This window comes from Sorex fumeus, unplaced genomic scaffold (assembly GCF_029834395.1).
Source record: "Sorex fumeus unplaced genomic scaffold, SorFum_2.1 ptg000024l, whole genome shotgun sequence".
NCBI classification, from domain to species: domain Eukaryota; kingdom Metazoa; phylum Chordata; class Mammalia; order Eulipotyphla; family Soricidae; genus Sorex; species Sorex fumeus.
In genome coordinates this window covers 49,378,191-49,522,369 of record NW_026606081.1, presented here as the reverse complement: position 1 = coordinate 49,522,369, position 144,179 = coordinate 49,378,191, and the positions used below count along the sequence as shown (strand labels likewise).

General features: G+C 46.0%; 3 protein-coding genes across 3 annotated transcripts; 2 read left to right on the top strand and 1 right to left on the bottom strand.

The window, feature by feature from the left end:
• Nucleotides 1-8,963: 8,963 nt before the first annotated feature.
• On the bottom strand, nt 8,964-10,361 carry LOC130023383 (tripartite motif-containing protein 75-like). Its single transcript, XM_056113891.1, has one exon. The coding sequence runs from the start codon at nt 10,359-10,361 to the stop codon at nt 8,964-8,966; it is 1,398 nt and encodes a 465-aa protein (XP_055969866.1).
• Nucleotides 10,362-20,206: 9,845 nt separating this feature from the next.
• Nucleotides 20,207-21,604, top strand: LOC130023381 (tripartite motif-containing protein 75-like). Its single transcript, XM_056113890.1, has one exon. The coding sequence runs from the start codon at nt 20,207-20,209 to the stop codon at nt 21,602-21,604; it is 1,398 nt and encodes a 465-aa protein (XP_055969865.1).
• Nucleotides 21,605-48,830: 27,226 nt separating this feature from the next.
• ENPP6 (ectonucleotide pyrophosphatase/phosphodiesterase 6) lies at nt 48,831-143,969 on the top strand. The gene is made up of 8 exons (XM_056114215.1): nt 48,831-49,145; nt 84,636-84,815; nt 108,991-109,102; nt 117,210-117,351; nt 118,536-118,715; nt 126,765-126,902; nt 133,971-134,094; nt 139,928-143,969. Exons 1-8 carry the CDS (start codon nt 48,902-48,904, stop codon nt 140,131-140,133), a joined length of 1,326 nt encoding a protein of 441 aa, XP_055970190.1. The 5' UTR covers nt 48,831-48,901; the 3' UTR covers nt 140,134-143,969.
• Nucleotides 143,970-144,179: the final 210 nt, after the last annotated feature.

Here is a 144,179-nt window from a genome sequence, read left to right as displayed (position 1 = left end):
ATAAGACCTCCATCAGCACCAGGTAGCCCCTAAACAATGCTGGGCATGGCCCATAGAGGAACAAATAAGCAGCTTGCTCTTGAAGCCCTTGTTTCTCCCTTGAACACTCTCTCACTTGCTGGTCTCATGTCTCTTTACTCGCCCATTTCCACTCTGGAGAAGCTCCTGTTCTCTCTTAACAGACTTCTCTTTCCTTCTCCTCACATCAGTCTCTCTCCTTTCATCTAAGTACGCTTCAATTAAAAACTTCCTTGCTTCAAAATAGGAACAAATATATATATGTATATAATGTGTATATTAAACATATTTGGTGATGATTTGCTTAAATTAATACCCAAGCGGAGTAGGTAGGGTTATAGAGAAGATGGACAAAACTAATTCTTGATCATAATATCCTGGTGCATGAGAGTATTCTCCCTACTAGTATAGTTTACAAATCCAGCAATTTTATAAGAGCTCTGTGGGTGGGGAGCTTTGGGCAAACCATCAATTCTCAGGGGCTATTCCTAGTTCTGTGTTTAGGAGTGAGATCTGGGAATGCTTAGGGGACCAGAGGTGGAAATGGGAATTCAAACCAGGGTCTAGGCTGCCACAGTCACATGCAAGGCAAGTGCCTTCCCTCCTGGGCTATCTCTCCAGCTCCAGAAGAGCTTTTCCCTAAGTAGTAAAGTCAGCAAATGCCATGGAGCTTCATTCTTACAGCTTTGCCACCACCTCTTCCAAAGAGACTGTGCTGGTTTCAGAGCTTTGATCTCCAGGGACTCTCTCTCTCCTTCCTCTCTGCACCCTGTGCTCCCACCTTCACAAATCTCTGCCACCAGGTACGTTTTGAGGAAATATGGAGGCAAAAGCCTTTCATCTAGGGCTAGAGTGATGGTACAGCTTGCCTTGTAGGCAGCCAACCCAGGTTCCATGCCCGGATGGTTCCCTCAAGCCCCACCAGGAGTCATCCTTGAGCGCAGAACTGGGAGTAAGCCTTGAGCAACACTGGGTGTGACCTAAAAAACCAAACCAAACCCCAAATCACCTTATCTATTTGATGTGATGAGGAGTTTTGGCCTGATGGCATACCTTGTGTCTGCTAGCTGGGCTCCTTCATTCCCACCCTTGCCAGGGAGAGAACAAGGGCCACCTCATCACTCCTTGAACTGTGTGACTACAGCTATAAGTAGAGATAAAGGTCTGGGACAAGGAGAATTTGGTGGGGCCAAGAGTCCAGAGTGATGGCATTTGGATTGGTCTTTGCAGCTTTGTTGCCTATTCTCAACACAAGGCTCAACAGAGTCAGAAATTCTGAGACACGCCTTGAATCATGTGACCATTGTGGGAACAAAATCCATGCAGCTGACAAGTTACAAAGAAAACAGCATGACTGTTAGAAACAGTCATATCGGAATAGTTCACCAATCATTAACCTACCGTTATATCAAAAGGCACAGTTAGGGGCAAGATAGATAGTACAACTGGTAGGATGTTTGCCTTACAGACTCTGGTTTGATCTTAGCACTACCAGGAGCGAGCCCTGAGCAGAAGCCAAGAGCAGTACCTGTCTGAGCCCCACAAGATGTGCCCCCCCAATTATACCAAAAACCACAACAAAACAAACACACACTTATAAAACCTTAGTGTGGGGGGGGGGGTTGAAGTTGATAGTACAGTGCATAGGTGTTTGCCTTGCTCATGGCAAAGTTGGGTTTGATTTCTGGTATCCTATATGGTTTCCCAACCACAGCCAAGAGTAATTCCTGAGTGCAATGCCAGGAGTAAGCCAAGAGCATTGCCGGGTGTGACCCCAAAAGCCTAAAAATAAACTAACCAACCAACCAACCAACCAACCAACCAAAAACCCAACCCAAACCCTTCAAGTGGAGGACCCCATTAAGGGAAACAGAACAGAAATGGCACCATCATGAGTAAACATGAACAGCATGGCCAATTCCTGGACAAAGGTAGGACCCTGGGTCTCTCACACCTCCCTTATATTGGGTTCACTCAAAGCTTTAGTCCACCTCCTTCCCCTTCCTCACAACCCCTCCCCCACCATCCGACCCATAACCTCCCCTTCATCTACCCCGTCATTCACTCCGGCACACAGAACATCTCTGAAAAATGAACCCAGGCCTACTTCCTGTCAGCTCGCAGCCTCCAAGATCCTCTGCTCAGTCAGAATGGCAGCTCACCTGCGCCTAGCTCAGGTCTGCGTCCTCCTTCCTGAAGAGCAGCTATGGCTGGTCCGGACACCCCAGACTCTAGTGTTCTGGGGAGAGCTGCATACTAGTGAGATGAACATCAGGCTTTATATCCCCAAGGGTGGGTCCTTGCCTTAGTTTCTTGGTTGGATGGCCAATCACATCATCCCGGGAAGGGTTGGTTAGGACCAGATTTCCCAGTCCTGTCTAATCCCGTCTCCTGGGAGGGGCGCTTTCCATCCCTGCCCAGTGCCCCACCCCGTCCTGATCTGTCCTTACCTAATCTCATCAGTGGCTTCCCTAGCATCTGCGGCAGGCTAACTGGTCGCAGTTGTCTCCTTGGAAAAGTCTACATGCTCCATTTCCTTTCCCAGGGTTGCTCTAGGTCCCTCTGCCACTTAAGCAGGACTTTGCAGCATCTGTCCTTGTCTGGTTTCCTAGAGGCACAAACATGTTCTGGGCTTCTCAAGGTTCACAGGCCTCCAGGCAGCAGATAAACAACCTCCGGGAAGCTGCAGCAATCCTTCGCTCCTCCTGGGTTCTTGGCAGGGGAAGAAAGTAGGGGTGGGAGGCACTTGGCAGTACCAGGACCGGTGGAGAAGCTAGAAGTGAACCCATTGGCAGGGGACAAAGGAACTGATTCTACCCCTGGGAGATGTAGAAAAGGAGGCGCAGGAATCTACCAGGAGCTTCTGAAAACTTAAGAGTTCCTGGGCGATTTGGAATCTTCCTGTTTGATCTGGGTTTGTCCGAGAGTTGGTGTTCAGTGAGGTCCCGCAGTGGGTGGGTAATGGAGGTCCATGATCTCAAATTCCAAGCAGTGGCTGTGTGTGGCTTGGAAGGATGTCTGATATTGTGGTCATGGGTACTCCGTGCCAGAGGTTCAGCAGGCTTGCAAAGTATACCAGGGAACAGGGTCACTAGTGCCTGGCACCTGTGGCCTCTCAAGGTCACCTGCTTCTGGGCAGTGACTCAGCGGGGCTCCCAGTCAACACCCCACTGGCTGGCACTACTGCCAAGAATTTGCTTTGGGATCAGAGGAAAAATAGAGCAAAGGTCCAAGATGAGGAACATGAGTATGTCATGAGCTTTTTATGCCATGAGCACCCAGAGTGCCAGTGCCGAGCAGACACGTGGCGTGTGCCGTGTTCAGGGTGTTGGAGTGTTTGGCAAGATGTGGCACCAAGTTGTAGCAAGTCTGTGCTACAACCAAAAGCTCCAAATCCCTGCATTCTGGGAGAAACTGAGCACAAATTTGGGTGTACCGGGTAACAAGCAGGAGCTCTAACTGCAGGGCACTGTGGGTATCTGTGTGTCAAATTTTGATTCCTTAGTTTTTAAGGTCACACCAGTGGTGCTCAGGAGTTACTCCAGATTGTGTGCTCAGGGACCACTCCTGGCACATTGGGAGACTGTGTGTGGGATATAGAGAATTGAACCCAGTTTGGCCACTTGCCAAGAAAGTGCCCTACCCACTCGTTATACTATCACTCCAGCCCCTATGTGTTAAGTTTTGCAAGCAAGCTGGGCAATCCAGGATTCAAGATTTCCCAGTGCCTGGGAGACCCTCTGCACCAGAGTTAATGAGACAGTAGGGCATCTGGGGTGCAGTTACCAGTGTCCCCAACATCTGTGTGTCAAGTAAAATAAACCTGGGCAGTGCTTGGTTCTAAAATACAAGTGCCCAGAGGTATCTGAACACCAAGATCAAGAGGGCCTGAGTGGCAAGAAGGTGAGTGCAGTGGTCAGTCTTGGGCATCACCCAGGCTGCCCTGCTGGTCACACCTGCATGGGTGGTAGAAGGGATGTTGTGAGGGAGGTGAGCCTAAGAATGAGCCTGGCCTCAGTCATAGAACACACTTTCCAGCCCGCAGAGCACACAAGCAAGAGGGACGCCCGTGCTAATGGGCTGCACCTGGTTGGTCCGTGGAACGTGGCCTTTGCCTTGCAATTTGCTTGCTAGCAGTCACATGCGGGTGGAAGGGCTGGTTTCTTGGTGGGCTAGGCTAAAGCAAGAGTCTTAGCCCCCAGGCAGCTGAGTTATTAGCTTATCACTTCTGGAATTTTCCCTGGCGGGCTTTACACTGAAGTAAGGATGCAATCTGATGTCCACCAGTAAGGTGAAGGGGAGTGATCAAGTTCATGACCACTGTGATTCTAGTACCTGTTCACAGCCTATGGATATTCTAAAATTTTGTAAATTTTTAAGAACTGAAATGTTTCTGTTAGCTGTGAGTATAATTCTGAGCATGGTATACTATAAGTTGAGCAAAATCCCAACTCAATATTAGTATAATAAGAACTTTAATTTTCGCCTTTTTTTTCTTTTACTATTGACAATCACCAATTTACTCCAATTCTTTCTTTTTTTTGTTGGGGGGGGCATACCTGGCAATGCTCAAGGGTTACTCCTGGCCCTCCACTCAGGAATTGCTTCTGGAGGTGATCAGGGGATCATATGGGATGCCGGGGATCGAACCCTGGAGAGTAAGGCTAAGGCCCTCCCTGCTGTCCCATCTCTCTGGCCTTGTCTCCAAAAATTTCCAACCTAATCATTCATTGGGAAGAACTATATAAATCCTCTCTAATACAGATGCATCATTAATCTAATTTAGAATAAAATAAATAAAAATTGCAAATAGGATTTAATATTATACAGAACAAACCAGTGACTATAGAAGAATCTACTTTGTTGGTTTTGACGGGCCACACCCAGCAGTTCTCAGGACTTGGTCCTGGCTTTGGGCTCAGGGATCGCTCTTGGTGGGTTTCAGGAGACCGTCTGTGGTGCCAAGAATAGAACTCAGATCAACATGTGGGAAGGCGAGTGCCCTGCCAGTGGTCCTATCACTCTAGTCCTGCCCAAAGAAAGTATAATTTTAATGCCATTTTGTTTTTAAACAGTATGTTTTGCTACTTTCATATTTAGGTACTTGTTTTTCCTCCCCCCCCCCTTTTTTTTCTTTTTTGTTTCTTTTTTGTTTCTGACTATAGCTTGGAGCTGGAGCAATAGCACAGCAGTAGGGCATTTGCCTTGCACGCAGCCAACATGGCCAACCCAAGTTCGATTCCTCCACCCCTCTGGGAGAGCCCGGCAAGCTACCGAGAGTATCTCGCCCGCACGGCAGAGCCTGGCAAGCTCCCCGTGATGTATTCGATGTGCCAAACACAATAACAACAAAGTCTCCAATGGAAACGTTACTGGGCCCGCTCGAGCAAATCGATGATCAACGGGAGGGCCTTTACCTTTACCTTACCTTTATAGCTTGCAGTATATTGTTTACTTTAATCTTTAGGTTTTCTTTCCTCTCTCCCTAACACCATCCACCTATTAAAATTTTAGTAAATATTCTTACTTCTCATGACAATTTCGTTGCATAAATCCAAGAAGAAATTTCAGGGTGACAACACCCAGCAGTCCTCAGGACTTACTCCTGGTTCTGTGCTCAAGGATCTCTCCTGGCAAGACATTTTCTTGATAGTTAATCCCCAAGAAATTTTCTTTCTTTTGTCTCTTCAAAGGGATAACCATAGTTGCATTCATGTGGGTGTGACCAGATTGTGAGGTACCACACTATTCTCAAGACTCAAGACTGATCTCTCTAAAGCAGGGAACAGGTAAAGGTAAAGGCCCTCCCCTTGATCATCGATTTGCTTGAGCGGGCCCAGTAACGTCTCCATTGGAGACTTTGTTGTTACTGTGTCTGGCATATCGAATACTCTCGGTAGCTTGCCGGGCTCTCCGAGAGGGGCGGAGGAATCGAACTCGGGTCGGCCATGTTGGCCGCGTGTAAGGCGAACGCCCTACCCGCTGTGCTATCGCTCCAGCCCTGAAGCAGGGAACAGAGATGAGGCTAATTCTCTACTTACAGGAGTTCCAATCAACCAACTGGGCAAAGAAGAGAGGCTCTGGGAAGGCACAGAATTTCTTTCATCTTTGGGGGAACTTAGAAAAAAAGGTGGCAGGAACACAAAAATGGCGATGTTGAAGCATGGAATCTTAACATGATTTCTAGGAGACCATGAAAAAGCTCAACCTGAAATCCCTTAGAAAAGGCTTCAACAAAACAAATAAAAAGAAGTATGGCTTTCTCTGCTCTCGGGCTGACAAACATACAAATGATTTGCCTTGATGTTCTTATAGGAAGTGAGAAAAGGAGGTGAGAACACTGTATTTCTGTAACAGCCCTTTGGTACCCACGTGTTGTTGTTGTCTTCATAGACATTGCAATATTTTCTATTTCTTTCTTGTCAACAGAAATGAATCCTCAATTTTTCTAATTGACTATGACTTTCTAAATGGTTACTTCCAGATTTTCTCACAAACTTTTCTTTAAAAAAAAATCTAAATAGTTGAGGAATGAGAATATTTTTTTTATGGAGACCAATAGATGGAAATAAGCTTGATATAAATTTTAGAAAGACACCCACAATGAATATATGCAGACAATGATAAACATCTGTATCAATATTTCAGGATGTCAGTGACTCCAACCCCAGGGAGCATATGAAGGTATTTCTATCCTACACTTCTGTTTGCTGGATCTGTAGTCGGCTTCATTAGTTAAACATTGTTCTTTTTTTTTAAGCAATGAATTGATTTTGGGGGGTAAGTTTATTATTATTATTATTATTATTATTATTATGTTTGGGAGCCACAGACAATGGTGCTCAAAGATTACTCCTGATTCTGTGCTGAGGGATCACTCCTTTGGGTCTCAGAGAACCAGGTGTGGTGCCAAGGATAGAACCTGACTGGGGCACCAGCAAAGCAAGAAATTGCCTCACTGTAACATTTCTCCAGCCCATGTAATTTTATTTTTTTGCAATAATCCAATATTATTGTTTTATGAGGGCAGTGCTGCCCCCACAACTGCTTCCATTAGCCCAGATATCTCACTCCTACCTAGAACCCTTAGATCATAATTCCATTGTTGTATCTCAGAATTTGTCTTTCTTTTCATTCCTCCATAAAACAACTTTTAGGACTGGAGCATTAGGACTGCAGGGAGGGCATTTGCATTTGCACGTGACGATCCCAGGTTCCACCCCAGCATCCCATATTGTCCCCCAAGTGCTACCAGGAGTAATTCCTGATTGCAGAGCAAGGTAACCTCTGAGCTTTTCCAGGTGTGACCAAAAAAAACAACCCCCCCCAAATTAACAACTTTTATTATTAGGTTAAATTTTTAATTAACCTAATAATTAACCTAATAATTATTAAACTAATAATTATTAACCTGAGACCACTCTCCGCACACATGAAGGTACTGGCAGAGGGACAAAGCCACGCGGGTTCCAGGGCCGAGATCTCCAAGCCTACTCGGATCGGGGCCGAGCATCCTCCACCCAGATCCTCCAAATTCCAGTAGGCGGGGGTCACACCCACCAACTGGCCCCCTGGCACCGTGTAATCCCATCAGTGGCCAAGACTCAGAGACTATAAAACTCAGCTCCCGGAACCGCGCGGCCGCAACATCTTATTATAACATCTCATTATCTCATTCCTACTTTGGACAAACTGGCAGGCTACCGAATGTAGCCTGACCACACGGCAGAGTCTGGCAAACTCCCCGTGGCGTTCCCAATATGCCAAATACCAGTAATAATGATGGGTCTCATTCTCCTAAAGAGCCTTGAATATAGCACTTTCTTAAAAATCTCAGGGCTAGGATGAAGGAGACGTTACTGGGGCCTGCTCGAGGCAATCGACGAATAACAGGATGATTTGTGGTTGCTTGTGGTTATTATTAGGTAACCAACACAGGGGTAACCAGAAACCCATAGCCAGGTTGGGCTTTAGGGAACTGCCGCTTCTGTATCCACAAAGCTCACGAAGTTTGTTTAAGGTATGGGTATTGCCTTAACCCCAAGGACTTCAAAAAAGAGGAACACTTCCCTCCAGGGAGGATTTTCTAGTGAGAGGAGGTGGGACGAATGAGGGTAGGTATAGAAATAGTTTACACGTGTATTGCTGTGTTTTCTCTGTTTCCTATGTACCTGTCAGAACCTGGAGCTAAGCACCATCAAATTTGACCTGGGCTGAATCCATGCAGCCATGTTTCCTCCAGACATAACCAGTTCCAGCCCCACCTGCAGCTTCAGGACTCTGAAGGAGGATTCTGTATTGTCCTCACAACCTTGATCTAATGGGAAAAACCATGCCACCAAGTGTGATAAAAGCAGCATATTCTGCCTATCCCAGCACTGCAGTAAAATTACCCCCCCCCCCCACACACACACCTCAATGTCGGCTATGCCATCACCCTGCCTCAGCACGCCATTTCTAGAGAAAATACCCATAAAGTTGTGCTGAGCGTAGAGCTGGGAATGTGATCTCCCTCCCTCTCTGTGACAGTGATGATCTTAAATTTAACTACCTCGAGCTTTGGGCTGACCCCCACCACAGCAGCAGACGCATTATGTTCTGTAGCACATGCAGGACCTTCTTCTTGTCCACATACATCATTTTTGCCAGTATCATTGCCTCCCGATGTTAAGACACATGGTTTTACTTGTGCTTTTGTGTTGTGTGGGGACTTTCCAAGGTTAAAGAAGGGAGAAGACATTTCTGGTATTAAATGGGGGGACCCTTTGGAGCAAAAGTATTTCCCAGAGACTTGCTGGTGTTCCCTCCCCCCAGTCAGGTTGTAGGTCATAGACAAAGGTCAGTCCGCAAAATTCACCAGCATCCAAACTCAGAAAACACTCAATTTTATTACCAAAATTTTGTTACATAGGAAGTAAACAAACCAGAGAACATGGGCAAGAGAGTCACCATTCCTGGTTGACAATAGTCATAGAAAAGGCCAAGGATGAGGATTCAAGACAGAAAAAGGGCAGGAGCTTCCCTGCGAAGGTCCCAGTGAGGGTCGAGATGTGGGACCTCTTGTCCAAATTATAGAAGGAAACTTCTCCCAATTCACAGTCCAGAAGCACGCCAACATGACACTGTGCTCGGCGTGAGTTGAGCCGAAAGCCAGTGAACTGCTGAAGCTTCCAGAGGCCATTGGCTGGGGCTGGTGTCACGGGCACATTTCTGGGGAAGGATTCCTCGCACACACCCAGGGACCACACCCCCAAGCCTCGGATTTCCACCTGCCAGAAGTGCCTGCCACCTTGGAACCCCTCCTCACCCAGGACGGCTTCCTGAGAGGTGAATGCCCTGGGGGAAGGATCCGAGGCGGGCTCTGTGCTTGCCTGGCGACAACTCAGAGTTTTCCTGTCCGGGGAGATGATCAGACTGGGGTGAGCGGTTTCTGGGTCCAAGGTCAAATCCCTCTGGAACTTGCTGATTATGTTCTGCAGGCCAGTGTAATGAGGGGGTAAGATGAAAGCCGGCTCCACAGACTGGTAGGAGAAGACTGCAGGGAGCTCCATGCTCCTACAGCTGTCCCACTGCTGGTGCACCGCGCTGAGCCCAGTCAGTAGGCCCAGGTCTGGCTGCAGACACAGCCGGGTGACGTCCCGCAGCGTCCTCTGCAGGCTGGCGCTATGCTCTGCCAGCTGCTTTCTGCCCTGCAAGATCTTCTTGGAATGACTTGACATATGTCTCCGTACCCCGTTGTCAAGGACATTGTGCTCAACTCTCAAGAAATGCTTCAACTGCTCAGATTCCGAAAACAGTTCAATCCTCTGCTTTGCCGCCTTCTCCCTCCACTCCTTTCTCTGGGCCTCTTGCCATTCCTGGGCCCTCTGCGCCTCCTCCAGCAGCTTCTGCAGAGGCTCCAGATAGCCCTTGAGCTTTGTCCTGTGATGAGCAGCCGCGGGGCCGATGGGCGTCAGGCGGTGACCGCGGTGGGCAGCGGAGGCGGCGCACTGGCCACACAGCAGCTCCAGGTGGTCCTCGCAGAAGAGGCTCAGGGCCTGTTGGTGCTCGGCACAGCGGCCTCCTGCCTCCCGGGCGTGTCCCTCCGGTCTCTGGCCGGGCAGCTGGCTGACCAGGTCAGCCAGCCGTGCCAGCTGCGTGTTGGGCCCGCGGGGCTCACGGGGGCAGGGGTGCTGGCACACGGGGCAGGGCAGGGGCTCCTGAAGGTTCTGCCAGCGCCCCCGCAGGCATGAGCCGCAGCAGTTGTGGCCGCAGTCTAGAGTCAGGGGCGCGCGCAGGGGGCCCTGGCACAGTGGGCAGCGAGCCTCTGCCTGTAGCTCAGCCAGGGCGGCGGCCAGGGCCATGGTGCGGGGCAGCGGGCGGCCACGCGGCCTGCGGGGGTGGGGGTGGGGGTGGGGGCGGTTTCGTAGGGTCAGCGGCTGGGTGGGTGGGTCGGTTCGGGACTCTTCTCCTTCGGGTCCTACCCGGCCCTCCTCGGCGACGGGAAACGGATGAGTCAGTTGGTCCTGGAGGTTCTAGGATGCTCAGCTCCGAGGACAGACGGAAAATCCCGCTAGTGTCCGGATAGCGGGCTGTGGTGAGGGACACTCTGCAGGACTCCAGCTGCTTCCTGAGGAGACAAACAAGATGACAACGGGTCCCTAGAGCTGCCCATGGCACACGGACACCGGGGCCTACTGAGGCGCCTTATCACAAACCCAATCGGGCCCCTTCAAACAGTTAATCAGTGAGAAACCGCAGCGGGCCAGGCGCTCTCCCTGCTCAGGGGGTCCAACCTCCCCACAGCCTGCACTCTGAACATCGCCCATCTACCTCCCCCAAATCTCCTGCAAATGGCTGAGGACATCCTCTCATCCTGTCCTCTGATCCTGCCAGGTAAGAGGTTTGAGTCAAGTACAGAGAGGTTGTTTTCCCAACCTCTATCAGGTTCCCCGCCCCCCCCCCCCCCCCCCCCCCCAACCTGGGAAGCAGCTTGCAGTTCACCTGGGTCCTGTGGCTGCTCCCAGCTCTCAGCTCTCAACTGTGGCACCGGGTCCAAGGCTCTGGGCTGAGGGCACAGGTGAAGTCCCCGTTTGCCCAGTTCCTGGGATGAAGTGTAGGGCAGGACTGCCCAGAGGGCCTCTTCTATCCTTTAGGGTGTGTCCTTTCCTCTCTCTCATTGGTCAGATTCTGAAAGCCGCTCACTCCTGGGCAGTGATTGGCCCCCCAGGGCACCTCCCTGGTTCCCATCATTTGCATAGGGTGGGACCTCTCTTGGCCTAGCCTCTCCTCCCTAATTCTGGGCATGTCCTCTGTGTAAACTCATCTCAGGGACCTGGAAGCCCCGGGGTTTCTCTCTCAGAAGGCTGGCCTGTCTGGACGTGGCTGCAGGGCTTGTTTTAGGACCTGCTGACTTCTGTCCCTTGGGCTTTCCCGGAATCACAGATGCTCAGGGAGTCTGGACCATCCAGGTGCCCAGGAGCCCAGTGCTCTCCTCCCTTCTCCTGGGGTGGGGGTTGGGCAGTGCAGGGGCATGGGGAGCTGCTGGGTGGGTATCCTCAGGACACCTCAGCTTGTCACTGAACGATTCTCCCCAGAGCTCCTGATGCCCTGTGGGTTTCTGTCATCCTGGCCTCCACCTCCAGCGGGATCTTCCTCTGATCTGCCTGTTAACATCTGTAAGCCCAGTGGGACTTCCCTCTTGACGGGCAATCACCACATCTCCTCCATCAATCCTGGGCTCTCACTCATGGATCCTCCAGCTGCCTGTACATCAGGTTTCCAGCTGAGCACTCCAGGGGGTGCATCAGGGTTGGGAGAGATGAGATGGAGGAAGTGCTTAGTCTCTTCCTGACCAATGACCAGATGGCCAGCACTCCATCTTAGACAGTGGACATTTCTTTTTATACCTTTATAGTACTTTTTTGACTACACCTACCAGTGTCAGGGGTTACTCTTGGCTGTGCACTCAAATCAGTCACATGTTCAGGGGTTACTCCTAGCTGTGCACTCAGAAATCACTCACATGCTCAGGGTTTACTCCTAGCTGTGCACTCAGAAGTCACTCCTGGCATGCTTGGGGGACCATATGGGATTCTGGGGAGCGAACCTGGTTCGGCTGTGTGCAAGTCAAGCACCCTACCTCTGTATCTCTGGCTCCAATTTTTTATTTTTTAAAACACACCTGCAATATCTTTTAACTCCTAATTCATATTCAGATTTTCCCAGGTACCTTGAAAATGTCATCTTCAATTGGGTTTATGCAAACCAAATCTTCGATTGGGTTTGTGCAAATCTAGATCCAAAAGAGTTTCGTGTTTTCCTTTAAGAATCTATTTTTTTGTTTATTTGCATTTTGGGTGATACCCAGCAATGCTCAGGGGTTACCCCTGACTCTGAACTCAGAAATTACTCCTGGCTGTGCTCGTGGGACCATACGGGATTCCAGTGCTCGAATCTGGATTGGCCGCATGCATGGCAAACACCCTCCCCTCTGTACTAACGCTCTGGCCTCTCTGTTTAGAATCTAACAACTTATATTGGTTTGTTAAAAATTTTGTGCACCTTGATGAGTAGACTGGGAGAAGTCCTGTAAAATTCTTCATCATCTGTAATTTTCTCCTGATGTCATTTAACTTATAATCCATCACCATAGTTGCCCTATTTTGACAAGAAAGGTAGAGAGTTAACATTTAGTTTGAAATCACACTCAGTTTGGTGGTAAAAGTAATTCGGAATCACACAGCGGCTCTCAGACTGACTCCGCCCTGCTCCAGAGTCTCAACTAAATCTCCCAAGAATTGCACACCAAGTAGCCATCCTCAGGGGCACTCTGGGAGGCTGGTTGTCCCTGAGCACCCTGCAGAAGCTCTGGTAGCTGCAGCCACACCCAACCAACGGCAGTCACACCTGAATCTCAACTCCACTGCAGCCACACCTGGATCTCAACTCCACTGCAGCCACACCTGGATCTCAACTCCACCATTTCATGAATATTCTCTGCAGAGACGCCAGTCTGTGAGTAAGTTCAGGTACCCAGTGGAATATAAAAGTGTTTTTGGTGTTATTCGGAGTTGGGGTGGGTAGCGTGTCCTTAGCCTTCTGTGTGGGCATATGTGTATGTGTTTGGTGGCCATGAGCTGCCTCCCCACCCCAGTCGGCTGCCACCACCAACAGACACATGAAGGAGGGAACAGGGCTGCCACGTTGTTGGTGATTAGTCGCCATTTATTCATTAATCTCATCCCCATTCCAGGCTCACACTGCCTCTCATTCCAGTCTCCTATTGTCCCTCATGCTCGGCTCCCCATGCCTCTCACAGCCTTAGTTACAGAGCACATCACCAAGGGCTGGGGGTAGCAGTTACACATAGGTGAGATAGCACAATCAACATATATAAAACCCTTCTTCCCAGAAGCTCTTCTAGGACAATGTCTCATCCTGCTAGGGGATCCGCCCAGTCCAAGGGTGGAATTTCATCTAAGGGTGTAATTTCTCCTTAGTCCATATCCATTTTAAAAAGTCATCTTTCCCCCCCCCCCCTTTATTTTATTTTATTTTTTTTTAAGTTGTAGATTTACAATTTTTTGTGCTTTGGTTTCAATTATACGATGATCAGATACCCATCCCTCCACCAGTGCCCATTTTCCACCACCAAGGATAATATCCCTCCCACCCCCATCCCCCCATCCCCCCTGTCTCTGTGGCAGGGCAATCCCCTGTGTTCTCTCTCTCCTTTTGGGTGTTGTGGTCTGCAAAAGAGGCATTGAGTGGCAAACATGTTCAGTCCATAGTCTACTTTCGACATGCATCTCCCCTCCTGGGAGGATCCTCCAAACATCCTTTATTTGGTGCTCCCTTCTCTATCTGAACTGCCCTTTCCTCTAGGATACCCGGCTGGCCTCTAAGTTATGGAGTAATCCTCCTGGTGCTGATCTCAGCTATTCTTGGGTATTAATCTCATACTTTGTTACTTTATATCCCCCAGATGAATGCAATCTTTCTATGTCTATCCCTCTCTTTCTGACTCATTTCGCTTAGCATGATACTTTCCATATTGTACCACTTGTATGTAAATTTCATGACTTCATCTTTTCTAACAGCTACATAGTACTCCATTGTGTAGATGTACCAAAGTTTCTTTAACCAGTCATCTGTTCTTGGGCATTCAGGTTTCTTCCAGTTTCTGGCTATTATAAAGAGTGCTGCAATGAACAAACAAGTGCAGATGTCACTTCGACTATACATTTTTGCCTCTCTGGGATATAGTCCCAGGAGTGGTATTGCTGGGTCAAATGGGAGCTCAATTTCTAATTTTTTGAGAATCGTCCATACTGTTGTCCAGAAGGGCTGAACCAGTGGACATTCCCACCAACAGTGAAGGAGTGTCCCTTTCTCGCCACATCCACGCCAGCATCGGTTGTAAAAAGTCATCTTAAACTTACATCTTAATAATATTTCTAGTCATTTTGTATGGACACAGGAGAGATATATTAGGCTCTGCTGGGGGCATCTTGCGATAGATCCCATACTATAGTGTTCAGACCAGATTAGTCCTACACAATTAGTCCCAATAACTTCTTTTTGGGTCATGACAGAGTTTGTCCATGACTCTGCTCTGAACTTACTATAAGTTTTATTGTGCTTGCCCTGGGTCCATTCAAGTCCCGTTGTCGGGACTCTCCTTTTGGGGTGCTAGGAACTAAGGGCAATGAAGGCTTAAATTGAGTAAATATCACAGATGTCCCATCTTCCTGTATCTATACCAAAACGACATTGCTCTAAAATTAATTGCAAATGACATAAAGGTACGAGAAAAGCAATATTTCACTTACAAATACAATTTCAGAATCCTCTGAGTAATCTGACTTTATAAGTCACAGGTTCTGATTAGGGGAAATTAAGCGATTAACAGATAGGGGAAACAGAGGACTAAGAAGAAGTTAAAGATGAACACCGAGGAAATGGGAGTGCTTTGGGAGCATTGTGATGGGTGTTACTCAATAAAATGAAACTCCGAGCTTTTACTCAATAAGCCTAAACTCCTTTCTTAAGAACTGACCAATGTTATCCAATAGCCTCCATTACTTCCAGAAGCCCCAGCAGCCATGCCCACTGCCATGTGGCTTCTTTGGCCCAGACCATAGATCCTGAAGTCTCTGGATTGTGCGACACTTAATTCTGCAATATTGAAATTCTAGTAGGAGCACACCAAATTCATTGGGACAGTAACATAGAAGCCGACAAAACTCAACAAACAAAAACAATGACTCAGTTTGCTCAACTAGCAACAAACAGCTTAATCCTTAACATGGGGCTTAACAACCCTGTGATCTGATATAATAATTTTCACATAAATTGATTTTTTCTACTTACTGATTTTCAGTATTGTGGCCTTGCTGTCCAATCAATTTTCATCCTAGAATTGTGTCAACAGTTGTGACTGTTTTCTACACTAAAATAAACTTTAAAAAATTATGAAAGTTACTCAGGATGATTCAGTCTTGTCACAAGGCATTAAAGCAGGGTATACAGAATCCTGAGTGTTCCCCTTGGTGATGCTGTGGTTGATCAGTGGGTTAAGGGTAAGAGTTCACTTGTAAGTTGTCCCCCTACAGAATGCAAAATTGTTAGTGATATAAGGGGGGAGGGGTGGTTTGCTACACAATGAAAGAGACAAAATCTTATAATCTCCAAAATCTTATAATCTTTTTATTTTTTCTTTTTGGTTAAATAATATAGTTTATTTAGAAAGATTTAGTCAGAGTTATTTGGGGGGGGGAGACAGAGATAGAGAGAGAAAGAGAGAGACACAGAGAGAGACAGAGAGATGTGTTTATGAGAGAACATAAGTTAAGCTTCTCCAGAGGAGGGAGAGTTGAGAACATATATCTCAGGTCGAGAAGGGAGGTGGAGAATGTGTCCCACAGTCCTTTGCAAAGTTGATCTTTGTTGTTGTTGCTGCTGTTGTTTTTGGCAAAATAGTTTTATTGATTTTTGTTTTGTTTTGTTTTGTTTTGTTTGCCTTTTGGGTCACACCCAGTGATGTTCAGGTGTCACTCCTGGCTCTGCACTCAGGAACCACTCCTGGCAGTGCTGGGGTGGGGTGGGGGGGACCATATGGGATGCCGGGGACCAAACCCGGGTCTGCCGCGTGCAAGGCAAATGCCCTACCTGCTGTGCTATCACTCCGGCCCCAAAATAGTTTTATTGAGAGAAATGGGGGGCAGGAGGCAGCAGTGGCACAGCAGGTAAATTGTTTTACGTTGATCCCACCTGGGTTTGGTCCAGGCAGCACCTAAGGCCTGTGAAGTCTTGCCAGGAGTGATCCCTGAGCACAGACCTGGGAGGAAATGCTGAGCACTGCCAGGTCCAAAATTAAAAAGAAAAGAATAATAAATTTATATAGAGAAATGAGAGAGAGATAAGGAGAGAGACAAGGAGAGAGAGAGAGAGAGAGAGAGAGAGAGAGAGAGAGAGAGAGAGAGAGAACAGGTATTCAGAAGAGAACACAGTTTCTCTCTTCAAAAGTCTTGATTAACCTTTAGAAATCCCAAATAATCAGCAGAACGTTTTGAAGATTTCCTGGGATTTCAACAAGATTATTGTACTAAAATAACAATATTCATTTTATTCATTTATAGGTGAACAGAAAAAATGAAAAAGACGTTGTTTACAGTGGCTTACATGATAGCAGTCTTTGTAAAACAGCTCTTTCATGAAACTAGCAATGAATGCAGAAGTCGTGGATGAACCCAGCCCCTGAAAGAGAACTAGAAGATTTCATGGGCTCAAATGTGACTGACATGTCCATGGATTGTAAGATAACCAACAAAGGCGTCCGACCTCTCCAAGTTGGATTTTGTCTTTAATTTAATCAGAAATAAAATCTGCAGGAATTGCTTTAATAACAGATTGTGTAAACACAAAAAGACAACAGCGGCTCTATCTCTCCCGCCGCCCGTGTTCGGCAGTCTCACGCCGCTTCCCCCACCCTAGGGAGGTGGATGGTGATGGACAGACGAAGGAACAAGGGCCAGGCTGGTTGGTGCCAGTTGCAGTTTATTCCGTTCCCATCTCCATTCTCCTCTGATTCTCCTCCTATTTCTTCCTCCCCCATGCTACTTTATTCTCCTTCTCGGTCCCCCTTCATTCCCTTCTGCCTCCCTCATTCTCCTACTCCTCCTGGCTCTGGAATCTGGATGTGTGTTTTCAAAAGGCCAGCAGTGCTCTATCTCTCTTACCGCCTGCGTTCGGTGGTCTCGGGCTGCTTCCCCCACCCTGGGCAGGCCGACGGCGATAGGTAGGTGAAGGAAGGAACGAGGGCCTGGCTGGTCGGTATCAATTGTAGTTTATTCCAATCTCCACTCAAGGGGAGTGCTGCTCTCTCTCTCTCTCTCTCTCTCTCTCTCCCCCTGAGCCCGTCTCACTTCTGACTCTGCCCTCCTTTGCTCTTATAGTCTTAGTTTATATAGCAATCACATAGGATGCTAATACAAAGGTGAGTTGAACATTAATAAGTCAACAAAGAGGGGTAGGACCACTCCTCCAGGAGATTAACTCAAGAACAAAATCTCATCTAAAGAGATTATTCCGAATTACTAGGAGCTCTACTCAAGGGTGGGATCCAAACAAGAGTGTGTTGCTTTCTTCTTTCCTCAACTAGTAATCCATTTGGGAGTCAATCAACTCCCAAGTTACAAAGCATAATATTAACTGTCTTCCTGTGTCCATACAGAAAGGACATTGCTTTAAGGTAAAATATGCAAAAGTCATAACTTACAATACAAGTTCAGTGTCCTTAGAAGGATCTGATCTTGCAAGTTAACAGAATCTGATGGAGGGGGAAGATGATTAACTGGTTGGGGAGGAGAGCACAGAGAAGAGTTTACAGGTAAACACAGAGGAATGGGAATGACTTGGGAGCACTGTGATGGGTGTAACCCGATAAAACTAAGCTCCCTGTGGCAAGGGAGAAAGGACAAACCAACGTTATTCTACACCAGATATGACTTTACTTATCGTTCGGTTCTCATGGGCAGAGGGATAAGTCAAAGCAGTAATACATTGAAAGGAACCGTTCCCAGAGTGGAGTGGTCAATCTAAACTTTCCCCCAAAACAAATGTTTAAACCATTGCAGAAGTTTTCCTTCAGCTGGGGTTGGTCACACTTTTAATTTTTCTTGTTGTTACTTGCCTGATTTGGGGCTTCCGGGCCTTACTGCTGGCTCTGTGCTCAGGGCTCACTCCCAGTGGGCTCGGGGAACCATGTGAGATACTGGGGATCAAACCTAAGTCGACTGTGTGCAAGATAAGCACCTTCCCTGCTGTGCTCTCTCCCGGGTCCTGGGGGATGCATGTTGAAATGGTTAATGCTACGCGCTGGTACGGGGTCAAAATGAATCAGTCAAAACTTTCACAGTAGTTGGGTCTGGAAGAGCTGGCGTCTGTGTGTCTGTTTCAAGGGCCCTCTAGCACTGGCCTCAGTTAGGTGACTGGTGGTCAGGGAGGCCAAACCCTTCCTCCACCCCATTTCTCCCTGCTCTGAAGCGCCCCCAAGAGGGCACAAACTGGAAAGCTGGTGTTCACGCTGCTGGTGGGATTTTGGATGAGGAGGCCCAGGATTAGTGGAGGTGATTGGATGTCAAAGAAGGATGTCACATAGGAGTCCCACATGTTGACATGCAGATCAGAGGAAAAACCAACTTGGAGGTGGTGATTTGGATTACCCAGGGGCAAACTGTCAGAAGCATCGGGTAGAATCTACCAAATACATTCGGAGGCCTCCAAGTCTATTTCACCCAGGTGAGCCTCTCTTGTATTCTTCCTGGGCCGCAGGTCAGATCTCTGCCTTCTCCCTCTCCGTCTCCTCAAAGGTCCCCCAAGATGAGGCAAAGGAGCGGGGTCATTTCTGAGAGACTGCTGCCTGCCAGCCTGTGGCTTTTGAGAATCACAGAATGAGTTTTCACTTCCAGGAAACAGCACGACCCTCCTGCTCCCAGCAGAGATGGGTTTACTTGGGAAAAGTTAAGGCTAGGGATGGATTTCCTCAAGATGGTGCATCTATTTCATTGAGCAAAACCACACGAGCACTTTCCATCAACTTTGTAAACTCAGCAGAGTACTGAGCAGGATGTAACAAGGGTGGGGCAGGGACAGGGAGTGGCGAACCCCACCCTTGGGATCAGGAACCAATCACAGCCCTGAGTCCCTGGCCAGGGTGTGTCCTGCAGACTATGAAAGCCAGGCCCCGGCTTTCCCAGAGCAGAGCTGTGGGCAGCAGCCCTGGGTGCTTGTATCTCCCTCCTGGGCTGTTCTGCAGGAAGGAGAATTCCATCTGGAGGAGTCTGGACTTGCCAAGAGCATTCCTGGGAGCGCCACCAAAGGACCCAGGTGGGTCAGGACTTCTTCTGCCCTGTGAGCTCTGGGGGTGTGGGGGTTGCTACTGGTGGGCTTGAGCTAATGCAAAACTGGCTGTGTGGGAATTTGTAGGGGAAGATGGAAAACCCAACTGGGTCCTTTCGGAGAGAATCTATGGTGGCAGAACAGATGATGAGGTAGGGTCTTTGGAGGAGGTAGAAGGAGTCTCTGCTATAAATTTGAACTAGTGTTTTGAATTCAGCCTTGCACACTGAATTGCCATTTTGATCATGCTTTAAAAATTATTTTACCGCTGTCCTCTGAATGTGGCCTGTAAAACACGGGAGCTCTTCTCTGCTCCTCACTGTTTTGAAGTGAATTCCAGATATCACGGGAGGTTAATGCTGCGCTAGGCATCATTTCTGGTCATTACACTAGTTCACAACATTCGCCCTTAACATTCTCTGTATCTTGTCTATTCCAATTTGCTACAATGATATTTTTGATAGGTGATTCTGTCTTGATACCTAGAACAGAATCCTGGTGAGATGCTGCTCATAGGATTTGTATTATCTCATTTTGACAGTCTTAACATCTTGTTCCATTTTCTTCAAGGAATGTGGTAGACTGTCCCGGTGAACTGGAATCCAGAGACTGAGTGTCACGTTGGCACGCGATTAAGACTTTGAATTTCTAGCCCTTCTAAAGCGAGACTGTTCTAGCAACGAGCCCTGGGCGCTTCCTGCTGAGCACCCGCTGCGGAGACATCCTAAAGGGCAGAGACCCGAACCACCCCCTCCCAGCCGCTGCCTACCCGCGTCGCTGCCCGCCACCCCCGCGGCCCCTCACCATGGCCCTGGCCACCGCCCTGGCTGAGCTGCAGGCAGAGGTCCGCTGCCCGCTGTGCCGGGGGCCCCTGCGTGTGCCCCTGACCCTGGACTGCGGCCACAACTGCTGCGGCTCATGCCTGCGGGGGCGCTGGCAGAACCTGCAGGAGCCCCTGCCCTGCCCCGTGTGCCAGCACCCATGTCCCCGCGAGCCCCGCAGGCCCAACACGCAGCTGGCACGGCTGGCTGACCTGGTCAGCCAGCTGCCCGGCCAGAGACCGGAGGGACACGCCCGGGAGGCAGGAGGCAGCTGTGCCGAGCACCAACAGGCCCTGAGCCTCTTCTGCGACGACCACCTGGAGCTGCTGTGTGGCCAGTGCGCCGCCTCCGCTGCCCACCGCGGCCACCGCCTGACGCCCATCGGCCCCGCGGCTGCTCATCACAGGACCAAGCTCAAGGGCTACCTGGAACTTCTGCGCAAGCAGCTGCAGGAGGCGCGGAGGGCCCGGGGACGGCAAGGCGTTGAGAGACAGGAGTGGAGAGAGAAGGTGGCAAAGCAGAGGACTGAACTGTTTTGGGAATCGGAACAGCTGAAGCATTCCTTGAGAATTGAGTACCATGTCCTTGACAAGGGGATACTGAGGCAAATGTCGAGCCATTCCGAGAAGATCTTGCAGGGCAGAAACCAGCTGGTAGAGTATCGTGCCAGCCTGCAGAGGACGCTGCGGGACGTCACCCAGCTGTGTCTGCAGCCAGACCTGGGTCTGCTGACCAGGCTCCGCCGTGTGCAGCTGCAGTGCAGGGAGTCTAAAGACATGGAGCTCCCTGCAGCCCCTTGGTCCGGACCAACGAAGGCGCCTCACATGTTCTCCCTGCATCCTTTTGGTTTGCAGAACCTTATCAGGAAGTTTTGGGTGGAGCTGACACTGGATCCGGAGTCGGCGCACCAGACGCTGGTGGTCACCCGGGACAGGGGTACCGCCATCTACTTTCGCCAGAACATGCACCCCACCTCCGACTCTCACCCCCAGGCCTTCACCTCTCACCCCGCGGTCCTGGGCGCACAGGAATTTGTGGGCGGCAGGCACTTCTGGCAGGTAGAAATCAGAGGTTCGGGAGCATGGTCCCTAGGGGTGTGCAAGGAGTCCTTCCCCAGAAGCGCGCCCGTCACACCCTCCCCAGACCACGGCTGCTGGCGACTTCAGCCCCACACCTCAAGCTCCCTGGACCTCTACCCCTCCCACGTGTGTATCGGGGTGTTCCTGGACTATGAGCTGGGCAAGATTTCCTTCTACAACATGCTTAACCGGTCACTACTCTGCACTCTCACGGAGAGATTCACGGGGAGACTTCGGCCCTATTTCGGCTTTGAGTTTTGTTCCTTGCTGTGTTCCATGAACGTGAATGGAGACATGGACTGAGTGCCCAGTGCCCAGTGCCCACACTCTTGTTTGCTCCCTACGTGACCGAGCACCACTAATAAATTCTATTTTTTGATGTCTACATGTTGGTGATTTCCCACCCTCTGCTCTCACCCTGTGCCTCACATTTGAACATGTTAGAAAAGTTTGGTGCTCCCCATACTCTCTGGGTTTGGGGGCCAGTCCCACCTGTAAGCTCTCCCCTGGGAGATTCCCCCTCCAGGGTTTCCACCTCCCCAATCACCCAAAAGTGATTTTTTCCTTTCTCGCTTGTTTTGGACATGGAAGTGCTTTTCTTTCTCTCTCTCTCTCTCTCTCTCTCTCTCTCTCTCTCTCTCTCTCTCTCTCTCTCTCGCTCTAGCTCTCGCTCTCGCTCTCGCTCTTCTTTCATTCTTTCTTTCTTTCATTTTTGAGTCACACCTGGCAATGTTCCGGTTACTCTTAGTTCTGCACTCAGGAATTATTTCCGGCAGTGTTTGGGGACCATATGGAATGCTGGGAGTTAAGCTTGGGTTGGCCACGTGCAAGGCAAATGTTCTACCCACTGTATTATAGCTCCAGCCCCATGGAAGTGCTTTTCCCTGAAAATAAGGATAAAATGTTTTCTATTTTATCCCTCCAGTCAACATAATGCTTTGACATCGTGTTTTGCTGATTTTTTTTGGGGGGGGGGTCCTGTGTTTGATTTTTTTTTTCTTAGGCAGGTGGATGGGGTCTGGCCATGCCTCCCATGTTCAGGGCTTACTCATGGCTCTTTGTTCAGGGATCACTATTTTTATTTTATTTTTTAACTTTCCTCCCCCAATTTTATTTTAATGAAATTGTTCACAATAATTTATTACAGTCAATATTCCAACACCAATCCTACCCCCATTACACCTTCCCACCACCAGTATTTCAAAATTTCCCACCACCATCAAAGTCTGCCCTAAAAGCAGGTCCTAAATAATTTATTTTGTATGACTTGTTATGAATGATGCATTAAAAATGATGCTTAGGGATCACTCTCGACAGGGCTTTGGAAACCTTGTGTGGGGCTGGCGATCCATCCTGGCTGTAAAGGCAAGTGCTTTAAACTCTGCCCAAGCTCTGTGGCCTGGCCCGAGTGCTTCACTTTTAAACATTGCTCTAAGCTGTCTTGGTCATGGTCACTGAGTTTTAGGGCTCAGTGATGTTTGGCACCCAGGAAAGTCTCTCCTCCTTCCGTGCAGGTCCCAGCTCTGCCACTCAGCATGAGGGTCTGAGATGTAGTCAGGGCTGGGGAGTGGGGGGTCTGGGGCCATCTGAGCCTTCTTTCAACTATGTCGACCCCTGACTCTCCCCCTGGCCAGGAGAAGCCTGTGCCCGTCAAGGAGGCAGGATGGGAGTTGGGAGAAAATTTGCAGACACGGGTGAAGGGATTGGTGTCTGAACCCTTCATGGCTGAAACTCAGCTATGATTAACTTGGGCGTCCTGCAGGCAAAGCATATTTACGGCCTTTTCTTGTGTGTGTGTGTGTGTGTGCGTGTGTGTGTGTGTGTGTGTGTGACTTTGGGGTCATATCTGGTGGTGCTCAGGGCTTTCTCCTGGCGCTGTGCTCAGGGATCACTCCTGGTGGGGCTGAGGGACCATATGTGGTGCTGGGGATCAAACTTTGGATGGCCACATGCCAGGCAAGCACCTTCATTCCTGGCCCCCTTGTTCCAAGATTTACACTAATGAAACAAGCAATATTCTGTTGCATTATTTCCAAAGTCAAGTCCTATTTATGTATTTCCTTTAAAAATGTGACAGTGCATTATAACATCCTTAGTGACCCAGGCTCTCCCGAGGGAATTGAATATTTAAAAAAAAAAATCTTTGACCACTAGAGGGAGTCAGACGCTTTCGATGCTTGTGACTAGAGAAAGATGAAAAGCTGTCTTAAGGCTGTATCCAGGGAGGACCCACCTGGGCCGACAATGAAGGGAACAATTCCTGCACTTGGCTTCAATGCATGCCTCAGTGAAGCCCTGCGGCCTCACCTTCCACAGCTCTCATGCCATGCAAAGCAAAGGTTCTTATGGTCTTGTTGCTGGCAGCTTAATGATTCTGCCTTTTCTTCTTCTTTTTTTTTTAATTGTTTTATTTTTTTATAAAGTTTTTCACAATAATTTATAACATTTAATATTCCAACACCAATCCCACCACCATTACACCTTCCCACCACCATTATTTCAAATTTCCCCACCACCACTCAAACCTGTTCCCCAAAGCCTGTCCTAAACAATTTATTTTGTATAGCTTGTTACGAATAATCCACGAAAAAATTATCCAGTAAAGTTTCCTTAGGGGAAAGTGTGTGTGATGATTATTGTATCTAAACCTGGAGCCATTAAGTCCTTGTATAAGAGATTACTAACAGGTTGTTATCTCATTGCAGTGTGGTCGCTATAGTTGATAATGTTATATTATTGGAGCGATAGCACAGCGGGTAGGGCGTTCGCCTTACAAGCGGCCAACATGGCCGACCCGAGTTCGATTCCTCCGCCCCTCTCGGAGAGCCCGGCAAGCTACCGAGAGTATTCGATATGCTAGACACAGTAACAACAAAGTCTCCAATGGAGACGTTACTGGGCCCGCTTGAGCAAATCGACGATCAACGGGAGGGCCTTTACCTTTACATATTATACATATTATAATGATATTGTTGAATCCACTTTAGTTGCAAGCAGCAGATTTTGCCTGGGTACCTAGATGCTCTGATACTCTGTACCACGTGTATCTTGTTCTTCTGCAACCTTAAGACTGCAGAGGCCTATACACATTTTGCATGGCAACAGTAATTGTGTTCAAAACTAATCTTTGTCTCAAGAACACAAATGGTCTCTGCCATAAATTCACATCTACAGACTGCTGTTTCATGGAGCTCTTCAAAGTTCTGGCTCCCAGCAACTGGGCATTCTGGGTCAGCCCCTTGCCATCAGGGGAGAGCAGGGTCAATCTGAGACCAAACTTTTCCGGCCAGATAAACATAGATCCAGAAAGCCTGTTCTAGGCGTGCTGGGCCACTTCTGGAAAAAACAATTTTCACAGATGTGCCATTAATATTTGTAAACAGAGAGAGAAAGTGGAAAGTTCTTTCTGGAACCCACTGGGGACGTCCTGGGAAGGAAAGTTTCTTTGTGTGACTTGGCAATCAGTAGCCTTATCAGTGGCTGCTGGCACAAAATCTGTTTCACTAGCATCCACTTCTGAAAACGGTTGTTCATTGAAAGAACACTGCAGACAGGAAACAGGAAGTGTGCTGGCCAGGACCCAAGGCAGAAAAAGGCTGGCTCTGCCCTCTTTCTCTCTGTTCAAGGCACGTGGCCGTGTTCTGCTTCTTCATTTGCTTCTCTCTTCCACTGCGATTCCTCTGCTTATTTATGGTTTCAGCTTACATAGGACCCATCAATGTTCTAATTCCTGGAGGAGGGATAGTCCCACCTATGGTATCCCAGGAGGCCTACCATAAGCTGTTGGAATTGTTGACCTTGAGTCGGGGTCTAGCTTTGGCCATGAACTGTGGTCAAGCTTTCCAACAGTGAAGAGAAAGAGAGGAGGCTGTTTTGTAGTAGGGGTTGGCTGGGCAGAGGTACAGGTGAGAGAATACGTCAATACTTGGGGCCTGACCCAAGAGTAGGAAAATGCCTGTTGCTGAGATTCCTGCAGAATAAAGGTATTTTCTGCTTGTGTTCCGATTGATGTAAGTCGTCGTTCTCCCTCAAGCTCATTTCTAGGCGTCCTTACCTCCCACACCTTCCCAGGCCTTTGAACCTGCTTCATGAGGCCACAGGAAGGGCCTGAGCTTTCTGTCTTCCTAACTGGCAGAGCCTTATCTGGTCCCGTGAGCAGAGAGCAGAGTCTAGACCCTCACCTAAATGCATCTGGTTTTCTCCCTAACAAAGTTGATGCTTCTAGACACAATTCTAGAATCCAAGGTCAGAAAACTTATTTGGGGTGTAGCTAGCGTGATAGTGCAATGAGTAAAGCACTTGCCTTTCATGTGGCCCACCCGTGTTCAATCTCTGGCATCTCATTTGGTCCCTCTGAGCACCACCAGGAGTGAGTCCTGGGTACAGAGCCAGGAGTAAGCTCTAAGCACCGCTGGGTGTGGCTCCAAAACAACAGCAACAACAACAACAGAAAACATATTTGAGCACATATTTTCCATGATCTAACCTGAGGCTAGTTGTGGTCTTTATTTGCATTCAGGGTTGCTGTTTACACACCTTTTTTTTTCTTTAAGAAATAGAAATATATCTTAGCATTAGCTGGAGTCACAAACTATTTTGAAAGTGTTTATGTAATATACTCCACAGGTATGATGATACTTTCTCAAATTAGAAAAACAACTCAATTCCAAAACAGCTGGCTCTCAGAGTTTCAACGAAGGGAACCTGGGCCTGAACTCTTAAAAGCAAGAAAGTAATAAATACATAGCAGGCAAATAGACAATGAAATGGTGTCAGGGAGGGGAGGTAGAATAAGTTTGGGATCTGAAAGAATGCATTCCAATGGAAGATAAGATCTAGTTAGAGTCTGATAGCATTTATCCCTGTGCTCCCCGAGGGTTTACCCCTAGGCTCCCCAGGAAAATTCCTTCACCTGTTTGGCACACAGCTCTTCTCTCCCCCCCAGAGAGAACGACTCAAGACTGGATTATTTCTTCCATGTTTAGCATCCTCAAATTCTGTGATCCTAGTTGTTTACTTTTCCCATAACAATCCCTCCCATTTGAGTAATTTTAATAAACATTTTTTAAATGTACATAATAGTGCATTTTCCCTTCCTTTTTCACATTTTAAATATAAGCTCAAATATAATCCATTTGGCCAGTCATTTCCAAGTTTTCTTTAACGTTAAAGAAAAGAAAGCACTGAAAAACTAGCTTCCATTGGTCTTAAGCTTTTACATTCCACTGTTGTGTAATCATTACACAATCCACTTACTTTTCATTTACTGCATGCATGGTGATTTCTATTTGCCCAGAAAAGACATAAAGAAAAAAGGCATAAAGTCATTTGTACTGTGATATTTGAGTCGGGACCCAGAACCTCTTATTTTTGATGGGTGCGGTGAGCTCACTTCCTGTGTTCTAATCTGAAGATAAAGTTCCTTTGTTACCTTGAATCATGGTTTGAATTAGGTTAACGTCCCCCTTTTTCCTGACTTATATGATGGGGTGATTGCTTAAAGATGGCAATTGGATGGCAGCAGCCTTCTTGACAAATGGTACCACTCCATCTTCCTAGGCAGATCCTTGGGAATCCTCCAAGGCCCTTCCCTTTCCCTTACCACCCACATGTTCAACTAATCACCAAGGGCTGCTGGTTTTTTTTTTTTTAAGTTAGAATAGATTTCTGACCCAAAGAAAATCCAGAGTATTGTATAAACAACACCTGGCACCAAACTCAGTGTGTAAATTTCTAATAAACACACACACACACACACACACACACACACACACACACACGTCAGGTTTTTGTTTTGTTCACTTTAATATAGAAAACATAAGAGACAAAATAGAAACCCGCAGAGTTGCTCTCTTATTTCTTTGTCTTTTCCAGAGGCTACCCAATCTTACTTTGGGGGTTATAATTTCCATCATACTTTTTGGAAGTTTGTGCAATTCTCATTTTAGTGTGCTGCATGATTTTCCAGTCACTTCTTAGTCCATATGTATCTGTCTTCAACTCTCACTCGATGTTGCTCTTCAGCTCTGTCCCGGAACTGACTGTTTGGTCTGGTTCGTTCTTTGCAACAGTCATGCTGTGTTCTGCTAGATGAATATTAATGTCGCTACCCAATCTCCTGCTAGAGCCTGTTGAGATGGAGTCTAACTCTCTGCAAACACTGCTACAATAGTCAGAATCTGCCTTCCACTAAAAGCAAATCTATGAAGACTTCTCCATGGCATAGCAGATGAGCTGTTCTTTCAACAGGCACAAGCATGCCAAGATTTTTATCTCTTCTCTGCAGGCACTTGGAGACTTGGGACCTGAGTCATCATGGATTCTCAACTCTGGGCTTGAGCAGCCCCCGGAGCCAGTGAGCAGCCCTTATCACATGCTCTGTGATGTTCTGCCTTACAGAATAGACACACTCGGTGTTCATGATAATCCTGCAGGAAAAGGACAACTGGATTGTCAATCCATATTACAGAGCAGGAGGCCAAGCACACAGATCAGATACCTGGCAAAAGCTCCAGTAAACCATCATGAAGTCACGGGTACAGTGGCTTTATTCTCCTGGCTATTGTGGGAAAAAATGGTATCGTGGTAAGTTCAGAGCATGGCATTGCCAGTACTAGTTAAGCATTTATCCAGCCTTGCTAGATCACTTTGTGTGGGCTCTTGAAAAGGTTTCTACTGATGGACACTCTCTCCAGCACTGCCCAAGAGTTTCTGCTGCCAATATGATAGATGAGAAAATGGACCGTCTTCTTGTGGCTGGTGTTTGCTGTTTTTTTTTTAATTTATTTATTTTTATTTTATTTTTTATTTATTTTTTAATGTAGAAATACTGCTATTTATTCAGCCACTGGTTAGCTGATTGAATTGTGCATGAACTCCACCTTACTTTTTTAAATTTTTTTTTTATAATTTTATTTATTGAATTACCGTGAGAGCAGTTACAAAGCTTTCGGGTCTAAGTCTTGGTCATACAATGAAACACCCGTACCTTCACCAGTGCCCATTCTCCACCCCCAACAACCCCAGTATACCCCCATCCCATACCCTCCCCCTACCTGTGGGGCAGATGATTTCCACATTACTCTCTCTCTACTTTGATCACATTCAATATTTTGACACCAGACCCACCATTATTATTTGAGATTTTACCCCAACACTCAGATCTGCTGAAAAGGCAACAGTAGACAATTTGTTTTCTACTGCTGGTTATGAATAACATATGACGTTGCATGGCTGCAGTAGTGGCCCCGCGATTTTGAAATTCCAAAATTTTAACTCTTAAATCTGGAGGGATTTCTGCCAAAACCTGCTGGGTTTATTTTTTTTTTTTGGCTCTTTTATTTATTTATTTATTTATTTATTTATTGAATCACTGTGGGAAAGGTTACAAAGCTTTCAGGTTTAGGTCTCAGTCATGCAAATATCAAACACATTTCCCTTTACCAATACTTATTTTTTACCATGAAGAACCCCAATAAAACCCCACCCCCCACCCCTCCCAGTCCCTGTGAGGCAGATGAATTCTAGTTAACACTCTATCTGCTTTGATTAGATTCATTGTTTCAATAAAAGATTCACCACTACTATTTAGAGTTTACCCCCCCCCCCAATCAGATATGCTGAAAAAGCATTGTGAAGTGATTTGCTTTCTACAGCTGGGTTCAAGAATTAAATGTTGGTTTTGGATTTCTGCTATTTTACCTATTGACCCTGGAAGTATTTCTACTGAAAGTCAGATAGTTAAGAAATTGGTTTCTGTGTTCTGGAGTCGTGGCCTTGCTGGAGAGCCGCTCGTGGGGGGCAACTGGTGGCCTCGGTAGGGCGTGAAGGGTGGACCAAAATGCCCCCCTTCCCATGAGGTTTTAGTTGCTCCCACACCCCCGGCTCATACCTACTGTCTACAAGGCTCCACTTGTGGCCGCCATCTTTCTTTCCAGAGAGGAGAGGGCGAATGGGGCAACACCCTTTCCCCTCCAGCAGACTTGATGGCCTGGATTAACGCATAGTCTATTCACTTTTCTGCTCCAAGCCGCTGGGTTCTGCATTAAGTCCTTGTGCTTCTGGGGCCGTGGCTGTGCTGGAGAGCCGCTCGCGGGGGGCAACTGGTGACCTCGGTAGGGTGTGAAGGACAGACTGGAACGCCCCCCGACCCATGAGGTTTTAGTCGCCCCCACACCCCCGGCTCATACCTGCTGTCCACAAGGCTCCCATGTGGCCGCCATCTTTCTTTCCAGAGAGGAGAGGGTGAATGGGGCAACACCCTTTCCCCTCCAGCAGACTTGATGGCCTGGATTAACGCATAGTCCATTCACTTTTCTGCTCCAAGCTGCTGGGTTCTGCATTAAGTCCTTGTGCTTCTGGGGCTGTGGCCGTGCTGGGTAGTTGCTCGTGGGGGGCAACTGGTGACCTCGGTAGGGCGTGAAGGACGGACCGGAATGCTCCCCGACCCATGAGGTTTTAGTCGCCCCCACACCCCCGGCTCATACCTGCTGTCCACAAGGCTCCCATGCGGCCGCCATCCTTCTTTCCAGAGAAGAGAGGGCGAATGGGGCAACACCCTTTCCCCTCCGGGCAGACATGATGGCCTGGATTAACGCATAGTCCGTTCACTTCTCTGCTCCAAGCTGCTGGGTTCTGCATTAAGTCCTTGTGTTTCTGGGACTGTGGCCGTGCTCCAAACTTAACTCTGATTTTCAGGGAGAAAGGTTGGGTGGTTTACTTCCCGTTGATCACTTTGTATATAGAGAGATCACTTTGTATACGCGGCCGCGCGGTTTTGAGAAAAAGTCCTAGTTCCCGCATACTCGAGCTGTGCTTGTAGAGGCTTCTGGTCACCGGGGTTCCATCTGGGGGAGGCAGGATGCGGTACCTACCCCATCTGGGACTTCCCGGCGATCTCAGCTCATTTTGGAACCTGTTGTTTTTTCCTCCGGGATCTGTGGTTCCCGCCCTCCATGTGGCCCTTCTCTTCGGCTGTATGTTGTAAAGATGGCGCTGGGGGGGGTGGGCTGTGGGCGTGACTTCCGGAATCAGAGGTTACCTGGGAGCTGTAGTCTCGGCAGACCTGAGAAAAAGTCCTAGTTCCCGCATACTCGAGCTGTGCTTGTAGAGGCTTCTGGTCACCGGGGTTCCATCTGGGGGAGGCGGGATGCGGTACCTACCCCATCTGGGACTTTCCGGTGATCTCGGCTCTTTTTGGAACCTGTTTTTTTTTTTTCTCCTGGATCTGTGGTTCCCGCCCTCCATGTGGCCCTTCTCTTCGGCTGTATGTTGTCAACCTGCTGGGTTTTAAGGTTTGCACCTGAGTCTCTGGGATCATGGCCATTAAGCAGCTTGATCAGGAGCCAGAGAGGCCGTTCGTGGACGATGACTTGGGGTCTCGTTGGGGTGGGGAGGACAGGACCGGCTCCACCCCCATCCTGTGAGGCCCAACAAGTTTCGTCACTGCGGGCCCAAGCCTGACTGTCCAATGGCCTCTGGAGGATGACGGCCACCGAGCTGCCAAGGGGGAGCAGGCAGAGTGACAACACCCTTTCCCCTCTGGGGTGGCCCGACAACAGTAACCTACAGTGGGGTCCGGACGCATTTCTGCCAAAAGCCACTGGGTTTCAAGATTTGTTTCCGAGTCTCTGAGATCATGGCTGTTAAGCAGCTTGATCAGGAGCCAGAGAGGCTGTTCGTGGGCGATGACTTGGGGTTTCGTTAGGGTGGGGAGGACAGGACCGGCTCCACCTTCATCCCGAGAGGCCCTGCATGTCTCGTCACTGCGGGCCCAAACTCTGGAGAATGGAGGCCACTGGGCCGCCAGGGGGAACAGGCCAAGTCACGAAACCTATTCCCACCTGGGTTGGCCCAACACCAGTAACCTACTGCAGGGACCGAACCCATTTCTGCCAAAAGCCGCTGGGTTTCAAGATTTGTTTCTGAGTCTCTGGGATTATGGCCATTAAGCAGTTCAACAGGAACCAGAGAGACCATGCCTCCAATTTTATAGCTGAGCAGGAGGTGGTTTGTGGGTGTGTCTCCCACATACCTAACTTTTGGCAGTTTACTTTCTTGGTAAACTTTGCCCCAAGTTTTTGGGGTCTGGCCAAAGGCACAGCAGCAATTTTGGGGTATCTGAAAGTCTGACGTTGCCATCAGGCTGCTGATGCACTCACCTCACAGGTACAGATTGACCTGCTGGTGGCACCATACCCCCTGTTTGCTGTGTTTTGACTGACAGTGATGCTGAGTATCCCTCCTGTTGTTGGCTGGTCTTTGATTTTTTTATTTTTTAAAAAGAGTTTTGTGTGTGTGTGTTGCTGAGGCCCTACTGAATCATGTTCAAATTTTTTATCCTTTGTCCTTTTTCCAATATTTTTACCTTTCTTTTTTTTTGAGGGGGGTTTCGGGGGTTCTTGATCACCCCCATAAAATACACATTTTTGGTGGTTCTTGATGTACTTTGGATACTAAATCTCTTTTGTGTAAATAGAAATAGTGATCTACTGAACTACAGCTTAAATTAAAGTTGGCCTAATACATATTCTCTCTCTCTCTCTCTCTCTCTCTCTCTCTCTCTCTCTCTCTCTCTCTTTCTCTCTCTTATATTGCTGAATTCTTATAAAAGGTGCTGGGACACAAAAATATGTAAGTCTACAACTGTAGCTCATGGTGTTTCACTAATAAAAAAATTAAAAAAATAAATAAATAAATAAGAGACATCTGTGGAGGAAGAGAGGTGGGTAGAGAAAGCCACTTAAAGTTCAATTTATATTATACTAATAAAAAGCTAGGTAACTGAAAAAAAGGCACTGGGAAATATTTCCTCTTCTGTTTTTGAAAAAAGTTTCTGTATGATTGGTGTTATTTCATCCATTAATGCTTAGTCTAATTTTTCAATGAAATCTTTTGAACTGAGGATCTCATTTGTAAAAAGAATTTTGGTAATGAGTTTAAGTTCTTATTAGATATAGAGGTAATAAAGATTTCAATTTCTTCTTGAGTCAGATTTTTTAAGTTGTGCATTTTGCAGGACATTTTGTTTCAGGTAAGTTATCAGTTTATTGCTGCAAAGTTGCTTGTGATAGTCTCTCATCCTCTCAATGCCGATGAAGCTGGAAGTGCTATTCCTCTTTCTTCTAAGATGGAACAGTATAGAACCATGCTCTTTCCCCCCCCTTTGTTGATCAGTCTTTTTAGAATTTCATGAACTATGTTGATCTTTTTTCTTCAAAGAACCAACTACTTTTTAAAAAAATTTTTATTAGTGAAACACCATGAGGTACAGTTGTAGACTTACAAATTTTTGTGCTTGGGTTTCAATTATACAATGATCAAATACCCATCCCTCCACTAGTGTCCATTTCCCACCATCACGGATCCCAGTATCCCTCCCAACCCCCATTCCCCCCATCCCACCCTGCCTCTGTGGCAGGGCATTCCCTTTTAGAACCAACTTTTGACTTATCAGTTCTCTCCTCGTCAATGCTGCTTCTGTGCTATGGACATCCTTGTTTTCTGTCAGCTCCAGTCTACCTTGAGAATATTCTGAGCTGCTGAAATACTTATTCCAATTATGCATTCAAGAACTGAATAAATAACCACAGGATGTGGTTGGGGGCACCATTGGTCCCACAGTGAAGTAGACTTGATTTTGCTCCCACCGTTCATTTGGACTGAAATTCCCCTTATCACCTCAGCTCCCAAAGCGTCTTCTTTGACTAGTGGCCCGAGCTGATTTGTCCCTAGCGGTAGGGCGTTTGCCTTGCGCACAGCCAGCCCAGCCGAGCCAGGTTCGATTCCTCCTCCCCTCTCGGAGAACCCGGCAAGCTACCGAGAGTATCTCGCCCGCAAGCTAACTGTGACATATTCAATATGCCAAACACAGTAACAACAAGTCTCACAATAGAGACATTACTGGACCCTCTCGAGTAAATCGATGAACAACGGGAGGACAGTGACAATGACAGTTGAATATAACACTCCAGAGCCTCAGCTCTATAAGCCTATATCAATAAATTTGCCTTGAGTTAACTTTATGGTCTTCCTACCATTATTCCACACCTTTCACATCCATTTCCACTGATCCCTGTGTGTATGAATTGGAAAAATGATGCAGTATGTTGGTGTGCCTTGTACTTCCTTTGGGTTGCATTTTGTACTTCATCCTTTGGGACTTGCTGATAATTTGAGTCTAATTATATATAGATTTAGCACTGCAGAGTGATGGTGGGGGGAGATTTCAAGTAGAATCAGCAGAGCCTTACAAGATAATGACATCAGGGGAAGATATTGAGGCATTTCAGGAATAACAGGATTGACCTTCCAGACTAGGGTAGCAAAAATGACTACTAGATAAAAACTCAGCAGAATTTAGAATTGTTCCAAGCTTTATCAAAATCTCTGCATATGTGTTAATGCACATATGGGGGAGAGTTAGAACTGTGTTTCTTGCAAATCAATGTCCTCATTTTAACCAAAGAGGCACTGTGAGGTCGGAAGTTAAATTTGCATTGTTATTTAACAACACACAAAATGAGATTCTGGGCTTATTTTGCAAAACTCATATTCCCATGGCAACAGGAGAAAAGGGTTAACTTAATTTTCTTCCCTTGAACTTCAGATTCCAATTGCTCCTTTTTCTCTAGTTTCTTAATTTGGAAATTTGTGTTGTTGACTTTTATAGATTTCTTCTTTCAGGAGTATTAGAAATGTAAGTTTTCCTATAGACAGTGTTTTAGAGGCATGCAACTAATTGTGACACAATGTTATTTTCATTGTCATTCAGTTAATCATGATCACGATCATGATCATCCTGTTGTTCATCGATTGCCTCGAGCAGGCACCAGTAACGTCTCCTTCGTCCTAGCCCTGAGATTTTATTTATTTAAAAATTTTTTTATTATTATTTTTTTATTTTATTTTTAATTTTTTTTTATTAGTGAAACACCATGAGGTACAGTTGTAGACTTACAAATTTTTGTGCTTGGGTTTCAATTATATGATGATCAAATACCCATTCCCTCCACCAGTGCCCATTTCCCACCACCATGGATCCCAGTATCCCTCCCACCCCCCATCCCCCCCATCCCACCCTGCCTCTGTGGCAGGGCATTCCCTTTTGTTCTCTGTCTCTTATTGGGCGTTGTGGTTTGCAAAAGAGGCAATGGGTGACAATCATGTTTGGTCTATAGTCTACTTTCAGCATGCTTTTCTCATCCTGGAAGGATCCTCCCAACACCTTTATTTGGTGTTCCATTCTCTATCTGAGCTCCATTTTCCCCTAGCATGTGTGGCTGGCCTCCAAGCCATGGACTAAAATTCCTGGTACTAATCTCGGCCACTCTTGGGTGTTAGTCTCCTATTTTGTTACTTTATGTGGCTGGAGCGATAGCACAGTGGGTAGGGCGTCTGCCTTGCACGCAGCCAACATGGCCGACCCGAGTTCGATTCCTCCGCCCCTCTCGGAGAGCCTGGCAAGCTACCGAGAGTATTCGATATGCCAGACACAGTAACAACAAAGTCTCCAATGGAGACGTTACTGGGCCCGCTCGAGCAAATCGATGTTCCCCAGATGAATGCAATCTTTCTATGTCTATCCCTTTCTTTCTGAGTCATTTCGCTTAACATGATACTTTCCATTTAGTACCACTTGTATGTAAATTTCATGACTTCGTCTTTTCTAACAGCTACATAGTACTCCATTGTGTAAATGTACCAAAGTTTCTTTAACCAGTCATTTGTTCTCGGGCACTCAGGTTTTTTCCAGATTCTGGTTATTGTAAACAGTGCTACAATGAACAAACAAGTGCAGATGTCTCTTCGACTATACTTTTTTCGCCTCTCTGGAATATATTCCCAGGAGTGGTATTGCTGGGTCAAATGGGAGCTCAATTTCTAATTTTTTGAGAATTGTCCATACTGTTTTCCAAAAGGGCTGAACCAGTCGGCATTCCCACCAACAGTGAAGGAGTGTCCCTTTCTCGCCACATCCGCGCCAGCACCAGTTGCTTTTGTTCTTGTGGATATGGGCCAGTCTCTGTGGTGTGAAATGATATCTCATTGTGGTTTTGATCTGCATCTCCCTGATGATTAGTGAACTGGAGCATTTTCTCATGTGCCTTTTAGTCATTCGGATTTCATCTTTGTGAAAGTTTCTATTCATTTCATCTCCCCATTTTTTGATGGGGTTGGATGTTCTCTTTTTGTGGAGTTCAACCAGTACTTTGTATATCCTTGATATCAACCCCTTGTCGGATGTGTATTTGGCGAATATCCTTTCCCATTCTGTAGACTGTCTTTGTATTTTGGTCACTGTTTCTTTTGAGGTGCAGAAGCTTCTTAGTTTAAGATAGTCCCATTTGTCTATCTCTGTTTTCACTTGCTTGGCCAGTGGTGTGACATTTTTGAAGATACCATTAGCTTCTATGTCATGGAGGGTTTTGCCAACTTTTTCCTCAATGTACTTTATGGATTCCGGTCAGATGTTGAGGTCTTTAATCCACTTTGATCTTACTTTTGTACATGGAGTTAGGCAGAGATCTGAGCCCATTTTTTTTGCATGTAGCTGTCCAGTTTTTCCAGCACAATTTGTTAAAGAGGCTTTCCCTGCTCCACTTCACTTTTCTTGCCCCCTTTTTGAAGATTAGATGGTCGTATGCTTGGGGGGAGATGTCAGTATATTCAACCCTGTTCCATTGGTCTACAGCTCTGCCTTTGTTCCAGTACCATGCTGTTATAATTATTACCATTATTTGTAGTAGAGTTTGAAGTTAGGGAGGTTGATTCCTCCCATTTTCTTTTCCCCAAGAATTGCTTTAGCTATTCATGGGGGCTCATTGTTCCATACAAATTTCAGGAGTGTTTGCTCCATTTCTTTGAAGAATGTCATGGGTATCCTAATAGGGATCGTGTTGAATTTATACAGTACTTTGGGAAGTATTGCCATTTTGACAATATTAATTCTCCCCATCCAAGAACAGGGCTATTTTTCCATTTCCTTGTATCTCTTTTATTTCCTGAAGTAGCGTTTTGTAGTTTTCTTTGTACAGGTCCTTTACTTCCTTAGTTAAGCTGATTCCTAGGTATTGATTTTCTGGGGCACAATTGTAAACGGGATTGTTTTCTTCATGTCACTTTCTTCTCTTTCACTATTTGAATATAGGAAAGCCATGGACTTTTGGGTATTGATTTTATAGCCTGCAACTTTACTATACAAGCCTATTGTTTCTAGGAGTTTCTTGGTAGAAGTTTTAGGGTTCTCTAAGTATAGTATCATATCATCTGCGAATAGTGAGAGCTTGATTTCTTCCTTTCCTACCTGGATGCCCTTAATATCTTTTTCTTGCATAATCGCTGTTGCAAATACTTCCAGTACTATATTGAACAGCAGTGGAGAAAGTGGACATCCTTGTCTCGTCCCTTATCTTAGAGAGAAGGCTCTCAGTTTTTCCCCATTGAGGATGATGCTTGCAGCCCTGAGATTTTAAAAAAGTGCCATATTCAAGGTCCTTTCAGTGTTAGGAGAATGAGACCCATCATTGTTACTGGTATTTGGCATATTGGGTATGCCATGGGGAGTTTGCCAGACTCTGCCGTGTGGGCAGGTTACATTCGGTAGCCTGCCAGGTTGTCCAAAATAAGAATGAGATAATAAGACGTCTTATTATATTCCGGGAGCTGGGTTTTATAGTGTCTGGGTCTTGGCCATTGATGGGATTACAAGGCGCGCGCATGGGGTGGGGGATCAGATGGTGGGTGTGACCCCTGCCTACTGGAAGACGGAGGATCTGGGTGGAGGATGCTCATCCCCGATCCGAGCAGGCTTGGAAATCTCAGCCCCAGGACCCGCATGCCTTTTTTCCTCTGCTGGTATCTTCATGCACGTGGAGAGTGGTCTCAGCATGGTTGTGGCTGGTTCTGGAGGTCTTTGGCTCCAGACATCCAGACCAAAATGTTATTATTATCAGTTAATATCATTTTGTAATGTTTTCTTGTTTATTTTCTTTGACTCATGGACTTTTTAAAGAAATATTTCCAAGATCTAATTTTTATAGATACTATGTTGTTGCTGATTTCCTAATTTGATCCAGCTTGGAGAGCACATTTATAAGATTCCAATATGGCTAAGAATATGCCCTCACTCACTAATTCAGAGATCCATACAGATGGCAGACAGAGACATAAAAAATGCTTACATCACCAAGAATCATTAAGAAAACTAAAAGCAAAATCACAGTGACTATCACCTCTTACTGGTGAGAATGGTTTATATAAAAAAGATGGGAAATAAGATGTTGGTGAGGGAAAAGGAGCAGTCATAGATTGCTGGAGGTAATACAAATTGGTGTAATCTCTATGGAAAGCAGTCTGGAGATTTTTTTAGAACCTAAGAATAGAAATGACATAGGATCCAGCAATACTATTCCTATGTATTTATGCAATGAACATGAAAACACAAATTCCAAAAGATCTGCACTCCTGTGTTCATTGCAACATCACAAACAACAGAAGAGACATGGAAACAACCTAATGTTCACGCATAGATAAAAGAAAACAAATGTTGTGATCTATATACGCAATGGAATTCTCAATTATTAAAAAAACAAAGTTGCCTTTTGTGACAGTATTAATAGAACTTAAGTGAAATAAGAACGTGGAAGGCTATTATTGTATGATTTTGTACATATGTTGAACTGTAATAAAACAAGCAAATGCTTACCTCCTCACCTCCAAATGTCTCAGTTTAGTTAAAAAAAAAAAGGATTGTTTTCAAAAGAGAAGGAAAAGGGTGGTGCAAGAATGGGTAGAAGGGAATTATGAGTATTATTCTTTTTGTAGATATATGATTTGCAAATTTTTGCTCCAGTTTGGTACGCTTCTGTTTTTATTTATTCATTGTGTTCTTTAATATATTGTGATTTTTAAGTTTGTCCATTTTGACTTTTGTTTCCAGTGTTTTATTCTGTCATATCTAAGAAATAATTTCCAAGTCCAATGTCCTGAAATTTTTCCCCTGTGTTTTCTTTGGGACTCTTAGAGATTTGGGTTCTGCATTGAAGCTTTTAATTCATTGTGGGTTGATCTCTACACGTGATTTAAAAAAATTAAGATCCCAACTCTATTCTTTGCCTATGTGGATACCCAAAAAAACCCTCTTTTTGTTGAAGAGACTTTACTTTCCCCATTAAAGTTGTCTGGGCACCTTTGTAAACTGTTTGATTTTATATGTGAGCATCTAGTTCTGGTTCTTTATTTCAATTTGTCTATTTACACCTTTCTCTATTGGCGTCCTAATTCTAATATGTTGGATACCTTTCACCTGTTTTTTGACGTTACCTTGACATGTATTTTGAAATTAAAGAAGTGTGAGTTTTTCCTTTATTTTTCTTTTTCAAAATTGTTTTGACCGAGACCATTGAGATTCTGTAAGAGGAATTTTACTAATTCTAAAAAAATGCCATTGGAAGTTTCGCAGGGGTTTTTAGGATTGTTTTGGGCACTATGACTATCTTAACATTTGGATTTTCAATCCATGAATATGGGATATCTTCCATTTTTCTGTGTCTTCTTACCTGGTGATGCTCAGAGGTTATTCCTGGCTCTGCAATTCTCAGGAATTGTTCCTGCTTGAGGGACCCTATAGGATGTCAGGGATCAGACCCTGGTGGGCCATGTGTAAGACACATGTCCAAACTGCTGTACTATCACTTTGGCCCCTATCTGTTTCTTCTTGTGGTGTCCTTTAATTTCAGCAATTTGAAGCTTTTAGTGTACATGCCTTTCATCTCTTTTGATGAAAGTATAAAGTTTACTTTATACTCTTTTAGATACTCTTTTAAATGAAATTATTATTTAAATACTTTTATTTCTTTTTTTCTCACCTAATTATTCTGTCAATCATTTTTCTTAGTATTTTGAGCAAAAATTGGCAAGAGTAGGCACCCTTAACGCTTTGGATCTCAGAGGGAAAGCTTTCCCTTAGGGCTCCTGATCTAAGAGGTAAGTCTGATGTTAGCTGTACACTTTTTTTTTTTGGTTGCTCACATTTTTATTTAATTGCTTATACATGAGGTATTTGAGGAGGGTGGTGGCAGACCATACCCACTAATATGTCAGGATTTTTTTTTCCTCAAAGTTAGGTAGTTTATTTATTTATTTATTAATTTTTTAAAAAAATTTTATTAGTGAAACACCATGAGATACAGTTGTAGACTTACAAATTTTTGTGCTTGGGTTTCAATTACACAATGATCAAGTACCCATCCCTCCACCTGTACACTTTTCATAAAGGACATTTTTTAAAGTTAAGGAGGCTACTTTTTTTTTTATTATTAGTGAAACACCATGAGGTACAGTTGTAGATTTACAATTTTTTGTGCTTGGGTTTGATTATACAATGATCAGATACCCATCCCTCCACCAGTGTCCATTTTCCACCACCATGGATAATATCCCCGCCACCCCCATCCCCCCATCCCCCCCTGCCTCTGTGGCAGGGCAATCCCCTGTGTTCTCTCTCTCCTTTTGGGTGTTGTGGTCTGCAAAAGAGGCATTGAGTGGCAACCATGTTCAGTCCATAGTCTACTTTCGACATGCATCTCCCCTCCTGGGAGGATCCTCCAAACACCCTTTATTTGGTGTTCCCTTCTCTATCTGAGCTGCCCTTTCCTCTAGAATGCCCGACTGGCCACTAAACTATGGAGTAATCCAAGGAGGCTACTTTTTCTTTCTTGGGTTTCAGTTATTCCTTATATGATATTTGAGTAGTTACACTGAAAATTATAGTGTGCATGTATCTGAATTATAACATATTCAGAACGAATACTTAAGAACTTTGCATTTTACCCTTTACACCTGAATTTTCACAACTCATAAATTAAAAGCAGGGCTAAGAGATAGTACAGTGGGTAGGGAGCTTGCCTTACATGTGGCTGACCCAGGTTCAACCCTCAGTACCACAAATGGTCCTCCAAGCCCCTTCCATGAGGAGGATTCCATGAGCACAGAGCAGAAGTAAACCCTGAGAACTGCCAAATATGCCCCCCTAAACAGTAAAATAAAAGTCACAATTTAATTTCACTGAAAATATTTTACTCCTGTATGAAATTTATTGCTTTCATGTCTTTTAGTTCTTTGTAATTTCTGGTTTTGGTTTCCTTTAATTTTATTTATTTTTGGTCGGCCACACCCTGTGATGCTCAGGCTTTCCTCCTGGCCCTTCACTCAGGAATCACTCCTTGTCATGCTCGGGAGGACCGTATGGGATGCTGGGGATCAAATCTGGGTCTGCTGCATGCAAAGCAACTGCCCTACCCATTTACTGCTGCTCTGGCCTTGTTAGGTGCCTGAAAGCCAGACCTAGAGCCAGACTGCAGTCATGACAGCCCACAGCTAATGTTAAGTTTTGACTAGGCCTAAGTTTCTGTTTCCCAGAAGTTGAACTTGCAATTTCTGTTAAGGAACTACTACGTCATCTGACTGGTCATGAGGGGTCATTATGTCCTATTTTTTTGGAACAACCACAGATTGGCTAACTGTTACTATGTTCATTTTTGGGAACAATCAGAAACTGACTGTTATCAAATGTTGACTAATAGCTGATGGCTATTGCTTGATCACTGCTCTCATTGTGCTTGTTCAAATTTGGAACCTATATAAACTGCTTGCACTTGGAGGTCAGTATCACTATCAAGAGACTACTTTGTGGGTGAGATAGTTGACCCCAGTTAACTGGAATAATACTCCTTTGCACTTGGATTACTGTCTCTCTGACTGTCGTTCACACTGTGACCCGGAAACCCAGGTACAACAGCCCCTGGTTTTAGTTTTTTGTGAGCACCACATCCAGCAGGGCTCAGGGCTGACTCTTGCTCATTGCTCAGGGATCACTCCTGAAGGTGCTTGTGGGACCAGTTGAGGTTCCAGGGAAGGAACCTGCGTGAACTGTGAGCATGTCAAATGCCTTCCACACTATACTATCTATGTGGCCCAACACTTCATAACTCTTTTCTTCATAAATAAAAAAAATCCCACCATGGTGTTATTATTTTTACATAAACAGTAATTTTGGCCTTCAAAGCAGTGCTCAAGGGGCCCCTCTCAACAATTGACACTGGTGGTTTCCATGTGAAGGCCTGAGGATGTGCTTCCGCTTTTGCCTTGCAGTGTCTGGAAGTACTCGGGGGCCTCCAAGGACATATTTTTCACTATTTGGGAGTCTCCAGGGGTGCACCTGGTGATGCTAAGGGGACCAGGTAAGGCCAAGGGTCAAACTGGCATCAGTCACATGCAAGGCAATATTTCTTCACCCCTGTACTATCTCTCTAGCCCAAGCTGTTTTCTTGAAGGACCTGAAGGGGAAAAAAATGTGTCTTTTATTTCCACATATTTATCATTTTTATATTTTAATTCCTTTTCATAGATCTCAATTTTTATGTTGAGTTATTTCCCTTCAACCCGAAGAACATGCCTTAGTGTTTGCTGTAGTAGAGATAATTTATTTCTTTATTTATTTAGGCATAAAAGCAAGGAGATTTTATTATTAATGTCTAGAATGACTGGATGTGGCTAGCCAAACTGGCCTGAAGCTACAACCCAGAATTGGAGTTCAGAATATTTTAATAGCAGTTTTTCATGCAATCATAGCAAATGGGGAGACAAGAGAAGAGAAGTATAAGAATGGAGTTTTTCGTTTTCTTTCTTTCTTTTTTTTTTTTTAAAATGGGAGTTCCAGGCTGGAGTGATAGCACAGTGGGTAGGGCGTTTGCCTTGCACAGGGCCGACCTGGGTTCGATTCCTCCGCCCCTCTCGGAGAGCCCGGCAAGCTACCGAGAGTATCTCGCCCGCAAGGCAAAGCCTGGCAAGCTACCCGTGACGTATTCGATATGCCAGACACAGTAACAACAAGTTTCACAATGGAGACGTTACTGGGCTGGCTCAAGCAAATTGATGAACAATGGGAGGACAATGCTACAGTGCAGTGCTAAGGGAGTTCCATTCTATTTTTGTTTTTTAATTTTATCGAATCATCGTGAGATAGTTACAAGCTTTCATGTCTGGGTTACAATCACACAATGATCAAACACTCATCTCTCCACCAGAGGACATTTCCCACCACCAATATCAACAGTGTACTCCCCCTTTCCCATCCTCCCCCTCCCTCCATGGCAGACAATATTCTCCATACTCTCTCTCTACTTTTGGGCATTATGGTTTGCAATGCAGATACTGAGAGGTTATCATGTTTGGTCATTTAACTACTTTCAGCACACATCTCCCATCCTGACTGACTCCTCAAGCCATCGTTTTCTTTTTTTCTTCTTCTTTTTAAAAAAATTTTTTAGTAGTGAAACACCATGAGGTACAGTTGTAGACTTACAAATTTTTGTGCTTAGGTTTTAGTTATACAATGATCGAATACCCATACCTCCACCAGTGCCCATTCTCCACCACCACTGATCCCAGCATCCCTCCCACCCCCCAACCTCCCATCCCACCCCACCCCTGTGGCAGGGCATTCCCTTTTGTTCTCTCTCTCCTTTTGGGTGCTGTGGTTTGCAAAAGAGGCATTGAGTGGCAATCGTGTTCTGTCTATAGTTTACTTTCAGCATGCAACTCTCATCCTGGGAGGATCCTCCCAACACCCTTTACTTGATGCTCCCCTCTCTATCTGAGCTGCCTTCTCCCCCAGCATGTGTGGCTAGCCTCCAAGCCATGGAGTGAAACTCCTGGTACTTATCTCTGCTATTCTTGGGTGTTAGTCTCCCAATTTGTTACTTTATATTCCCCAGATGAATGCAATCTTTCTATGTCTGTCCCTCTCTTTCTGACTCATTTCGCTTAGCACACTTTTTATGTAGTATCACTTGTATGTAAATTTCAATAAGCCATCACTTTCTTAGTGATCCCTTCTCTATTCCAGCTGCCTTCTCCCCTCCACTCATGAGGCAGGCTTCAAGCTATGAAGCAATCTTCCTGTCCCGTGTATCTACTATCCTTAGGTGTAAGCTTCATGTTATGTTGTTTTATACTCCACAAATGAGTGCAGTCTTTCTATGTCTGTCCCTCTCTTTCTGACTCATTTCACTCAGCATGATACTCTCCATGTCTATCCATTTATAAGAAAATTTCATGACTTCATCTCTCCTTATACTGCATAGTATTCTATTGTGTAGATGTGCCAAAGTTTCTTTAATCAGTTATCTGTTATAGGGCACTTGGATTGTTTCCAGATTTTGGCTTTTTGTGAACAGTGTTGCAAAGAACATATAGGTACAGATGTCATTTCTACTGTGTTTTTTTGCAACCTTGGGATATATTCCCAGAAGTAGTATTGCGGGGTCATATGGAAGCTCAATTTCTCGTTTTTGAAGGACTGTTCATATTGTTTTCCAGTTAGGCTGGACTAGAGGGCATTTCCACCAACAGTGAAAAAGCATCTCTTTTACCCCACATCCATGTCAGCACTGGTTGCTTTTGTTCTCTTGAATGTGGGCCAGTCTCTGTGGTGTGAGATGATATCTCATTGTTGTTTTGATATGCATCTCTCTGATGGCTAGTGATGTGGATAAGGGATTAATATCCAGGATATACAAGACACTAGTAGAATTGTACAAGAAAAAAAACCTCCAACCCCATAAAAAATGGGGAGAAGAAATGAACAGAAGTTTTCTCAAAAAAGAAATACAAATGGCCAAAAGGCACATAGAATTTTTCAATTGTTTACTTCACCTCAATTTGCTCTTCAGAAGGGGTACATAGAGAGGGAGCCCTTGAAGCTAGAAATCTTTGTGTTTGGGTTTCGTATTGTTGTGCCCAAGTTTTGAAAGCCCAAATGTGGAGAGACCATGTCCATGTACGATAATGTAAAAGCACTGTAGCACTGTCCTCCCATTGTTCATTGATTTGCTCGAGCGGACACCAGTTACAAGTCTCCATTGTGAGACTTGTTATTGTTTTTGGCATATCGAATACGTCATGGGGAGCTTGCCAGGCTCTGCTGTGTGGGTGGGATACTCTCGGTAGCTTGCCTGGCTCTCCGAGAGGGATGGAGGAATTGAACCCGGGTCAGCCGTGTGCAAGGCAAACACCCTACCTGCTGTGCTCCAGCAAAGGAACTTTATTGCTAGCTTGAGCTAGGGTCCAAGTCTCATCCAACACAGTGGAGTCTTGACAAGGCCCCTGACTCCAAATCATAAGCAGTTTATGTAGGTTTCAGTTAAGAAGTGGTTTATATACTGGTCTATTTTTAGCATTGCCCTATTACAAAAGTGGTCAGCAACTAGACAGCAGGTACCAGTAACAGTTTGGGGTTTTTCCAAGAAGGTGCGGCGACCACTCATGACTGGCAAGATCCAACTACCCAGTTTCTAATCTAGGTGAATTACTCAACTGGGAGTTTACCAGAAATTGAAGTTCTGCTTTGGGGAAACAGAAACTGAGGCTTAGTCGAGACTTAATGTTAGTTGCAGCCTGTCATGGCATCAGTTTTGCCCTCACAGTATAGATGTTTATTGACTTAATAATTTGCTTTTCTGGCCCCACTCCCCTCCCCGCCTAGGTAACAGGTTGGTCTGGGTCTTTCTGTTCTGCTCTAAATCATAACTTATGATTATGTACCACTCATCTTTGCCCCATTCCCAGAATGGGTCACTCAGAGGCCCTGACTCTTGGCTGCCTGTTTATGCCCCAGACTTTCCCATTGCTCTCACAGGTGGTGATTTAGATCAATAGTGCATCAGAATAAAACACTTTTGAAACAAAAAGGAACAATATTAGAAGAAGATGTGAAGGTCAAACACTGCAATTTTGACTTCTGGTGCCAGTCTTCAGATGTACCAAGAAACTGGATGTTGTCTGTGCCCTCAGTGTTATTGTTTTTGCCCCTTGAACTTGTTGAACGTTTATGCATTTTTCCCCTTGGTTTTCTAGTGTTCTTGCTGTTCTGGGGTGAGATAATTTAATAAGCAACGACCACATCACTCATTAATCTAAAGTTATCTTTATTTCATATTCATTTTTAGAAGAATATTTTCCTAGGTCTAGGGTATTACGTATGACTCCAACCCTCTAAAAAAAGAGTAAGACCCTAATTCTGAGGTCTAACCAGAGAGGGGACAGGACTGTGATGAGCAGACTTATTTCGAGGAAAGACAGGGACGGGCATGGGTCAATGAGGGTCATCAGTGGCTTGAAACAATAGGATGGATTGACAGAGCAAGAAGGGGTAAGGTCGGATGATCTGGGTTACCATGGGCCACCACTTTTAAGTGGCTCTGACTTGAGATGGAAAGGCCCTTCGTGCTTTCATTGCTTTTCAAAAAAAATGTTGAGCCATGCTAAGGCTAAACAGTTTTCTTGGAGTCATACCATGGCCTGATACCGAAAGGTAGATTCTGAATTTTTTCTTTTTTTTGACTTTTTGGGTCATATCCGGCAATGCTCAGGAATATACTGAGGGCAATACTCAGACTCTGGGCTCTGCACTCAGAAATTACTCCTGGTGGTGCTAGGGGAACCATATGGTATGACCGGGATCAAACCTGGTCTGCTGCGTGCAAGAAAAACGCCCTCCCTGCTATCCTATTGCTCCAGCCCCTGGAATTGTGTCTTTCTCCAAAGCTCGACTCCTGCCTCCCATCACCCCACTGTGGCAACAGCCAGGCATCAGATCGCTGACAGGTCTGTGGAGCACATTCCTGGAGACTCATGCATGTCGCTCACCAGTCCCGGAGAAGATTCAGGGCAAAGGTGCCTCCGAGCTCCTGAGAAGTTTTGCTTTTGCTGCATTATCCAGGAATGCAGGAAATGACCTCATAGTGGGAGCAACACTTGATAAACAAGTGGTCGGATGTACTGTGCGCTATTCCACCCTGATAACCCTCAGAGAGCATCCAGATAACGCAAGACTCTGGGCATATAATGGTAATCATGATTAAAAAAACAAACAAAAAACCAAAACCACTGCCTTTTCTTATTATGTTTTAACTTTTATTTCCAGCATTTTATAGACCAGAAATTCCCATATTTGAAATCAATCATTCATGCTAGGATCTCCCTGGTTTAAATTCTATCCCATATGTTTCTTGCTTCATATGTTGGTGTAAACATTAAGGGTTGGAGATGCTTATTTATGATAATTTACTGATAGAAAACTTGAGAAAAACTCTCTCAACATGGCCATGACATAGCAGTACAGTTATCCACCAACAGAGTGCATGTCAGCAGCGACCCACACAGACCTGTGCTGGCATTAGCTGCGGGCCTCAGCCACCCTGGGAGACATTCTAAATCAAAGTGAGTTTCTTGTGAGTTGCCCTCTTCAAAAGGCACTCAGGGATTCCATTTTGGATCTCTGCTAGGAACAGATAAAAATAGATGTCTCTTCAACTATTTTTGGAGACTTAACTACCCTCCAAGTGAGTCCAGGGGCCACCACCAAGGCAAATTATGTGGACTTGTACTATTACACCATCGCTATTGTCCAGACTGACTTCCCTCTCTCCCTTTCTTCCTTCCTTCCCTTCTTCCTTCTTCCCTCTTTCCCTTCCCTCCTTCCTTCTCTTCCTCCTTCCTCTTTCCTTCCCTCCCTCTCTCCTTCCTTCCTTCCTTCCTTCCTTCCTTCCTTCCTTCCTTCCTTCCTTCCTTCTTTCCTTCCTTCCTTCCTTGCTCCCTTCCTAACTCCCTTCCCTTTCCTCTTTTCTTCCCTTCCTCCCTCTCTCCCTTCCTCCCTTCTTTACTTCCTTCGATATCTTTTCCTGTCATTCTTTCTTTCTCATCCTAGTAGAACAATATCTTACAGCCCAGATAAACAAGAATCTAATTTTATTTTCAAATTAATATAAAACATTTCAATCTATTAGGGAAAAAACTTGAATGCTTGTCTCAAGTCAACTGAGATGAGGATTTGTATGTGGGAATTATTTACTTTAATTTTATTGACAGTCCTTTCTCCCCTCCAATAGAGCTCCTTTTCTCCTACACCCTCACCAACATTTGTTATCTCCAACACTTGTTCCCTGTGACATGATATCTTGCTTTGGTTTGCATTTTGAGGTGAGCTTGGTTTTGATTACTGTATTTCTCTCTTTTTTTTCTTTTTGGGTCATACCTGGTTCATACCTGGGTCATGCCTCATGCTTCACTTCTGGCTCTGCACTCCGGAACTACTCCTGGCAGTGCTTGGGGGACCATAGGAGGTGCCGGGGATCAAATCTGGTTCGGCCGCATGCAAAGCAAACACCCTCCCTCTGTACTATTGCTCCTGCCCCTGATCAATGTACTTATTTTCTCTCAGCTCACATTGGAAAGAGACCCATGATCTCACAGTCACCTTTCAAAGTGATTTCCCATGGGATTGGACTTGATGTCAGGGGTAGAAGAGTCACTTTCAGGTGCATCCAGGTCAGAGTATTTGCTCTCGATTATAGTCCGGCCCTGTGATTCTTCCCCTGAGCTTTTCAGGAACCACATGATAGTATAGTGACAATAATCACGCTAGTGATTACATATGTCTTATGGGTTGACACTCTGCAGATAACGAGCCACCAGGGGACAGGCATCTAGACCTCCTGCTTTGTCTCAGGGACTCCTTAGGTTTTTCTGTACTCCCCTAGCCCTCCCTACCATTTCCTCCTTCACGTGGCCTTTCTTAGCATGAGGTCTGTGTGACCATATTTGTCCCTGATTTTCCATCTCCAGCTTTCTCCCAGCTCTCTTTCTCATTTTTCTGACTTTTGGGGCCCATTTACCTGTAATGGCCTCTGCTAATCCCAGTTCTGGAAACTTCTTTATGGCCCTGTAGCTCTGCTGAGAAACCCCTCCTTCTGCAGATGAGCAATGCATTTGTTTTGTGAAAGACGAAGCAAGCCCTGCAGGCCAGAGCCTGTGCAGGCAATAAGCAGCTGGAGCTAGACACCCACTCTTCCTTTTTCTTTCTTAGGCCACAGGTGGTGGTGCTTAGTGCTTACTCCTGGCTCTGTGCTTACAATTACTCCTGGAGAGGCTTTGGGGACCCCTATGGGGTGACAGGGATCCAACGCAGGTCAGCTGCATGCAAGGCCAGCGCCCTTCCCGCTGTACTATCTCTCTGACCCCTCGAATCAATCCTTTCTTCTGAAATAGTACGTGGATATGAACTGACAGGCCTGCATCCATGCCTTGGTCATGTACTGAGTTTCAAGGTGTGTGCCATGGAATTGTCAACAGAAGAGTCAGGGAGAGTTTAAATAGGCCAGGTTGTGGGATGCCAGCCAATGAAAGGTCACCCTCCGCGGGCACTGCTCTTGAGGGTGAGCCCGGGCCAGGCTAATTCCCCCTCTCTGTGGGCACCCCAAATGGTTGGTTGCATGCTGTCTCTCCCCAGCTGTTCCTTCTGGCCCTTTGGGGAATTCAGTTCCTCTGAAGTCGTCGCATCAGTTGTTCCAGGGAAGGGCGAGCAGAGATGTGCTTAAAAGGGGATACTGTACCTTTAAATTCTGGAAGTCAACTTGGCTCAGGAAGGCCAGCAGGCAAGGTCCAGCCCCCAGCAGAGAGAATAGCTGGATTCTCCATCCTGGGTCTCTGCAAGGGGACAGGCTGTGCCAGCCAGGCGCTCTCCGGCAGGCTGCTGGCAGCATGGCAGCAAAGCTGCGGGCCCTCCTCCTGGTCCTCGCGCTCACTCCCGGGCAGCTGGTCCCGGCCAGTGGCCGGAAGCTCCTGTTGTTTCTGCTGGATGGGTTTCGCTCTGACTACATCAGCGACGAGGCCCTGGAGTCCTTGCCTGGGTTCCGAGAGATTGTGAGCCGGGGTGTCAAAGTGGATTACCTGACCCCAGACTTCCCGAGTCTCTCCTACCCCAACTACTACACGCTCATGACCGGTGAGTACCCTCAGCTCTCTGGGGTCCCCAGGGGAGGGCTGGCATGCACCAGGGGCAGTTAGACCCTCAGCATCTGTGTTTGATCTGAATGCTCAGGTTCTCTTCTGCGTCTGGTTGCCCAAGAATAGACAAGAAATCTGTGTGTGTGTGTGTGTGTGTGTGTGTGTGTGTGTGTGTGTGTTTGCATTGTTCTGTAAAAAGTTTTCTTGCAGGTTCTCTTCAGATTTTCTCTGTGGAGGGCAGAGAATGACAGGAATGGGTGACGTGACAGGGAAAGTGGCTCTTTGTTTCACGAGCACAAATCCCAGCCAACCCGTTTTCTAAGCTCAAGTTTTCAAAGCTCAACAGGTTTTCCCCAATGTCTTCTGCACCCAATACCGCTTGCTCCTTTGCTTCTGGTCATCTGTCATTTAGGAGTTTGTGTGTGTGTGTGTGTGTGTGTGTGTGTGTGTGTGTGTGTGTGTGTGTGTGAATGCACTGGATGGCCACTAGACGGCAGTTGGAGGGAAGGGCTGGGTCTTGCCTTGCAGTGCTAGTTGGAAATGCCACTTGTCACTTTTTTGGGGCCAGGGCAACTGACAAGGTGGAGGGAAAACTCTCCTGCATGTCTGCTTTCCATCTTTAAGTCTTCAACCTTGGCACCGCATAGATTCTCCTGGGTAGCAAGTGACAGGAATGACTCCTGAGCTCAGAGTCAGGAGTAGGTCCTGAGCACTGCCAGGAGGAACCAAAATCCCTGCCTCTTCCCCAAAAGTGAGCAGTTAAAAAACCTAGCAACTCTTCCTTCCCCCAAGTGTGGGGACAGTTGGCTTTTATCTCAAGATGACCTTTGCCCCCGCTCACGGAATGTCAACCAGGATTTTGATCTTATTGGTCCTGTCTGTGCCTCAGCGTGGCTTCCCAGCCTCCTGCTTGTTTTTCAGTTAATCTTTGTGAAGACCAGCGATAGGTTAGGAATTTCGGAAAAACTTAGGAATGCGCTCCTCTTGCAGCTCTGCAGGATCTGTGGTGAAGTCAGCGAACAGGGAAAATGCTCTGACTTAAGTGAACAAGCAGGAGGCAGGCGTGTGGGTCTCCCGCTGAACTGAGAGTCTGGAAAGGAGAATGGAAATCTGGGACTTTCGGTCTCAGAGAAAGGCCATCCACATAGCGGCAAAGGAGACTTTAGGGAATTAGAAGTGAAGGCTTGGAGAGGGAGGAAAGTAAAAGAGGCAAGCTGCTCACAATCAAAGGAATTTGTTTCCTGTTGTTTTATTTTCCCCAACAGCCGAACAACCGGAGTCTTTGCTTTAAGGAGGATGAACAAAAAAAGGCTCTGGCTGCCCTTGGCACTGCCACCCTGGCCAGGAAGCTGAGCCGGGCTGCTGACGGCCACACAGATCGTCTTTGTGCGGTGCACACGCAGCGTGGCCCGTTCCAGCGTCTCCAGGGCCTCCTGTGAACGCATTGAGGGGGCAGCTGCCGCATGCCCTCCTTGCCAGCCCACAGCAGAATATGCCTTAAGAAAGTCAGGGTTGGGGGCTGGAGCAACAGCACAGCAGGTAGGGCATTTGCCTTGCTGACCTGGGTTCAATCCCCGGCATTCCATATGCTCCGCCAAGCACCGCCAGGAGTAATTCCTGTGTGCAGAGCCAGGAGTAACCCCTGTGCATCGCTGGGTGCTACTCCAAAAAGCAAAATAAATAAATAAATAAACCTGGGTCAACTAAAACAAATAACAACAAAACAACAAAAACAACAACAAAAAAGTCAGTGTTGGCCCAAGTGCAGTGGGGAAGGCTTTTGCCTTGTACACAGCCAACCAAGGTTTGATCCCCAGCGTCCCATAGGTGCTCTGGGAACCATATGTGGCACCAGGGATCAAACCTGGGTCTGTACATGCAAGGCGAGTATCTACCCGCTGTACTAGCTCCATCCCCACCAGATCTTTTTGGCACTAACAGTTACTCCATATTTTTTGTTGTTGTCTTTTGCTTTTGGTTGACTTTGAAAGGTAGGGGGTCACTCGTTGGTGTTGGAGGATATTTCCAGCTCTGTGCTTGGGATCACTCTTAGCAGAGCTCAGGGGACCGTGTGTTGCTAGGGTTGGTTGCATACAAAGCAAGCGCCTTAGCCCCTGTTCAACCTCTTCAGGCTGAGGCATTGTTTGAAGGTTCCTTAGAATTTTAAAAAGGCAATGGTCTCACTTCATGAATTATTGACCATAAGACATAAAGCTCTTGGTGTTACTTTTTGCGTAGCGGAGAGTGAGGTGGTTTTGAGAGAACTCTCTCTGGCATTAACAGAACTAGGTTGGAGTCTTTAAAAAGTTTTTTTTTTAAGACACTGTGATTAACAAAATTTTTCATTATAGAGTTGTTTAATCCTACCACCAATGTACCTAGGTTCCCTCCCATCCCCCAGCCTGCCCCCTTGGCGGACATATAAACGTTTATTTTATATTACTCTGTCCAGTAAAAATTGTAAAGCAAGTAAATTATCAGAAAATAAATCAATGAAAAACAACTTGTGGTGGTTAATTTTTAACCTTTTTTCTTAATCTAGTAGAAGACAAATGACCATATGCACCATTAGTGAGTGCCATACTCAATGCCACACGATGGGACGATGGGACGTTTCTCCTGTCCTTTAAAGAAGCTCTTCTGAGAGAGCAAAAGGGAGTGCCCTGCCACAGAGGCAGGGTGGGATGGGGGGATGGGGAGTGGGCGAATACTGGGATTAGTGGTGGTGGGAAATGGGCACTGGAGGAGGGATGGGTACTCAATCATTGTATAACTGAAACCCAAGCACAAAAAATTTGTAAGTCTACAAATGTACCTCATGGTGTTTCACTAATAAAAATTTTTAAAAAATAGCTTAAGGAAGAAAGAAAGGAAGGAGTAAAATTATCTGCTGCTATTCTACTGCTATTGTAACAAGCTACCATTTTATTACTATAAAAATGAGGACTTTTCAAAAGGAAAAGGAAAAGACAAAAAAAAAAATAAAGAAGCTCTTCTAATGCCACTTGAAAAACCATTTTCAAGGTTAGGAATTCCCTGAGCTGGTGCCTTTCCATGAAGCTTTGTACTGCTCCTCAAATCTGAATGATAACCTAGCTGAATAGAGTATTCTTGGCGAGGTGTTCATTTCATTGCATTTTTGTACAGTATCTTTCCACTTTCCATTCTCTTCTGGCTTGCAGAGTCTTGTTTGATTGATCTGTTGTACATCTTAGGGACTTTTCTCATATGCACATGAGTTCGTTTTTTGTTCTTGCTACTTTCGGTATTTTGTCGCTCTCTTTGAATTTTATCATTTCAAGTACAATGTGTCTTGAAGTTTTCCTAATTGGGCCTGTTTTTGCTGGGACCCTTTCCTAGTTGGGCTGTTTTTGCTGGGATCCTTCCAGTCTCTTAGTAAGTAAGTAAAGTAAAGGCCCTCCCGTTGATCATCGATTTGCTCGAGCGGGCCCAGTAACGTCTCCATTGGAGACTTCGTTGTTACTGTGTTTGGCATATCGAATGCGTCACGGGGAGCTTGCCAGGCTCTGCCGTGCGGGCGAGATACTCTCGGTAGCTTGCCGGGCTCTCCGAGAGGGGCGGAGGAATCGAACTCGGGTCAGCCGAGTTGGCTGCGTGCAAGGCAAACGCCCTACCGCTGTGCTATCACTCCTTAGCTCTTGGTAACTGTGATCTTCAGCTCTGGGATAGATTGGAGTCTTGAAGGGTTGAACTCTTCAGAAAGCCTTTGGACAAGCTGGTGCATTGTCCTGGGCCTCAGTCTCTCAGCAGCTAAGTCCTAGTTAGACCAAGATCGCAGAGTCTGCTCCATAGAAAGTGAGCAATGCATAGAGGGTTAGAAAAAAATGCTTCCTAGCCCTTCTTGGGAGGCAGTGACATAGAATTTAAGCACATGAGTGAAACTCTCTAGCAAAGAGAATTTCAGGGGAAGCCGATGAATGGTGAGGGGCCATGACCAGCAGCAGATTCTGTAAGGAACTCTGCAAATCAGCTAGCCCAGACTTCAGCGAGGTCCTGCTCTGATTTCCCCCCTCTCCACCAAAATCTATTTGCACAAAGATGAAAGAAAGCACAGCTCCAGTAGTGATCAAGGAGACCCATCAAACGATTGTGTGGGACACACAGATTCTTCCAAGCAGGTCTCGAGCCTTGCTCTCGAGGTGAGGAGAGACACAGCAGAGTACTGCTGACAATCTCAGTTACGGCAAGGCAAGAATTGTGTCCCACAAGTGCAGCCTCAATCCCAACCTCCTAGGACCACAGAGCATCCTGGAATATAAGGTCTGATGGAGAGGTGATGAAATTCAAAGGGGCCTCTGAGAGCAGGACCTGAATCCAGAATTACTCATGTTCCCTAGGGAAGAGAAAACAGCCACTAGGAATAAATAGGCACCCAGAGAAACCCCCTGCCTTGGGGACCCAGGGAGAGGGGGCAGCCATCTGGACACCAAGAGGAGGAGTCACAGCACAAGTCAATAGGCTGACACCTGGTTCTTGAACTTGCAGCCTCCAGAGCAGGCAGAAATCATGTTTGTTATCCCTCCATGAAGCCAGCTGGTGGTGCTTTGCTATGGAGACCTGTGCCGATGATCATACAAAAAGTTCAACAGGGTTGTTTCCCCAACTTGCTGCAGCAAAGAGAATTTTCTTCTATGTTTTGTCACGAGTGAATGCATCCTGACTCTGGGTGCATCTTATTTGCCACCTAAGCACTCTTTTGGAAGAGTTAGTGTAGATGAACTGAATTTTAGTTAAAGCACAACCCGAATGGCCAGTTGCTGGAATCCTTTCCTGTCTAAATCTACTGCACTGTGGATCCCTTTGTTAACCACTTTGGGGTCAGTGTACATTAGACCTTTGGGAGGTTTAAAGCAGTCAAGTGCCGTTGCAGATGAGAGATGCGTCCTGTGCAGGGAAAGATCACACTGTATGTATCTGGAGGCAGCAGAACTCAGGCTCACTTGGCTAAGCAGAATGGCAGCATTGGTTTATGATTTTTGTTTGGTTTGGGGCCACACCCGGCAGTGCTCCTATAGTCTTACTCCCGTCTCTGTGCTCAGGGATCACACCTAGCATGGTATCCAGGGGGTCTGACCAATGCAGAAGACTGAACCAAGGTGGGCCCCATGCAAGGCAAGGGCCTTAACCCCTCTACTATCAAACTGGCCCTTATTTGTAAATCTTTTTCTTTTTCCGTCACACCCAGCAATGCACAGGTAATTCCTGGCTCATGCACTCAGGAATTACTCCTGGCGGTGCTCAGGGGACCATATGGGATGCTGGGAATCGAACCTGTGTCGGTCTTGTGCAAGGCAAATGCCCTACCTGCTATGCTATCGCTCCAGCCCATAAATCTTTTTTTATAGTACATTAATTTTTTAATTTTTTCTTTGGGGGTCACACCCAGTGATGTTCAGGGGGTTCTCCTGGCTCTGTACTCAGGAATTATTCCTGGCAGTGTTCGGGGAACTATTTGTGATGCTGGGAGTCCAACCCGAGTGGGCTGTGTGTGAGGCAAATGCCCTCTCGACTGGACTATTGTTCTAGCCCCTATTTGTGATTCTTGAAATCTTCTGGGTAGGCAGCTGGGAAAAGTAGTCCAGAAATGCTCTGAGTTGCAGGGAAATCCATCTAGAATTTTCTATTTTCTGAAAATAACGTATCAAGAGATGCATCCATGGCAAAATCTGTCTCCTAGCACAGTATGCTAGTGTCTGGACAATACTAAGAAAAGAGTAACTGTAGAGCAGGGATCAGGGGGCTTGGCTGCAGATGCTAAGCGAAGTCAGCAGTGGGGCTTGATGTTGCTCCCAGTTGTCACAAGCCATTAGTGATGCTGATTTGGTGTGACTGCAGGTTGTGTGTGGCACTGGGGACCCAGAGGTAGAGGCTCACCCATGTCCAGACCAGAAGCCAGCTGGTGCTTGCATTAAAGTACTTTATTAATCCACTGCTGGAATCAAAGCAAAATCAATTATGCTAACCGCTCAAAACCACCCTGAAGCCAAACACACTTCCTATTGCACAACTAGGAATAGCAAATTCCCACCAGGGAGCCAGAGCCCGAAATTCCAGAGTACAGGGATCCTGGGTTGAAGTAAGGATTCCCCTGCTTTTAAGAAAATTGCCGATTTACACAAAAATCTGCCATGATTTAGACTCAAGAAAATCAATGCAGAAATTGGGTTCAAAGCTTCCACCCTCAGTCTTCTGGAGAATTCATTTATTTTTTTTCTCTAGGGCATCTGTCCAGGGACAGTCAGTTTAAAGTCCCCAAGGCAGGGGCTGGAGTGATAGGACAGTGGGTAGGGCACTTTTTTTTGCACTCAGCCAAGCCGGGTTTGAGCCCTGGCACTCCGTGTGGTCTACTGAGCCCTACCAGGAATGATCCCGGAGCACAGAGCCAGGAGTAAGCCCTGAGCACAGAGCCAGAAGTGAGCCCTGAGCACAGCCAGAGGATGCCCCCAAACAGAACAAAAATAGTTGTCCACAGCCAGTAGTTTGGACACGACCTCCCAGGCTGCCAGGCTCCTGCTCAGGCGGGTTTCTGCCCACCTTGCCAGCTTCCTAATTTAGACTCTTTCTCGAGCTGTGCTCCTGCTTGCCCAAACCCAGTCCTGTTTTTCACCAGAGACCGCCTGGGGGTCTTGGGAAGACCTTCCAGGAAAAGCTGAGCTTTCCGGGCCCCGGCCCCTCCTGGCCTCATCCCCACACCCTTCCTTTGGCCTCTTCCTCTGGGTCCCTGTCCACAGAGCACCTTTGAACTTGACCTGAACTTTCTGTTCCTGCTGCTGGAACTGCTTGGCCCAGAGAAGACCCCAGGAGCCCAGCTGATGTAGGTTTCCCGCTCTCTGTCTCCGCCTGCCGGTCACTGGATGGAAGCACCTTCCTAACTGCCCCCACCTGGCCATGCACTCCCACTTTTATCAGGGCGCCAGTGACCTGGAGATGCCTTTGGAAGTCCCTTCCCGAAGAAGAATAGTTGTAGGGGGATTTAAGACAGCTGAAGCAATCTTATTTATTTATTTATTTTGTTTTGGGGGCTGCTCTCGATGATGTTAAGGACTTACTCCTGGCTCTGCTCAGGGATAACTCCTGCGGGCATGGGGGACCAGATGGGTTGTGGGGGATGGAACTCAGGTCGGCTGCATGCAAGGCAGGTGCCCTACTACCCTCTGGACTGTCTCTTAGGCTCCAAAGCAAGCTTTCTACTCCAACACCAGCCAACCCTCACTTTTCAGCGTTCGCCCCATCCTCCATGGAGCCACTGCAGTCTCTGGCGGTTGGGGGAGTTCTGATACCTCACTTCCCCGGCTGGTGGATTGGCAGGACCTCGTGAATCCATCCAGGGCTTCTGGGAGTTTGGGTGAAACTGGATAACGGTTGTGTCTCTTACCTGCTTTATCCTTGATGGTTAATTCAGGGTGAGCATGAGTCAGCATGTTCATGTTCGATTTCACTTTATATGGTTGTTTTGGGGGCCACAGTTGGAGGTGCTCGGGGCTTATAATGTTCAGGAGACTCTATATAGTGCCAGGGATTCAAACTTAGGTTGGCCAAGTCAAGGATAAGTGCCTTAACCCCTGTGCTATGCTGACGTTTTAAACTCCTGTGAGCAGGACTGCTGTGTTCACTGTCTCCCAGGTGAGGAGCTGGGGCAGGTTTAAATCCCTCTCCCCTTGCCACCTCCATCTGGTGTGTGACATTCGGGTCTCAGTGCAAATTGGGTGGGAACTGACCAACCTCCTCCTGTCTTTAGCCCTGACTGAGGCAACAATACAGAAAGGAATTGGGCAGACCCGTCTGGACAAACAGCCGCCCACGCTGACATCCTAAATAGACGTTTTGGTGAAAAATCCTGCAGATACTTTTCCCCTTCGAGGAAGTGACTCCTCCCAGGCCCAAAATAAGGCCACCCCTGCATTGAACCAGCCTGGGCCCACCCAGATCCACAGTTCACTGGGCTTTGGGTGGATCTAATTCCAGGTTCCAGTCACTCCCAGTCTGGCTTATTCTCCTGCAGCTTAGCCAACTGGCCTCATCCCAAACCATGGCATGTCTCTTGGGACGTCTGAGTAGGGCTTTCAAAGGCCACTTTGCAAGTGTTTGCCTGAGCAAAATTGGACACTCCGACTATGTGAACAAAGATAGGCAAAGGTGAAAAGGCCCACTGGATCCAATCCAGACCTCACCCCCTCACCCACTCGGAACATTCAGAATAATGAAATGCAACAAGCAGAAGGAACTTTCAAAATGCCAAACATATTTATTTGCCTTCAGGTGCAGAAGACCCTACACACGAAGCCAATAGCAATAGGGGCAGAAATGTCTACTTACATTTTATTATATATTTTAAGCAATGCATATCGATTCGATATGCCAGACACAGTAACAACAAAGTCTCCAATGGAGACGTTACTGGGCCCGCTCGAGCAAATCGATGATCAACGGGAGGGCCTTTACTTTACTTTACTTTAAGCAATGCATAATAAAATTATATAATTTTATCAATTATAATATCATTTACTATTATTAATTTACCATTGATACACATTTAAAATGGGATTGACTTTATTATTTTTTGTGAGAGTTCTTTTATTTTGGGGTATATTATTTACAGGATATATGATTACAATGATTTTTTTTCTCAGACAGTGACTGTCATTTAGTGTTGATGAGGTCCTATTCATCACTGTTTTTTCATTTGCTACGTGTACTTTTTGTATCAGATCTTAGAAATAATTGCCTAATACAACATTGTGAATATGTTCTTCTGTGTTTCCTTTTGAAGCACTTTGCTTTCAGCTCTTTGAAGTTTGTGATTCACTTTGGGTTAATTTTTATGACTAGTGCGAAGTACTTACTGTGCTGTTATTCATTGAAAAGACTATTGTTCCTTTACCACAGAATTTTCATGACACTTTTGTTGAAAAGCAACTAACCATAAATGATAGATCTTGTTCCTACACTCTGGGGTTTATTCCGTTGTTCTGTATGTTTTTTTCTCATACTTGGACCACAATGTCAGGATTCCTATAGATTTGTAGTAAGCTATGAAATAGCAATCTATAAGTCAAACAACTTATAAATGCAACTTATAGATCGTACTTCTTTTGAAAGATTATTTTGTTATTTTGAGTCACTCTGTTTCCTAATGAGTTTTAGAATAAGCTTATCATCTTTGTGAGGGGAGTTTGGAAATCCAGCGAGGATGTTGATAGGAACTGTGATCACAGATCACAGATCATCCTGTTATTCGTCGATTGCCTCGAGCAGGACCCAGTAACGTCTCCTTCATCCTAGCCCTGAGATTATATTCAAGGCTCTGTGGAACTGTGATGTCTTTAAAATTGTGATTATTGGCAGGAGTGATAGTACAGGAGTGATAGTACAGCGGGCAGGGTATTTGCCCTGCATTTGGCCAACCTGGGTTCGATCCCTGGCATTCCATATGGTCCCCTGAGCACTGTCAGGAGTGATTGTTGGGTGCAGAGCCAGGAATAACCCCTGAGCATTGCCGGGTATGAATCCCCCAAGAAGTGATTATTATTTATTATTATTATTTAATGGGTTAGAACGATAGCACAGCGGGTAGGGCATTTGCCTTGCGTGAAGCAAACCAGGTTCGATTCCTCCGCCCTTCTCGGAGAGCCTGGCAAGCTACCAAGAGTATCCTGCCTGCATGGCAAAGCCTGGCAAGCTCTCCATGATGTATCTGATATGCCAAAAACAGTAACAAGTCTCACAATGGAGACATTACTGGTGCTCATTCAAGCAAATTGACAAACAACGGGAGGACTGTGCTACAGTGACAGTGCTACATTATTATTTAATAACATATTAAATAATTCAGGAAGTATTACCATCTTAATAATATTAATTTTTCTTATTCACAAAAATGGCATTCATTAATTTGATTTCTTTCTGGAATAGTTCAGAGTTTTTAGTGTTTAAGTGTTACATTTACTTTGTTAAATATTTCTTAGAATTTTATTCTTTTCAAAGTGCTGGTGAATGGAATTACACTCTTTAGTTCATTTTTGCACTGTATTAAAATTAACATGGTAGTATTATCTTGCATCTGGTTACTTAATGAATTCATTCTTTTTCCCCCACTTTATTTAAACCCTATGGTTTACAAAGTTGTTCACAGTGCATTTGTTACAGGCATTCGATATCTCAATCCCAATCCCACTATCACTGTGACACACTCTCCACCATTTCCCCCCTTTTCCCCAACCACCCTTAAAGCCTGCCTCTGTAGCTGCCCCAAATAATTTATCTTATATTGCTTCTTACCACTGGACGGCTAATGGAACTATCAAAAAAAAAAAAAAGACTTCAGTGAAGGAGAATTTGTTAAAATTGTTGTATTCACCACGGGGACATGAAGTCCTTGTATGAGGATTTATTAAGTTGCTGCTGCTACCTGAGCCTTCACTATTAATATTTTTGTGAGTCGAGCTTAGTTGGATTCTGCATTACATTCCCATCCCATCTGCTGTGCTCCTACTGGGATGTTAGTACTGTAGAGTTTACAGGTGTTGTGCGATCCAGAATATCCAGAATATTTAACTGGGCAGTGAGCTTACATGGCAGCGGTGGTGAAATGTGGATCAGATTGACTCATTTAATATTTTGTGGATTCCTCAGGAGCTTCTGCAAACATGGAGACTTCAACGCACATGTTTCCTGATGATAGCAAGAGCTCCTTCTTCCTTTCTAATCTTGAGACCTACACTGATTTCCAGAATCATCTATGGAATTATGTAAGGGCTGTTCTTGCAGATGACAGAAATAAGTCCAGAGGGAGTAGGTAGGTGTCTTGTTTGAAGTTGCTTAGACAGAAAGTGAGTAAATCCCAACCAGGACATCATACTTGTGCCCTCTTCCATCCTCCAGCGTTTGCCTCACACCACCTCCAGGGGGCAGAGTCAATCTGAGAAGGCAACATATGGCCTACATTGCAGCTACACTGACAATTCCTTTTAACACGCAGCCAGATGCACCAAGCAGGGGGCAGGTGCCATTTCCCAAATGTCACTGATATGTTGCACCTTGGTTAGGTATGGATGGTAGCCACCTTCTAACTCAATTCCCACAAGGTCAGCATAGCTTCTTTTGACATATGAGAGAACGGAGGCAGAGAGGGACTGCATGGTTCAAAAGTACGGAGCTCCACTTGGTGGGAACAGGTGTAGGAAACCTCACACTCCTCTGAGACCATCTTGCAGTCTTATCCTTACTGTTTTCAAGGGAGCTGCTGGGGGTGGGGCAGCTGCCCTGGCACCAGGCTGTGTCTGGTGACCTTGGAGCTGTGTTAAGCACATGGCAGGAGGCTGGACACATAGACACCCAGTGTGTGTCATGCTGCCCTTCCAGGCTTCTTCCAGACGAAGCCACCTCATGGACAGTGAAACGCAGTTGTAAATCTTCCTTTGTGCCTCTCAATGGACAATGCCCTACAATGAACGCTTCTGGGCCCATGTATAAAGGAAAGGATTCAACCTCAGACACTCAACTGCTTATCCCAGAGGCCTAGCGCTGAGCCGTGGTGAGAACGGGTAGAAACAGGCTCCTTTTTCATGTGCCACATCTGGGTCTGTGACCCCGTGACCACTTCTGTGCAGTTCTGGACTAAACGCTTCTGATTGTCCTTCATTCTGGGGTTGCTGGGAGGGCCTAGTGGTCCCCAGGAGGGCAGGAGCCATGTCATCCTCCGACCCAAGTCAACAGACTCTGGCCCTGATGCTGAGGAAAAACTCTATAAATGGCCTCTTTGTATGCTGGCTTTAAAGTGACTTGAAAACTGCTGTGTCATTAATATTCAACGCGTTGCCTTTGAAGCTGTTCCCTGTCCCCTTTGCACCCCCAACTTCTAATAGAAAGGGAATCCCAACTGTCAACCCACTCGATGTGCTGACAGATTAGCAATCCTAACGGGCCGCAAGGACCCCCTTTACAGCTCCATGATGGTCTCCCCGGTCTTCTTCCCCAAGTCAATCCACACCCAGCCAGAAAAGCGTTCAGGGAACCCGTAAGTGACGGGTCTGAGGAAAGCATTTGCAAACCGTGTCAAGCATTTTAAGAGGCAAGTGGACACCTCACTGAAAACGCTCTGGCGTGTCACATTCCAGACAGATAAGTAACCCGGTGCTCTTGTCTAGCAACTTTTTTTTTTTTTAATTTCCGAGTGTTTCCAGGTTGAGGCGTCGGAGTCATTTCCAACTTTGTGTGCAAGTGTTCTCCTCAGTGACAGCTCCCGGGCAACACGTTGCGCGGGCCAAGCAATCCTCAACGGCTGGACTCCCTCGCTAGGTGGTTTTGTGGTCAGCGGGATCTCCTCAGAACGTGAAGAGCAGAGGCGATGTTTGTGTCAGACCAGGCATCCTCATGTTTTCTGTAGCCATCATACAGCCTATGTTTCCTCAGTTCCTCAGGAAACCTGAACATCCCAGCTTCAGTCCACACTCCAGCTCTACTTCAGGCCGTGTTCGAGGCCCACTTCCGGCTGTGCAAGCAATCTCACTTCTGGTCTCGAGGGTTCCACTTCCTGCGAGAGGAGAGTGTTACTTCCGGCCGCCAGTGGATTCCTTTCTATTCATTCACCGTATCAGGCCCTCAGGCCCTCCCCCTCACCTCCCCCCCATCCCCCCGGGGGTGGCTTCTCTGTCCCTTGATGATGTCCATGTGCTGCCAGTGGTGGAAGTAGGAAGCACCGGGTTCTTGTTCTGGTGGTGGCAGCCACCTGACCCCGTGGCCTTGGACACATGCGGCCACATGTCACTGTTTTTCGTGGAGGCAGCATGGTTGCAATTAGAAACCCAGGCCAGGGATTTGTATCATGTGCTTTGCAACTGATTTTCTTCTTCACCCTCCCCCCCACCCCCAAAGTTTAATTTAGAGGGTGGGGAAGCTGTCGAATAAACTATCCCCTGCTGTTTCCTGTCCCATGTGGGGTCATGCGCGGGGCGGGGGGGTGATGGCAGAAAGACCCTGGTGGGAGCAGGAGTGAAGGGGTGTTGGGGGGCGTCCTTCTACAGGACTTTATTGGTGGGCTGGTAAAAAGAAATTCACCAAGGAGCTAGACCTTTAGACAAGATCAAAGCCTTGTTTCATTAGCAAGTGCTCGGTCAGAGGATCAGTGGAGACCTCAGAGTGGGGTCTGTCTAAACAGTTTGGGGAGCCCATCTATCTCTTAGGTGACACCCTGGGGGATGTAAAAGTAGAAAGGTGGGGGAAGGCATTCTGCTGCCTTTAGATGCCAGTAACCCTGGGAACCTGAGATGAGCTTGGTGGGGTGTAAGGGACTCTAGCTGGGTTCATAGGTACAGAGAATTTTAACAGAGGGGAAGGCATGGTGTACAGGCATTTGGGGGCGTGCATAACTGTTTGCTTTAGCTGAGAGGAACTTACTTTCCTTATAGGAACTGGGGCAAAAGGACCACAGATTGTTTTTCCCCCTGTGGGAGTTATGTCAGAATACTTCAATGAAAAACTGTTTAGGATCACAACTCTAATTCACTTTCCCAGTACACCGAAAGTCACTGGTTCTAAGTCTCAGCCCATAAAACAGCAGGCAGGACCACCTCAGGTCATGTATGGGGATTCCAGGAAACGAGGCTTTGAAAGAATAGGGGTAGGAGAGATAGTATAGGAGGTAAGATACTTGCTTGCACACTGTAGACCCTGGTTCAGTTACCCCCCCTTCCCCATTCCCATCTTTCTAGATTTCTTTGGTGACGGCTGTTTGGAGCCTGCCATGTACTTGGAAATCCATACTTCTTCTATCACATAAGGAGACTAAGAAGCAGGGACAAAGATAGGAATAGGCAGGGTGAGACAAAGAATATGGCCCAAAGCATTTCTTTATTATGTCCCCAAAATGTGGGCCGTTAAAACAGAGAGGGGATGCTGAGATGGTTCTCTTCTGGTGTCCGGATCCAGGTCCAGGAGGGTCTAGGTCATTCAGGTTATCAGATACCAGTAGGCCAACTTCATGACATTCTAAATAGAGGATTCCTTTCCTTTAGGGCCCTATTCCTTGTCCTGCCTACTTCCTTTGTCCCTATCCAGACCTCCTGCTGCTGCCCTTGGGCTTCTGGTCTGCAGTTGACTTTTTTCTGAGACCTTTTTGGTTTCTTCCAAAGTATGTTTTTTTTTTAATTTTTTAAATGAAACACTGTGAGATACAATTAATACAATTACAGACTTACAGACTTTCGTGATTACGTTTCAGTCATACAGCGGTTGAGTACCCATCCCTCCACCAGTGCCCATTCTCCACCACTAATGTTTCCAGTGTCCCTCCCATTACACCCACCCCATCCTCCCCCCACCCCCCACCCTTGCCTCTGTGGCAGGCACATTCCCTTTTACTGTCTCTCTCCTTTTGGATGTTATGGCTTGTAATACAGGTATTAAGTGACCATCATGTTCGGTCTATAATCTACTTTCAGCACACATCTCCCATCCTGAGCGAGCCCTCCAAGCATCCTTTGCTTGGTGGCTCCCTTCTCTTACTCTCCTTCACTGCTGGAGGGAATGCCGACTGGTTCAGCCCTTTTGGAAAACAATATGGACATTTCTCAAAAAATTGGAAATTGAGCTCCTCTTCCAAAGTATGCTTGTCTGTGGTTCAGGGCAGAGATGCGCACACCTTCAGTAACTTCCTCCCCCCACTGCCACCATCAGCAAGACTGTTTCAGGCTTGCAGCTTCTCATGCAGGGTCTGGCAATGACACAAGGAACCCTGGGTCCCTGGGGATTGAGGCTCCATTAGGAGGTGTCACCAGCACATTTGATGACAAAATGACCTACTTGGAGCAAGAATCTTGGGCAATGTTTCATTTCATTAAATATCATGGGGCTGGTGTTTCAGGGAAATATATGCTTTGCATGTCTTGGAAGTTAGCCCACAGAAGCCAATCTTAGTTCATGTTTTTGCAAAGAAACACCACTGAGAATGGCTTCCAATGCCATATAAATGAACTCTTGACTCCTAGAAATGAAACCTAAACACAAAAAGAAAAACAGACCACTGGGCTTATTCAGCTCAGGGGCTCTGTGATCTCTTTCCTGAATTAGACTCCTTGAAGAGGAAGATTCTTCACGTTACTTGAAGTGACTTAGCACGAGAGACATAAGCTCCTGTAAGGAACTGCTTAGACCTCCAACAACCAACTGTCAGAAGGAAGTGAGTGCCACGGACAGGAACTGGGTGACAGGAGTCAATGGCCAGTCTCCACCTGGGGGCCAGGATTCTGTCGTTATATCAAATAGAATAACTTAATATGACAGATAGCAAAATGAAATAAAAGTACATATCCATATTTTAGGGAGTATGAGAGAAGAGGGATCCCTATAGAGTAACAGACGGAATTCCTCACACCAAGTTGGCATGCAGGCTAATCCAGAATCGGAATGCTCTGTACTTGGTTTTGAAAAGCTGGTTTTATGGGAAGTTTTCAAACTTCCCCAGCTTGAAGCTTCTTAAGCAGATAAACGTCCTCCATGACTAAGGCGTTGTCAAAGTAAAAGTACCTTCAACTTTGGGTGACCATCTTTCAAATTTCTCTTATGGTCTTTTGTTGCTACTGACGTATCTCCTCTCCTGAGGGGAGTCCCATGTTCTGTGGGCTGGTGCTGGTGTCAGAGTTTTTTTTTTAATTAATTTATTATTTTTCTTTTCTTTTTTGGGTCACACCCGGCGATGCACATGGGTTACTCCTGGCCCATGCACTTAGGAATAACTCCTGGCAGTGCTCAGGAGACCATATGGGATGCTGGTAATTGAACCCAGGTCGGGTGCAAGGCAAACACCCTACCTGCTGTGCTATCACTCCAGCCCCGGTATCAGCATTTCTATCAGGCCTCAGTTTCTGCACCTTAAAGAAGGGTCTAGCCATCATAATTTGAAGCTGGCAAAGGATGGGCAACAGTGTTATTTTATTCCCTTCAAATCTTCTTCCAGAAACTCATTGCTAGGGGCTCTTTCCCGACTATCTGGTTCCTCGAAATAATTTTGATTCAGGCATGTAGGTGGTGAACAGTGCTGAGGTTCCCGACACTAAGCAGCGTCTGGCTCATGCAATCATTGCTATGTAATCTCAAAGCGTTTTCACTGTGGACATGCTAGAATGCCATCGTATATTGACTTCAAAAGACAGTGGCTGCCACTGTCTTCTAGGAGCTTGGAAATTTCCCTTCCAGGCACGGAGACACAAGGACAAGAGAGGGAAGAGTTTCTATTCTCATGGAGTGCATTTCCTGTCCAGCAGAAACATGAAATGTGGCATGTCTCCCAGTGACAATGCTATGAAGAAACATCTTTATAAAAAGAATCCGGGAGTAACCCTGGAGCACAGCTGGGTGTGGTCTCAATAAAATAAAGGCGGAAAAAAAGGAAAGATGAAGGACACAGTCCAGAGAGTGCCATTTTATCTAGAGGGATAAGAAGTTGCCTTTCTGGGAAGATGAAATTTGAGCAGTGACCTAAAGAAAGTTGGAGGGCTGGCCATGACAGTTGAGCACTGTGAACAAAGACGGAAGGTCTGGGGTCTGCATGCCATGGAAGGGTGTCAGGTGAATTAGTGTTATTTTTTTAATTTTATTTTACTTTCATGGGTTGGAGCGATAGCACAGCAGTAGGGCGTTTGCCTTACAAGCGGCCAACATGGCCGACCCGAGTTCGATTCCTCCACCCCTCTCGGAGAGCCCGGCAAGCTACCGAGAGTATCTCACCCACATGGCAGAGCCTGGCAAGCTACCCATGACGTATTTGATATGCCAAACACAGTAACAACAAGTCTCATGATGGAGACGTTACTGGGCCCGCTCGAGCAAATCGATGAACAACGGGAGGACTGTGATTTTACTTTCATAAAGTTGTTCATAATAATTTATTACATTCAATATTGCAACACCAATCCCACTACCATTACACCTTCCCATCACATTATTTCTAATTTTCCCAACCACCATCTGGAGCTCGAGGCTAAGTTGACCAAAGCTTGCATTTGGTAGACTGGAAACACCTGTAATAGCGATTAGAGGCCACCCTTTTGGAGAGCCCGGAAAGCTACCGAGAATATCCCACCTGCACCACAGAGCCTGGAAGCTATCCGTGGCGTATTTGAATGCCAAAAACAGTAATAATAATGAGCCTCATTCCCTTGGCCCTGAAAAAGCCCCCAGTACGCCATTGGCCTACATTAGCACGCGAAAGGGACGAATGGAATCATTACTGGCACCCGCTCCAGCAAATCAATGATCAACAGGATGACAAGTGACAAGTGACCACCCAAGCCTGCCCCAATAGAAGACCCTAAATAATTTACTTTGTATTGCTTGTCATGAATAATATATATATATGATCAAAAAATGTTTCCTTAGAAGAAAGTGTGGGCTGGAGCAATAGCACAGTGGTAGGGCGTTTGCCTTGCACGCAGTCAACATGGCCGACCCGAGTTCAATTCCTCCACCCCTCTCGGAGAGCCCGGCAAGCTACCGAGAGTATCTCGTCCGCAAGGCAGAGCCTGGCAAGCTACCCGTGAAGTATTCGATATGCCAAACACAGTAACAACAAGTCTCAAAATGGAGACGTTACTGGGCCTGCTCGAGCAAATCGATGAACAATGGGAGGACAGTGACAGAAGAAAGTGTGTGAACATTGCTCTATCTCACCCTGGAGCCATTAAGCCCTTGTACAAGAGATTACTAACATGTTATAGGTTGAAACTTATATGCTCATGGAGTGCATTTCCTGTCCAGCAGAGACATGAAATGTGGCATGTCTGGAGATCAGTTGCTTTCTACTTTACACCCATTCAATGTGGTGTGCATCGATGTGCTGGTACATCAATGGTACAGAATATGAGATGTTGTGCAGTCACAAATGTAACTGTGTGCTCCAGGAATTCCAAAATTTTAAATAGGGTGGTACAGCTGGAGTTAATTTTTTAACTGGATGTTGACTTTGAGGTCTGGAGGCATCTCTGCACTTTGTTGATCTCTTCTGAGAGTCAGGTGGATCCTTAAAGCCATGAAAGATGCAGAAGCAAGAAAAAGCATTATTCTGGTCTCCCCATGCCAGGATCGTCTCTGCTGCGTCCCCAATCTGCTGTGGGGTTGACCTCAGTGCCAAATGCCCTTTTCACTTAGGCTGTTCCTAATCAAGGGCCAATCAAGGAAGCACCAGGATATTTCTCATCTGGGAGGCAGACAAGGAACCCATCTCTCTGTCCCAAAGTTCTCACAAGGACCCCGTCCCTCTGCCCCAAAGTTCTTGTAATTGTGAAGGTCCTTTCCATCCTTTTCTTCTCCATCTCCTTCTGTGACTTTTAAACCTGTACACAGAAGTTTCTTCCTGACTACTTCTCTGCTTCCTATTTTGATCTGCAGGGCACTCTCCAGTAAATGTCTGTGTATCTGTCTCATCTTAGTGTCTGCCTCTTGAAGGAACAATATGAATACACAGAACCACTGTAGGCTTTATGGTTCATAGTAGGGACCTTGGGCCTTCTCAGTGAAGGCAGTTCCTTTAGAGAGTTCAATCAGGAGATCGTGTGGTATAACTTTCATTGGAGAAAAGACATCCTGGCTAGTAGGGCACAGAGAGAGGGACCAAAGAGGGCAACAGTGGAAGCTCGGCTGGAACCAGCATGAGGCAAACATTTGAACTGAAATTCAACCTTTGATGTCTTCTCCTAGTGTAACTATTAAAACTCAGCTCACCTCAGAGCCCCCCTCCCGGCCAGACCCAGTGACATCTTTTAAGCTCTTTCTGAAGTACGTTACCTTTTGACCACTTGTGCTTTCTAGAACTGTCTCTCTTTGGGTGTGATCAATTCCCCTTCACCTCAACACCATCTCTGAGAAACTTCCACCAACTTTTGTCAGGCCAGCCCCTTCCGTTGGAGCTCCACAGAATTAGTTCCATCCATCCTCTTTCCCTGCTCAGTTCTTTCTCTCCTGGGTGGCCTCATTCTTCCCCAGCTCTTGCACATATCCTGCCCAGTCCTGTATGTCATCACTTTTGTCAGTAATCACGGATCCATTTTATGCCCTTTGAGTTCTGCCTTGTAGGAATATGTCACATAAATGAGGTTACTTATGTGTGACCTCTTTCATTTACTGAACAGAACATTGTCAATCTTGAGCTGTGCTCATACTCTGTTTATTTTTCTTGACTAATAACTATGCCATCGTATGATTAGTCTTTCCAAGTTTTGCTAGTAAGAAATTGAGAGAACATCGAGAGGGCCTGAACATTCCCATTTTTGCTCATCTAGCTCTTCCCATTGACAATATTTGGCACCTTTGCTTTATTTCTCCCTTGAGAAGTATGGATTCTGTTTTGTTTCTGCTGTACTACTTGAAAGCAAGATACAATACCCCACCCCTAAATACTGCAACATGTGTGGGATAGTCTCCTATGGAACCTCAATTATTTTCAGATTTTCTGTACTGTTGAAAAATAAAAATTCTCTATAATGATTTCCAAATCTAAAATCGAATCAAGGTTCAAGCATCACATTTGGGGCCCGTGTTTCTTTACCCTCTGTGAAAAGGGAAACCCTTATCTTTCAGTTTGGTTTGAACTTTTATTACATTGACATTCTTGAAAAGTTCAGCCTGGTTATCTTGTAAACTGATGACCTTGTGGATGTGCCTGAATTGGTTTTTTTTTTCCAATTTGAACCAGTTTGGGATAAGAGCACCATTTTTGGTTTTAATCCAAGGACAAGGTGCCATGTAGATTGGGAGAGGTGATGAATATAGAGGGTCCCAGGGGTTGGCATGAGTCTAGAAATCTGTATGTTCTCTCTCCATACCCCATGCTGAGGCTATGTGGATCCACGTAGCACTGGACTGGATTCATCCCATTAGTTTTCTTTCACCTTGAGGCAGGAATATTTTCCTACTAGTTTTATTTTTGAAGTGAAGGGTTTTATTGAGGGAAGTGTGTGCATGTATGTGTGTGTGTGTGTGAGAGAGAGAGAGAGAGAGAGAGAGAGAGAGAGAGAGAGAGAGAGAGAAGAGAGAGGAGAGAGGGGAGAGGGGAGGAAGGAGGGAGAAAGAGAGAGAGAGAGAGAGAGAGAGAGAGAGAGAGAGAGAGAGAAAGAGAGAGGAGAGAGGGGAGAGGGGAGGAAGGAGGGAGAAAGAGAGAGAGAGAGAGAGAGAGAGAGAGAGAGAGAGAGAGAGAGAGAGAGGAGAGGGATAGGGAAAGTGACATGTTCCAGAGAGAACACGAGTTCTCAGAGGGGAGGAAGCCAAGAGTGCACATATCAGGTTTAGTTGTTGGTGAATCTCCAGAATACAGAATCTCTCCTCCTAGTTTTGCTGTTGATCAAGTTCATGGGATCTTGCTAATCCTTTGTTTATGAGAGGAGTTAGTAATCTTCCAATTTCATGCAAATTGGAGCCATTTTGAGAATAAAGAAGGAGCATTGGTCTTTTTAAAAATATTTTTTAAAAATTTATTTATGTATTTCTTTATTTTGGCAGGTCTTTCCTTCCTATAACTTGGGGCAGAGGGAAGTGGGCTCTCTATGGCCCCCTGCAGGCAGTGTGATGCATTTGCTCCAAGTTCATACCCTGAGTTGGGAGACTGGTATATACCTCCTACCCGCAGTCGCCTTGAGCGGACCACTTAGCTTCTCCCAGCTTTCATCTTTGCTCCTGTATGGAAAGAGGATGATCAGAGTAGCTGCTTTATGGGGTTATAGGAGGATTTGGACCATCATACTGGTGTTGTCTCTGTGTTGTCTATAGCATAGGGAACTAGTAACGTATAGCCTGCTCCCTGGCCACTGATTTAGAAGGGGCCTGGATTTGTTTGCTAAGCAGGAGGTGGATGTGGGTTTTCAGGTCTAGACTGGAACTGGAGGGTTCAGTGAAGATGATGGAGATTGTGAGGGGCCGGGTCAAGGACAGGTCATGGAGGGACCGAATCAGGAACTCAAACTGAGAGCTGTGAGACAAAGAGTGTCTGTGAGAGGGATCCTAGGAGCCAGGAGGCCAAGAAGGGAGGCTTGGGGAGTCTACCTAGGTGGGTTTGGAGAACTTTACTTTGCTTATAATGTTTTCATGGGAATTGTCTAGTTCCATTGAGACCACAGACGAAATGATTTCTGCCTGGCGGTTGTTGTATGATGGAAGTAAGAGATACAGAAAGGGTGGGAGGATACAGGGGTTTCATTTTCTTGGATTTAACTACAAGGAAACTTGGAGTCCATGAGTTGAGCAGTCAGCTCTCTGGTGGATGCCTGGTCAGCCACCATGGGTTCAAATTAATCCATCGAGCCACGTTGCTAAGGGCATGAATGACCTCCCACCCTCCTTTCTCTACTATACTTTAGAGTTGGGCAGAGAAACTCAAGGGTATAAGCTTCAATTAGAATAACGTTTTGAGAATCTCTTGGCGATACAAATTAGAGATGGATCAGTCCCACTCCTGATTGACCCTGCTGCTTACAGGCAGGAGGGAGGTAGAGAACTTCCTCTTTGGTGTCTTGGTTCTCCCTCATAAGATTCCTGCTTCATGAAGCTAATGTTGGCACCAGTTGGCCTTTTGTTCTCATGTGGCCCCCACAAGTTATTGGTGGGCGTGCCCAGGCACAGCATTGCTGGCATTTTATTCTCTTGGCATAGGATAAAGCAGTCAAAGCTCTTCTCCTATTTTATAATTGATCAGATGATTGATTAATACCCTGTCTTATCCTTCCCTTTCTTCAAAAGAGTTCTTAAGGAACTATGTCTCTGTCTCTATTCAGTAGAACTGGGTATTTCCCACTCCCCCTTTCTGCCAAATTCATTCTCATTTTATTTTTATGGGTTTTTTTTTTGTTTGGGGGCCACACCTGGCAATTCTCAGAGGTTACTTTTGTCTCTGCACTCAGGAATCACAGTTAGTGGTTCTTGGGGAACCATATGGTATGCCAGGGATACCTTACCCACTGTACTATCTCTCCAGCCTATTTTTTGGTTTGTTTTGTCTGGGGGTCACATCTGTCAGTGTTTGGGGCTTACTCCTGGCTCTGTGCTCAGGAATCACTCCTGGTGACACCAGGGAAACCATAGGTGATGCTGGGGGTCAGACAGGGGTATGCTCCATGCAAGGCAAAATTTGCCTTACATGCTGGACTGTCTTCCCAGCCCTATTCTAATTTCTAACTCAGTTAAAATTCTACCAGGGTCCGAGCCTCTGGGATCTCCTTCCTGTAGGTATTATAAGGATGGTGAATGGCAGTGTCCCTCAGCCTGGCAATTATATGTTCCTGGGGGAAATCTCCAATGCTGACTCCTTCACGCCTTCAGATTCACTTTGCTTTCTCCTTTCCTTCTGGCATTTTCTGCATCAGCCCTGGATGGGCCTTGTCACACTTCTCAAGACCAGTTTCCCAGGGTCAGATGCCGAGCCACAGAGATCCTGGCCCAACTACTCTTGTATCTGTAGGAATAGATGACTATTGAAGCAACAAGTCTAAGGCAGTCTGTGGGCTCCTTTAGTCTGGAACCTAGATGGGTATAGCTGGATCTTCATAACGGCTTTGACCCCCTATCACTGTTGCTACTTGCCCTCTGGGGTCGGGGTCATATAAAAGACCCACAGGTCTTTTTCTCCTTGCTCTCTGGGGTGCCCTTCCCTGGAATCTGAACACCAGGGAAAAGAAAGCCAAATAGTCACCAGAAAGGCCAAGATTAATGCCCACAGCTTAGACCCCAGGTATCACTGTATCACTGTCATCCTGTTGGTCATCGATTGCCTCAAGCAGGTCCCAGTAATGTCTCCTTCGTCCTAGCCCTGAGATTTTAAAAAGGGCCACATTCAAGGCTCTTTCAAAGTCAGGAGAATGAGACCCACCATTGTTACTGGTTTTTGGCATGTTGAATACACCACGGGGAGTTTGCCAGACTCTGCCGTGTGGGCAGGATACTTTTGGTAGCCTGCCAGGTTCTCCAGAGTAAGACCTAGATAATAAGATGACCCCAGGTAATGGTTGGCATTTGCTGCCTTCAGGGAACCCCACTGTCCAGTTGCCAATCACGTTCAGAGCAGAGAAGAGCCTTTCCTTCCAGACTCTGGCCCAGTTGCGTAGTAGCAAAGTGAATAAGTGATTGTTGTGAAGCCACTTACAGTAGGAGGCTATTTATTAAGCAGCAGCAGACAACAAACACAGATACCCACATCAACGTCAGTATGAAATTCCATAAAGAACCTGATAAAAATTCCTTGTGACGAGTAAGGGGGGTTTGAAGTCCTCACATGAGTTGATGATCATTGATGGTTGCTAAACCCCTTAGTTGAAGGTAGATGGGAAACTTTATAATGAGTGGATGAGGATAACATCATTATACTCCACAAACAATTCTTCATGAATAGTGACACAACCAGAAGTTTGGCGCATGGAACATGATGTAATAGCAAGTACACAGCCCTGTTGATGAGAGAATCTTGTCTGAAAAAAAGCATGATTCTAAGCAGATCTCTAGATGGAACAATGGGTTTGCAAGAAATATGGGAGCTAAAGGAACAAGTGATTAAGACTGTGGAGATCTAAGTTTCTGCATTCAAAAGATGAGACACTTTTAGGACAAATGACTCAGTGCCTTCTATTAGTAACTGGAGAATAAGCAGTAGAGGAGGCCCACTAAAGACATAAAGAAACTAAGAGGCATAATAAATACAATCTCTGAGTTTTGTTTGAATCCTCATTCTAAGAAATGAACTGCACTGAGATAATTTTGAGATCATCAGGGGAAATTTTGAGTATAGACATAAGTGCTACTTGATATTGTGGAATTATTGTTCATTTTGTTACAATAGTGTCAAAAAGTTTTCCTATGTGAGAGATGGAAATACTTGTGACTTAAAATACAATGTCTGGGATTGGTTTTAAAAATATTTCAGTGGTGTGTGTGTGTGTGTGTGTGTGTGTGTGTGTGTGTGTGTGTGTTGGAGAAAGTGTTTGAAATAGGGACAGAATGTTCTTTGTGGTTGTTTATCCTGCAGTTTTGTACATTTGAAAATTTCCATAATAGAGAACTTGTGAAAAATAAATGTGTCTAAGCTCTTCAGAAAGGAAAAAAAAATCTAGATTTAGACCAGCACTTTGGAAAGTGAGTGAGATTTGCTGTGAGTCAGTTGGATTTGGGGGAGGGGACATAGTAAGGCTGCTAAGGGCTTTTTTGATAACCCATCCAGCGATGAGCTCCAGGGTCTTGGGTTAGAGTGGTTCTGAGGCATCAGTGCCCAGCGTGAACCTTGCGCACTATTGCAAATTTGGGGGGAAGAGGACAAAGACCCAGAAATGCTTAGTATGGGTGCAGGGAGCGGAGTCGTGGGGGGGGGGGGGCGGGAATTAAGAACACAGACGCTAAATGTAAGCCTCCTTCTCTGGTTCTCTCGCGGGGATACGCGCTATTAAGTAAGGTACCATGACCAGCAGCTGGGCTGAGCATGCAGCCTGCAAGCATCCATCTCTGCTGCCCCCTACAGGCAGTTGGGAGTAGAACATACCCACACACGAACAATTCCTTCAGGCTGTCCATACCCTGGGTAGTGGCGCCCAGCTTGGTACCATCAGAACTCATCACCCTTAGAAAGATGAATAGACTATGACTCTGAGCTGCTGGAGGAGTTAAATGCTCACTAATGCCATCCTCCTCCTCCTCCTTCTTCTTCTTCTTCTTCTTCTTCTTCTTCTTCTTCTTCTTCTTCTTCTTCTTCTTCTTCTTCTTCTTCTTCTTCTTCTTCTTCTTCTTCTTCTTCTTCTTCTTCTTCTTCTTCTTCTTCTTCTTCTTCTCCCCCTGTTCCTCTTCCTCCATCCTCCTCCTCCTCCTCCCCCATCCTCCCACTTTCCTGACTCTAACCCAAAAGATAATGTCTAAGTTTGGGGTGTAGGATACTAAAAATACCACATAAGAAATGAAAATGCTAAAAAAAAAAGTAATACCAACAAGAATTAGAAGGGGAGGGAGGGCATGTGGGGGGAGGAGTAACATACAGACAGGTACCCAAATTTCCGCAGTGATGAGCGGGGCCTAATCTGGATATTTAGCAGCCCATCCCCTCTGACCTCGCTCCCAGCTTGGCCCTCGGTACTTGGCCGATTTAGCATCTTTCTAGGCCTCAGGCAGAATCCTGGAACGTGTTCTAACCTGAGACGCAAAGTGAGTCTGTGGGTGGTGGCGATGCTTTTAATCACCACTAGAGGGCAGGGTTGGGCCAGGCATGTTCAGTTACTGCTGGTGGTGGTGGTGGTGATTTTTTTTTGTTTTGCAGCCAGGATGGTTAACTTTTGAACCTGGGGTTCACTCTCCCATTACAAACCATCCCTTAGTCCTGGGATCTCACGGTCTTCCCAGACTGGCGCCTCTCTTCTTTTCCTTCAAAGGGATTTGCCTCCAAGCCAGACCCCAGGAAGCACCACGCTGTCTCAGCCTCTTCTCACCAGCCCCTCACAATCTCTTGCTAGCTGGTGGTGAAGGACTTTAAAAGAGGGTTTAGGGCCTGAAGCAATAGTACAGCGAGTAGGGCGTTTACCTTGCACGTGGCAGACCTGGGTTCGATTCCCATCATCCCATATGGTCCCCCGAGTACCATCAGGAATAATTCCTGAGTGCAAAGCCAGGAGTAACCCCTGAGAATTGCCAGGTGTGATCCAAAAAGAAAGAAAAAATGACGGTTTAGGTGGTGGTGTGCATTTACCAAACGCCCACTGTGTGCCAGCCATGCTGCCGGCATTCTACTTATCAGATCTGATTACCTTCATGTTTCAGATAGTGCCCAGGGGCTGGGGGTAGGTCTCCCCCACTGCCCCTGAGCTGAGGGATAATGTTTTTATTCTGGTCTTTTGGGTTCGGAAAGGCTTTGCACTGAGCTCAGGGTCCTGGGATCTCACACCTCCCCAAGCTGGTCTGGGGTATTTCATCCTCTCCACCCTGCAAATGATCTGTCTGCACATCATGCAAATGCTGGGAGCCCTGGAAAGAAATTAATTATATGCACAAATCATGAGGCATTGGTTCCCACACTGGCTGATGTGCTGGGACCAGGCCATGTGTATTTGGGACCTGTTTCCCTCCAGACCTCGGGGCGGTCTGTCTCACTTCACCCCTAACCCAGTCAATCCACATCCCAGAGAAGGTAACAAAAAGGACCAGGTCAACAAATATGAGTTGTCTTCTACTGTTTATCAAAAAATAAGAAGGGAATGGGGGTTTTGTTTGGTTCTTTTCTGCTTTGTAAATTGGTTGATACAAGATCGAATCATTGAAGTGGTTGCATACATCAAATTCCTGACCACCTGCAAGGAATCTCTCTCTCTCTCTCTTTCTTCTCTAAATTCCTGGTATGAATAGTGGATCCGATGATATTTTGGCATCTATTTCCTGTGCTGGTAGATTTTCCCATCAGGTTCTATACGAGTTGAAAAACTGAATTGGAGAAGGGGTTTGGGTCTTTGACCTAATACACCTTTCTTTACTTTAAAATTAAATTTTAATTTAGGCACCATATTCATTATGGAAGAGTTTCATTTCAACATCACACTCTCCACCAAAGAATCAGCTTCCTTTTGCCCTTGTTCCAGTGACCAGTTCTCAGTTCCTAATATTTTGGGTATTTGATGTTTGCTTACTATGTTTCTCTGTATAGCACATAGTAGGGCGCTCTGGCCCTCTCCTTCTGGCTAACTTCACTCGGCATGCTAATACCCAGATCCATCCACATAGCAGAACATTTCATGATTTCATCTTTTTTTATAGTTGAGTAGTATTTTGGTGTAGATGTACCATAGTTTCTTTTTCAAGTCACCTGTTCTTGAGCATTTGGGTTGTTTCCAGTAAATGAAAAATGAGTATTTTCTTCTTCTTTTTTTTTTGCTAGGGAGAGGGTAATGATACTTTGATACTTTGATACTTTGAGACTGAGTTTTTCAAATGTAGGAAAGAATGAGGACAAAGAATAAGTGATCGCTCCTTCTGAACCCTCATCCAGAGAAGGCCCTAGACATATACAGTAAAATGGAAATAGATCTCAACAGAGATTCCATCTTGAATGAAGTAATTAATTCAAACTCTCAACTCTGCTCAGAGCTAAGACGAGATTCTATTGTCTTGAAGTGTCTTGGTGCATCCATGAAAATATGCTTGCCGGAAAAGAAAATGGCTTAACTAAAATCCTCCATGTTTTGTTTTGTCCTTTTGCAGGCTAATCATTTTTGTTCCTTCCCTAAACTCACTTGCTGAAATCACTGTGTCAACTCCTGAGCACTTGAGCACTCGAGAGATCAAACATTGCGTTTCTTTGAGTGCAGTGACCTCAAAACCATGAGTGTGAATGTCTCTAATCAAAATGATCTCCCCTTTTAGCAGTTGGGGGTTATTTTTGTTGCAGGCCCTGCTCTTCACACTATAATCAAAGCCTGTTATCTCGGTCTTGCAATATTTGTGACTCAGACTCTAATCAGGGCTGTGTCTGACACATACATCAGTAGCTGCATTTTAAAGATGTGCAAATTGTGAACTTTTCTTTCCATGCGATCTTGCCTATTTCCACGGAAAACACTTCTTTACCCTCCCAGTCCTCAACTCTGAACAAGTGCAGAAAACAAGATGTTCTCCCCACCCGACCTCAACCTCCCGGAGGTGAGACAGAAAGCAAATGTTAATTTGTAAGTTTCCTGCTTTGAGCACTGTTTTGTTCATTCATTCAAGACTTTGGGGTTTCAACTAGCTATGTGAAAATTCACTCATCTAAACAGGATCCAAATGGATCTTTAAGTCCTCCAGAGACTTATGGAAAAGTTCTTTCTTTTTTGGGTGAATTTAAAAAATCCTTATTCTAGAACCATGATTTACGAAGTGATTCATAGTTGAGGTTTAGCCATAAAATATAGCAGCACCAATAACACCACCAGTGTCAGCCTGTCAGCTTCCCTCTACCCTCTTCCCGGGCTCCCTTCCACATCCCACCACCTACCGGAGCCTCTCTTCTTGGCAGGCACCTTTCTAGTTCGTTGTTGTTAAGTTTTGGGTCTCTTGATTTCAGATGTTGACTCGGTGACTTGGATACTTAGCTCTACCACTCGTTAACACCACCCATGTACCTTAATAACCCCTGACCTAGCCCCCAGTGCTTCTCATCTCTCTCTTCTCCTGCTCCCCTCCACTCTCTCTTTCCTTCTCCTCCATGTACTCTGGGGGCAAGGTTGATCTGGACGCACCCCTCCCCCCTTTTAAAACGCTGCATTCTCTCATCCAGTTATTCTAAATACCTCATATAAGTGATATCATCTTGTGTTTATCCTTCTTCTGGCTTACTTCAGTTAACATGACGTCTTCCAGTTCCATCCATATTGCAGCAAATTGCATGATTTCATCATTCTCAAGGGAAAGTTCGTAGAGGCGCCCAATAGCGGGCAAGTCTGGCTTCCTGGACACTCTCAGGCTGCCTGGTTCTGAACGAAGTGCACTTTTAAAAAATGAAATATTATTAGGTACCGTGATTTATAATATTGTTGATGATAGGGTTTCATGCTTACAATGTTCCAACACCAACCCCTCCACCGCAGTGTACCACCCCCTCCCCAACACCCCCAGGCCCCTGTTGTTCTGTAGACCAAACTTCTTCCAAAAAGACATGCAGATGGCCAGTAGGTATACGAAAAAAGTACTCTGTATCACTGATCATCGGGTAAATCAAAATGAGATTATCACCTCACATCAGTGAGACTCACAGATGCCACCGAAACAAAAACTTAACCAACAAGTGTTGGCATGGATGTGGGGAAGAACGGATTGTTGGAATGTTGGCTGGTTCTGCCTTTTGGGAAAACACTACGGATGTTTCTTTAAAAAACTAAGAACTGAGCTTCTAGATGATGCAGTACCTCCACTTTTTGAAGTCACACCAGTGTGAGTAGATGTGAGCATTTTCAGCTTCTAAGATGTGCCCGTGAGCTCATGACTCCTCAGTTCCAGATCTTTAGAGCTTCTCGTTCCATAGCTGCACTCCTACTGGCAGAGGAGGGAGGCCATGGAAGGTTCTGGTCTGCTTGGTTTGTTATCTCTTGGCTGGCAGCCTCTCTGCTTTGAAGATACATCTTTGTGCAGGGGAGCTGGTGGCAAGAGTGAAGTGTGTCTGGATTCTGGAGCTCTGTGTACCCCATGAAGTGAGCTGGGGGAGACTCTCAAATGAAGAGATGGATGATGGGAGCAATCATCATTGAGCCACCTGGTACCCTTGGCGGGGGGGCACGGATGCTGTGGAGAGCAGAGTCCCAAGACACCTGGCTTTGAACTGGGGCTCTGACCAGCTGCGGGGCGCTCACCTGAGTACACACCGCATGATCTCCGAGCAGCACCAGCAGTGGCCCATAAACACTGAGCTGGGAATAGCCCCGAGCCCTAAGTGTAGCTCCTAAACAGAACAAAAGTTAAAAATAGAATTGCCTTGTATGATCCAGTAATTTCCCTCCCAGGTACCTATCGCAAGAGCACAAAAACACTAATCAAGAGAGATCCATGCTCACCTAATGTTCACTGCAGCACACCGCGAGAACCAAGATCTGTCAATGGCCCCAAAGTCACAGGTCAGATGAATGCGTGGAGAACGTGTGGCTTGTCTCCACAAGCGACACTAACTCAGCTACAAGGAAAGGTGACAGTGTGTCATCTGTAGCAACATGGATGGAGCTGGGGCACGTCAAGCTACGTGGACACGTCAGAAAGAGGGAGACGAGTGTCAGATGAGCTCACTCCTATGTGTGATGGAAGAAAAGAAAACTCAGCCACTGACAAAGGATCCAAACTACCCTGGGAGTGGGACATTCCGACCCCAGAACTGAGGTTACTGCAGGAGAAGGCACAGAAGGCAAGCACATTGGGTGGGACAGGCCCGGGGCTCTTCGGTGAAGGGATTCTTCTTACCTTCAAAGGGCTATAAAATAGCACTTCTGAAACATAAGCCAGTGTTACTGCAACTGAAAAAGAGGGGACAGGTTTGGGTGCAAAGGAACTCCTCCCTCCCTCCCTCCCTCCCTCCCTCCCTCCCTCCCTCCCTCCCTCCTTCCCTCCCTCCCTCCCTCCCTCCTTCCCTCCCTCCCTCCCTCCCTTCTTCTTTCCTTCTTCCTTCCTTCCTTCCTTCCTTCCTTCCTTCCTTCCTTCCTTCCTTCTTACTTCCTTAGTACTTCCTTCCTTCTTTCCTTCCTTTCTTCCCTCCTTCCTATTCAAAGAAGTAGCAATGAAAATTTGGAGGTTGAGCAAGTGTCCTGTAGTACAAAATTGAGTTATTTTATTTTTGTTTGAAGGCTGAATTGTTTTTGAGAAGGTTTAAAGCTAGGAGCTGCAGAGCAGGGAATGGGAAGAGATGAATACATAAGATTTATTCAAGCCTTGGACCTGTGCCGTGAGGGGCTACCACGCAGGAAGTCTGAAGGAATGAGCTGAAAGGACTTCTTTTTTGTGTGTTTGGGGGGGTGTCTCCCAAGCAGTTCTCTGGAATCCCAGGGGTCTTTGACACCACAGTGCTAGTGAATTGAACCTGGTCAGCGGTGGGCGAGGTTGTCTCTTTCCAACCCTGAGCTGACTTTTGAGGCTGTGGATTCAGTGTCAACTTCTTTGCACCATTCTCCATTTCTCCACTTTCCACCCACCCACCTTCCTTCCTTCCTTCCTTCCTTCCTTCCTTCCTTCCTTCCTCCCTCCCTCCCTCCCTTCCTTCCTTCCTATCCAGAGTCAAGATTCCCCTCTTGTGACTACTTCATGTGTGGGGGTTCTTTGTGCATTAAAGTATAGTTTCATTTCCGGGGAAGAGCATTTATCATGGAAGTCAGAGTCTAAAGGTAAACAGAACTGCAATTAAACAAGTCTCCTGCAGAATTTTAAATTTCTGGGGGGAAAAAAGGTTGAAACAAACCAAGTGGAGAACTCAGAAGAAGAGAGGTCTGGCTGGCCTCTATGTTACATTTTTATGTGACCCTCTACCCTAACAGCAGCGAAAATGTATTTCTATAAACAGTGCTTATTCCCAGCTCACATACATATATGTATGTTCAGAGGTTTACGTATGTGTGAAGCATTCTGATCCCCTGCACAGTTCAAATAAGGACAAGATCCAATAGCAACACTTGAGTTCAATAACGCTGGTTTCCCAACAACACAATATAAATTTCAGTTAAGTAATAGCGAAACCCGGCAGCCTTAAAGGTTATCATGTTCTTTACTCAGATGAAGAAACTGAGACTCTAGCCAGTCAACTGAGGCCTTGTCCAAGCTACTTGTCCAACCTTACACAGATAATAAGAAGCAGAGCTTGGCTTTGAACTCTACATTCTAACTCTATGACCTGTGTCCTTGCCACAGTCTGTCACACCATCACCTCCCTCATACTGACCCACAGCACCTATAGCATCAGGCTGACAGCCACAGTTTGTGTTTAATACATCTATAAAGTCTTGGGCCTCAGGCATGATTTTTGTGTTATTAGCTCTTTCATCTACAGTGTTTTTTTTTGGGGGGGGGGTGTTCACATCTGGTGATGCTCAGGGGTTACTCCTGGCTTTATGCTAAGCAGTGCTTACTCCGGGTGGTGCTTTGGAAAACCTACAGGACCCTGGGCATTGAATCCAGGTCAGCCATGTGGTAAGCAAGTTCCCTACCTGCTGTACTCTCTTTCCAGCCTCTCATCTTCTCCATCTTATCCCCCTTGGGGATAAGGGAAAATTGTCCCACTAGGTTTGGGCATTTGAATAGCCAGAGCCACATGTATTTTTCAGTGATGACTGAATTAAACTGAATTGCAGACACGTACAAATAGGCATGGATCAGGCAGCAATATGGAGACAAGCTCGTATGGGCTGCAGAAGCAGGTACGCTGTGCTCTGTTCTGTTCTGTTCTTTCAGCCGCCCCTTTTGCCAGGCAGTCCAACAGAACGAGCAGGTCGGGTGGGCAGAGAAACCAGCTTGGCTATACGCACCAGAAGGAAACTTAGTTCTGCCGGCAGAAGACACTGAGCAGCTGCCAGTCAGGGGCCACAGATCCTTTCTGGATCCTGGGAAAGGCAGTGTTCCGTAGAGCAAAGGGATACCCGCTGGGAGTCCACAGCATCTGTGCTTCAGCCTTTGGGGAACAAACACACCTTACAGGCTCCATCCTCCAGGAGTCTCAGTGACCTGTGGTGCGCAAGCCCCATTTGCCACCTGGAAGCTCTGTAACTCACACCAGGACAGGTCCTGGTTCTGGCCTCTGCTGCAGGCTCTGGCCATTCATAGGAAGTGAGAAGGAGCCCCTTGCCCACACGCCTCGCCCAGCCTCAGCAAGTCAAGGCTGAGTCTCGGCAGAGTGCAGGTGGATCTTCTGGCTGTGTAGGCCTGACTTCCTTTCGGAATGGACAAGCCCAGACCAGCCATCTGCCAGACAGGAGCGGGATGGAAAGCTGTCATTTGAGTCCATGTCTCAACACACACAGGCAGGACCACAAGTAAGTGGCTGCCCCAGGCGAGACCACAATTGAAGTTGTGAAGCTTGCTGAGTCCCAGGTACCACCAATCTCAAGGGTGGGGCTGGGAGGGCTCTGTCTGAGGCCACCAACGATATAATTAACAGCGAAGAAAGAAGACCCTGTAGGAGGCAAGGAACAGGGACTGAGCTAGCATAGGAGACAGGATTTCTTCATCTGAAAGTTTGGAACAATCCAGTAACTGTGAGCCAAGTACACATCCCAGCTGTCATCAGCATCTAGAAGTACGTGTAAGAGAAGGGGAATTCTGGTTAGCAGAAGTTCTCTTGGGGAATGTTCTCCTTCTTTCCATTTTTCTTTCTCTGTCTCTTTCCCTAGTCCTCCCACCCTACCTCTCCCCTGCCCTCACTCTCTCACATACACAATTCATCAATTTCCTTATACTTTTCTCCTAGAGAGCAACGAAGAATATGACAGTGTTCACTTGTTGAGGCCTAAAGTATTGAGTGTCAGAAATAGAAGAGGTCAAGGTCATCCAACGATTGAGTGGGCTTGTGATACACAAGCACGGGTTTGGAATACTTTAAGCATTATCATCATTGGCTTCCCGCTTCTCCAAACACAACATCTTCTGAAAACAGAATCATGTACCACTCCTGCTTATGTTTGAATTTCAAGCATTTTTTTAATTATTATTATTATTTTTATCAAGCGTTTCTTATTCAAGAGTCCGGACAACTCCACATTGAAAGCAGAGACCCCTGCACCCCCCCACCCCGACTCCCCCCTCCGCCCCCCGTGGATCCCTCCCTACTGTTCCCCTGTTTGCCTATTTGATGTCAGTCCTTCCTACATTTCCCTGACATTCATTCCAATGCTTTTCTGTTTTATCAACTATATTCATGTTTTCTACACCTCCCTCCTTTCCTGGGTGTCTGTGAACCCAGTTCCAAGTTAACTGCCCCTATGCACTTCGGTGGGCATTAAAGAGCATGTGTAGACTCCAGGAAAGAGACATCTGCTGCACATGGCATAAGGATTATCATGTCTTTTGAAGAAAATAAGGACCATTAGGATGATAGAAAGTTGGTTTTAGATTCAGGGTGTAGTTTTGAATAAAGGAACTTGATAAGAACTTTCAACTCCCTGAGTTTCCCTGCTGGTATCAGCCTTTGTTACCTCAGGAAGATAGAATCATGGAACATGAAGATGCCTGCCTCTCCTTTTGATGAGTGATTATATACTAGGGATCAGCAGTGAAGTGGGTGGGAAGTCTCATGAGTTTTCAAGTTAGATATGAACTCTGGTGCTCTTCTGAGCCCCGGGTTGTGGAAGGTTCTTGTATGCAGTGGACCCCATGAAGTTATAAAGACTTGAGGATGGTGACCCCAGTTGGGTAGGTTTGACTCAATACACCTGCACTCTGTGAGACCCAAAGGATCATGTAAGAAATGATAGTGGGTGGAATAAATGAAACACAAAGTTCCTTAGCCACGGGGAAAATTGCTTTGTATTTATTTTCCTCAACCCACATGTGAAAACTCTTCAGTGTGAAAAACCCCAACCCTTCAACTCTAGATAAAACCTTTCTGGATAGCTTGCTGGGTGTCATGTTTGAAGTGTGATTCGTGGAATTCCTGGGTTTCTGCAATGAAATAAAAGGATGGACTCAAAGGGTTTTCCTTGATGATACCCTTAGCTTCCAATATTTCAAGAAATGTATTTTATGGTCACTCATTTTTGTTAAAAATATTGTGTGTGTGTGTGTGTGTGTGAGTGTGAGTGTGTGTGTGCACGTGTGCGCGCATGCTGGAAACTTAAGAAGAAACCATAGCAAACAGAAAAGCCACTTTGATGTAGCCAAGTCAGCAAGCTTCTTAGAGCAGGCTTCATCTGAGAGACATAAGCTTCTCAATGAAGTTGCAGCAATTTTTGATGCCTTTGCCTATGTTTGCGTATTTTTACTTTGAAGATGGAACAAATTACTCCAAACTAAATAATTTAAACCTATCGTTCCCAAAGAGTCCAAGTTCTTGTGTCTTTTACTCCTGGCTTCTCTTCTGGGGCTAAGCCATGCCATCGGAAGCTGCCTTTGTCACCAGCAGAACACTCCATCTGAATGGGTGTTCTCTTTCTCTGCTGTTCCAAGTTGAATCTGTTTGACACCCATCAGTTCCTAAGGTCACAGGCTCTGCCATTGTTCTGTGTGAAGTGCTCACTCCTCTTCTTCAGGAACAAAGAGAATCAGCTTCGGAGGATCCAGATTCTCCATCATGTGGGTGGAGGGTGTGGGGGAACCCCAGAATGTTGAGTGAAAGCCTAGCCAAGACCCATGAGGAGCCAGTGTCCAAACATTCATTTTCGCGCTCAAGCCATGGTTTGAAGTTTGGAAACAATGTCTTCAGTGACATGTAAAAATAGCTTCAGACTTGACAAATTCACCTCCCTCAAAATGACTTCCTTCAGCCTTCCATCAGTGACTGGATTTACGTGTGGATTGTTTAACCCTATGGTCCAATCAAAGAGGGAAGAAATATCTACAATTTTAAAAGAAGAAGAAAGCAAATCTTACCATAGTTTTGTACTTTCTGAATGATTTTTTGAAAAATTTTTGTTTATCGTTTTAAAAAATTTTCTATTTTTTTTAATTGAGTCACTGTGAGATACAGAGTTACAAAACTGATCATGGTTGGGTTTCAGTCATACAGTACTCCAATACCCATCCCTCCACCAGTGTACATTTCTGAATGTTTTTTTCTTTTTGGGTCACACCCAGTGAGGCACAGGGGTTTACTCCTGGCTTTACACTCAGGAATTACTCCTGGCAGTGCTTGGGGGACCATATGGGATGCCGGGGATTGAACCCGGGTTGGCCGCGTGCAAGGCAAATGCCCTATCCGCTGTGCTATTGCTCCAGCCCCCTGAATGTGTTTTGCCATCAGAGGTAAAGCATAAAAGTAAAGGTAAGACATAAATGTCATCAGGATAGGAACTGACGATTTGCGTTCTTATTAACCTAGGCCGGCACTGTGAGGTCCACCAGATGACTGGGAACTACATGTGGGACCCCACCACAAACAAGTCCTTTGACATTGGTGTCAACAAAGACAGCCTGATGCCCCTCTGGTGGAATGGATCAGAGCCTCTCTGGGTCACTCTGATGAAAGCCAAGAAGAAGGTGTACATGTACTACTGGCCAGGTGAGTGCGCTGATGGGCAGGCTCCTCCCACCTTCCAGGTCTCCTGTGAATTTCTGAAGACAGAATGCCCGTGTCCTGCTTCTAGATCCAGACCCGGTGTGAAACTGGAGTCTTTACTCAAGCTATAGTCTAAGGACAAGTCTGTTCTGAACTCACTTTTGACCTCTCGAACATACAAAGTCATCTTGGCAATGTTTCTGCCATATAGCATGCTTCTTCATGAATGCTCTTTTGGGTATCCAGGGGAGATTATATGTTTGTATATACAGGAGAGATTATAGGGTATAGGTTGCTTATTTGCAAAAGAGTTCAGTGTGCCACTTCTTAAAGATTATAAGCTTCCTGGCCAAATTGAAAAAGAAGGTTCAGGGGGCCGGGGAGTAGTATAGAAGTTAGGATGATTGCCTTGAACACATCCAACCTGAGTTTGACCACTGGCACCATGTGGTCCCCTGAGCGTCCCAGGGGGTACCCCCAGAGGCTCCTGAGCATGCTCAGGTATTGCCCTGGAGGCTCCCAACACAGATGAGGCAGCTGGATAATCCTGGCACCGCATGGGGGCACTCACCTTGAACCACCAACCCAGCCGACCTGGAATTACAGGTTAGCCCCTTTGTTATTCATATTCCTCCTGCATGTATCAAGGGGCACTTAATTACTGTTCTTACTGCCATGAGTTGAGCACCCCTGTGAACATCTCTGTCTGTTTGAGAGACTCTTGGGACACTCATGGTGGCCATCCTGTACCTTCCAGGAAGGAAGAAACGTTCTAGTCTTTGTGACTAGAAATAATTCTGTCCCTGCTTTTTCCCGTTGGTGGGATTTATTCTTTGTGCTTTCCCATGAATATGTCTGTCTATACTTTCCCCCTTCCCTTAATTCAGAATAAGTAAGACCACACTTGGCACTAAGAAGTAGTTATAAGGGGGGCATGGGAGAGGTAGAGGGATAAATAAGAGGCTTTACCCACGCGTCCTGGGACTGACAGGGAGGGCCAGATGCAGCCTCGCAGAGCTGGTAACAGGCAGGTTGCAGGGGCGGCAGAGATAGGGAGAAAGGGCATCAGCAGAGGCAGCTGAGGCAGCTGAGGCTGAGTCACAGATGGCCCACGTGGAGGGGGCCCTCAAGCAGCCATTTAGAGGCTGCCCATTAAAGGTGGGTAAGGGCTATGGGTGCCCTGCGCTGTGCCAGCAGTCAGATGTGGGGGGCGCAGTACAGGCAGATGGAGACCAGAGAAAGCATGCAGGGTAGATATCTACATTCAGTTGCAGGGTAGACACCCGAAGGCCAAGGCCAGCTGCATGGACTGAGAACAAGGCTGTGGGTTGGCTCTGCTGACAGATACCTCTGGGGTCTTTCAGAAGATCTAGGGCCAATCTCCCCAGCAGCCCCTTCTGACTGACATGAGACAAAGCTTTTAGCAATGGGAGGCACTCAGGATGGAGGGCAATGGAGATGACTCTTTCTGTTGTGCAAAAGCTGAAGATGGCAAGTGGGTGCCCGTCAGTCTTACCAGAGAGGAGCTGAAATATGTGCTCGGCTGTGTAATGAGGGCTGCACCCAAGGGTGCTCCTGCACGCAGAGGTTGCCATCAGGAGCATCATTTTCAGCACATCAAAGAACCACTGCATCAGCAAGGGAGACTCTGGGTGGACATGCTGTCTCTCTTTCCCCTTGGGACCATCAGGAAGAGCGTCAGCCCCAATGCCACGAGGACCTTCTTCCATGCATCTGGCCAATTTATCTTTCTATGCTCTTCAGTCTGAGTCCTTGACCCACTGAAGAGCATCTCTCTCGTAACTTCGTCCCAGACCCCATGGGCCCTCTCCTGTTGCTGGCATTTTGGACAATCACGGATGGATGCCAATGTCCATGGCAAGGTGGGGAGAGTGCCAAAAAGGGGAGATGGTATTTTATTTTGTCTGTATTATGATGGAGTATTTGCCATTATTTTTCCAGGAGCACCAACCATCTCCATGTTTTTTTTTTTTTGTAGGAGTACTGCTATTTATTCAGCCATTGATTAGCTGATTGAATTGGGCATGAACTCCACCTTAATTTTTTCTTTTTATATTTATTTATTGAATCACTGTGGGAAAAGTTACAAGCTTTAGGTTTAAGTTTAGGTCATACAATGATCAAACACCTTTCCCTTCACCAGTACTCATTCTTCACCACCAAGAACCCCAGTATACCCCCCTCCCGTCCCTCCAAATGCCTGTGAGGCAGATGATTTCTACTTAACTCTTCTCTACATTGATTACATTCATTATTTCAACAAAAGATGCACCATTATTGTTTAGAATTTCCCCCCAAACAATCAGAATTGTTGAAAAGGCATTGTGAAATATTTTGTTTCCTATAGTGGGTTATGAGAATCATATAATTTCACGCGGCCATGATTTTGGATTTCTGCAAAGAGTCAGATAATTACGAGATTTGTTTCTATGTGTCTGGTGTTATGGCCGTGCCGGAGAGCCGCTCGTGGGGGGCAACTCATGACCTCGGTAGGGCATGAAGGACGAGCTGGTACCGCCCTTCTTCCCATGCCCCATCACCACAATACACTCTGAGGTCGTGGCCACCTTGCTGGCGGGGGGGTGGGGGGGAAGGCGGAAGGGAGCAACACCCTTTCCCTCCTGGGGAGGTCTGGCACCGTAGTTTAACACATAGTCCATTCACTTTTCTGCCGCAAGTTGCCGGGCTCTGGATTAAGTCCTTTTGCCTCTGGAGCCATGGCCGTGCCAGAGAGCTGCTCGTGGGGGGCAACTCATGACCTCAGTAGGGCATGAGGGACGAGCCGGTACCGCCCCCCTTCCCATGAGACTGCAGTGGCCCCATCACCGCCGGCTCATACCTGGCTTTCCAATAAGCTCTGAGCCGGCAGCCACCTTGTATGCAGTCCAGATGCATTTCTGCCAAAAGCCGCTGGGTTTTGAGATTTGTTTCTGAGTCTCTGGGATCATGGCCGTTAATCAGCTTGATCAGGAGCCAGAGAGGCCATTTGTAGGCGGTGACTTGGGATCTCGCTAGGATGGGGTAGAAAGGGCCGGTTCCACACCCATCTGGTGAGGCCCCGCGTGTCTTGTCACTGCAGGCCCAAACCTGACTGTTCACTGGTCTCTGGAGGATGGCAGTCACCAGGCTGCCAAGGGGAAATCTATTCCCACCTGGAGTGACCCAGCCCCAGTGACCTACTGCAGGAACAGGACGCATTTCTGCCAAAAGCCTTTGGGTTCCTAGATTCATTTCTGAGTCTCTGGGATCATGGCCGTTAAGCAGTTCGATTAGGAACCAGAGAGGACATGCCTCCAATTATATAGCTGAGCCGGAGGTGGTTTGTGGGTGTGTCTCCCACATACCTAATCTTTGGCAGTTTACTTTCTTGGCAAACTTTGCCCCAAGTTTTTGGGCTATGTCCAGAGGCACAGCAGCAATTTTGGGGTATCTGAAAGTCTGACGGTGCCATCAGGCTGCTGATGCACTCGCCTCACGGGTACAGATTGACCTGCTGGTGGCACCATACCCCCAATTTTTTTTTTCATTTTTTATAATTTTATTTATTGAATCATTGTGAGAGCAGTTACAAAGCTTTTGGGTTTAAGTCTTGGTCATACAATGAAACACCCGTACCTTCACCAGTGCCCATTCTCCACCACCAAAAACTCCAGTATACTTCCATCCCAAACCCTCACCCTACATGTGGGGCAGATGATTTCCACATTACTCTCTCTCTCTACTTTGATCATATTCAATATTTTGAGACCAGAACCACCATTATTATTTGGGATTTTACCCCAACACTCAGATCTGCTGAAAAGGCAACAGTAGACAACTTGTTTTCTATTGCTGGTTAGGAATAACACATGATGTCACGTGGCTGCAGTAGTGGCCACTCGATTTCAAAATTCCGAAATTTTAACACTTAAATATAGAGGGATTTCTGCCAAAACCTGCTGGGTTCCAAGATTTGTTCCTGAGTCTCTGGGATCATGGCCATTAAGCAGCTTGATCAGGAGCCAGAAAGGCCGTTCATGGGCGGCGACTCGGGGTCTCGTTGGGATGGGGAGGAAAAGGCTGGCTCCAGCCCCAACCCATGAGGCCCCATGTGTCTTGCCACTGAGGGCCCAAACCTGACAGTCCAGTGGCCTCTGGAGGATGGAGGCCACCGAACCGCCTAGGGGGAGCAGGTGAAGGGACAGCACCCTTTCCCCCCTGGGGTGGCCCTGCGACAGTAACCTACTGCGGGGTCCAGATGCATTTCTGCCAAAAGCCACTGGGCTTTTGTTCCAAGATTTGCTTCTGAGTCTCTGGGATCATATCCATTAAGCAGCTTGATCAGGAGCCAGAGAGGACATTCATGGGCAGCGACTTGGGGTCTCGTTGGGATGGGGAGAACAGGGTCGGCTCTACCCCCATCTCGTGAAGCTCCACGTGCCTTGTCACTGAGGGCCCAAACCTGATTGTCCAGTGGCCTCTGGAGGATAGCTGCCACCAGGCTGCCAGGGGGAACAGGCCAAGGCACGAAACCTATTCCCACCTGGGGTGGCCCAGCGCGACCATCTCAATGTTTGAATCACAGGACAGCTAAACACTCCCAAAGTTCTTTTGCATGTAAAAATTATGCTGGCCCTTAAGGATGAGAAGGGTCCACTTATACCCATGGATTCACAATTCAAGAGCTAATATGATGTGACAAATCCTCCTTACTGCCACTTTATAGTGTTAACTATCAGACGGAAAGAAACTCAGCCCCCCTTGAGATTTCCCTAGAGATCCATATGAAGCATAGAAAAGATCTGGCCATTCCGAAGTCTCATTAGAAATTGGATGAATAGGGGGTATGGTGGTGCCAGCAGGTCAATCTGTACCTGTGGGGCGAGTGCATCAGCAGTCTGATGGCGCCTTCAGACTTCCAGATACACCAAAATTGCTCCTGTGCCTTTGGCCAGACCCCAAAAACTTGGGGCCAAGTTTACCAAGAAATTAAATGGCCAAAAGTTAGGTATGTGGGAGCCACACCCACAAACCACCTCCAGCGCAGCTACATAAGTTCATTTATTGGCCTTATTTCAGAGACCGATAAATCCCGAAAGAGAGCAAAAGACGCAGTTAGGGCCTGTAGCGCAGAGGTAGGTAGGAACCTGTGACTGAGAGCTCCAAGCCCGCTGGGACCGGAACTGGGCCTCCTTCCCCCAGGTCCCCAACTTTCCAGTAGCTTGGCAGTCACACCCACAAACTTCCTCCGGCGCCATGTAATCTCATCAATGGCCAAGACACAGAGACTATAAACTAAAACTCCCAGAAGAGAGTGCTGCAGAATGTCCTGACCCTGCTCCAGGCTGTCTTTACAAGGGCACCTCAGAGTAGGGCAGGTTGAGTTTCCCTTCCTGACACAAACAGAATCCCAGAAGCTGAAAACCTCCAGAACCCAATCACTGCCATGCACAAGGTCACTCTCCACACACTCAGATGAACCTCACCCAAGAGGGGACAAGCCTCATCCAAGATGGGATGAACCTCACCAGAGAGTGGACTGGCAGGAAAACCCAGATATGCGGGAACCCGTGACTGAGATCTCCAAGCCTGCTTGGATCAGGACTGGGACTCCTCCCTTCAGGTCCCCAGTTTTCCAGTAGCTTGGCAGCCACACTCACAAACTGCCCCCAGAGCCATGTAATCTCATCAACGGCCAAGAACCAGAGACTATAAACAAAAGTTCCTGGGAGAGAATGACAGAATTTCCTGGACATTATATTCTGTCCATAACAAGCAATGTAAAACAAGTAGTCTAGCATTGCCTTTTTGGCAGGTTTAAGTGGTGGTGAGACTGGTGTCGAAACATCGAATGTAATCAAATTTGAGAGACAGTATGGGGGAAATTTGTAACTGCATCTCACAGTGAATCAAAGAAAAGGGGGGGGGGAATAATAATAAAATAAAATTAACATTCAGAATAGAATTTTTAAAAAAATAGGTAATGTGGAGTTCATGCCCAATTCAATCAGCTGAATCAATGGCTGAATACATAGTAGTACTACTACATTATTTTAAAAAAATTGAATGAATAGTCTTTTGTTTCTTAGAGACTGTCCAGTACTTTTAAACTGGATCCACGAATAGCCCAACAGCTCCTCGAGAGCTCAGTGTCTCTGCAGGCCAGAGTGTTCTGGAATGCTCCATTCTTGCTGGTTCAGTCAGGGATGAGCAGTGCTCAGGGCTTCCGACCTCCACCCCCATCCCTCCAGCTCCAACTGAGAGCCCAGGGAGCATTTGTCTCCGTGAGATTAAGCGAAGTGCAGTGGCATTTCTTCTAAACACGCCTTGATTGCCTTGATTCTATTTTTTCTTCTCAAATCCTCCTCTTCCTTCTCGCTGTCCCACAGGACACTGTGCAGGCCTGTCAACAAGGCCTGGAAAATCTTCGTTGCTCCAGTGAGCTGTGTTATGACACTTTGAGTCTCGCCATTATGTCAATATTTAGAAGTGCAATTTAGAAATGGCAGGAGTTCAAGTCTTTCTGTCAGGTAGATAAAGCAGCAGACTGAAAAATTTATCAGTGGTGAAGAGTCCCAAATACCCGACCTCATGTCCTGAGAAACTTAATATTGTAAACAGACCCTTTATTATCTCACCCAATGGTACCATTGAGCCGTGTGGGGAAATACGTGCCTCAGGATTTGATCCTGAACCCTGCACCAAATGTTTTATGTGTGCATTGCGAGATCCTCGTCGTGTTCTGCAAAGGATCAGAACTATGTGATGTGTTGTTTGGTGATTTCATTCTCCTGCTCCGTCTCCTCCATTTTGAGGTCACAGAAGGAAGCTACTCTGATATTTACTTTATATTGAGAACTTAATATAATTAATATAGTATTAATATCATTACTTTATATTGAGAACGGTGCAAACGGGAGAAGGCTGCCCAAGAAGAAGGAAGAACCAGTCAATCCTGGGAGAGTGAGTAAGATGAGGGGACGGGCGTTTGAGCTTCTGGCATAATGCATGCCATGCTCTCTCCTACAGTGGCTTTATTCTTCTGGTGACTGTCAAATGAAGGAAGAGAAAATACTCCCAAGTTTTCAGTAAGAACTCTTGGACCGAGTAACTAACTCTACATTCCACCTCTTTCATTGTGCATTTTGAAGTGTTAGCCACCAACAGCCACAAAATGAAGAAACTGGCTATTTTTACATCTGCTGCTTCCTCCATCCAGGCTCTGGAGTTTGGTGCTTCTATTGGCCTCTTCCTGTCACTCACAGAGGATTAAGAACCTTCTAGGTGGAAAAAGGCATGTTGTTTCCTCTCTCACTTTGCAAAGCAGAGGTGGGCTGGGTCTAGAGCTAGAGGTGGGCATCTGACCCATCAAACCTACACAGAAGGAAGTTTCTTGATAACCAAGGAGGCACACCCTGGCAACTGACCAGGAATTGAGACCCTTTCTCAGCACTATCCCCTTCCCTGTCACAGTGAGCCCGCGACAACCTTTAGTTGAGTTGAACTTGGGTCCCTACACTTAGAAAATATAGTTTGGATCTCAAAGTGCTAACTTACAACTGGGGGGGATGTTTTACTTTTGATTCAAAATGCACTGTAGCACTGTCCTCCTGTTGTTCATCTATTTGCTCGAGCGGGCACCAGTAATGTCTCCATTGTGAGACTTGTTGTTACTGTTTTTGGCATATTGAATACACCATGGGGAGTTTGCCAGAATCTGCCATGTGGATGGGATAGTCTTGGTAGCTTGCTGGGCTCTCCGAGAGGGATGGAGGAATCTAACCCGGGTCGGCCGTGTGCAAGCCAAACACACCCTACCTGTTGTGCTATTGCTCCAGCCCTACTATCGCTCCAGCTCTTGATTCAAACTATTCACATATAATTACTGTCTAGTTTATTGAGGGGAAAGCCACATTACCAGAATCTAGGTATGTAATTCAATTGGCAGGCTTAAGGAGGGAGGGCCCAAACCACTCCGGTGAGTTTGGAGGTGAAAGGTCACAAGCATGAAAAGTCCAGGGGAAGAGAGGAAGAATTTCCCTTGTGATGTCAGCTAGAGTGGAGGGCAAGGGATGCCGCATTTCCTGCAGACTCTTATGTGACTCATGCCACAACCCGGAGAAGGTTCCGGAGACCTGCATGCCTGGTGTCCAGAAGCATCTCAGAAGGGCTTAGCTCATCTCCTATGTTTATGCTGCTATCATGGGGACCTTATCAGGGCCACAGTCATTGGTTTCATTTGGGGCTTGAACTCATGGCACAGCCAGGCTTTTATCTATCACTGACTCTCATAAATATCTTTATTTATTTTTTAATCAGAGTCCTCATAAGCAAGTGGTTGCTTTCATTGGTAACATGAGTTAGTCCCCTCCATCACGAGTCAATTCTCAGTCACCATCATAACAGTATCAATACGGGTAATGTCAGACACGGAAAAGCATGCAAAGGAGGGAATTAGCAGCTCAGCTCATTGCTTTACATGTCTGCTATCAAGCACAGGTATAAAACCAGGATTTTTGTCAGGCAAATACTTGATATTGCCAATATTGCCAATACTATTGCTGAATCTTCCAATAGTATCACCAGCTTGATTTAAGAGATTTATAATTTTGCAACCAGGAGATATTTTGGTCAATATACCCTTTACTGGTTTCTTTGCTTGTGAGGCATCAACAAATCTATTAAGGATCAGAGATGGGGTGACTTGCCTCGCATGAAGTCAATCCTGGTTCAACCTTCAGCACATCATATAGTCTCTCAAGGAGCACCAGGGTTTACTCCTTTGCACAAAGTCAGGAATAGCCCCTGAGCACTGCTGGGTATAGGCCAAACATTCCACCCCCCCCCCCCCAACCTGCCATATGAGTTTAGAAGAAAACGATCAAAACCACGGATTTTCTTTCCTTTCAGAAAAACACACCTGCACATACTACACTCAGGATTTTGCACTTACATCATAACTAGAGAGTACAGGGATGAGAATTGCCAAGTGGTCTTTGACGTGGCAGCTGGTGATGCCAGATTGATGTGAAGCTTTTACGTGCTGGGAACACGTGTTATAAACTCCTCACCATGTCTAGTGCAACCTAAGCTCCTATAATTAATGTCATTTGGCAAGAGTAAGATTGGGTCAAACTTCTCTAAGACTCTTTGGGTTGAATTCACCTTGAGTCATTTCCTTTGTTTGCTGACAGTTCTGGCAGCGTCTGCATGAGGGATAAACTTGCTCTGGGTCAGCGAGAAGAAGGTTACAAATTCACGTTTCAGGTTTGAGGCTGCCTCAGAGAAAGCCGCTTCAAAGGGCTCTGCAGGGATATTCTGCAGAAATGGCAGCAACACTGCCTCTGTGAGCTTCTGCCTCCAGCAGTGGTTTTCTTCCACCTCTGAAGGTCTTCACAGCTCTCCGACCAGACCCAACTGCCTTCTCCACCAGGTCTCTTAACCACAAAAGTTCCTCGTTTCTCAGCCATGTCTTTGGAGGTAATTAGAAAACCTTATGGGGCAGTGCAGAGCTGAACTTCTGTTTTTCCACAATCAGGGCACATTTACTCTCTCTCTCTCACAAAAAAAAAAAAAAAAAACTCTGAAAAGGGGTACGGCTCAAGGCCTTGAAGCAAGGTCTCAGAGGCATCTCTGGGAAGAAAACACAAAGATTCTCTCTCTGGAGTTCTTCTTCTTACCCTCAAGAACTCAATATTCAGCCAAGGAGATGGATGGCATTCAAGTACTGTCCAAGTAAAAGTAATAGCACACTTATCAAATGTTTAATCATGAAAAGCACATTACACGAAGTCATCACCCAATAAGGATCTGTTCTTATCTGATAGGGTCTACCAAGATCTCCCTGAGAAAGTACCATGAATTCCCTTGGTTCTTGGGAGGATGTGTCAGGTAGGAGAGGGGTGGGGTGAAGGGGAGTTGGTGGAGATGTGTGTCCAAACTCAGGAAAGTGTTAAGGTCTTGGAAAGGCTGAAAAAATCAGTGAAGATTCAAAACACTGAAGGAGGGGAAGGTGGACATTGGGTGGATAAGATAAATAAAGACGGAGGCCAAACCAGTGTCTACAGACAAACTGAAGAAGTTATTTTTTTTCTCATTTCCCAATGTTTTTATTTTATTTTTTATTTATTCGTTTATTTTTTTATTGAATCGCCGTGAGACACAGGTACAAGTTTTCATGTTTGAGTTTCAATCACCCCAATGTTTTTACTTAAGAGACAAAAGAAAATGATGAAAAGGTGATAGATTACAAAGAATTTATTCTTATTCTGAGAGTTCTGGCACCCGGAGCCCCAGCTCCCTTGTCTACTAGCTCATCTCTCCTACTTTCTCCTGGAAGAGGCTCCCTCCAACCCCTCAACACACAGGGATACAGGAAAGGACATAGATGAGGTTGGGGGACCGTGTGTGGGGTTGGAAGCTGAGGAGTCTCTGACTGGGGCTGGGGAGAGTCAGGCCAACCCATCACTACTGCTGAGAAGGGCCTGGGGGCTTCTTGCTTGCGTGCTGAGCAGGTTCAGGGCGGGTTGGGCCCAGGAGGGGGCTCAGCTAGGGATCCCCACTGTGTAGCAGGCACGCCACCCTCCTTGGAGGGAACGTGGACCCACTGGAGCTGTTTGTCTCAAACCCCGTGTCCCGCCCCAACGTGCTGCTGATAACTTGCATCCAGGGGCACCAGAGGTGTCATTCATCCCTCCTCAGATGTCTCTGGGAACAATGCTGCCTGCCACAGTGCCCACCTGAAGCTTCCTGGCACAGCAGAGACGACCCCCCTCTCCCCCATGGGCATCCACGGGCCCTACCGAACCTGGCTGAGTTCTGGCCTCTCTCTCCCTCTGATTTCCCCTTTGTCCACTTCTTCGATGTTGGGAGTCTTGTGCAGAGGATTTTGGAATCCGCTGGAATGAGTGGGGGTTACACATTAGCGTAATTGTCTCCTGGCTGGCTCCTGCCACTGCACATAAGGGCAGCCTCGGAGGCAGCCTGTGCTCAGGCCAACCCACCGTCGCCTCAGAAGAATCCAGCAAAATCCAGCTGCCAGCCAAGGCCTCAGGTCCCCGCCAACCCTGGGGGAAGGGTCTCTGAGATCAAACGCTTCCCTTTCCCTCAAGACTTGTTCCCACATGCTCCAGCACCTCAGATGTGTTTTCCTGGAAAAGGTTACATGTTTCTAAGAGAGTTAATTGGCTTAACCGTTTTAATAAGCTCTCTGGAGACATCCGACACCTGCCTCCCGTCACATAAAACGCAGCTCACAGGGGTTATTGTGACTGGACGCGTCAAGGTTGGCAGCGAGTGACCCTGGGAAAGCGCGGCCAGGGCTGGGGAAGTTTGCAGAAATGGGGTTTTTATGGGCTTCCCTTGGTGGTCCTTGGAGAGAGGCAGCAGTGAGCAAGGATGGGTGGGGAAAGCGGCGTGGAGTGGAAAAGTACCCACAGAGCTGATGGCCAGAGGACAGGGGGACAGGCCCTGTCCCCGCTGAGATCTTGCTGTAAATAGCAGGGCTGTTCTTTTTTTTTTAAATGTTCTGAAATTTACCTACTAGTCTTTTAAAGATTTTTAAACTTTATTTTTTTTAATTTTTAGAAATTGGGTCACAGTGATATGCACAGTTACAAAGTTGTTCAGGATTGGGTTTCAGCCATGCAATCAATGTTCCAACACCCGTCCCTTCATCAGTGTACATTGCCCACCACCAACGGTCCTAGTTTCCTTCCTCCTCCCCTCTTCCTCCACTCCTACCAGTATCTGGGGCAGGCGCTTTTCTTCTCTCTCTCCATAGAGGGGCTCTTACGGGTTCTACCTCTCCAGGGCATCGCCCACTTTGAAGACAACATAAGTATGTATGTTTGTTTTTCTCTCTTTCGGTTGTCTTACACTTAAAATAAAAATCTTACAATCTATTTTTTAAGTCATATTTTGACCATTTTTTGACTCTTTAACAGGCAAGGGTGGTGGTGAGCAAATTATTCAATATCATTTTGGGATAGATCCAAGTTAAGTGTCTTGAAAAGCAGATGACTTGAAAAAAATGTTTTGACCAAGGGGCTGGGGCTTGGGGGCAGTTCTCCTTGCTTCTTGAGTTTTCTAGATGGGGAGATATGGATTAGGTTGGAGAAGCTGACTGTTGCCAGGCCTGAGGTGGGATTAGACAGAGGAGACAAAGATAAGAACAGGCCCGAAAACAAATGCTCCCTAATTAAGGGCAATTTTCTGCAAAGTTCGCAGGGAACAATGAGGAAACCAGTTGGCAGGAAGCCAAAATATGTCCTCAGAGACAGTGAAACCAGAATCTTACTCCTGAGTTCCCAGGGGATCCCTGGAACCGAGAGGTTCAAGCTATTGTGTAGGGTGTTGTTTCTGTTCCAAACACCCTCCAGAGAGATGCAGAACCCCCTGTTCTCCCCTACTCTAGGGGGCAAGCTGCCATGACCCCAGTACCCCAGGTTCCCCATGCCAGGAAGCAGCAACTGCCCAAGTTCACAGAGGGAGCCTGTGGCAGAGCCAGGAAAGGTGCCCGTGGACTCCTGGTGAGAGAAACATCTCCTGGGACTCACAGGAACTCTTGTCCAGTCTGTTCAGATAAACACTAAAGAAAGTCAAACAGCATGCACACGGTCACCTCGGGGGTTATGAGCCTGTGTGAGGAACCGTCTAAACCCATTGCCCAGCCCTCTGGCTAACAGGAAGACTTCTGGGCTTCCCTGGTTAGATGGAAGATGAATGCTTTTTTTTTTTCTTTTTTTATTAGTGAAAAACCATGAGGTACAGTTATAGGCTTACAAATTTTGTGCGAATGCTTTTTGCCTTTTGGGAGCTCCTCAGGCAGAAACCATCCTGGGCAGAGCCAGTGGAGGCTGAGGATATGCTTCTACTTTTGTCCACTTGGGCATTGACGTCTGGTCTCCTATCAGGGGCACAGAGAGGCATGTGTCATCCTCCTCTCCATGCTAATTGTGTTTGCAGGAATCACCTTTATGCGTCTCCGATGAGGTTGAGGCATGATCTTCTCACCCCATTGTGTCCAGCTTTCTGGTTATCTGGAAAGAAATTCAAAGATAGTATCTCCCTTGCTCTATGCTCACGCTTCTCTCTCTGCTTGCAGAGCATCAAGTGCAGGGTCAGTCCAAGAAGAATGAGAAAGTCACATGATTTGTCAGTCCCCCCTCCCCCCCACACCACCACCACCCCCACCCCACAGCACAGCACGCACAAATGCTCTCAAAATATGACAATCTCATGGTATAAAGCTGCAGTTCTCTGGGGTCCTAGTTCAGGGGCCTTCAAACGGACTCCCAGGAACTTCCTAGAGTACAATTAATATTAAAAGAATTCACTTCTGGATTCTCACTTTTCATATACATTGCAAAACTCCTCTTGTCTAATGCAGGCCCTTGTTTTTCTTTTATCAGGGAACTCTCTAATTACCAAGAATTTTACTAAGGTGCACTGCACCAAGAGCGGATAAGCCCCTCTGGCATCAAACAAAGGGACAGAGTGAATTCTTGCTGTCAACACTGGAAAAATGAATGCATCTCCTGACAAAGTCACAAGTTTTTTTAAAAATCAAATCCTTTCTAATGCTTTCTTTTAAATTATTTAGAAAAATTATTGAGTTGTCAGCTGAAGCATTATTTAAGAATTTATGATGATAGGTCCCCGTGGGTTTTGGCACTCAAAGAAGTAGTTCAAAGAATTAAATGTCATTGTCACGATGATCTACTTCAATTTCCATCTACTTACTTGTGTGAGCAACATCTTTATACTCAGATTGCACAAATAGCAATGAAGAAAAATATTTTGGACTTGTCTCGTTCGAGAGACTGGTCAAATTCGTTCATGAATATGTGAACTGATATTTTAAAGTATCCTGATTATTGTAAGGGGCACTTCTAGTAAAATGTGGATTTTATGCTCAAAGTTCTTTTATTGAGATTTGGGGATTCCTCATTGACACGGTAAGTTGTTTGTAAAAATGGCAGAAATGGTTCAAAAATCAGCTGGCATGAGAACATAGGGGTTTGTATGTGAGATATCAGAGACATTTTAAGAGCTGGAGAAATTAGGGTATCTATCTGTCTGTGGCTAAAATGCTCCCTCTTGTGCACTAATCTCAAATGCGACCATTGAGAGTCTAAGGACCTTTTCACAATGTCACACGATGGAAGAAATGATAAAAATTAGATTTCAGAGGTCACCTAGTTAAAGAGACATAGGACACAGACTTTAAGCTAGGAAGGGCAACAGTGTAGAAATAAAGATTACACTAGAAAAGGACAATGGTGCTAGCTTCTTGAGGTCTAAAACCTTAATAAAAACAAAACTGAGATTTGAATCATCTTAGTTTTTAATGGAATCAAATCTGGAGTGAGATAGTCAGTCCAGAGCTTGGTGTTCATCATCAGTAAACAACTGGAATAATATAATAACATAGTATGTTGAATTATGTCTGCAACATGGGCTGGAGCGATAGCACAGCGGTAGGGCGTTTGCCTTGCACGCAGCCAACATGGCCGACCCGAGTTCGATTCCTCCGCCCCTCTCGGAGAAGCCTGGCAAACTACCGAGAGTATCTCGCCCACACGTCAGGGCCTGGCAAGCCACCCGTGATGTATTTGATATGCCAAACACAGTAACAACAAAAAATCTCCAATGGAGACGTTACTGGGCCCGCTCGACCAAATGATATATTATATATTATAAATGCATATGCTACGTAGCACTTCAGTGTACAAAACCAAAGCCACCAAAAGCCACAATATAGGAAGGAAAACAAGGCCTGACTGAAAAATCAGAAAAAATAATTAGAAAAGACTTAACTGACAAATCAAGTGGAAAAAGCAGAAAACAAATGCAAATCCATTGATGATTCAGATATCACATATGGACTTTGGAAAGAAGTAATGGCAATTGAGAGGTAATGATAATTTAGGGAGAGAATGACCTCAATTTTTCAAAATCGCCAGAACGTATCAATATGCTCAAAAAGTGTTATGGAAACCAGGAGAGAACATCATGCATTTTGGAAGTGTTGAAAGCCACAAGGAATGACAGAGACTTGAAAACAGCCAGAGAAAATTGTTCAGTGGGACAGTGAGCCGTGGAAGTCATGTGACCCCACGTGGACCCTGAGATCTGATGAAGGCTCTAGGTGGAAAGTTTTGGATTATGCCGGTGCCTTACTGCTGCTCCTGTTCCTTCCTGTCTACTGTGGAATTTATTTTTAAATATTTTATTGAATCACTGTTAGATAAACCCTTACAAGGCTGTTCATGATTAGGTTTCAGTCATACAATGTTCCAACACCCATCCCTCCACCAGAGTACACCCATCCTAGCACCAGTGTTCCCAGTTTCCCTAACCTCCCTGCCCACCTCCCACCCTGCCCCTGCAGCCTGTCTCTATGGCAGGTCGTCATCTTCTTCTTCTTCTTCTTCTTCTTCTTCTTCTTCTTCTTCTTCTTCTTCTTCTTCTTCTTCTTCTTCTTCTTCTTCCTCTTCCTCTTCCTCTTCCTCTTCCTCTTCCCCTTCCCCTTCCCCTTCTTCCCCATCTTCCCCTTCTTCCCCTTCTTCCCCTTCTTCTCCTTCTTCCCCTTCTTCTTCCTCTTCCCCTTCCCCTTCCCTTTCCCCTTCTCCTTCTCCTCCTCCTCCTCCTCCTTCTCCTCCTCCTTCTCCTCCTTCTTCTCTTTCTCTCTCTCTTTCTCTCCCTCTCCCCCTCTTCTCCTTTTAGGTGTTGTGGTTTGCAATAAAGATACTGAAATGTTATCTTTCCTTACTTTTAACTTTACTTACTATTAACATTTAGTTTTTGTCTAGTGTGATAATTTCCAGCTTTTAATATCATACTGGACCTTTCTCTATCTTACCTACCCTCCACCACACACACACTTGTGGTTGATTCCAACCATTGGCCAGGCGTCTTCTTGGCCCCTGTTTTCCTTGCTCGTGGATATCAGATATATATATATATGATATTATATATATAATCTGCTCTGAATGCAGCAGTTATGTGTACCTAGATCAAGAACTCAACATGACAAATGACCTGGAACCTGAACTAAGCAGGAGGAAGAGAGCGGCGTGGAACGCTTTCAAGAGCGTCAAAGAAGTGGTTAAGATGAAGAAACTCCAGCTCTGGGCTCATCTTTTCAATTCCACCATTCTTCCTACACTAACATACTCCTCAGAGACCTGGGCCTAATAAAAACTGGATGAGAACGCTAATAGGGTATCCCAAAGAGGAATCGAAATCATTTCACTCAAGTGAGGGAAGGAATCCGAAGTTCCGACCTCCATCGATGATCAAGAATCAGGGACAAGGCATCGAAAATCAGATGGGCTGGACGTGTAATGCGATTTAGACATGACCGCTGGACTAGAGCTGTTACAGACTGGATTCCAAGGGACGTTAAAAGAATGCGTGGCCGCCCACCTATGAGATGGTCTGACTTCTTCGTCAAAACCCTGAACAAACTGTTGAGACTCTTCGTGTTCCTGGAGTGAACAGATGTCATTGAGCTATACTAGTATGCGACAGGATGGATGGAGATGTTACTGGCGCCCGCTCGAGCAAATTGATGATGGGATGAAAAACCTTAAAATTGCTTCTCAGTTTTGTTATAAATACACTGTAATAAAGATGCTGACTTATGCGACTTCATTTTCTTAGAATATGCTTCTATTCATAGCATGTCTACAATAGCATCCTTACGAATCCTGCCGACATCCTTAATCTTCCAGGATGAGGACTCAGAACTCACTTCTCTGTGTACTCTTCGTCTTGCTGTTTTTCAAATTCAGCCTTGATCCATGGTGGGAAATGAGCTCAATCTACGCGTCACTCTGTAATATATTTTTTGGAAGGCACACCGAGATAACAGCATACAGCAGAACAAGAATGTATTTGTGTGTTTTATTCACAAAGCACCTGTTTCTGTACAATGTTACAGGCAGTATGAAAGTATTGCCAGGGGTGACAGACAGAAAGTTTAAACATGTTCCTGTAGAGAAACTTCTGCATGCCTCCCAACTTCCAGCATTCTTTTTTGAAGTTGGTGTCTTGTTAATTGCCTTGATCAGAGGTATCTAACTGTATTCAATTATAGTGTTGATGACTACATTCCTGATTTGTCTCTGACCTAAATGAAAATGCATCCTGGGAAGTTTTAAAAGGCAGAATTTTCACTGCAGTTAGTAATGAGCTTGTCAGTTGAGTGAGTTCCTTTTTATATCAAGTTATGGAAAGCTTTCTCTTTCCCTAACAAAAAGTTGGATTTACTTCTGCTTAACTGGCATTAATGCCTAATTCTATTACCTATGGTCAGATAATATGGTTTGTGGCTTATGAAACTTGTACTTTTTGGACGCTACTGAGGTTTTCTCTGTGAGCTTAAATGTGATTCAATTTTCCAGCTGTTGTATTTAAAAATAATGCGTTTTTTTATGGCAATAAGATAAAACTTTTCATGGCCACTGAAACTAGTGTATTTAAACTAACATACAAACGCTCTAGGTCTTTATATAGCTATAACTTACATATTATAAAATCTATTTTGTTCTTGATATCATTTGGGGGGGAGCAGCTTCCCAAATATAATTCAAAGGGCCCAAGCATCACCCCCATAATACTCATCCAGCGGTGCAGTACTAGGGCCAGAGAATATCATGCTTCTTGGTCCTGTGTGCCATGAATCATGAGGGCCACCTTGGTACTGGGGTTATCTAGGACCCCAAGCAATGTCAGGAGTCCGTGTAATGGCAGGATCAAACCTGATACTATCTCCCTGGCCCTTGCTTTGGGGCCACACAGGGGGGTACCGCTGGATCTGTGCTCAACGCACACTCCTGCTAGGTTTGGGGACCTTATGGGATGCCAGAGGTGAAACCCAGGTTGGTCATGTACAAAGCAAGCACTTTACCAGCAGTTCATCTTTCCAGGCCCTTGGTCCTATTCTTGGTATTACAAAACTACCCATAAATCAATCTTCACCTCACTTTCCCGCCTTTTATTTCCAAGATCTCTTTGTATGTATGTGTATGTAGGTTTTGTGAGTTTTGTGATTGTGACATATAAACAGTTCAGACAGCCAAAACTATTTGGATTTATAGCTCTCGCTGGCTTTTGAGACCATAGCTAGCACAATTGACAAAACTGATCTTTGGTTTGCCTTTGGGTTTTCTGTTGTTCTTCATTCTTTTACAGCAAACCCTTTGGAGTCTTTCAGTTCAAGTGTGAAGTTTATAGTCTGTAGTTGAATTTTATTTCTTGGTTCACCTTGACAATTTTCAATAATAGAGTTGAAAGTGATATATTCTCATTCATTTCAAAAGTGATAGCTTTAGTCTTGTTTTTTTTAAATATATTCAGTGTAATACTTTTCTCAATATTCCTCTTATTTTTTCCTATCCTATACGTCAACGTTTCACCGCTGTGAAAGCTTATTTTTTTTTTATTTATTTATTGAATCACTGTGGGAAAGGTTACAAAGCTTTCAGGTTTATGTCTCAGTCATGCAAATATCAAACACATTTCCCTTTACCAATACTTATTTTTTACCATGAAGAACCCCAATAAAACCCCACCCCCCACCCCTCCCCGTCCCTGTGAGGCAGATGAATTCTAGTTAACACTCTATCTGCTTTGATTAGATTCATTGTTTCAATAAAAGATTCACCACTATTATTTAGAGTTTACCCCCCCCCCCAATCAGACATGCTGAAAAAGCATTGTGAAGTGATTTGCTTTCTACAGCTGGGTTCAAGAATTAAATGTTGGTTTTGGATTTCTGCTATTTTACCTATTGACCCTGGAAGTATTTCTACTGAAAGTCAGATAGTTAAGAAATTGGTTTCTGTGTTCTGGAGTCGTGGCTGTGCTGGAGAGCCGCTCGCAGGGGGACCCGTGGCCTCGGTAGGGCATGAAGGGCAGAGCGAAACGCCCCCCTTCCCATGAGGTTTTAGTCGCCCCCACACTCCCGGCTCATACCTGCTGTCCACAAGGCTCCCATGTGGCCGCCATCTTTCTTTCCAGAGAGGAGAGGGCGAATGGGGCAACACCCTTTCCCCTCCGGCAGACTTGATGGCCTGGATCAACGCATAGTCCATTCACTTTTCTGCTCCAAGCTGCTGGGTTCTGCATTAAGTCCTTGTGCTTCTGGGGCCGTGGCTGTGCTGGAGAGCCGCTCGTGGGGGGCGACTGGTGACCTCGGTAGGGCGTGAAGGACGGACCGGAACGCCCCCCTTCCCATGAGGTTTTAGTCGCCCCCACACCCCCGGCTCATACCTGCTGTCCACAAGGCTCCCATGTGGCCGCCATCTTTCTTTCCAGAGGGAGGAGGGCGGAAGGGAGCAACACCCTTTCCCCTCCGGGCAGACATGATGGCCTGGATTAACGCATAGTCCTTTCACTTTTCTGCTGCAAGCTGCCGGGTTCTGCATTAAGTCCCTGTGCTTCTGGGGCTGTGGCCGTGCTGGAGAGCCGCTCGCGGGGGGCAACTGGTGACCTCGGTAGGGCGTGAAGGACGGACCGGAACGCCCCCCTTCCAATGAGGTTTTAGTCACCCCCACACTCCCGGCTCATACCTGCTGTCCACAAGGCTCCCATGTGGCCGCCATCTTTCTTTCCAGAGAGGAGAGGGCGAATGGGGCAACACCCTTTCCCCTCCGGCAGACTTGATGGCCTGGATCAACGCATAGTCCGTTCACTTTTCTGCTCCAAGCTGCTGGGTTCTGCATTAAGTCCTTGTGTTTCTGGGGCTGTGGCCGTGCTCCAAACTTAACTCTGATTTTCAGGGAGAAAGATTGGGTGGTTTACTTCTCATTGATCACTTTGTATATAGAGAGATGTCGCGCGGCCACGTAAGCGGCCGCGCGGTTTTGAGAAAAAGTCCTCGTTCCCGCATACTCGAGCTGTGTTTGTAGAGGCTTCTGGTCACCGGGGTTCCATCTGGGGGAGGCGGGATGCGGCACCTACTCCATTTGGAACTTGCCGGTGATCTCAGCTCTTTTTGGAACCTGTTTTTTCTTTTTTTTTTTCCTCCGGGATCCCGCACCCTCCATGTGATCCTTCTCTTATGTGAAAGCTTATTTTTATCTTTACTTATTTGGGAGTTATGTGTGCAACTTTTAAAATACTTCTCTTTTAAATCAATATCTAGAATGGAAAATTATATATTGATCATCCCATTCATCCCCAAATGAAAGTATTCTCTCTCATTCCCTGGTACTCTATTTATTTATTTATTGCTAAATTAATGATGCATTTTAGATCCATATTATCACTAAAAATTTAAGTATGTGTCTTATTTTTCAATGAAGTGTTTTTACATAGGCACCTTAATATGCATTACTTAGTCTTAGCTATGTTTCTTCACTTTGTTGTATACCATGAGAACCCCATCTTTGTTCTTGAATTCTTTCATTTTGACTTTTCTGTAAGCTTAACCAAACCTTAATAGTGTGAAAACTCCAATTTCTGTTTTGGCATGTCTGAAATTTCCAGAACTATTTCAAAAGAATATCTAATGTTTGAGAGTCAGATAAAACTGAATTCAAAGATGCATTCTCCCTTGCTCTTGCCTTGTGAGAATGGAATCAATGCTTCACCTTTTTTACTTTGTTCCTGGTATGTAAAATGGGGATATGAGTAGCAAATCACAGGCTCTATAGGACTTATATTTCACTTAGTAGCTCTGGTACATAATAGTTAATAAATAACTAATATGAATACTATTTTTACATCATCAACTTTATTCAGTATTATTCACATCTTAATACAATTTTATGTACACTGTAGATATTGAATTAAATTGCTCTTTTAATTATTAAAACATTTCCATACAATAAAATGGATAAGTCATGAGAGAAAAGTTTGATTCTTTTTCTTTTCTTTTCTTTTCTTTTTTTTTTTTTGATGCATTTTCAAAGTTGCACGCACCTGGGTAATACCCAAACCATGATGTATAATTTATCTAGGGTTATTCCTTTTTCCAGTCAAATGATATCCAACCCCAGTAATAAATGCTTTCTGATTTGCATGATTACTTATGAGTTTTGTCTAGTCTTAGAATTTATGTAAGTGAAATCATACTACAAATAGTAGATATCGAAAGTGTCTTTTCTTTCAATAAAATGCCTTTGAAATATAGTTCCTTGTGGCATATATTATTTACTTTTTTAATGATTGAGTAAAAATATTTATTTTATATCATAATAATACTGTGTTTATTTTATATAATAAATATTTATGTTACATCATATTTATTTGATATCTTAAATATTTATTTTGTATCATTAATACATCAAGATTATTTTTTCCATTCTCTTACATGAATATTTGGGCTATTTTCTATATGACTAAGATTTCAATGAACATCCTTGTACAGATCTTTTTGTGAATGTGTACTCATTTCTCATAAAAATGACTAGAAGTGGATAGTTGGATAATAGGGTATATGTAAACAGAATATTTGATGCTCAAGAAAACTTTAAACAATTTTATAATAATTTTATCATTACTGTTTCACTGTAAAATTACAAGAGTACTAGTTACTTATCTTCATTTTTATGTGATTTTTATAGAATTCTTCTTTGATATAGAATCACATAAACTTGCTTGTACTTATTGCAACATGGTATAAAGTTTTCTAATTTTAAATTGAGTTACTATATTTATAATTAATTTTTTCTTTCTGACAGCACATTGTTAGTCCTTAATTTTGTATCCATTCTTTATTTGTCTACATTTTAAATAAAGAGTTTTGTTCATTGACATTTGCTGTAATTGTTGATCTTCATTAAGCTTAATGAAGTTTAAGCATATCACATTTTGTATTATTTTTCATTTGTTTTAACTGTTTTTTCTTTTGTTGTCTCTTTTTTGGCAGGCGGAGTCACACCCAGCAATGCTCAGGGGTTGCTCCTGGCTCTGCACTCAGGAATTACTCCTGACAGTGCATGGGTGGACCATATGGGATGCCAGGGATTGAACCTGGGTCAGCCACATGCAAGGCAAATGCCCTACCCACTATACTATCACTCTGGCCCTCTTTTGTTTTTTATTTCCTCTATTCTTTTCCATTAATGGAAAAATTAATACTCCATTTCAAAAATTCATTATATATTTTCTGTTGATTTTAGATTATATTGTTTTTATTAATGGCTACTCTTTATAGTCTAATATGTATACTTAACTTGCTAATGTTGTACCTCCAAGTAAGTTATAAGTTAAAAAATGTTATATAATTAATTTTATATAGTTAATGTTATAATACTGTTTCTCCATTCTATATTCTTACTGTCAGCTGTTTTACATATGTATACACACACACACATATATATATATATATATATATATACACACACACTGTAAACCCTGTACTTTTTATCAGTTTCGTTTTAAATCACAACAGTCTTTTAAATAATTTTTGTGCTTATCCTTACAGGGCAAATTTGTGTCATGGGCCTGGTGTTAACTATTTTCTCCCTTAATTTTGGGCATATTTCACTGCTTCTTAGCTTACCTCATAGTTTTTAATTAAATGCTGGACATTTGATCATCAAGACAATGTGTAGTAACAAATATTTTTCCCCAGGAAAGTTCAAGTCCCCACTCTGCTAGGCCTGTTCTTTTTTAGGTCTGTTCTTCCTACTCAATAAACAAGTCTTGGAAAGCCATCGTCTGCCTTTAGAATGTTGCCCTAGATAGCCTTTAATTTCCCCAGGAGAGATGGGGTTCCCTAGTGCATTCAGGTTTCACGATGATATGCCAGATGAAGAAATGACTTTCGCAGGTTGATCACGCAAGTCAGCTGCAGCCAATGGACAGAGGTCTCCAGTTGTAGGTTGAATGTATTTCCTGAGGAATACATTCAGAGGACTTTGTTATCTACACTCCAACTAGTCCCACTTTAGTCATTTTCACCTACTGGAAATCATTTTCCCAGGGCTACAAGAAAACTCACCATCTGATTTCTAGACCCGTGGAATGAAAATTTATTGTGCTTCAATTCCTCACCCATACTTACCATTTCCTACCTCTAAACTTTCGCATCAACTGCTCCCTTCACCTGGGATATTCCTTTATTCCCCCACTCCCCTCCAAGCCTCCCCCGACTCCTTCAATCCCCAGCCTCCAATGTATTGGTGAACCCAATGTGAAGATTCAAGGAAGGGTCATAGAAGGAAATAAGCACTGTAGCACAGTAGTACTGTCCTCCCGTTGTTCATCAATTTGCTCGAGTGGGCACCAGTAACGTCTCCATTGTGAGACTTGTTGTTACTGGTTTGGGCATATCAACTACGCCACGAGGAGCTTGCCAGGCTCTGCTCTGCAGGCGGGATACTCTTGGTAGCTTGTCGGGTCTCTGGAAATAAGATCTGAGTTAAATGCTGCTCCCTTAAGCTCCCGCATTCCAGACCTCACATATTCCATGCACTTTTCATTTCTGTATGTTTCCCTCATAGACTGGATACTCCAGGATGCATACCCTGATTGGCACATTTTTGCTTCACTATAGTGACTAATTCAATGTAGATGCTCAGTAAATATACCAGGTAGAAATGGAAACAAGGTCGTCCTTCCTATGTTCTCCTAGTAGGGCTGGGAGCAGAACTGCTCCTCCTTGTTCAGAAGCAGAAAAACAGAGACCACAGCAGTAACTAATATTCAAATTTCTTTTTACATCCTTCATCTTGGAAGAGGTAAATTTGTGGCTCAAAATCTTTAACTCATTGGGTTTTAGATGTGCTTATTGATTACAATTCTTTGAAGTGAAGTTAGGCTAGTATTCCTAGATGAATCAGACACCTCCTACCACTTTATTCTAGAATAAGCAAAGGTAAACTTGAAGATGTAGTAGTGAGGAAAAATCTGTAGGAAAAAAATAGTTCTAATTGACATACTTCTATAAGTCAATTAGTTTTTTTGTGTCCAGTTCGGAAACACAACCACTGACTATTTTTGCTGTTACCTGTCCTGGAATACTGGTCTGGCGAAGGGATGACATCGAGAACCTCCATTCAAATTTAACAAAATGCATTGAAGTAGACTACATATGCATGATAAGTTCTATTTCATGAAAATAAACACAAGATGATAATCATTAATTTTGCTTCCTTCCTAAATCATTCTATCTGGCTTGTTGAAGAAAGTAATCATCTACCATCTCTTTCCCTCTTAGGCTGTGAGGTTGAGATTCTTGGTGTCAGACCGACTTACTGCCTAGAATATAAAACTGTCCCCACGGATATTAACTTCGCCAATGCTGTTAATGATGCTCTAGACTCATTCAAGTAAGTGTTTGTGATTTTTAGCCAGACCATTCTTCTTTCTTGTTTCTGGAACCAAAAGTGAATTGAATGCTCAGCCTGTAAGAGATGACATTGTGTGTTGCAGGCATGGTGAGTCTTTAGGATGGTAACTGTTAACTGTGAGCAGAGAATAATCCTGTTAAGTCCTTTCAGCCAGACATTGGAAATGTTGAACTGAGCGCCAAATGTTCCCAGGAATTTGGGGTTTCCTTCCTTCCTTCCTTCCTTCCTTCCTTCCTTCCTTCCTTCCTTCCTTCCTTCCTTCCTTCCTTCCTGCTCTCCCTCCCTCCCTCCCTCTCTCCCTCCCTCCCTCCTTCATTCCTTCTTTCCTTCCTTCCTTCCTCAAAGAAAATCATCTCCCAAAATGGAGAATCTGTGGTAAAAAAAAATCTCTTCATTCAGAAATGTCCACAGTATTTAGTGTATTATACTATCAAGTCTTTCTTTCCTTACATTCCTCCCACAGTTTTACAGGTGCAGAAATCAGTCTTCTCTTCAAGTCTGTATTCTTACTCGTTGCTATATATCTTTGCTGCTTTTTTCCACTTTGGGAAAGACCGTGTTCTTGAACATGTATTTCCGTTCTTTCTTCTTTCTAAGCAATTTTCTAAGCAAGTTTCATTCAATAAAAACTATCTTGCTTCACTTTTTTTTTTGAAAAAGTGCAGCAATCAGGAAAGTTATCTTCAGTTTATCAGGGAAATTAATCTACAAGATAGTCATCAGGACAGAGCCTCAAATTAGCCTCAGAAATCACTAGAAGGGGAACGTAAAATGGGAGACCAGGTGTGTATCTGCATTAGAAATCAGCAACCAAGAGGAAATGTGTGTTGGGGAGTTCTCATATTTCTAGGGCTGGACTTGAGGTCATCTTGGCTACTTGGCATGGGTTCCAGCCAAGATGGTTAACAAGATGCGGCAACTGTGGCTTTCATGTTCCAGAGAAGGAGTCTTATTTCAAGGAAGAAAAAGCACAACATACAGCAAAACCTAGGCCCATTGGAATAGCCCAGCACTGATGATGTGAATTGACCTGTCATTAAGATTACCCAAGACAAGAGAATTGACGATTTGTCCATTGTCAATATCATTCTTGCCACCCCTCGCCACTTCCAAGCATCCTGGGGAGAAACAGTTGACCTCCACATGATTGCAAAAGGAGATGACAGCATACTTGTCTTCCCTGCTGTGTAGAATGACCCATGGGGAGCTACCACGTGTTCCTTTGGGAGGCAAAAGAATATTCCAACTCCTGTTGACAGGTTAGAGAGCAAAGTTGAGTAGGACAAAGCAAGATCTGGAAGAAGGGACCTTTAAATAAATAGTCCCAATGCATAGTTCTTCTTATTTTTTTTAACTTCCATTTTATTTTAATTTTAGAATAGGAAAAATAATGTAGATTTTTAGTGTAGCAATACATAGAGTCAAGATAGTAGGGAACATTAAAGTTACCTTACATTGTTCTCGTGACTTAAAATTGATCTTTAAAAATGCACCATTGGTGGGATTGGTGTTGGAATATTAAATGTAATAAATTGTGTGAACAAATTTATAAAAATAAAGTAAAATTTTTTTTTAAAAGATTAAAATGCACCGTTAGTGAGCGCCCTATTCATTGTTACAAGCTGAGAAGTTTCTGCTGTCCTTTAAAGAAGCTCTTTTAATGTTTCTTGCAAAACTGGTGCCAAGAGTATAAATTCCCTAAGCTCTTGCCTGTCCATGAAGCTCCTTACCATTCCTTCAAACCTGAATAATAATCTAGATGGATATAGTATTCTTGGTGAAGTGTTCATTTCATTGAGCTTCTGTACTGTATATCCCCCCATACGCTTATGACTCGAAGAGTCTCATTTGATAGATCTGCTGTGAGTCTCATGGGCTTTCTTTTGTAAGGAAGTGCCTTTTTTGATTTTTGCTACTTTCAGTATTCTGTCTCTGTTTTAGGCATTTGTCATGTTGAGTACAATGTGTGTTCGAGTTTTTCTAGTTGGTTCTATTTTCTCTGGGACCCTTCAGGCCTCTTGAGTCTCTGTGCCCATAATCCTCAACTCTAAGTAATTCTTACCAATGATTTCTTTAACTATTGTTTCTTCACCACACTTGTCTTCCTGTCTGATGATGATTTCATTGTTCCTCCTGAACTCATTTCACAGTTCTCTGCTATGCTGTTCATTTCTCTTCAGTCTATTTCCCACCTTCTATTGTTTCATGGTGGTTTTCTTCTCCTCTTGGAGCTCCTTGATCTTTTGCTCAGTTGCTGTTCAGGGCTGCTATTGAGTTTTTTATATCACCTGCCATGCTCTTCGTTTTTATCATTTCTAATTGTGGTTTTCTCATTTTGACTCATTTGGGCTGGACTGACAGCACAGTGGGTAAGGCGTTTGCCTTGAATGCGGCCGACCCGGGTTCGATTCCTCCACCCCTCTTGGAGAGCCTGGCAAGCTACCAAGAGTATCTCGCCCACCTGGCAAAGCCTGGCAAACTCCCCATGACGTATTCAATATGCCAAAAACACTAACAACAAGTCTCACAATTTGTTGTGAGATGTTACTGGTGCCCGCTCGAGCAAATCGATGAACAACGGGAGGACAGTGCTACAGTGCTACATTTTGACTCATATTTTCTTGTGCTTTTCTGACTATCCCTGCCATAGTTTTGAGTTCACTAAACATTCTCATCGTGGTGTCACTAAAGTCATTGTCAGAGGACTTACTGAGACCATTGGTGTTGTTTGTGTCTCTGATAATCCTGCTTTTGCTCATTGAACTCCTTGGACTTCTACATGTTTTCCCCATTGGTTTTCTTGTATTCTTTTTGTATTGGAGGGGGGGGGTGAGTCTTTGTAGTTAGACCCCCTGGAGGAACGCTGAGGGATTAGGCTGGGGGTTGATCATTTTTCTTCCCTGCCCCTTGTCACCTACTGACAGGAAGTATAACTGTCAGCAACATTTAAGTTGCAGAGTACTTTAAGTGCATTAAGTGCAGTCACACCACTGCAAATGCGGCTGCATGATTCAGGAGGTGTTACATGGGCCAGTTATGATGGTGCAGGTCAGGTGTGGAGGCTGCTAGAACCAAATGGGAAGGGAAGGACTCTGCCTCCTGTTCTGGAATAGGCCCAGTGATGTCGGCCAGAGAGACTAGCCTCACCTGCAATGCATGTTCCTAAATCTTGTGACCATGTCTCCTATATGCCTTCTACTTTCTTTTTCTTTTCTTTTTTTTTCTTTTTGCGTCACATCCAGCGATGCTCAGGGGTTGGTTACTCCTGGCTCTGCACTCAGGAATTACTCCTGGTGGTGCTCAGGGGACCATATGGGATGCTGGGGATCAAACCCAGGTTGGCTGCGTGCAAGCCTACTGGTTGTGCTATCACTCCGGCCCGCTGTCTGCTTTCTTTTGCTTGCCATAAGAGCTCCCAAACCACATGGTACCAACCACTCACATCATGCCCTAGAACTTGGTGTGGCAATATTTTTGTGTGTGTGTGTGTGTGCAAAGCAAAATAGCACAGCACACACCACACAGGAGTCAGGCTGGGAAGCAGAAGAGCTAAGAGAATCCTCGACCTAATGCCATTTCCTACAGGGCCCAAGCACAATCACTGTCCCCTCTGGCCAGTTACATGCTGTTTATTCAAGTGAAGCTGCTTCATGATTGCCTGTTCCACTGGAGAGCCCAAATGAGGAGCATTTTACTACTCAGAACTCCCCTCGAAGTTCATTATTTTCTTTATAAACTTAAAATGGATTGATTAATCTTTTGTTCTTAATATCATAAGAATCTATAGAAACTTGAGGACTACAATTTTATATTCTATATCAGCCTCTATATATTGTTTCTGTCGAGCTCATTCTCAAAACTCTTAGATACCAGTTGAAGCATACTTAGTGTACACACACACATACACACACACACACACACACACACACACTTCTCATTCTTCTGGTTAGATCTGCTTACACACTGCCCTGGTCATTCTACTGTGAGTCTGACAAAGAGAGAGAGAGGATGGAATACAGGCACAGATCGTTTTGTTTGCTTGTTTGGGTTTTTAAGCTACACCTAGCGATTGTGTCAGCTCATTCCTGACTCTGCTCATGAGTAACCCCTGGCAGTGCTTGAAGGGCCATATTCAGTGACAGATATTTGAACTAGGATGATTGCATGCAAGGCCAGCACTGTAGTCCTCTGTACTATTTCTCCAGTCCGAGAAGAGGAAGATTTTGACAGAGCTATGAAGATTTTTTTTTTTTAATGTAGGAGTACTGCTATTTATTCAGAGGCTATGAAGATCTTGACCACAGCGACGCAGCCAGCCAGTGAGACATATTTTAGGAAAGGGTCCCAGCCAGAGAGAATATTTCAGGGAAGGGTCCCGGCCAGAGAGAGCATTTCAGGGAAGGGTCCGAGTAACAGAGAATATTTTTGAGAAGATTCCCAGCCAGAGAGAATATTTCAGGGAAAGGGTCCCAGACAGAGAGAATATTTCAGGGAAATATCCCAGTCAGAGAGAGTATTTCAGGGAAGGGCCCCAGGAAGGGGTCCCAGCCAGCTAGTAGGCCACATATGGCTAATTCAATTTCCACATTTGACGTGACCACTGCCTTTTGTGCTCAGAAAGCTATTTTTGTCAGTTTGAGGACTTACTCCTGACTGTTCAGGAATCTTGCTGGGCTCTGGAGGGCATAGGGGGGTGTTGGGAAGGGTATTGGCAAGGAAAGAGCCTTCCCCGCTGTACTATCAGGAAACTTTTTAGGCCCACAGGGGAAGTTGTTGGAGGTGTTTGCAGACTGGCACCCCCTGGGTGCTGAGCAGACAGGGAACCCTCCTCTGCCATATCCACCTTCCCATTCTTCCTCTCCACCTGCTGGCAGGATAAACAAAGCCCTCTAGCCTTGGGGGAAGAAGCTTCTCCCCAACCACCCTCTCCTTTACCACAGAGGCAGCTATCAGCCCATGGATTCCCCAGGGGGAAGTTGAGGCTCAGCGATGTCTTAGCCTTCAGTCTGAGACATCCAGATGTCAGAATTTGAGCCCCAATCAGTCTGATTCCTCTACTCTGCCAAAATTTTAAAATGGACTCCCACTCTGCCACTTGCTCTTAGGGGGATCATGCCAACCACCCCCACGCCACCCTGAACTTACCTCTGAGGGTATCAGGAGATGTCAAGGCCAGATAAAAGTTACATGTCTCCTGGTGACACCGAAAAGATGGCCAGGTGCAGCGACCGTTTCTTCTCTTAATAGTCCGCTCAACCTTTCCTTCCCATTGCCTCCATTTCTCTCTCCCCAATTCTTCTCTCTCCTACCTTCTTCCACAAGGAAAAGGGGCATAATAGTAAGAGGAACTTTTTCCATGGAAAGTTACATAGAACGTTTTTACACAGAACACTTGGGAGATGGGATTCCAGGGTGTCCTGAGACCGCAGAACGGAACACCCCTTGCAACTCATGGACCACTGGGCTAATGGCTTCCCTGCTTCCTGGCTTGGTTCCTAGACCTTACAGTGATGAATGAGCAAGAACAGACCCACAGGCTTGTCCGCCCATCACTCCTCACTCATTGGCTCCCTGCAAATGAGCTGCCCTGTGATGGAGGCCAGAGGCCATGTGGGAAACAGCTGGTGAGCAAGAATGTGTCAGCTCAACTGCTAGCAGGCGTGAGCTCTGAGCCTGGAAGGCACGGGTCCCTAGCATGCCTGTGTGGAGCAGATCTCTCCCCATCAGCGCGTGTTTCTGCCCCCTTCCCATCCCCCCATCACAGTCTCCCCTAGTCCATGTTCCTGGCTTCTGACCTTCACAACTTCCTGACCTGGAGCCACCAGCTGGCACCAACTGGCTGTCATGTGCTCATGTGCTACTTCTTACCAGTAGAATCAAGACTCCTAAAACAACCCTCCAGGTGGTCTTAAAGTATGACTATCAAAAGCATTTTGGGGGACGGAGTGATAGTACAGTGGGTAGGGCATTTGCCTTGCATGCGGCCAACATGAAATCTATCCCCAGCTTTCCATAGGGTCCCCCAAGCACTGCCAGGAATAATTCCTGAGTGTAGAGCCAGGAGTAAACCCTGAGCATCGCTGGGTGTGACCCCAAAACAAAACAAAACAAAAACACCATTTCACTGAACCAGAGGAGGATGTGGCTCTTCATTTTTCTTGAACATCTGCCCCACCCTGGAAACATGTGTATGAGACGTGCAGCGTGTATCAGCACATATTCAAGGTATATGTCTCTGTGAAAGCCACCACAGACCTCTGAGGCTGACCCAAGTGAAGGATTTATGGAAGTTTCTATTAGGTGGAGGAAATGTGAAGAAGCAGCTCCAGTCACTCTTTGGTGCAATGAGCCAATACCTCAAAAAAGTTAGGGCTGTGCAGGAAAATACCATCACTAAGAACTTTCTCCCATACCAAGGCAGCCTGAAAGGGTTTTTTTGTTCTCTGATGAAGATGCAGGAATTTGCAGTAGTCATGGACACATTGGCAAGTGTGAACAATGGTCACCTCACTGGGGAAGCCCCAAACAAAATAAATGCCTAAGCCTGTGCCCATGGTGGAGAAGGCCGGTCACCACATAGAGTCGGGGAGCTTGGTTCTATAGGAGAAACAAACACCAGGAGCCATTTTGCTGAACCAAAGTGTCCCCAAAAACCATCGCATCAATTTAGTCAACTCTAGGTCCCCAGAGCCCAGCTGGTGCCTTGAACCCAGGTGTCAACCTGACAGGTGTGACATGCCCAAGGATGAGGGGCGGTGGAGGTCTGTGGGCAGGACACTGAGGGCCTGTGGCTCCTGTGAGCCTCTTCCCTTCTCCAGGACAGTGGGATGTTCTGAGGAGAAGCTCAGGAAGGAATTCACGCCTGAGTTGGTTTCTGTGGCTGGTGACCTGGGAGGAGGGAGCCATGGCTGGCCGCCTTGTCTTTATCCTCAATGTCCATTTTTGTGGGACCACACCTGGCTGTCCTCAGGACTGACTCTGTGCTGAGGGATCACTCCTGGCAGGGCTTAGGGGACCAGATGAGGCCCTGGGGGTCAAACTTGGGTCAGGCGCTACCTGCTAGGCCACCTCTCTGGCCCCTCAGTTTCTGTTTTTATAGTATTTCCTCACACCCACAGAGAGGATTAGCCAAAGAGATTGAATTTCTTGTCACAAAAATATCATTCCAGGGGCTGGAGCGATAGCACAGCAGGTAGGGCGTTTGCCTTGCACGCAGCCAACCCAGGTTCGAATCCCAGCATCCCATATGGTCCCCTGAGCACCACCAGGAGTAATTCCTGAGTGCAGATCCAGGAGTAACCCCTGAGCATCGCCAGGCGTGACCCAAAAAGCAAACATATATATATATATATATATATATATATAATTTCAGGGACAGATAGTCCAAGGGTTTAGGCACTTACCTTGCATGCCCACTCCCTTCTTCCTTCCCTCTCCCTCCTCTGTCCTCCTCCTGAGCCCTCCACCCACTCCTTTTGTCCCTTGTCTTAGGGAGCAGGTGGCCTGTCAGGGCGCAGAGGCCTATGGAAGGTGAAGAAATGCCCAATGGTATTTGTAGCCTCCAGGGATCCTTCACTCATGCTTTTACCATTAAGGCTCCAGCCCAGACAAGGAGCTTTGCCAGAGGGAGGGTCTTCCTGGGACCCTCTGCTGCAGGTTGGACTTGACCCTCCACACTGGACTCACCTTCCTGGGTCTGCACAGAGCCAGGGTCCTGCAGGGGCGCTGCTGATGTCAGACCCTGACTGTGAGCCTGTGGGGTGGGACAGAATCTCATTCTTGGCACTTAGACCCTTGCTCAGGGCTTCACTGCTCCCCTGCAGAGGCTCCACTCACGAAGGGGCAGGAAAGGTGACGGGGAGGTGGTGGTCCCTTCCCAGACTCCAGGCATGCTCAAAACCAACCCCAGCCTGTGGGTCCATCCCCCACCCCAGGAGAGACAGCACGGGGTCCCCTTGGAGCTCAGGAAGGGAGATGCTGACGTCAGCTCTCGCCTGGCCCCTGGTTCAGGCATGAGGGGGTTGTGGCTTCCCAGAAACCGTTTGACTGGAAGCCGCCTCAGCCGCATCTCCCCCTGATCCTCCAGGAGTGGCCGGGCTGACCTGGCGGCCATCTACCATGAGCGCATCGATGTGGAAGGCCACCACTACGGCCCTTCATCACGGCAGAGGAAGGACGCCATGGTGGCCGTGGACAGCGTCCTGCAACACATGACCAAGTGGATCCAGGTGAACTCAGCCTCGGGGCTTCCCTTTCCCTCAGGGTCCCTGCTGTCTTCCTGACTGGGCGGCCCCTCAGCCATGGCTTCTCTTTCAGTGGAGGCCAGAGCCTTTTCAGGCGCCGAGGTCCTTGTGGGCTTGGGAAACATTTCCATGCCCATGGTACTCTCTGGCAGAGCTGGGAAGTGGCCCAGAGCTTTCCCCACTTCAGAACAAGTCTGTCAGCTGTGTGCGCCTGTGAGTTGGACCATGTCTCTCCCTGACTCTGCCACCCCTTTGCTGAATGATTTGGAGACATATGCACTAAACCGCCAGCACCATTCAAGGATCAAAACGGCTCCCTCACTCCTCCCCTGCCTCCCTCTGCCATCCCTGTGGCAACCACTCTAGTTTTCAGAGTCTGTAGACTTCTTTGTTGGCCTGTTCATTTGCTTCGGTTATTGGCATTTCGCCAATGAGAGAAATCACCTGGGAATTGTCTTTCCCTTCCTGATCATTTCCATGAGCTTCAACCTCTCCAGTTCCACCCGTGGAGTGGAGGAGGATGACTTTTATCTTCCTCTAATGGCCAGGGAGTGCTCAATGGGGTCCTCATGTCAGAATTTCTCTCTCCAGCCATTTGTAGGTCCTTGGTGGGTCCCATATTTGAGTATTTGTGGATCAGGCTGTGAGGAACACGGGCATGAAAATGTCCTTGCAGTTTCAAGACTCAGTCTCCAGGGGGTGATTATCTGCCATGGTCCTACTGGATCACAGAGAACCTCCTTGTTTCTTTATAGGAGGAATCTCCAGACCATATTTCATGGGGTTTGCACCTCCTCACACAGTGAGCCCAAGTCCCATTCTCTGAGCATCTCATCAGCGCCTTTGTCTTCTGCTTTTCAGTTCCCAGCGGGAAGGGTGTTGTTGCTGTTCTGGTTCTAAGTCAGCGGGACTGTATGTTCTATGTCTGTAGCATGGGTGAGTGGCAGGAAAACTATGAGCTCTGGAGGTTGTGGGAAGGGCCAAGGAGGTGACAATAGAGAGTGTGGCTCAAAGGCCAAAGGCCTGATGTACCATGTTCTGGCTGGAAGCGGCTGTGTGCAAGCAGTTGTGTCCCTGTCCCCAAAACTTCTGCTGGGCATTAGAGCTGTGTCTCTCCAGGGCAGAAGCAGGTCCCTGGGGTCATCGTGACCATCTTTGTCCACCCACAGGAACGGGACCTGCAGGACGACCTTGACGTCATTATCTTCTCAGACCATGGGATGACGGACATTTTCTGGATGGACCAAGTGATCGAGTTGAACAAATACGTCAACTTCAATGACGTGCAGCAAGTGAAGGACCGAGGCCCTGTCGTCAGCCTGTGGCCAGCTCCTGGGAAGCATGCAGAGGCAAGAGGTGTTCTGGTGGGGGAGGGTGCGGGGGACCCCAGAGCACCCTCTTTCACCCCCTCTTGGAGTTGTCTTCTTTCCCTGGAAGCTCTGATGAGCCCTTAGATTCTGCGTGAACAGCTGCAGATCCCTGCCTTCTGGTTCCTCCTCTCGAGCCTCCCAGATGGAGCCCAAGTCTCTGCCTCGGTGGAGGTTAAGAGAGTTAAATGGGACAGGAGATGTACAGGGTTTCACATGTGAAATCCTTTAGAAAGGATTTTCTAAATCCTCTTGGAGACAGAGAGAGAGAGCAAAAGGGTTAAGGTCTTCTACATGGCTGACCTGGGTTCCATCCCTAGCACCCCATCTGGGCTCCTGAGCACTGTCAGGAGTAATCCCTGAGCACAGACCCAGGAGTAAGGCCTGAGCACTGCTGGGGGTGGCCCCCAAACCAAAAGAGAATGGGAGCTCTTCTACTACTGGCCGGAATGCATCACTTCAAAGGAAATCTGAGGATTTGAGGGGACTTACTTAGAAAACTCTTTTTTGCGGGGGGCTCATCTGTTGGTATGCAGGGCTTACTCCCAGCAGTGTCCAGGGGACCATACAATATGCCAGGGATTGAACCTGAGTCTGCTTTGTGCAAGGCAAGTGCGTTCCCCACTGTATTTTCTCTCCAAGCCCCAGAAGGTTCTTTCTCTGGAAGAGAATTGTCAGTTGGCTTCGCTTTCATCAGGAAACCTGAGATGATGATGGGGCTGGCGAGAGAGGACAGGGGTTAAGGGGCGTGCTGCATGAGGCCAACCCCAACTGGAACCCCCGCCTCCACACACACACTGATGGTCACCCAAGCACTACCAGGGGTCACTCCTGAGCACAGGGGAGATGACTCCTGAGTCAGGACAAGACTCTGAGCACTGCAAGGTGTGCTACCCTCCCTCTTCGCCCCATCTTTAAAGAAGCTGGGGTGGTGATGGATGAGTAGAGGGCTGAGGACGCACCGTGGTTGACCTCAGACCCATGCAGAATGCAGGGAGCTCTGCCATCACTGGGGGCAGCTCCTAAACTCGTTCCCACATATCTGCTCTGGCTTGTGCGTGGCTGGGCCTTGGTGTGTCTCAGGGTCTTTGTGTATTTAAGAGATGGACAGAGAAGCTCGCTAGACTTACAACCAGCTCCAGGCATGACTACAGACCCACCAGCTAATCTGACAGTTTCCTTAACATCTTCTGTGGGGGACGCCCACACGCTGCCATGGGAAGGCCAATGACAGGGTGCCAGGGTCTGAGACAGCTCCCCTCCATCTCCTCAGCTGTGACGCCATTGACGAGGCCATGATAGTGTTGATGAAGCACTGGAGACAGTCAAGGTGTCTCCTGTCTGGCCCAGAGACAAAAGCTTCCTCCTGGCTCTGCTCACCTCCATTCCATACTCTAAAATCTGTTGGGGGGGGTGGTGGTGCGGGGGGTTCTAAGAAACCCTATTGTCAATCTTGCTGCTTTTCTTCACCCACGGTCCAATCACTGGTGATGGCTCTCTTATTTTTGCTCAGTGGAAGCATTGAACTTATCTACATGGGGTTACCATGAAGATCGATTTGCTCGAGTAAAGGACCTCCCGTTGATCATCGATTTGCTTGAGCAGGCCCAGTAACGTCTCCATTGGAGACTTTACTGTTACTGTGTTTGGCATATCGAATACATCACGGGGAGCTTGCCAGGCTCTGCCGTGCGGGCGAGATACTCTCGGTAGCTTGCTGGGCTCTCTGAGAGGGGCGGAGGAATCGAACTCGGGTCGGCCATGTTGGCTGCGTGCAAGGCAAACGCCCTACCGCTGTGCTATCGCTCCACGAAGATATCCCTAAATATTAAAGTAGAAAGAAAATCTTAGACATTGACTAACTCTCTCCTGACCTCAGCACATAGCTGCTTGCATGAATGTTTTGTTTTCCTGGAAAGGCAGGTCACTTGCTAATTCGACTCGTGCTTCAGAGCAAATGGGCTCCAGAATATCGATGCCAAAGCAAATTCTGGGCTGAGCTGAGTTCCCCAGCATAGCCTTTAAGTTAGGCTATTGCAAGCTGCTAAAAGCAGTTGGTTGATTATTCAAAAGCGGAGGATGTGTTTGGGCTATGTTTGTTGTACAGCATGTGAAGGACACAAGAGTTTGTGGGCCTGGGGTATGTCACTAGCTTTTCCATGTACCCACACCCTCTGCAAATGTCATTACTTCCCTTAAAAACTTGGGGTTTTCTTCTGTAGGAAATTGTAATGCCTGGGGTTACGGGACCCCCTTGTCTAAAGAGTCCAGAGGAGAATGATTTGTCAGAGTCCAGTTCATTGACTCAATTTTATATTCTATTCTCTCCAGGAATTTTATTTGGCAAAAGGCCATCAAATTAACTTCTGCCCATTGATTTTCATTTTCACCATTAACAGTTAAGCTGCTGCTAAATCTTGGAAATAACAGACGGTATTTGCATCTTCATCAAGAAATGTTGGATTAATGCATGGCAAACAAGTCCTAGTACTTTTAAGAGTCCAGTGTTTGTAGGATATGCTTTAGGTCAAGGCAAGAACAAATTCTCTTTCTTTGGATTTGTTGGCATTTATTTATCATTTTGGACATAATTATTTTCATTTGTTATCTTATTATTGAATGACCCATGAGAATAACCCAATGGTATTCTGAAATCTGTGTAAGCTGTGATGCGTGACATTGTAGAGGATTGCTTTATGCTCACCAGGCATAAGAGATACAGCAATTTCCTGCTACAGATCCCCTCACCTTTTCTGTCTCCGCCAAGGGAACTGCTGACTAAATCCTGAGTCATCACTTCTTTACCATGGATGTTACTCAGTTTTGTACTTACTCCAACCTTGTGTAATAGACATAATCCATTTACAACTTACTCCCTTTAGACTTAGTGTTCCTGGAGATTGTGGCAGCTGGGTATTCCTGTGGCTATAGTTCAGCTACTTTCAGAGTTGAAAATCTTATTTTTCATGACTGTATGGTATTTCATACATTGAAGACCTTATGGTACAAGCACGAAAGATCAAGTACGACATCATTGGTCTGACCGAAACGAGAAGACATCAATTCCATCATGCTGTTTTCGACACTGGAGAAGAACTGTTCCTTGGAACATGTGATAAAAGAGGCGTGGGTGGTGTCGGTATCCTTGTCAACACAAACTTAGTCACGAGCATTGATTCATTTGAATGCCTAACAACCCGAATCGGACGATTACACTTGAATAAATGTGGCTCACTACCGGCAGTTTCTATCTTTGTTGTCTATGCACCAACATCCAGTTATGGTGAAAGAGAAACTGAGAAATTCTACATGGAGCTGGAGAAATTCTATAAAGAAGATCACACCTTCTACAAGATCATTGTCGGTGATTTTAATGCCAAGATAGGACCAAGAAGATCAGTCGATGAACTCCACATTGGAACCCATGGCCTGGAATGGAACGAACAGGGTGACAGACTGTCTGAGTTCATCATGTCAACCAAAACCTTCCATGGTAACTCACAATTCCAAAAGGCTGAATCTAAACGTTGGACATGGGAGTCTCCCGATGGACGGTTCCACAATGAAATAGACCACATCATATTCAATCGGCGGTTTTGCCTAACCGATGTTGCTGTTGTCCCAAAATTCCAAACGGGATCAGACCACCGTCTTCTTCGTGCAAAATTCTACCTCACAGAACGAGGAGAAAAGAATGCAAGGTTTAAGAAGAGGACTCCCAGAACAACCACCAACTGGGAACTCTTTGGCTCTGTTGCGGCAACATGGGAAGATGCCGTCATTGACAACATTGATGAGGAATACGATCGAATGATTCAGCACCTCCATGATTGTGCAAGGAATGCCAAGAGAGAGATAACCACAAAAAACCGTCTTTCTTCGAACACTCTTGAACTTATTCGCCAACGTGACTTGGCACGTGCCTCAGGCAACCACAAGCAAACGTCCGAACTGGCAAAACAGTGCAGAGAAGCCATCAAGGATGACCTCAAAAACAGGAGAGCAGCAGTACTGGTAGATGCAGCAGAAGCTGGAAAAAACATTCGTAATGCCCGCCTGTCCTTCACCAACTACAAAACCAAGATGACTGCCCTCCGACATCATGATGGATCTATCACATCTTCCAGAAGGGCAATGGAGAAGATTATTCATGACTTCTACTCAGATCTCTTTAATAGCCACATCCACTTGCCCACATACCACATACCACATGATGGATATGTCGTTCCCAATGTTCTCCCTTCCGAAATCCAACATGCCATCTCGTCTGTAAAGAAACAAAGAGCACCTGGCCCAGACAAGATCAGACCTGAACACCTGAAGAACTTACCATCAGTACTCATCAATACATTGGCTCGACTCTTCACACGCTACCTGTCTGAATGCAAGGTTCCATCCCAATGGAAAACCAGCAAGACTGTACTACTATACAAGAAAGAAGACATCCACGACATTGGCAACTATCGCCCAATCTGCCTATTGTCTGTCATCTACAAACTATTCACTCGAGTCATCCTGAATAGGATTAGCAGAACACTAGATGAAGGACAACCATGTGAACAAGCTGGATTCCGAAAAGGATTCAGTACCATCGACCATATCCACACAGTAACCAAGCTCATTGAGGTATCTCGGGAGTTCAAGATGCCACTCTGTCTAACGTTCATTGATTTAAAGAAGGCCTTTGATTCTGTTGAGACGGAAGCGGTCATAGAAGCCCTAGCCAATCAGGGCGTACAAACTCAATACATCAGGATCCTTCGTGAGCTCTATTGCGGATTCACTACCAAGATCTCACCATTCTACAAAGAAGTAATCATCCATATCAAGAGAGGGGTTCGGCAGGGTGATACCATTTCACCAAAACTCTTCAGTGCCACCCTTGAGAACATCATGCGACGGCTGGAATGGGAAAACATGGGAGTGAAGATAGATGGTCGACAACTACACCACCTCCGCTTTGCTGATGACATCGTTCTAATAACACCAAACATCAACCAAGCGGCACAAATGCTGAACGACTTTGACCGTGAATGTGGAAAGGTCGGACTACAGCTGAATCTTGCGAAGACAATGTTTATGAGAAACAGCCTTGTTCCTGACGCTCCATTCGCTCTCAACGGAACCACCATCTCCGAATGCAACAGTTATATATACCTAGGTCGAGAAATCAACATGATGAATGACCTGGCACCTGGGTTGCGCAGGAGGAAGAGAGCGGCTTGGAATGCCTTCAAGAGCATTGAAGAAATAACTAAAAGGACAAAGAACCTCCAGCTACGAGCACATCTCTTTGATTCCACTATTCTTCCTGCATTAACATATGCCTCAGAGACCTGGACCCTACGAAAACAGGATGAGAACACTATTCGGGTCTCTCAAAGAGGAATCGAAAGAACTATGCTTGGAATATCACGATTCACTCAAATGAGAGATAGAATCCGGAGTTCTGATCTTCGTCAACGCTCAAGAATCAGGGACGCTGTCTCATTTGCCAAGACATCAAAAATCAGATGGGCTGGACACGTAATGAGGTTTACAGACAACCGCTGGACTAGAGCCATTACTGATTGGATTCCACGAGACATCAAAAGATCACGTGGACGGCCACCTATAAGATGGTCAGACTTCTTCGTCAAGACCCTAAATGATCGGTTTGAGGCTCTACATGTTCCTAAAACGAACAGATACCATTGGGCTACGCTAGCACGCAACCGGGATGAATGGAGACGTTACTGGCACCCGCTCGAATAAATCGATGAATAATGGGGATTAAGTGATTAAGTGATTAAGTGATGGTATTTCATGACAAAATCAAGCCATGATCCATTTTTCCCTTCCACCTTTACTGGGCATTGTAGAATAACATTGGTTTGTCCCTGGCCGCAGGGAGCTTAGGTTTATTGGGTTGCACCCATCACAGTGCTCTCATTCCTCTGTGTTTATCTTTAAATTCTCTGTCCTCTCTTCCCCAACCGGTTAATCACCCATTTTCCCTAAACAGTACCTATGACTTGTAAAGTCAAATTACTCAGAAATTTCTGATTTTGTATTTGTAAGTGAAATATCGTTTTTCTCCTCCCCTTATGTCCTTTTGCATAGTTTACTTCAAAGCAATGTCCTTTTTGTATAGATACAGGAATACAGTTAATGCTATGCTTTTGTAACTTGGGAGTTAATTGACTCTGAATAATATTTACTCCTGGGAATCTAGTCTCTTGAATTAAGCCTCAGTTTCCCTTAGTTCCTAGCACCCCAAAAGCAGGGTCCCAAGGAGGGACTGCATGGACCCAGAGCAAGCTGTGAGCTACCCTGGTATCGAAACAGGCCAGGTTAAGTGCCATAATACTTAACTATAAGTTAAGAGCACGGTCATGGACAAATTCTGTCATGATCCAAAGAATAACAACGGGATTAGGACCCTGCTAAGGTTAGGAAAGACTAATCTGGCCTGAGCACTGTAGTCTGAGAGCTATAGCGAGATGTTCCCAGGAGAGCCAACCTACAAGCTTAATGTATCCCTTACTGTATCCATAAGGCTGGAGCAATAGCACAGCAGTAGGGCATTTGCCTTGCACGCAGCCAACATGGCCGACCTGAGTTCGATTCCTCCGCCCCTCTCGGAGAGCCCGGCAAGCTACCGAGAGTATCTCGCCCGCACGGCAGAGCCTGGCAAGCTACCCATGATGCATTCGATATGCCAAACACAGTAACAACAATGTCTCCAATGGAGACGTTACTGGGCCCACTCGAGCAAATCGATGAACGATGGGAGGAGGATGGTGACTGTATCCGTACAAAACGCACAAAAAAGTATGGACATTAAGAAGTAGAATTAAGATGAATGTTTAAGTGGTTATTGGACTAAGGAAAGGAGAAACACACCCCTAGGTGGTATTTTGCCCTTGAGCAGATCTAATAGCTGCAGGAGATCTTTGTCTTATCTTAGAAGAGCTTCCTTCTGAAGGAAGGGCTTTACATATGTTGATTGTGCTACCTCGACTGGGTGTAGTTGCTCCCCCAATCCTGAAATGTTGGGCTCTAGACTAAGGTGGCAAGATGGAGCACAGGGAAAAGAGAGACTAGCATGGGGGACAGGAGGAGACGGGAATGAGGGGCAGCGTGAGACTAGAATGGGGCACTTAGTGAGACTGGAACAGGCACACGGGGAGGATGGAATAAATGGCAACTGATCCCCGACAAACCTGGCAGCCCCGTTCCCTCCTTCCTGTGTCTGCTGACGGCAGTGGCAGGCTGGGATGGGGAAGTGGCACAGGGCCATTGAATGCACGTGGCAGGTGAGAGAGACCATGCCACCACCGCCACCACTCACTTATTTATTTATTTATTTATTTGCTTTTTGGGTCATACCCGGCAATTCAAAGGGGTTACTCCTGGCTCATGCACTTAGGAATTGCTCCTGGTGGTGCTCGGGGGACCATATGGGATGCAGGGAATCGAACCTGTGTCGGCCATGTTGGCTGCGTGCAAGGCAAACGCCCTACCCGCTGTGCTATCGCTCCAGCCCCTCATTTATTTTGTGAACACACAGGGCATGTGAGCTGTTTCTCTGTGTGCCATTTATCCCTCTAACCCATGAACAGGGCCTCCCACTTTGTCTCCAGGCATTAACTTATTAGACCTTGAACTTTGGATATCCTCAGTTTTATTAAAACACCTTATTTCCTGAAGAATACAAATATCTCATTAATTTTCATTTGGGAAATTAATGGGCCACACCCCCAGTGGTACTCCAGGATTACTTCTAGCTCTGGGCTCAGGGACTACTCCCAGGGATGCTCAGGGAGGGCATATGTGGTGTTGGGGATCTAGCTGGAGTCAGGTGTGTGCAAACCAAGTGCCTTATCTCCTGTACTAACTCTCTGGCCCCAATTTCTCACCTTGATGTTGATTGAGCTATGCAGTACTTGGGAGATTCCTTGGCTCACCCCCTTTCTTCCCAGGTCCAATAAATCTTCACCCGTGTGTGAGAAAGAGAACAAACAGCTGTCTCGTTGCTTCCCACTGCAGATATACAACCAGCTGCGAGCCGTGGGGCATATGACCGTCTATGAGAAAGACGCCATACCTGGCAGGTTCTACTACAAGAAAGGGAAGTTTGTCTCTCCGTTGACCTTAGTGGCCGATGAAGGATGGTTCATCACAGAGGTAATGAGAAAACAGATGATTCACTCATTCCGTAAATGATAGCCAATCGTCCCAAAGAGAAATGCGAGCCAAGAGGCTTTCCCTCTTCAGCAATTTCATTTTCTGGCGAGCCCTGGTTCTTGCATTCTTTGCTTCTTTGAAAAATCCAAGTCTGTTAAGGTCAGGCGACTTTGCAGTCACAGACTGTAGCCAGGACCATGTCATGGATCTGTCCGGACCCCAGACTTGCTGCATTTTCACAAATAGGTCTTAGCCTAAAGACCCAGGTTTACGGTCTATTCGGTTTTGAAGTGAAACAATTACTGTGACCCAGAACACTTGCCTTGGGGCATTGAAAGGCCAGGCCAGGTTTCTCTTTAAAACAAACGTTCTGGCAAACAGAACTCTCTAGACCAAGGTCCCCTCGCTGACCAACTGGATTTTACAGAGGGGATTAGCTTGCAGTTTGGGGTCAATCCTAATGGTCTCATCCCCAGATGACCCTGGCCACCTGCCTCTGGCTTGTCTGAGCATGGATATTGGACCAGATTCTGAGATGGAACCAGTGTGGGATTCCCTCTTCCTCCCCTCCCTGCACATGCCACTTACAGCCCACCCAATAGGAAAATCCCTGTACACATCTCTGCACTCTCCAAGGAGGACATGGATTACTTACTTGTAGAAAAACCTCTGAATGGGAGCAACAAGTAAATGGATTGGTAGGTGAAATTGTGCCAGATATCAGCCCTATCACCCCAGCCCCCCCTTTTCTTTTGATTTTTGGGTCACACCTGGCGATGCATGGGGTTACTCCTGGCTCTGCACTCAGGATTTACTCCTTGCGGTGCTCAGGGGACCATATGGGATTCTGGGAATCGAACCCGGGTGGGCCACGTGCAAGGCAAATGTCCTACTCATTGTGCTATCTCTCAAGCCTCCCACCCCAGCCCCTTGAGGTGGCTTTTGTGGCTTTTTAAAATCTTCCCCCCACCCCCTGCTTTTGGGATGATGCTCGGGCCTTACTTTACTTCTGGCTCTGCACTCAGGGATCACTCCAGGCAGTGCTCAGGGAAACATATGAGGTGCTGGGGATCAAACTCAGGTCGACTGTGTGCAAGGCAAGTGCCCTACTCATTATATTATAGCTCAAGCCCCTAGTTTTTTTGTATTTTTTTTAAATTTATTTGTTTATTTCTTTTTGGTGGGGAAGGGGTCACACCCAGCGATGCTCAGGGCTTCCTCCTGGCTCTGCATTCAGGAATTACTCCTCCTCGCAGTGCTTGGGGGACCATATGGGATGCTGGGGATCGAACCTGGGTTGGCCACGTGCAAGGCAAACGCCCTCCCACTGTACTATCTCTCCAGCCCCCAGCTTTTTACTTTTATAAGCCATACATCAAAATGATCACTTCTAGTTTTATTTGGTTCAGACATTTTGCTTTAATTTTTTCCTGAAAACCCTAAATAACCGGCGCCCTTCCCATTCCTGCTCACCAGAGGCTGTTGTTTTCCTGGACATCTTTGTGTTGTTTATTTTACTTCCTCCGCCACCGAGAGTTGAAAACTTGCTTCTCTGTCCTTGGCCAAGCGCCGAGACAGAGGCTGCTCACTCCCCCCCTTCCTGCTTGCACAACGCCACCCCACTTAGTGATGAAGGAAGGTTTTGTTCCTTCACCTATGTATCACTGCACCCCACATTGTAGTGTATTGCAACATTCTCATCCCCCAAAGCAGTCTCTCTGGGGCCCTGTATGCTAGCAGAGGAGGGATTTTTGTTCTGTTTGGGGGGGTCTGATTGTTTTGTTTTAGATAAGGTTAAGAAAGCAAAAGAGTGTCAGTGGGTGCTGATGTCGGGGCGGGGGACAGGCCAATAAAACTGATCCCCAGTTCCTCTCTCCATCCAGCTGCATCCTACATCCAGGCATGGCTTGACCTCCGGGGGAGGGGGGAAAGCCTTTTCCAAAACAGGGGCAACTTTTTGGACCCAAGGAGTGGCCGAATCAGAGAAGCTGCTGTAATAAGACCAGGCAGAATTCCCTTTTCCTTGGAGTTACTGTGGAAGCAGCCATGGGAGGAGACAGAGGTTGGGCAGGAGGCATTAGACGGGCTCGCTCAAGGTTCCTCTGCTCCTGCACGATGGAAATTCAGTGGAATAGAGAGATAGTCCAAGGGGTTAAGACATTTACGTGGCATGTGATCGACCTCGATTCATTCCTGGCCCTTATCTCATCCCCTCTCTTTCTTCCCTTAGCATCTGTAGAGATCACTCCTGAGCACAGAGCCAGGGATAGCCCCTGAGCCCTGCTGGGTGTGACCTCAAAACAATTCAATCAAACAATCAATCAATCAATCAATCAGTAGAGTCAAGATTCCCAACTGCAGCCAGTGCTTTCTCTGGCCTCCCCTTCTTCAGGGACAGAAAGCAGAAGAGCTCTGACCCAGGATGAGAGCAGGAAGAGGCCATGTCCAGGCACTTCTCCAACCCCCTGCCAAGCTCCCTTCTTTAAGGATAACAAATAGGGCTTTCAAGCCAAAGGGATAATGTGGGAGTTCCCAAGTTCTGCTGGGGTGGCCCCGATAATCCCCAGCACCACTGGATACGAGCAGCACAGAACCCTCAGTCTGGGCGTTGAACCATGGGCTAGTCAGCTGTGAATCAGCTGGGCAGCCCTGGGTCTCCTAAGTATCCCTGGGAAGGAAGGAAGGGAGGAAGGAAGGAAGGAAGGAAGGAAGGGAGGGAGGGAGGGAGGGAGGGAGGGAGGGAGGGAGGGAGGAAGGGAGGGAGGGAGGAAGGGAAGGAAGGAGGAAGGAAGGAAAAGACTTTCGACTCAAGCCCCCTACTTCCTGTTTCCCAAAGACCACGCCCACCGAAAAGCCTTCTCTGAGCTCTTCCTTGAACGGGTTCAGGTTCATGCTCCTCCCTGGGCCCGTGGCACTGAGTGGTACGTGCCTCCTCAGCCTTGGCACTCTTCCATGAGTGAGATCCAGGGAAAGGAAAAGAACCCCTCACTGCCCTGGCTCCCCCACCAGCATCCCTCCCTCCGCAGGGTGCTGCCTCTCTGTGCAGCCCTTGCTTGTTTGCCGTTGGGCCCTCCTGTTTTCAGGTCCATGTATCGTCTGGATTTCCGGCGTCAGAGGAGGGCAGAAAGGAGCCCACAGACTCCTGAGTCAGGGCGAGAGGAGAGCAGGCGGGTCATGGTAGTGGCATGTGGCGAACTACCTCATAGGGTCCAGAACAGTCACTCCCAACGGTGCTCACGTCCACATTCATCCCACCTACCACACTTACTAACACGTCCACATCCTCTCACACACTGGTACATTCATCCACTCACATGTATACACACACACACACACTCACACACACACAGATACACACACATCCTCACATCCACTCCAACTGATAAACCCACTCACATGAGCATTGCCTCATCTACTCACACATCCATACCCACTTGCACACTGATCCACACACATTCACCCCCACACTCATACCACATCCAAACACCCATCAGCTCTCTGCCACACACATCCTCCACCCACTTCCTCCACACATCCACACACATATCCACAGCAAACCACAGAGACATACAGACCTACACACATGTGACACCCTCATACACTCATACACAGTCATCTACCCGTGAATGTCTATAGACATACATAGATGTACACATTCATCCACAGACATTCATAAATGGACATCCATTTATACACCCAATATTCATTCATACACACACAAACACCTGACCTACATGTCTACACTCACATGCACACATGCACACAGTCATGTTCCGATTCACAGGGATTCTCATATAAGACTCGACCCACTTCCTCTGCAAACACACACACACACACACACACACACACACACACACACACACACACATACGGCACTACCCAGGGGAAGGCACCACTAGGTGGCGCTCTGTGGCAGTCCCTTGCCTGGCAGGGTCTCAATACGGGAATGCAGACCTCAGGCATTATTTTATTTTACTTTATTTTTTAATAGATTTTTAAAATTGAATCACAAGCTGAGACAGACCCTTACAAAGCTGTTCATAATTAGGCCTCAGTCATACAGGGTTCCAACACCCATTCCTCCACCAGTGTACATTTCCCAGCACCAGAGACCAGCGGGTAGGGCGTCTGCCTTGCACGCAGCCAACATGGCCGACCCGAGTTCGATTCCTCCGCCCCTCTCGGAGAGCCCGGCAAGCTACCGAGAGTATTCCATATGCCAGACACAGTAACAACAAAGTCTCCAATGGAGACGTTACTGGGCCCGCTCGAGCAAATCGATGATCATTGGGAGGGCCTTTACTTTTACTTTACTTTTAGAGACCCCCAGACTCCCTCCGATCACCACCCTCCATCACTGCCCCCTCTCCCACCTGCCTCTATGGCAGGCACTTTTCTTCTCTCTCTCTCTCTCTCTCTCTCTCTCTCTCTCTCTCTCTCTCGCTCGCTCGCTCGCTCTCTCACACACACACATTGTAGTTTGCAATGCAGATACTCAAAGGTTGTTGTGTATATCCCTTTACTTACTTTTAACCCTCAGTCCTTGTCCAGCACGATCATTTCCAACTATTATTGTCACATTAGTCCCTTCTCTATCTTACCTACCCTCTGCCCCACACACACTTGTGGTAGATTCCAACCACTGACCAGTCCTCCCAGCCTCAGGCAGTATCATAGCTTCCCCCTCTGGACACTCTTGCTGGATGTGGCTCCACACGTATGTGCTCAGAAACAGAATGTGAGCACAGAGAACCCAAAACCCAGTATGGAAGGAAGAACACGAGAAGCCTCACCATCCCAAGGCAGGGTCCCTAGGAAAGTTCACGTATCACTTAGAGGAAAACACTTTGCTTTCACACACCACTCAGGATAGTCTTTTTCAATCTCTCTTAAATCCACAAGAACAGTTGGTTTGGAGGGGGGGTGCTTACCATTTCAGTGAAAGCAAGTGGGTTTATGTGGGATCAAATAAGACTCCTCCCCTCCAGTCCCCCATCACCTTAGGCCTGAGATTTTCATTGTTGAGAGTTGGTGCTTGTGAAATTTCAACAGCAATTTGCACACCAGGTGCCAGTCTTCCTCTGTCCTGGCCCCACGCCTTTGTGGCAGGACGCACGTGTTGGACAGGGCTCAGCGTTGCAAGTGACAGTTACAGAATGGTCTACCTGGCACTTTAGGAACAACGGCCGCCTCACTGCTGGTGTGAGCGAGGCAACACATTAAAGGAACCGATGAAGCTAAATCAGGACGGAGCTGCGATCAGCACCCGAGACAGATCCAGAACCCTGAACTTTATCACAGGGCAGCATGCAGGAAAAGAATTCAAGCCATTGCCCTGGAAAAACACATGCGTGGCGGGGTACACAGGGGATGTTGGAGGTGCAGGACATGGGGGGAGGGTGCTCAAAGGTGTACGGCTGAAATTTAAGGGGAAAGCCCAGGGCCAGACGGGGCTGGGCAAGGTGGTGATGTGGGAATGAGGTGATCTGGAGAGAGCAACAGCCTTCATACTCTCACTGCCCTGCTGCCCAGCTCTGGCCCACCTATGGCCAACCCATGGCTATTTATTAAGCACTTACTAAATGCACGGCACTTAGCTCACATTCCCCTCTCCTCCAGGATGTCCACACACAGGTATGACAGCACCCAGCTGCAGAGGAAAGCTCCCATCCCAAAGCCCTGGACCCCCATTCTGGACATTAGCATCTACTCAGGAATGGGGGAAAGCCAGGTCCTTTTTTTTTTTAAGGGTTAAGACACTTCTTTGGTGCAGAGAATTGCCAGGGATCTAGGTGTCCTAGATCAGGAAGCAGGAACAAAGACTGGGCAGAGCTCTTTGTCTCCATCACTGGGTCTCTCTCATACTCTCTAGGTGGCTCTAAAATAGATGGAGAATTTAGCTCTAGGTAAAAAATGACCTGGAGAGAGAATACAGCAGATAAGGTGTTTGCCTTGCACACAGCTGATCTGGGTCTGATTCTTGGCATCCCATATGGTCCCCTGAGCCCCACCAGAAGTAATTCCGGACTGTAGAACCAAGAGTAACCCCTGGTATATAAAACAAAACAAAATAGTGTGACACTAGTATCCAATGCCAGGGAAAATGGACCAGGAGTACTGGTCAGTGGTGGAGGACTGGTCAGCAGTGGGTCAGTGGTGTGGGAGATGGATAGTTACGATAGAGGAGGATACATTATGACAACATTAGCTGGAAATGGTCACTCTGGACTAGATCTGAGTATTGAAAGCAGGTAAAGGGATATACATGATAACCTTTCAGCATCTTATCACAAACCATAAAGCCCAAAATAAGGGAGAGAAAGAGAAAGAGAGAGAAAAGGAGGTGCCTGCCATAGAGGCAGGCTGGGGTGGGGGGTTGGGTGGCTTAAGGGTGGGAAGGAACTAGGGGACACTGGTGCTGGGAAATTACACTGGTGAAGGGATGGGTGTTGGAACATTGTAGGACTGAAACGCAGTCATGAACAAGTTTGTAATGCTCTATCTCACTGTGATTTAATCAAATAAATAAGTAAGTAAGTAAGTAAAGTAAAGTAAAGGCCCTCCCGTTGATCATCGATTTGCTCGAGCGGGCCCAGTAACGTCTCCATTGTGAGACTTGATGTTACTGTGTTTGGCATATCGAGTACGTCACGGGGAGCTTGCCAGGCTCTGCCGTGCGGGCGACATACTCTCGGTAGCTTGCCGGGCTCTCCGAGAGGGGTGGAGGAATCGAACTCGGGTCAACCATGTTGGCTGCATGCAAAGCAAACGCCCTACCACTGTGCTTTTGCTCCAGCCGAGTAACCTATGATCCCTGCCAGGTGTGGCCCCCAAATGAAATCAACAAAAACGTTCTCACCCCGCCCCTTGCCCTGACTTAATTCATCAACCTGCCGAACCTTTTAGCAATAGACCTCGCTCTCCCCGAAGCTCTGGGCTGGCGGGAGCAGTAGCCATCCAGCTGAGGGTGGATGATCAGGAGCACTGAGACTGGCCACCCCCACAGTGGGCAGTCCCCCATGGCAACCTCTGGCGCCTGCTCCAACATCATTCCCTGGTTCGTTTCAGAGTCGAGACTCACTGCCATTTTGGATGAACAGCACCGGCAAGCGGGAAGGCTGGCAGCATGGATGGCACGGGTATGACAACGAGCTCATGGACATGAGGGGCATCTTCCTGGCCTTTGGACCAGGTAAGCAAGGGACTGACCCAAACTCCCGACCAAAGGCCTGGGGGGTTCCTCATGAGTGGAGCTGAGTGAAGCCAGCCGCTCTCCGGGAAACATCATTTGCTGGCTTCCTTTCAAATGCTTCTTGGGTTTGGCAGATGCGGTCAAAATACTTTTCCTTTTAAATTTCTTGAGTGCAGTGAAGAAAATGTATTCCACATGTAGGTGGTTCTCCCCCCCCCCCCACCCGCCCTGACTTAATTCATCAAAATGTTATTTCACAGCTATCTGATGTCCAGAGAAGTTGATCAGACCCCAAGCTGCTGACAGCTGAGTCCCAACGTTGACACAGTCACTTCCCAGGTCACACTTCCCCAGCTCCTCCTTGTCCAGAGCACCTACCCCAGGAGGTGCTTGCAGTTCAGGGCCCAGGCGGAAGCTGGAATGTCCACAGGGGCGGATTCGTCTGTGACCTTGACCACTGGCCTTCAGCATGAGCCCACATGACTCGAGAAATCTTAGAGGAAAGCAAATCATGTGCCTTCATTAGCCAGATTATATCCCAGGGCTAGGCAAGAACAGAGATGAGGAGGCTGGATTGGATGAGTTACTTTGGTTAATAGAGAGCACATTTGGGACATTTTGGAAAAGTTTATCAAATGTTTGGTAGGTCCTGCGCTTGTTTTCACACCTCCTTTAAACCAGAGGTGGCAGGGCTAGGGGGTACTGACCTGTAGCTAGAAGCCTTCCATAGCCATCAGCACCCTGATTTTGGAAGCTGAGCAATTGTTTCGCCCCCTTGAAAATTCACAAACTATAGGTTAGAGATGACCCCTAGTGGTTCTGCTCTTCCGGACATGGCGAGGAAAATAATCATGTCAGCCAACCTAGTAGCATCTGTCGGGATGGCCCTACTCGGTACTCCAACACTTTAAAGAACCAGGAGGTTCTTTAAAGGTTCATTTCTGCACCTGCCATGGGGACCACTGGGAACCTGAGCTTCAGCAAAAGTTTGGCCCAAATTCTTCGCCATCAGTTTTGGGTCCATATTTTTTGTCCCATATCAGAGCCAGGGGCAAGCACACAAACTGGGTTCATAACATGGCCCAAGAGAGGCTTCAGAGGGTGGGAGGGCCTGTGATCACAAACCAACAATAGCTCTCCGTGCCCCCTGCAGTCACGCGCAGGTCAGCTCCTCAGAGCTCGAAGCTAACTGAATTAGGGATGGAGCCCGGAGGACTTGGTTGAGGTCAACTGCAAGATTTGGCTGGCGGTGTTCCAGAGCTGGAGACTTTTTCGGGGAACATTAGACAGCGGGGCTTTCATTCAAAAGCCTGGCCTCCTCCTTCCCCCCAGAAGAGAGGAATCAGACCATGAATGCAAAACAGTTGTCAGTTGAAGGAGTGTTTATGAGCAAAAAGAATCTCGGGCATATTTTAAAGCAGAAGCAAATATAGCCTCCAACCAAAAATTTTAAACAAAGTACCCAAAGCTGCATTAGCTTCGAGTTCAATTCAGTGGGGAGATTTTGTCCATTAACAAAAAGCCTCCATAACATGCGCCTTTAAAACTAAAAGCCAGAGTCTTTTATAGACAGAAAGCTGAGCCCTGATGAAAATGGACGGGGCTAATTACAAAAATGTTTCCAGGCAGACACAGCACGGAGAGCCTCCCCGCAAACCGTCACATGGCTGGCTCCAATTCTCGTGAAAGATTGAGCAGCTTTATATACCGACTGTTTACTCAGGAGAAAATTTAAGAGCCAGGCCTTTCCTAACTATCTAGCTGCACTCTGAGTTCAAGAAGCATCCCCCACACCCCCGCATCCCAAATTAATTGTGCAGATCTCTTGCTTCTGGGGGAGACTGGGTATCGCCATGGCGTAGCCGACTTTCTGAGCTGGGAAGCCTGGGCCAGCCCAGAAAAAGAATAATCATTCTGCAGGAGTCCCTCCTCCCCCTCCTCTTCCTCCTCTTTATCCTCCTCCTTCTTCTCCTCCTCCATTTCCTTCTCTTTCTCCTTCTCTTTCTTCTCCTTCTCCTTCTCTTCCTTCTTCTTCTCTTTCTTCTCCTTCTCCTTCTCCTTCTCCTTCTCTTCCTTCTTCTTCTTCTTCTTCTTCTTCTTCTTCTTCTTCTTCTTCTTCTTCTTCTTCTTCTTCTTCTTCTTCTTCTTCTTCTCCTCCTCCTCCTCCTCCTCCTCCTCCTCTCTGTCTCTCTGTTTCTGTCTCTGTCTCTGTCTCTGTCTCTGTCTCTGTCTCTCTCTCTCTCTCTCTCTCTCTCTCTCTCTCTCTCTCTCTCTCTCTCTCTCTCTCATTAATCCAAGCTTCTAATTTGAACCACCAAATCTTACCCTGGAGAATTCCACATTCAAGATAAGACACCAGGCGTGTGATTGAGCAAGCCGTCTGCCAGTGAGCACCACTTGGGAGGAGACAGCCCGCGGCCAGAGCCCGAAGGGCTTTGGGAGAAACAGGTTTGGAGGAACCACACAGTTCAAAGCCACATAAATAACACAGATTTCCAATCCCACTTCCAAAGGCCACCTGGAGCAAGTGGGAGTATGGCTGGGCACTCCCAGATTGGCTCAGGAATTGTGGTACCATTCAGGAATTTTCTAGAAGATCTTATCCCAGCCTGGATCCCCTCTGCCTAGCCCCCCACCCAAAGTCTCCACACTGCAGACTGGGGAGCCTGAGCTAGATGGGATGAGCAATAAAACTTGCTCCTCCTTTCAGTTTACTTGACCTGGATATGATTTTTCTTCCAATGTGCACGAATACACATAAACTCTTACCTAACGTTTTGATCAACAGTACCTGGTCTCAAAATTTTCCTGCCAAGTGTCAATGAGACAGATGTTTGAGAGGGTAGGGGAGGATATCTTGGGTTTACTATCATTCCCACGCCCTGGGTAGGCTTGGGCATAACAAGGACAGGGTTACTTGGTGGGAGTGCAGTAGTGTGACGTCACAGCTGGGTCTGGGGCAGGTGAGAGAGAGGGAGAGGAGTGGTTTCAGGTCTTCCCAGGATGCTCTTGTTTCTCAGCCTGGGGTGGCTATTTCTGCAGTGAAGTTAAACTTTTGCCTTGATGGGAAGAAAGGTGCATATTCCCACGGCAGCGTTCCCCTCACCAGGGAGGTTCTTGTAAATGGATTTTTAGTGTTGCTCCTCCTTTTTACTTGGCTCTCGCAGAAAGAAGAAACTACAAATAATGCCCAGGAGAAAGTTTCCTTCTTTCCTGCTCCCCTTCTTTTCTTCTTCCCTCCATTCCTCCCTCCCTCTTTCTCTCTCTTTTCCTATTTCTTTATTTCTCTCTTTCTCTTTTTCTCTTTCTTTGCTTCTTTTTTTCTCCCTCCCTCCCTCCCTCCCTCCCTCCCTCCCTCCCTCCCTCTCTTTCTTCCTCCCTCCCTCCCTTCCTTCCTTCCTTCCTTCCTTCCTTCCTTCCCTCCTCTTTTCTTCTTCCTTTTAAAAACACAATTATTTTGGTCCCTAGCCAGCTGTGCTTGGGGCTTACTTCTGGCTCTGTGCTCAGGGATCATCCACTCATGGTGAGGCTCAGGGACCCTACACAGTGCCAGGGATGAAACCCAAGTCAACTGCATGCATGGCAAACATCTTTTTTTTATTTTTATTTTTTTATTAGTGAAGCACCATGAGGTACAGTTGTAGATTTACAAATCTTTGTGCCTGAGTTTCGGTCATACAATGATCAAATACCCATCCCTCCACCAGTGCCCATTTCCCCCCACCCCCCTCCCACCCTGCCTCTGTGGCAGGGCATTCCCCTTTGTTCTCTCTCTCCTTTTGGGTGTTGTGGTCTGCAAAAGAGGCATTGAGTGGCAATCATGTTCAGTCCATAGTCTACTTTCAACATGCATTTCCCCTCCTGGGAGGATCCTCCAAACACCTTTCATTTGGTGTTCCCTTCTCTATCTGAACTGCCCTTTCCCCTAGAATATCCAGCTGGCCTCTAAGTTATGGAGTAATCCTCCTGGTGTTGATCTCAGCTATTCTTAGGTATTGATCTCATATTTTGTTGCTTTATATCCCCCAGATGAATGCAATTTTTCTATGTCTATCCCTCTCTTTCTGACTCATTTCGCTTAGCATGATACTTTCCATATTGTACCACTTGTATGTAAATTTCATGACTTCATCTTTTCTAAGAGCTACGTAGTACTCCATTGTGTAGATGTACCAGAGTTTCTTTAACCAGTCATCTGTTCTTGGGCACTCAGGTTTCTTCATGGCAAACATCTTATCCTCTATACACTCTTTCTCTCTCTGACCCAAGAGGCATGTTTTTTAATCCATTGTCTGCTCTTGGGGGGGGGGGTGGGAATTCTTCATAATTATTAGTCCCATCCAGTGTGCGTGGAATTATAATAGGCACTGTTTACACACTCGTTTTTGAGGTGACCAGGCTTGAAGGGGATGGAGGCTGGACGGAGTGCCCATAAAAAATCGTTTATTCTGGGGCTGGAGTGATAGCACAGCGGGTAGGGCGTTTGCCTTGCATGCGGCCGTCCTGAGTTTGATTCCCAGCATCCCATATGGTCCCCTGAGCACCGCCAGGAGTAATTCCTGAGTGCAGAGCCAGGAATAACCCCTTTGAATTGCTGGATGTGACCCAAAAAGCAAAAAAAAAAATCATTTATTCTAAATATTCAACTTTAATTCTCTCAAGTGAGTAAACTTATCCCTTATAGTGTGGAACTAATTTCCTACTCTGGGTCAAGATTCCTGTGTAACTTTTTCCAAGGGTTCTGTTTCTGGGCTAACGTTAGAATGGAACCTGGTGATGGGACCTCCTTGGTTCTGTTGTTAGATATATGGTTTTTGTTTAAGTGAAATGTATGTAATCATTTTCACAAAGTAATTATAATTATTATTTTCCTAAGGCAGGAAACTGGGCTTTGCTCTCTCTAAACAACCCATTTTCTAAGAAAAAAAAAGGAGTCTTAAAGCACATACATGAGCCTTTATTGATGGCTAAATCTAAAATCTCCTTCTTGAATTCAATCTTGAGATAGCTTGGAGGTCTTTTCTGGAAGCTTTGATTCTGAGCCTATAGGGAGGCTGTTTATGTGTCAATGCTTTGCATTCCACATCTCTCTGCCTCTTGTGGGGAAGAGGTCTCTGGTGCTGTCTCCTGCAGTTCTCTCTTTTTCCAGACTGAAGACTTGGTTTTTCCTTTGGTTACTGCCTTGCTCCAGAACTTTGTACCACCCCCGGGTGCTACTCCATGAGCTCTCAGAGCCCTCTTCCCCTGCCCCAGAATTTCAAATCTGTTTGCTTACTTTTCACATGCCAAAGTAATTTTATCTGCCAGACAAAGGCTCCCCATGAATTTCCAATGATCTTCCAACCATCTTTAAGAAACCATGGTTGTTGTTACTGAGTTAGGCTGCTCCAAGGAAAACACTTTCACATTCCATGCAGCCTGGGTGGGGTAGGATGCTGCAGCATCTGCAGAGGTGTCTACACCAGGGCTGACAGCCAGTACCTGCTCCATGTATGTTCTGGAAAATAAGGGGATGATGCGATGTGTTTCAGGGAAGCCTAGAAGCACATTCAGACTCCTGTGACCATGCCTGCTCTTCAGGGCTCTGGAAAAGTGAACAACTTCAGGTAGTTCCTTCTAGAAAGTTCTGCCATCACAGCTCTGCTGCCAAAGGTTCACTAAATGCCAGCCCAACAGTCTTGAGAGCCATTGCCTTTTCTGACCTGAATCCAAGGTGTCATTGGTTTGGACACAGCCCAGGGAAGTAGAGAAGATACCATCCCAAGGCTGTTGTGTTCCTTCCTGTCTGTCCTCTTTGGCCCTGACCACCTATCTGTTTGCCTCTCCCTTGCAGATTTCAAGTTCAACTTCCGAGCTGCTCCCATCAGATCAGTGGATGTCTACAATGTCATGTGCAGTGTGATGGGTGTCACGCCTTTGCCCAACAATGGCTCCTGGTCCAGGGTGGCATGCATGCTCAAGGATAGGGCTGGCTCCATCGTGCCCTACTCACTGGGTGGCTGGGCCCTGGCCTGGACTGTCCTCTGGCTGTTCGCATAGCTGGCCCCCCGTGATGGCCCTTAAGCATGAGGCAGAAGAAGGCTTTACATTTTTCTATTTGAAATTTTGAATAGCTTCATTAACACAATCAAGGCCACGAAAATCGTCAAACTGTTATTCTTGTATGATCCTGTATATAAAATTTCCAACTTTTTTTTAAAAAGGAAAATAATACAAAACTTGATTTTTATCTCTAGAGGTAAGGGGGGGAAATCTAGCTCTTTGGGGAAAAAAATTCTTCCTAGAGAGCCCTTGTGTTCTCTGACCACACCAGCAGCTGTCCTTGTCTTTAGGTCAGTGGCTACAGTGTTCCAGTACTTCTTCCATCCACAGGAAGGCAGTAGTTGCCATCAGCTGTCTCCCAGGATGGATTGTTCTCATCTTACACAAGGTCCCAGGAAGGGTGTATCTTAACTTTGCCCACCAATCAAAGTCACTAGGGACTGGAGAATGCCCCAAACAAGGGGAAAGGCTGGGGCTCCCTTCCTGAGCCTTGAGTGACCAAAATCTTTTTCTGGCTCTGGGTGTGGGAAAGCTTGCAGTAGAAGCAGCAGAACAGAACAGAACAGCTCATGCAGAATAGCCCAGGAAGCAGGACTTGTGGCAGCCTGACATCTTGGTGAATTCCCTTGAAGGATTCCCTTCCTGCCTGCCCATCACTCCTGGGAAGGCCTTCAGGAATCCCTATCTACAGTGGAGATTAGAAGCATTCCTGACAGATCCTTGTGGTCTGAACAAGGGCTGTGTTGAGGTTTAGAGTGTGGACATATTCGCTGAACTCTTGGTTCCATGCTTGAAACGATGATGCATTGAGTCTAAGTTTGGTATACTTGTAGTATTCAAGTGAGGCTTGTTTATCCACAGCAGTGAAGTGAATACTTGAAGGACCCAGACTTTCAAAGAAAAAGGTAAAAGGGAGAGGAAAATGGGGAGGACATGACAAAGACCAACTCCTAGTCACTAGCCAATTAGCCATTCAACTGGGCAAAACTGTGATGGTAAAGTATCTAGGAGACCCAAGAAATTCAGAACCGGCCCCTCTCCCCACCCTCTCTCCCCACCCCCCAGAAGAGCAGCTGATTGAACTGAGGTGTGTTTAGTTTAGCCAGCGATATTTGATGTTGGAGATCCTACTGCAAAACAAGGAATTACTATATTTTTAAATGATCAGTCAGCCTATCTGTATGTAGCTCCCTATATGGCAAATATATTCCTCATTTATACAGCAATAGATAGAGATGAGTGAGGCAGCATCTATACACACAGGATTTTTTTTTTTAAAAAAAAGGAAGGCATCCTTATGTTTGGAAGAGCAGCACTTCCGGAATGGTGAAGCATTGCGTGGTATTGATAGATTAGCACCCTCATAAAGAAGACAGCATGCCATCTCAATCCTTGCAACCCAAAGAACAAAGGATCTTGCTTAAAAATATCAAACTTATCTTCACAAACAATGTCTAAGGACTTAGTTTATGTCTTAAAAGCACCAGCACACTTCAAATCAACTGGAAAGAAGGTAAATCAATCTTTGGGATCCAGCTGAAAGCCAATATGTGTATTTAGCACCTTGGCCGTGGTGTAGACACTGCTGCAGTAGGTCCCTACTTGTCTCCTTTAAGGACCCCTCTCTGTTTAATTCAGTAGTACTCATCTTCCTCCCTTGTGAGAGAGAGGTCCCTTAAAGATATCCTAGTGATGATAAGTTTCTCAACAAAACCTTTTTGGGGGGATATAAATATGGAGTCTTGCATTTATTCTGCTCTTCTACATGTTCCCCCCTCATTCAACCTTAAAATCTTCAAGTAGGGCCCAAGAGATAGTACAGCAAATATGGTGCTGGTCTTGTGTGTGGTTTACTTGGATTCAATCCATGGCACCCCAGATAGTCCCCCCCCCCCCCCGCCAAGCCTCACTAGGAATGATCCCTGAGCACAGATCAAGGTGTAAGTCCCAAGCGCTGCCTAATGTGGCTCAAAGACAAAAAATATTTTAAAATAAAAAATGAAATCTTACAAGAACATAATATTTCTCATATGTGTCTTAAAAATGAATCACTCAACAATCTGAAATAGGTGAATAAAAATAAGGTGCTTATAGAATCGCTTATAAAATTGATGAGATAAAGATTCAAGCATTGGACCTTGTGTGCTTTTCATCAAATAGAATTACATAATAATGAAGCCATACACAGTGGCCTTTGCATCTAAAAGTATTTTCATCGATCTCTACTTAAAATTTCATTATGTTCCTCAGGAAGATTCTACTTTCACTAAATGTGTTTAGTGAAACACATTTGGTTGGTTCCACAGGAGTAAGATCTGCCAGGAATATCTATAGACACCTTTTCTGCTAGAGGATTTTACTACTCTGTGCTTATTCCAAGAGGAAGGTCTTGGGTTTGCCTGCCAATACTAAAGATAAACAAAAGGAATGCTCCTTAAATTAGAGATGAGATGAACAGCCTCTTTTTCAGCCCACAAACCTAATCTCCAGGACTCAATTCAATTAAGTCTGGAAGACCTTAGCATAAATAAAGAGGCCCAAGGATTTCTTTTTCATTTTTTTTTCTTTTTTAGTTTTTTGGGCCACACACAGTGATGCTCAAGGGTTACTCCTGGCTCTATGTTCAGGAATCATTCCTGGGGAGCTCGGGGGACCACATGGGATGCCAGAGATTGGCTGCATGCAAGGCAAATGCCCGACCTGCTGTACTATCACTCTGGCCCCAAGGATTGCTTTTCTAGATGAATAGAATCCCTAAATTATAAAGTTCCAATTCTTTCCTTTTAAAGGGATTTGGAGTTCTACATCTGATTTGAGTTTGGGAACACTGGTGATTTGCAACTTTTGGGGTTGTAAGTAGTATGATGGTACCACATTTAGAAATTCAGTGCTGCAAATTTGGGGTCAGGGGGAGTCTCAGCTCACATGAATTTTGTTTTGTTTTGTTTTGACAAGGCACATGAATGGTGCTCAGGGCATATCCCTGACTCTGCGTCCTGGATTGTTCCCAGCAGTACTTGAGGGACCATGTGATACTGGGAATTGGAGCCAGGTCTTCCACATACAAAGGCAGCATTGGACACAAGTCTCCCACATGCAAAGGCAGCAAACAGATGACACTCATAAGCCATATATTTACCTAAGGTTTGGTTTTGTCCTTAGAAGAGATGAGTTCTGATTGGGCTCTGGTGAATTTGGGGCTCCTGTCAGCAATTTCATGATTAGTCACTTCAGGGGCCCCCAGGCTGGCAGTGGTCTGGCAGACTGATTCCAGCCAAGCCAAGGTTCCAGCCATTCTTAAGCCAAAGCAGATGTATAAGCCCCAGGGATGGAGCAGGGAATCAAAGAGGGCAAGCGTACTTCTCACACCCCACTTCTTGTAGGTCTAAGAATCCCAACAGTGCTATCAGACCGACTCATCACTCAACACACACTATTGTATGAATTTTCAATGACAGTGCTATGTGTTTCTGTAAATCTCAAGAGATTTCCAAATGTTACTGTGTTTAATCTTGTTAAGCAATTTGTGATAGACCAAAGTCAGCTCTTGAAAACTGTGTGCCAGAGAGAAAGGAGGTGATAGCCTCGGTAGACTGACTAGAAAATATTTAAAACTTGGTCTCAGGTATATGCTACAAAATATATACGTATATGTTCCTTTGAATGCACAGACTCGCACTCCCTACGGCACCTCAACTATTTTGTAAATGACCACAAGTATGTGTTGAATGAGAAAAGAAAAAGAATAAATTTCATTGGAGAGACTTAATTATGTTGATCTAATCTTTGTCATTTTCTTTAATTCCTCAAATTCAATAAACTTTTCACATCAAGCTTGCTATCTTTGCTTGTCACCTGAATAGAAATACAATTACCCTTCATTTCACGCGCTAAAGGTACCCCACCCCAGGATTATAAACCTCACTTTAGGAAGAAACGAGGGAAGGAAAGAAAGGGGAAGGATACTGGGATCAGTGGTGGTGGAGAATGGGCACTGGTGGAGGGATGGGTGTTCGATCATTGTATAACTGAAACCCAATCAC

Bases quoted from the DNA above. Each gene is read 5' to 3' on its own strand.
- ENPP6 (XM_056114215.1), top strand. From the start codon at position 48,902: ATGGCAGCAAAGCTGCGGGCCCTCCTCCTGGTCCTCGCGCTCACTCCC. The intron at 49,146-84,635 runs GTGAGTACCCTC...TTATTAACCTAG, and splicing joins CTACTACACGCTCATGACCG to GCCGGCACTGTGAGGTCCAC. The intron at 109,103-117,209 runs GTAAGTGTTTGT...CTGATCCTCCAG, and splicing joins GATGCTCTAGACTCATTCAA to GAGTGGCCGGGCTGACCTGG.
- LOC130023381 (XM_056113890.1), top strand. From the start codon at position 20,207: ATGGCCCTGGCCACCGCCCTGGCTGAGCTGCAGGCAGAGGTCCGCTGC.
- LOC130023383 (XM_056113891.1), bottom strand. From the start codon at position 10,361: ATGGCCCTGGCCGCCGCCCTGGCTGAGCTACAGGCAGAGGCTCGCTGC.